Source organism: Chenopodium quinoa, unplaced genomic scaffold (assembly GCF_001683475.1).
Source record: "Chenopodium quinoa cultivar QQ74 unplaced genomic scaffold, ASM168347v1, whole genome shotgun sequence".
Classification (NCBI taxonomy): Eukaryota; Viridiplantae; Streptophyta; class Magnoliopsida; order Caryophyllales; family Amaranthaceae; genus Chenopodium; species Chenopodium quinoa.
The window spans coordinates 495527-636190 of record NW_018745003.1 but is presented as its reverse complement, the minus strand read 5'-3'; the positions used below and the strand labels follow the sequence as shown (position 1 = coordinate 636190).

At 35.5% G+C, this 140664-nt stretch overlaps 11 protein-coding genes, 2 long non-coding RNA genes and 1 pseudogene across 17 annotated transcripts in view; 8 read left to right on the top strand and 6 right to left on the bottom strand.

The window, feature by feature from the left end:
- The first annotated feature begins 6472 nt into the window (after positions 1-6472).
- Positions 6473-9038, top strand: LOC110707716 (SNW/SKI-interacting protein-like). 2 transcript variants are annotated; one of them, XM_021885755.1, is made up of 2 exons: positions 6473-6728; positions 7034-9038. In XM_021885755.1, the coding sequence occupies exon 2, from the start codon at positions 7034-7036 to the stop codon at positions 8819-8821; it is 1788 nt and encodes a 595-aa protein (XP_021741447.1). In that variant the 5' UTR covers positions 6473-6728; the 3' UTR covers positions 8822-9038. The 2 variants fall into 2 exon arrangements, with proteins under 2 accessions (XP_021741447.1, XP_021741446.1); XM_021885754.1 differs by having other exon boundaries at positions 6474-6728; positions 6963-9038.
- A 255-nt stretch (positions 9039-9293) lies between these two features.
- Positions 9294-11267, top strand: LOC110707717. Its single transcript, XR_002508585.1, has 3 exons — positions 9294-9536; positions 9751-9924; positions 10451-11267. It is a non-coding gene; the product is annotated as an uncharacterized LOC110707717 (long non-coding RNA).
- Positions 11268-15844: 4577 nt separating this feature from the next.
- LOC110707714 (protein phosphatase 1 regulatory subunit pprA-like) lies at positions 15845-21729 on the bottom strand. Its single transcript, XM_021885749.1, has 7 exons — positions 21635-21729; positions 20574-20962; positions 18850-19080; positions 18542-18688; positions 18291-18433; positions 18065-18179; positions 15845-16335 (listed from the first exon to the last, which is right to left on the bottom strand). Exons 2-7 carry the CDS (start codon positions 20892-20894, stop codon positions 16255-16257), a joined length of 1038 nt encoding a protein of 345 aa, XP_021741441.1. The 5' UTR covers positions 20895-20962; positions 21635-21729; the 3' UTR covers positions 15845-16254.
- Positions 21600-28931, bottom strand: LOC110707715 (ankyrin repeat domain-containing protein EMB506, chloroplastic-like). 3 transcript variants are annotated; one of them, XM_021885750.1, is made up of 10 exons: positions 28696-28931; positions 27955-28103; positions 26603-27048; positions 25010-25089; positions 24802-24900; positions 24626-24724; positions 24455-24553; positions 24272-24370; positions 22785-22947; positions 21600-22010 (listed from the first exon to the last, which is right to left on the bottom strand). In XM_021885750.1, exons 3-9 carry the CDS (start codon positions 26997-26999, stop codon positions 22843-22845), a joined length of 978 nt encoding a protein of 325 aa, XP_021741442.1. In that variant the 5' UTR covers positions 27000-27048; positions 27955-28103; positions 28696-28931; the 3' UTR covers positions 21600-22010; positions 22785-22842. The 3 variants fall into 3 exon arrangements, with proteins under 3 accessions (XP_021741442.1, XP_021741445.1, XP_021741444.1); XM_021885753.1 differs by lacking the exon at positions 27955-28103; XM_021885752.1 differs by lacking the exon at positions 28696-28931 and having other exon boundaries at positions 27955-28677.
- Positions 28932-29870: 939 nt separating this feature from the next.
- Positions 29871-33509, top strand: LOC110707710 (ephrin type-B receptor 3-like). The gene is made up of 7 exons (XM_021885747.1): positions 29871-31255; positions 31347-31475; positions 31601-31743; positions 32011-32221; positions 32343-32580; positions 32664-32814; positions 32907-33509. Exons 1-7 carry the CDS (start codon positions 30121-30123, stop codon positions 33216-33218), a joined length of 2319 nt encoding a protein of 772 aa, XP_021741439.1. The 5' UTR covers positions 29871-30120; the 3' UTR covers positions 33219-33509.
- Positions 32284-34915, bottom strand: LOC110707713. Its single transcript, XR_002508584.1, has 3 exons — positions 34546-34915; positions 33529-33699; positions 32284-32419 (listed from the first exon to the last, which is right to left on the bottom strand). It is a non-coding gene; the product is annotated as an uncharacterized LOC110707713 (long non-coding RNA).
- Positions 34916-35010: 95 nt separating this feature from the next.
- Positions 35011-37804, top strand: LOC110707711. The gene is made up of 2 exons (XM_021885748.1): positions 35011-37271; positions 37373-37804. Exons 1-2 carry the CDS (start codon positions 35751-35753, stop codon positions 37571-37573), a joined length of 1722 nt encoding a protein of 573 aa, XP_021741440.1. The 5' UTR covers positions 35011-35750; the 3' UTR covers positions 37574-37804.
- Positions 37805-56595: 18791 nt separating this feature from the next.
- Positions 56596-58105, top strand: LOC110707709 (eukaryotic translation initiation factor 4E-1-like). 2 transcript variants are annotated; one of them, XR_002508583.1, is made up of 3 exons: positions 56596-56957; positions 57083-57109; positions 57892-58105. XR_002508583.1 is itself a non-coding variant. In XM_021885746.1 (2 exons), exons 1-2 carry the CDS (start codon positions 56695-56697, stop codon positions 57899-57901), a joined length of 273 nt encoding a protein of 90 aa, XP_021741438.1. In that variant the 5' UTR covers positions 56602-56694; the 3' UTR covers positions 57902-58105. The 2 variants fall into 2 exon arrangements, 1 of the variants encoding a protein (XP_021741438.1); XM_021885746.1 differs by lacking the exon at positions 57083-57109 and having other exon boundaries at positions 56602-56957.
- A 1230-nt stretch (positions 58106-59335) lies between these two features.
- LOC110708104 lies at positions 59336-61771 on the bottom strand (annotated as a pseudogene).
- Positions 61772-68981: 7210 nt separating this feature from the next.
- Positions 68982-73205, top strand: LOC110707708 (senescence/dehydration-associated protein At4g35985, chloroplastic-like). Its single transcript, XM_021885745.1, has 5 exons — positions 68982-69693; positions 72007-72131; positions 72249-72415; positions 72614-72698; positions 72861-73205. The coding sequence occupies exons 1-5, from the start codon at positions 69130-69132 to the stop codon at positions 73021-73023; spliced, it is 1104 nt and encodes a 367-aa protein (XP_021741437.1). The 5' UTR covers positions 68982-69129; the 3' UTR covers positions 73024-73205.
- Positions 73206-81332: 8127 nt separating this feature from the next.
- LOC110707707 (uncharacterized protein C3F10.06c-like) lies at positions 81333-86846 on the top strand. The gene is made up of 6 exons (XM_021885744.1): positions 81333-81704; positions 82997-83821; positions 85030-85124; positions 85598-85706; positions 86325-86384; positions 86547-86846. The coding sequence occupies exons 1-6, from the start codon at positions 81407-81409 to the stop codon at positions 86705-86707; spliced, it is 1548 nt and encodes a 515-aa protein (XP_021741436.1). The 5' UTR covers positions 81333-81406; the 3' UTR covers positions 86708-86846.
- An 18532-nt stretch (positions 86847-105378) lies between these two features.
- On the top strand, positions 105379-114298 carry LOC110707705 (putative ABC transporter B family member 8). The gene is made up of 9 exons (XM_021885741.1): positions 105379-106110; positions 106342-106396; positions 106533-106711; positions 107537-107994; positions 109411-109951; positions 110170-110349; positions 110459-111760; positions 112529-112926; positions 113656-114298. The coding sequence occupies exons 1-9, from the start codon at positions 105865-105867 to the stop codon at positions 114011-114013; spliced, it is 3717 nt and encodes a 1238-aa protein (XP_021741433.1). The 5' UTR covers positions 105379-105864; the 3' UTR covers positions 114014-114298.
- Positions 114299-114362: 64 nt separating this feature from the next.
- On the bottom strand, positions 114363-118069 carry LOC110707706. The gene is made up of 4 exons (XM_021885742.1): positions 117009-118069; positions 115803-115930; positions 115554-115622; positions 114363-115281 (listed from the first exon to the last, which is right to left on the bottom strand). Exons 1-4 carry the CDS (start codon positions 117069-117071, stop codon positions 115203-115205), a joined length of 339 nt encoding a protein of 112 aa, XP_021741434.1. The 5' UTR covers positions 117072-118069; the 3' UTR covers positions 114363-115202.
- A 16695-nt stretch (positions 118070-134764) lies between these two features.
- The window catches only part of LOC110707704 (probable protein phosphatase 2C 6), a 6220-nt gene continuing 320 nt past the window's right edge, over positions 134765-140664 (bottom strand). The window contains exons 1-4 of the mRNA XM_021885740.1: positions 140427-140664; positions 137180-137467; positions 136649-136754; positions 134765-135647 (exon numbers count right to left, since the gene is read on the bottom strand). The exon at positions 140427-140664 is cut by the window's right edge and continues 320 nt beyond it. Of these exons, the coding sequence (XP_021741432.1) occupies positions 135331-135647; positions 136649-136754; positions 137180-137467; positions 140427-140664 (949 nt within the window). The 3' untranslated portion in view covers positions 134765-135330. The remainder of the gene's footprint in view (positions 135648-136648; positions 136755-137179; positions 137468-140426) is intronic.

Here is a 140664-nt window from a genome sequence, read left to right as displayed (position 1 = left end):
ATACAATATCATATGGCTTATATTTATATAATAGGGTACTTTTTGTAATTTTGTTTGTAAATAGATATCTATGTTATTATTGACTTGAAATTACTTATATTGAGCTTAAATTATTTTCACTGAACTTAAAGTATTTTTACCTGACTAAAATTATTTTTACAGATTAAAATTTATTTTTACTAATTCTCTATTAATTTTTTAAATAAATTAAATAACAATGCATTTTGTATACGGCTAGCCACACCATCTGGCCGGGCAAAGTAACCCCTATAAAACTGACCGAGTAACGACCCTTGTAATACTAACTGAGTAACCTCTAACACTGACTAAGTACCCCCTATCTATAACACTAATTAATTGAGTAACCACTATAACACTCACCAAGTAACCCCTATAGCACTCACGAAGTAACTTTTATAATAGTTGGTGACACGGATTGACCAGCTACATATAGTAGTTTGTGATTAAATATATTAAAATGGATCTTATTTTAAAGAAATTTTTAAAAGGAATTTGATGATGGAAATGGAATTAAGTTATAGGTTATTTATAAAAAGTTATGATTAATTTTGCATATATGAAATATTAGAATTCTATCGATAATAAAACTCTATAAAACAATTTTATCTTAAAAAATCTATCCATAAATCGCTTACTTAGCATCATACGTGTCGCAATAATACCAATTTATCATCTACGGGGCGCGACACTTGGCGAGAAACTGGAATGTCAAGTGTCGCTGTCTCATGGCTTGGCCGCGACACCGACTTTATATATTAGTGATATAATATGATATAATATTAGATTGTTTGTTTAAAGATTTGGAACGTATTTTTCTAGATTTTATTTTAGGTTAGTAGAAACTTTAGATTAGGCTAGTGAAGCTTGATTTAAGATAGGATAATTTTTTTAGTGAGTGAAATTAAGGGTGTGTTCTATTCACCTGATTTTCACTGATTTGAACTTATCTGAATTTACCTAAACTTATTAGACCTTATTAAAACTATTTAGTTGTAATTTGTACTTGGGTAATCCTTATCAAAACTTATTAAACCTGAACTGAACTTATCAGAACTTATTACACCTAAAATAAGTGAAAATAAGGTGAACAAAACAGACTCTAAATTAAACTAAGGCCCTGTTCAGTTCACCTTAAAAAAATAATATTCAGTAAAAGTAATTTCAGTTCATTAAATAAGTTCAATTCAGTAAAATTAATTTCATTTCAGTAAAAATCAGTAACTCTAAAGAAGAAATATAATAGAGGACCGGTAAAAATAATTTAAGTTCAGCAAAAGTAATTTCAGTTTAGTAAAAATAATTTAAGTTCAGCAAAAATAATTTAAGTTTAATAAAATTAATTTCAGTTTAGCAAAAATAAGGTGAAGTAAACCGGGCCTAAATTATCTTTGACAACCTTAAATCATGAGTTTAAGGTGAATGAAGCCCATCAAATCATGATTTGTACTGAGTATTTAAAAATATAGTTATGTGAAGTCTTATTAAATATGTTTCAATTTATACTTTCATGATATCAAGTATGTATAATATTTACACATCGATAATGAGAGATATGTGCCGGTAGAACTTAGTCGTACTTCAGAGGAGGATAATAGAGATGTAGCTATGCCTCGTTTTATCCCTCCGTAGGTGGTTTTTTATTTTTTGTTTGTTTGCTGTTTTAGTTTCTTGCTTTTCTATTTTCTCTTGGAACTTTGTATCCTCATTTGAATCAAAAAAATAAAATAAAATAATGAGAGATATGTGATAGAAAGTACACATTGACAAATATAAATTGAGAAGTGTTGCAACCTATAGAAACTAAAGAAATAAATTGATAATAATGATTTCAAGTCATCAAACTACTCAAAATTCTCTTTTTACTTTTGATCATGTTTAATGATCACTACATTCCTTTTTTGACGGAAAATAACGGTATCATTAATAATTGATAACTTGATTCGGTAGAAATAGAAATTCATGAAAATTACCAATCTCTCCTCTAATTATTAAAAAATAGATAAAAGCCTGTGTGATGCACGATTTTTCATACATATATCTCAAGAAAAGATATTTTAGTATATACTCTAAGGGTATTTTTTTTTTGTTTTTTTTTTATTTTTTTTACTAATTATTTGATTTATTTTACAATTAAATAATTTTAGACAAAAAAAAAAGAAATAATAATTTAATTAAAATGATATTGTCAATTACAAAAGTATAATTTTTTAATGTAATTTATATTGCGACTTAATTTACTGTTGTTTTGTATTTTATTCACTGTTGTTAGTTATATGACAATAATATGATATTTTTCAAAAAAAAATTGTAAATATGATATTTCATTGATACATATTAGGATAAAATCTTTAATGTGAAAAGATAATAATTTTTTATTTTTAAAATAATTTAAATCCTAAATCATTATTCGTTGCTATTTACACTTGAGAAATTAAACTCTCAAATCTATATATCATTTTGTATATTTCTTGTTATCTCTACCAAATTATCTGTCTTTTCAAATTTTTAGACATAATTTGTATAAAGGTAAAGTTTTTTATTGCGTTATAAGTTTTAAATTTTTTTTATGAAAAAAACATCTTATTAATCGGGTATTTAGATAAAACCATTAATTTCATAATATAATTTTTATTTTTTTTAATAATTTATATCCTAATATCCCATGGTTTTTTATACATAAAATCTCATAAAAATAATTTTTGTAATTAGATCATATTCATAATATTTTTGATTACTTTGCTATTGTTTGTTAAGGATATTTTTTATTAATTTTATGTAATTTATTCCCCTAATAAATATTTTGATAAGAACATTAAAAATAATATTTTGTAATATTTCGATGTAAAAAAATTTGTATTAAAATTTTTTTTTGATAGGATCACTAACTTTGTTCACACCCATATCTCTTCCATCTAATAAAAGTGGATAAATAGAACATGTTAGCAAAAATAAAATTTATATAAAATTAATCTTTTGTCTTATAAAATAAATTAAAATATTTACTAGAAAGTGAATAATTGTTGTGAAATTAATCTAAAAATTGTAATTATACAAAATTAAATTTATGCATTGGAATTTTTTCATCGTCCCCAATCGCCCAAACAATAGTATTTTGGAAAATTGAATCATTATTTTGTTGTCGCTGACAATGCATGCGATATTGCTTCTTATTTGTAACGACTGAAAAGTATGTAATGGAGTGAACTTTTCCTTCAATCAATTTTGAACAAAATTGTAGAACAAAGTTGACTTTAATTGAGCCATGAACGTAATCACCCTATAATTAAAAATAAAAAAATTAATTTAATTTTATGACTTAATTAAGCTACCTAAATCACAAAAAAAATTGTTTTAATCATAAAATTAATTGATAAAAAACTAAAAGGTTCATCAAAAGGTTTAATAAATGTAAACGATTTATAAAGATATAATACCTCCTCATCCAATAGGATCATTAGGCGAGAAACTCGTACTTTGATATTCCAAAGATTTTTGCTCGAATATAATTCTCTGATTAAATTAAATCTGCATGTAAAAACAAAATTCAGTAAACAAAACATAAACATATAATCATTAAGTATCCCAAATAAACACAATTTAAACAATAGTCACAAATATTCATTTAAACATGGATTTTAAAAATTAGGCTAAGAATTACCCAGCCATTGATGACCTAATAAAACTAACACAAAATTAATGACACAAAATTTGCTTGGTTTGGTTATGCATTGATACGAAATTTTGTTGGTGTCATATGATGCGTCAATTTATAATGGTAAAGATCACAAATTTTAATTTAATTTTAATTAAGGAATAATTTTTATTTCTTATCACAAACACTATCAAAATTTATCTTATAATAGTAGGTATATAAACCCTACATCTAAAGATGATTATTTTATAAGATAATTTTTAGTTTTTTAAATAAATTAAATCCTAATAAACTAATATTCGTTATTTTTACTTACGTGGCATAATTATTAAATCTTATTCGTCACTTTTGTTTAGGTGGCAAACGAATTTTTTAATTCCAAAATAAAATAGAAATCTAATTTTTAATTGGTCGAAAATATACCTTTGCTTATATGGCACGTCGAATGCTCTCCAAAAATGCCTACTTTATTTATATAGATTAGATTTGAGAATTTTAAGATAAGATCACACTTTATTTGTTGCAGAATTAACGCCCCTTGTCGAAGTCAATCCTGCTCCTCCCGGAACCACCATCGTAGCCTTCTCGTGTAGACCCAGCGCTTGATATCGCTCTGGTTTTTTATTTTTTAAAATCATATGCTATATATTATATAGTAAATTAAAAATTGGTCAAACTTATTAAAATCATGATAATTTTGAAAACCTGACAACAGAAAAGCGAAAACACCTTATATACTTGTTTCCTATTGTTGGTTTTTTGAAAAAAAGTAGAAAATTGAAAACAAAAAAAATATACCAAACAAGACCCAAACAAATTAAAACTTCCTATGAAAATTTCATAAAGGAGTTTAATTTCAATGCTAACCGAACAAGATCTTAAAATTAAGGGAAATTATACCATGTAACCTTTTGTGTTATGTGATTTTTTTATGTGACCCTAACTTTTGCACTACTTTATGAGGTAACCCTAAACTAGCAAAACACCATGGAATTTGATGAAAAAGCTAACACCCTTAATAGTTAAAACATATCCTACCTCCGTTTTTTTTATCTGCAACTTTGGAATATTTTATGTCTCACAAATATTCCTCAAAGTTGCAGATAAAAAAAACGGAGGTAGTACGTAGAATAAAATTATATATATAAAAAAAAAAATCAAATTTTTGTTAGAAAGAAAGGAAGGAAGAGTTAGGAAGATTACAAGGAGTTACTTATCTTCTTTATCTTTTCATTTGGACCATTTTATTTTTAAAATAATGAAATTTAAATCATTCAAAAACAAAATTATGAAATTAATTAATGGAGTTAGGTTTTACATCCAATTTGATGAGTTTTTACAAGTTTAAGGTTACCTCAGGCAGTAGTATAAAAGTCAGGATTATATAAGGAAAAACGCATTACACACAAGGGAGAGGTATTTAAAATCGATCAAAGGGAATTAAAAAGATATAAACTTCGAAAATTTTGCCAACAACTATCATTAAATAATCACATACTTTTGAGAACATTATCTTATACACAAAAACTTTTCTATCCATTTTTTTAAAAAAAATTACCACAAAAACTTTAATTTGAGTAACATTACCACATTTAATTTTTCGGCAAGAATCTTTGATTGAGATAGTCTATTTTATAAAATTTCAATCAATTGTAGTAGAGAAAACAAGGGAATTCGGTAGCCGGACAAAATTACATGTAAATTGTCCTTAATTTTGCGTTGTTGTTGATTTAATTTCTCAATTGAATCTTAAAATTAGGGTTTATGCTCAAAAAATTGAATTTAGGGTTTTACAAAATTGGGGGATTTGGGGCAATTGAAGTGTATTACCCAATTTAAGTTAATGTAGAGCAATGTTGTCATTTAATATGAGTTTTTTGGGAGGGAAATTTTACAAAAATTACCACACTTTTCTTTTTCATCCATTTCATAATAATTGTAACATTTCCTTATTTGGCCAGGATCCACAACTACTTTATTATTTCTCTCTCATACCTACCCCACTTATACCATTTTTTTTTTACTATTTCTCTCTCTTACTAACAATTAAATATATCCACACTAAGTATAATTTATATTTGTGTTAAAAAAAAAAATTATACTCTGTACTTTATATTAAAGAATTCTCCTCTAAGTTCTTACTTCCTACCCTATAATCTTCCTAAAACTTAGTGTCAATCCTACTATTAGAGCATTCCCAGCAGTGAGGGAAAATTAGAGCATTCCCAACAGTGAGGGAAAAACTCCTCACGAGGAGAAATAAGGGTTGAAAAAGAAAAGAAAAAAAATGCTTCACACTAGTGAGGAGTTTTAGTTCTCCTCATGAGTAGAACAAGAACTCCTCAAGTCTTTTGGAGTTCTGTAAATGAATAGTGCAGCAACGGGCCTCAATAAAAAATGCTAAAAGTAATTTTATAACGGCTATAAATCATATTTATTTATTTTTTTTTAAAAAAAGTTTACCCATGATCATAAAATTTTTTTCTCAATAAATAGACATCCATTTTCATATATTTTGACATATTTTCAAAAAAAAAAAAAAAATCCTATATTCATTAACCACTCAATTAAATTTAAATCGTAATTAACTAAGCTAAAAATAAAAACTGATGAATTTAATTAAATTTTAATTGTATTGAAAAGTTAAATATGTAGTATAAACATTATTAAAAAATAAAGAGAAAATAAAAAAGGTGATGTGTATTATGATGGAGTATAGTAAATAGTGGAGGATAAAGTGATGAGGAGTTTTTTTTTTTTTTTTGAGCATTGAATCCATTGATGTAGTAAAAAAAACCTCTCATAAGAGGAATTGGATGGGAAGAGTGGAAAAGTGGGTAGAGAGAGATTGAGAGATTTTTTTTCTCCTTACCATTATTACGAAATGGAGTGAGTAGTTGTTGGAAAAAAAAAAAAAAAAAAAAAAAACCTCTCCTACGTTTATTTTTTCACTTGTAAGCTGTCCGCTGCAATTTCTCCTCCCTCCTCTCTCTCTCCTCCATTGAAGCGCACTCTGAATTCTTCGTTTTTCTCCTCCATTGACGCAGCTTCTGAGGTAAGATTGTTTTGTTCAATCATTGAATATCAATTTCAATTTCTAGGGTTCAGTTCCGCTTTTTGGTTAATTTAATTGTCGGTATAGTCTTCTTAGGGTTCGGATTATTGAACTATTTTAGGTTATAATTACTCAAACAATTTTAACGAGCATACTTTGATAATTAAGTCATATTTTCCATTATAATTTGGTGTTTCATTAGATTGATTATCTTTCGTTTTTGTTGATTGGCAGTATATTTGTTCGTATCTAGAGATAAATTTGAGGTTTTCTGGAATTTGTTTGTTTGTTTGATTGATCGAAAGATGTCGCCGATGAAACTGCCACCGGCGAAGTCATCAACATCGACGCAATACGACCACACTAATGATCCGTGGTTCAAGAACCGATTTAGTGCTCAAGAGGATGAAAAGGCTTTGGCTGCTAAGGAATATCATGTACCTCCCTATTTAAAACGGGACGGGTATAAACCTCGAAAACCCGAAGATTTTGGTGATGGTGGGGCGTTCCCTGAGATTCATATTGCTCAGTATCCCTTGGGAATGGGCAGGGATAAGACACCAAGTTCAAAGATATTGCCTGTTACTGTAGATAGTAAAGGGAATGTGGCATTTGATAATATTGTGAAGCAAAATGAAAATGCGTCGAAGATTGTTTATTCGCAACATAGGGATCTTGTGCCGAAAATTTTGAGGGGGGAAGAGTCTGATTCCGAGGAAGAATCAGATGAGCTGCAAAAGGAGATTGAAGAGACTACTGAAGCTACTAAAGCTGCAATTGAGAAGATCGTTAATGTGAGGTTGAGTGCTGCTCAGCCTAAGAATGTGCCTAAGCATTCATCTGATTCGAAGTTTATTAAGTATAAGCCGTCGCAGCAAGCTCAGGCTTTTAATTCTGGTGCGAAAGAGAGAATCATTAGGATGGTAGAGATGCCAGTGGACCCTCTTGAACCTCCCAAGTTCAAGCACAAGAGGGTTCCCAGGGCCTCGGGGTCACCACCTGTGCCGGTGATGCATTCACCACCTCGTCCTGTGACTGTGAAAGATCAGCAGGATTGGAAGATTCCACCTTGCATTTCGAACTGGAAGAATCCTAAGGGTTACACTATTCCATTGGATAAGCGGCTTGCAGCCGATGGAAGGGGCCTTCAAGATGTTCAGATCAATGACAATTTTGCAAAGCTTTCTGAGTCCCTGTATGTTGCGGAGCAGAAGGCGAGAGAAGCAGTGGCAATGAGATCAAAGGTGCAAAAGGAGATGGCGATGAAGGAAAAGGAAAAGAAGGAGATGGAGCTGCGTGCTTTGGCTGCTAAAGCACGTTCTGAGAGGACTGGTATTGCAGCTCCTGTGGCTGCACCTGCTAGAAATATGGATATGGACGATGATGACATGAGATCTGATTATGTTGGCAGAGGAGAGAGAGAAGTTACAAGGGAGGCAAAAGAAGAGAGGGAAGAGAGGTTGGGGCGTGAGAAAATTCGTGAGGAGCGGCGACGAGAGAGGGAGAGGGAGAGAAGGTTGGAGGCCAAAGATGCTGCTACGGGAAAGAAGAGTAAGATTACAAGAGATAGGGATCGTGATATTAGTGAGAAGGTTGCTCTTGGTATGGCGTCCGTTGGGTCTGGAAGAGGTGAAGTCATGTATGATCAGCGATTGTTCAACCAAGAGAAGGGGATGGAATCTGGTTTTGCTGCTGATGACCAGTACAATGTATATGACAAGGGCTTATTCACCGCCCAAGCTACACTTTCCACTCTATACCAGCCGAAGAAAGATATGGATAATGAAATGTATGGCGGAGCTGATGAACAGCTTGAGAAGATTAGGAACACTGAGAGGTTCAAACCTGACAAGGGATTCACTGGAACTGCAGAGAAGAGTGGTAAGAGAGAGAGGCCTGTTGAGTTTGAGCAAGTTGCCGAGGAGGCTGATCCATTTGGTTTGGATCAGTTTTTGACTGAAGTGAAGAAGGGTAAGAAAGCCATGGACAAAATTGGTGGCGGAGGTACAATGAAAGCAAGCGCTGGGTCTACACGAGAAGGCTATGATGGTGGCTCGGGGAGGAGCAGGATTGACTTCGACAAGGGGCGTTAATTCTGCATTTATTTATTTTTATGTTTGCTGATCCTGTTTTTGCCCTATAGGTGATCTGCATTTTATTTGACTGTATAATACTTAGCCTTCTCGGAAAGGCCACTGTTTAGGGTCCTAAAAGGTTTTAATATGGATCTTTGTTATTGTATCTTTAATCACAGTAATCTACTTATCCAAAAGTTTAGGTGCTATACTTAATTGCAGAGAAAATTGATTTAAGATTCTTATCAGTGCCAGTTATTCTGGCTATGATATTCCTACACTACAAATGACTTTTTTTTGGGGTGTTGAATTAATGATGCATTCGAACATACAGTGGAGAATCACATACTATACACCCTTAAGGGCCTGGCCACGGAGCGTGGTGGTTCACAGTATTGTCATTATGGAAACTGCCTACCTTGTGGACTTCCCTGTGGCGAAGAGTATCCTTTTGGCCATGCCTGCACATTAAGGTAATTTTTTTGCCTTTTTTTTAAAGATTGGGTGAAGTGACAAGGTTTTCATTTTTTTCTTTTTGTATAATCTTTCCTTTCTTTTTTCTGGTTTTAGGTGTCATGGTCCTCGACAACCACCTAACCCAGAGTTCACACTGAAACCGAAGAAAAAGAAACACAATTTTCAGAGTGAACCAACTGCGGGAACTCCATGTCCACCATGTCCAGAACTTGTTTGGAGGTTCTGTCTTGGCCAACACTTTGCAGCAGAAAGAATGGTTGGTATTATATAGAAATCAAGTTTTCTGTTGGTTTTATTTTGATTTCGACTGTCTAGTTTGCCTTATTGGTATAAAAAGGTTGAATTGAGGCACGTACTAATAATCTGATGTAGTTTCCAGCTAGCAGAATTACTTTTGATTAGTATTATGCAATTGCAATATATATATATAAACTTGCCTGGTTATGCCTCATTTATTTGTTTTTCCACAGATGGTTCGTTCAAATAAAGCGCAATTTTCCTGTGACAACCTGTGTGGAAATCCTCTTGCTTGTGGCAATGATTATTGCACAAAGACTTGCCATGCCCTTCAGAACTTGTCATCCTCTTTAGATCGGTGTACAAGAGGAGTGCCCTGTGAAGATTGTACTCTCCCTTGCCAAAAGGTAGATTTTACCTTTTTTGTTTAGTTATTTGTTTGTCACTTCAACTTATTACAATCTACATTGTATAGATCCTGTAATCAGTAGGTTTGGGAAGGACTAGATGCATTAGTCTTGCCCCTAGCTAATCTTAATCAGTAGAGTAATTGCTTCGGAAGTTCCACTATAAATTTTTGTTATATTCTTTAGTTTAGTTTTTTTTTTTTTTTTGGAAACGGACTAACGAAGGAAAGATCTTATCAATAATATAAAAAAACGTAACGTGCAGTTTCCAATGGACTTCTTGCCCTTCTTTTTGTAATTTTTTTTATCTTCTTTTTATTTATTTTTTTATTTTTTTTATTTTTTTTTGGGAATATCTTTTCATTGGTGATCATAATGTGCTATGATTTTACATACTCTTTTGTCTTTGACTCATTGTCTGCTTAATCTTTCCCAGCAGCTGGAGTTAATCACTTAATTGAGTTTGTTGAGTATGTTTTTCTGCAGAGGAGAAACATCATATAAGTGCTATTTTTCTTAATTTCAGGACACCTGCATGTTCACACCCTGGCCCACAGCCATGCCATCCTGAAGAATGCCCCCCGTGCAAACTGCAAAGTGCTCTTAAAACGTGCATGTCATTGTGGTGCAATGGTCCATGATTTTTAGTGTATATACTATAACACCTCATCTGAAAATGAACAATTGAGTGCTCGTTCATGTGGTGGACCTTGCCACAGATGAACTTTTTTAAGAGTAGTGTATCCTTTAATTGGAAAATTTAAAAATAGAATCGCACTTCCAACAGGCGTCTGCACCTGTGCAAACATGATTTTATGTACTCTCTCCGATTTTTTTTAATTGCAACTTTCATGAGTATTGCGGTTTACGAGGCAAAAGTTAAAGGGTATGTGATAGTGGGGTTAATTAAAGGTGATTAAAGGTTTTGGAGAGAGAATGGTTGGCCAACCCCTTAGAAAAGTAGGGGAATTGGCAGAAATTTTTCCCTCTAAAGCGGTTTCCCCCCAAATTTTACCCAAAAATTTCATTTGGCTGAATTTTTGGGAATTTTTAATTCCCTCCAAAATTTAAAAAATAAACCACCAAATATTCAAAAAATGGAGCATTTAAATAGTCATAAGCCATTGCAATTCATATTTATGAGGCATCTTAAATACAACCTCCATCAAAATAGAGCATTCAATGTTGTTTCACATCAAAAACTTAAACATTCTTCCAATTGAAATTAGTGTACTTTAGTGATTAATTACAGACAGTTAAGCCCAATATATACCCAAAAAACTCCTTAATCTAAAATTAGTAGCCCAACTAAGACCCTAAACCCTTCAACGGCAGCTGTTTCTTCTTCGCCCTTCATCTTCTTCTCAAAAACAAAGCAGCCACCATTACTTCAAGCAGTTGAGGCTAAGCAAACAAAACACGTTAGTCAACCATGGCAGAAATTGGTGCTATGTACTTCAATGTCGATCAGATTCTCATAGAAGAAGAAGAGGCAAAATTGTACTTTGATTATGCAGAGGATATGCAAGATCAAGGTATGTATTACTACGACTCTGATGATGAAATTATGCAAGGCACAGAAGGAGAAGACCAAGGGCAGCACACCACAGAGGACACAGAAGATGGGGTTGGGGGCCGGGAAATGGAACAACCCATTCACCATGGGACTCAACACATTCAAAGAAAAAACCTAACAATGAAACAAAGAAGGGAAGTAGTGGACTCAATGTTGGTAAACATGCATCAAGGGAACTTACCAAGAGGTCACTTAAAGCACTTATCAGTGAATTTCAATGTGCATAAATCAGCCATCACAAGAATATTTGCAGTCGTAAAAAAACAGATGGCACAAGGCAATTTGATTGATGTCAGGACCAAAAAGTTGGGCAGAGTTGGCAGAAAGGCAAAGGAATATTCTGATGCATTCCTACAGTCAGTGCCTTTGCATTTAAGACAAACAAAAAGGAGTTACGCAACAGGCTTAAAAATCTCCTAGTCTACCCTCCACAATTTGAAGAAAAAGGGAAGGTTAAGAACACACACAAGTACCAGCATTGACCTCAGACCACAAGATTGCAAGGCTGAAATGGATTTTATCACACATAAATCCAGTGGCAAGTAATGAGGACCCAACATTTGTTGATATGAACCATGTCATACACATTGATGAAAAATGGTTCTATCTAAACCCAGACAAGAGGAGGTTTTATCTCCTACCTAGTGAGGAAGATCCTTATAGGCCTATACAGTCCAGAAGATTCAAGTCCAAAGCAATGTTTATGGGCTTAATTGGAAAGCCTTGGTATGACACACATGGGGGACTACTCCATGATGGGAAATATGGAATGTTCCCATTCACATTGAAACAACTAGCCAAGAAATCAAGTAAAAACAGAGAAGCAGAAACATGGGAAACAAAGGCAATACAGAATGTGAACAGAGAGGTTATCAGGGACATGTTGGTGACCAATTTTATTCCAGCAATTATTTCAAAGTGGCCTCACAATGACACAAAAAACATTGTAGTCCAATGGGACAATGCAAGGCCTCACAAGTTCCTAATGATGCAGAGTTTATGGGAGCAACTACAGCTCATGGATTTAACATTCATTTTGTTTTCCAACCAGCACAATCACCAGATTTGAATGTGCTTGACTTAGGGTTGTTTAGGTCAATTCAATCATTGCAATATCAATCTTTTCCTAACAACCTAGATGAGTTAGTTACAAAAAGTGCAAGAATCTTATGAGGCATTCAATCCACAAGTGAACAAGTATATTTGGCTAACTTTGCAAAAGTGCATGATTGAGATCCTCAAAGTCAAGGTGGAAACAAGTACAAACTCCCTCACATGAACAAGAAAAAACTGGAAAACCTTGGAGAGTTTCCAAATGAAGTAGAAGTGCAGAAGAAAATAGTGTTGGAGGCAGTGGAGTACCTAGACACTTTGTTTAGGCTAGTGATTGAGGAGACTGATCAAGGAACAGAAGACAATGAGGTAGATGCAGACTGAGGGACTCATCACATCAAAGTACAAACACATGGACTACCACACATAACCACTTACAATTGGTATGGTAATTTTTTGTTAACATGTTCTATTTTTTAGGTGGTTATGTGTATTTTGTTGAATTCAGTTATCAAACATGTAAGGCAGTCTAATGTTAAGTAATTTTGTAACCACATGTTCAATTGAATAGAAATGGTTCTTTGTCTGATTTTATGTGGGCATTCAATCCATCAGAAGTTTATTTTTTTCCCATATTTCAATAAAAAAAACAACCCACATGGCTACCTCAACAACAAAGGCATAAAGCACATAGTTGGAGCAAGACACATGTGGGTTGTGAAGGTCAACATAGTCCCTTCCTCATTTGGATTTGGGCAGAGTACACAGACAAGTAGGGGACTGAATACAAGTAATGCTACCACATAAGGGACTGTCATATGTTCCCTACTAAATTGATCATTGAGAACACTTGAAGGTATGACCAGGGGACTTTTAACATTTGTATTCACACATTAGCCTCATTATTCATCAATCAAACAGCCATATGCACCAAATGCCATATACCAACAACCAAACAATTCTTACAATATTCTCCAACACATGCATACATGTTACATAGTCCAAAACAGCAGACAAAGCAAACCAAGTCAGGAGCACCATACATGACAAAAGACCAGGATATCACAAGTAAGCAACCAAGCCAACATTAATCCACATCACCATCTACACCACAGGATACAATAACAAAGCAACCAAGCCAACATTAATCCACATCACCAACTACATCAGAGGATACAATAACAAAGCAGCCAAACCAACATTAATCCACAACGCCAACTACACCAGAGGATACAATAACAAAACAACCAAGCCAACATTAATCCACAACACCAACTACAACAGCCCAGGATATCACAAATAATCAACCAAGCATACAACAGAGCAAGAGTTGACAAATAACCAAGCAAGACAACATGCATCCAGATCTAGTAAAAAAAATCCAACAACACCAACCAAATACCATGGAAAATCAACAGGATATCGACAAAATTAAATAAAAGGGACTCTTTTTATTCAAAAAAATTTAAGATAGGTAGGGTTAGGAGTCGTTACGCAAGGGTCAGGTGGAGGGTTGAACCCTAGGATTCATCTGCCTCGCAGAGAGCTTCGTCACCCTCCTCACCCTCCTCCTGGTCAGGCAACCCCCGCCAACGCCTCCTAGCCACCAACGCCGCCTTCCTTTTTGTCCTTCTCTTCGTCGGCGGCCTATTAGGGTTAGATCTGGGCTTTGAGAACACAACACCACTTCCCTCGGCACTTTCGCATTCCAGATCTACACAAACAGGATTGAAATCAATCTTTTTTTTCCCACGGGACTCAGCAATTCCCTCACCCTCAGCCCCTTTTTTTTTCTCCTCGTCATCCATCCGTCGGAGAACTTCGCCCAACGCCCTGAACGTACTCGGAGAACAGCAGCTCCTCCCATCTTTATGAGTGTACAGTCGACGGGAAAATCATCTCCCCTTTGGATATCCAGAATAAGGGACTTGATGAAAGTTCCCTCGCTAGCTGTTGTCATCGGTTGCTATATAGGCGTCGATTAGTGGATCTACGTCAACCATTGTAGTGGGGGACTCAAGTGTTTAAAGTTTGGAGGAGTGAAGGTCAGAATGGAGGAGGTGAAATGGAGAAAGTCACAGACGCGAAGGAGCGAGGAAGAGGAAGACGAAGAACCAGATCTAGGGTTCTTCAGAGAACTCTAGAAGTAGAAATAAAAAAAAAAAAAAAATTCCACTTAAATGTGGGTAGTTGGGGATTTGGGAGAGTGTTGTTGGTTGGGGGAATAAATTGGAGGGAGTAATTAGATTAGTGTAATTGGGATGTTTTTTAGTGTAATGGGGGATTAGGGTTAATAAGGGGTAAAGTAAAAAAATTACAAATTTTAAGTAAGGGTAAAATAGTCATTTTGAAGGTTTTTGTTTACCCAAAATAGAAATAAAATAGAAAGTTGCATTTAATTTTGATCGGACTAAAATAGTAAAAGTTGCAATTAAAAAAAATCGGAAGGAGTATTTATTTAGGTTTAATTTGTAATTGGAACGAAGACGCTTTGTGTGCACTGAAACCTCTGGGTTTTGCTTCTTGGACGGAGGTAACTTGAACCTTGGAGAGGCAGTAATTTATTTTAGCATGATCCCCCCACCCCCCGCGGGTATGGATGGTTGGATAATGGATACTTGCTGCCAAGATTAAATGAAACTGTAAAAGAGAGATACAAGTAGATCACGGTAGTGTTTTCTCAGTTCATCTTGTTCCTTGGAAATTACAGAAGGATTACCAGAGAAGTAAAATAGTGGATCCTTAAAACAACGCTTCGTATTACACTCGTTGAAGGTGTGCATGATTACAAGTGCAATGCACTGTACATTCTGGTTCCAAGTCCATTCAAACTATCAATATGGTACATCGTACAATACTGTAAGATGCACCATCCCAGTCGTATTACCTTTTGCACTTGAATTATTCTTCATTCATGGACTAATATTGAAAATTGTCGAAAGTCACTTGGTTATCAGATATATTGTCTGAATGTGTGCTTAGTTAGCTGCTGGTTGATTGTTATTTGTTAGAATCTTCCCCTGAAAATAGTATTACCACTGCCCAACAGGTTACCATCTCAAGCTAATTTTATTCAGAACCAATATGAGGAAGATCACATCCCAACACCAAATTATTAAACTCAGGGTTTAGCGTTCAGAGCTTCAGACCCCCAACGCCATTGCATTAATATTCAATACATGAGCAACTAAGCCGATCACATTTAACACCAATCTAGACAAAATTATTGAGAATACAAATGGTACTATAACATGGAAAAGTGTGTTTAAGAGCCTAAGAGATCACAAGGCATACACATAAAAGACTTATTATTTAATTAGAAATAAGTAAATAATCATTACAACCCTCAAAAATTTTAATCTCGAGTCAGTACATCGTTAAAAAATTGAGTGTACATAATGTTATGATTCAAGTCAAATCCACACGTTTTTGTTCAAATACTGCTTTAATATGACACCTTTGAACAAGGGCTTGTAACCGAATTACCTTATCACAACTTCACAAGGAAAAGCCTCAAGGAAAAGGTCACCACAAAAAATAAAGCTACTAGATTGACATCGTCTTGGTGGTTTTAGTGAATATGCACTCGGGTCCTATGCTATTCTCGGTCATTTCATCTTCATGATTTGTCCCAGGATACCTAGACCTGTAATTTCTGAAACTTTCGCTAAATTATAAACTCTTAGGCGATCAAAACTGTCTTAAGCAAACATTTGAGAGTCAATCTGCTGGATATTTGAGAAGATCTGCCTCAAGGTGTCCGTGTAGTTGGGAGATTTCACCTGACAGGTAACGGAAAGAAGATTAGTTAGGCAATTACTGCAGCAAGATAATAACATTGAGGCAAACATAATAAAGCCACATAGAGCAGATTAAGAGCACAAATAACCTTGAGCTTATCGAGCTTATCACAAGTAGTTGTTACTTTTTGGTCAGGTTGTCCAATCAGAAACATTGTGCCAGGTAGCCGATAAATTTGTATCAAGATTCATATTCGTTTCATTTCAAACTGCAACATTTAATTTAAACGAGGGGCTCGCACATTTACTAGTCAATCATAGTGGATCACAACTACCCCCTGACAAATTTCTAGTGTCAAATCACACTTTTTTTTTTCTCAACTCTGAACCAATTATTTAAACTCTCATTTGCTCTAAAGGGCAATATGCCTCAATTAGATATCTTAGTAAGGGGCGCAGAGGTTGTAACAACGTACAAATCCACCAAAAGTGATAACTTAGCGAATTAAGTCAACCACCCCAGCAAGTAGGCTCAAATGTTATGCAACTTCCAGTACCATACTTGCCAACCACCTCTATTGTTTTGCTCATTCGGGTAGGCTGAGTGAAAGGATGGCTAAAGTAACTAAAACATATATCACCACCCCCCCACCCCCTCCCCTCCATTCTAAACTGATCTCCCTGCTAGTCTTCAGAACGGAGATTAATGAAAATAGTAGGGGCAGCCCTCAGGAATGTAGATGAGAATAAATAATTGTAAGGGGATAAAGAGGAAAAATTAGTAAGATAAAAGTGCTTGAATTATGAGTAAGTGATAGGAAGAAATTTTGGGACGGATTCCTTCTCAACCTATTCAAAATCAAATCCAAGAATAAACCACACTATTCCTGATGTATTTTTTCCTTTCCCCCATTCATGATCATGGGTTTAGGGGAGTAGCTTGGGGAGGCCATCCCCTATCTTTATACGAGAGAGAACAACGACAACAACAGATCAAAGATAAGTTTCATTTTTTTTTTTGGCAAAAGCTAACAAAACGAATGCAGTGGGGTCGCAGGACTAGAACTTGGGACCTTTAAATCCAATAAGTCAATCACTACCAGAAGGACCAGACCTCATTGGGTTTCTGAGTTTGGATGATAATAATAATAATTCAGATAAAGACATATCACAGAGATTATGCACCTCTCCAAAGGATGGCTAGCAGGATTTAGCTGCCTTGAAGTCCAACTTCTTTTAAGAATGATTTCCAAGTCACAATGTACAAAACGGAAAGAGAATTACATACATAACGTACAAGGGAGTTGAATTGAAAAGCAAAAAAATCATGCCAAAATTGCCAATAATAGATTATCCAAACTAATGAAAACATTTTAGTCTTATTGTAGTCTACTTTTTCCACCAGCCAGGGGTCAAATAAGCAACCAAGTCACAAAGATGAGCAGGCACACAGTCAGGAGTCTATAACAATATTCCGGCCATAGATGAATTGAATTGCAAGCTTAGTAGTTGTACTAAGTACTTATTAAAATAAGATTTTCTAAGACACATGAGAAAGAGAATTGACATCAGAGGGGCCAAGAAATAAAAGATTGAAAAGATTAAAAAGCCATTTTTGCTGCCTACTCTCTGGAGCTGAATTCTCCAGCCTCCTCATCTCCCTATCCCTCATTCAATGAAACCACATAACAGTACCTAATACGAGAACAATCTTTGTTGTTCATATTCTAGCACACAAAATAGGAGAGCAAGGTTAAGACATGGCACATACACACGGATTATGCTCAAGATAGATAGTGGTAATCGTCTCCCTTGAACCAGCAACCGCCTCAGCCATACCCTCCAGAGAGGCAATCTGGTTATCATTCAGCCACAGATCTTCCAACCTGAAAAACAATATATTTGGTAAAAAGGACATATTTATGTTGTGGACAGATGGCCAACCACCAGTTTTATGTATAGTGCTTGGTACTTAGTGCTTAAGATAATCGATGTACCTTGTCAACTTTTCAATATCCTCTATTGATGTTAACTTATTTGATGCAATATCCAAGACACGGAGGTTTGCCAAAGTTGATAGCCCTTCCATTTTTGAAATTCCATTATGGCTTAGATATAATTCTTCAAGGGCTACACATTCCTACAATTTTGTTGTTGCAACAGAAAAAACATAAAAAGCAAGAATCTCAAAAAGGGACAAAGTGCAATCTACTAATCTGACAACGATTAGGGGTAAAAAAAAGCATACCTCAAATCCTTTCATTGATGTCAAGCGGTTGCTCTGCAAACTAAGTTTTTTAATGCATTTTAATCCACATAAGTTGACAGTTTTAATCCGATTTCGACCGAGCCATAACTCTTGCAGGTTAATCAAAGTTTCTAGATTTTCCATCACCTGGGAAAGGAAGTTATAGTTACAGATATTGGGGGCACGTTACTAACTTTTAGAAAACCTCAACCCTCACTCCCTCACATTTATTATATGTCTGCAAGCAATCTAGAATTCTCTGCAGTAATTGCACAGCAATTAGCTGATAAAATGTATAGGACACATACCCGCAATCTATTGGAGCCAAGTTCGAGAATTTGCAGCTCATGAAAATGCTCAATTTCCTCTATCTTAGTGACTTCATTTTTGGACACATAAAGTTCTCTGAGAGTGTTGGAGACCTTTGACAACCCACTTGAAGAGGGTATCTCATTGAAAGATACATCAAACACCAGAAGATTCTTAAATATGCTGACATCAGGTATCTTTGTAAGTTTGTTGTCTCTAAGTACCAGCTCCTACATACATGAATAACAGAAAAGGCTGAATTGCAGTTGCAAATAGTGAAAATTCAGTGAGTGTTAACTTATCTTATATGTGAATTCAACCGTATCAATATGCTCAACAAAGTTAACAAAGAATCATAACAGCCATCAGCCGATGTGACACCAGCCAAAACCAGAAGTTGTGATATAATATAAAACAATCATGATGAAATGACAAGATAAAATTCCATTACAAAATAGCATTTATGTACTGAAACGACATCCTCACAATAGGAAAGAATACAAAAAATATCATTACCAAGAAAACCCTCCTTTAAATCACCCCCATCATAATTAATAGTCTACACTCTACACAAAGTTGCAAAGGGTCAACTGACAGTCATCAGCCACCTTACTATGACTCTATGAGGGGTCACATGGCCAAGCTTATCCACTGGTGTTGCTAAGAACTCATTGTCTCGAGGCCATATACTACTTTTCCACTGGTGTTGCTAAGAACTCATTGTCTCGAGGCCATATACTACTTTTCCACTGGTGTTGCTAAGAACTCATTGTCTCGAGGCCATATACTACTCGCCTCAATAAGGACAGGAAATCATACGATCATATTAAAATTAACTCTGGCTCCTATAGTCCTAAAACTCCTAATTGTAGAAGATGCTTATAGTCTTTTACTCCCACTTGATAGATACCCTCTATATTAAAAATTTATTAACTTTGGAGACATACCTAATAAAAATTGACAATGTACAGTTGTATACTAATCACCAAGTCAACATAACAATTATTATGACTTGATATAAATCCCGAAATTGAAATAAAGTAAAAACACACAACTAATAAATGGTTGCTACTTGCTATTATAATAGTAAAGAATGGGTAAAAAGGATGCCTTCCAAATAGAAAGAAGAGGCAATGCTTTAACAACAACAGTGATCGGTAAAGCATAAAGCTAAAGTCTTTATATATAGAAAGGGCAAGGTCTAACAGCTAACAACAGTTAAACGAAGCAAAAAGAGATTATGATTCTTCATAGAGGTAGTACACAGCATTGGTCAAAGATGGAGTGTAAACTAATTCTCTACACTGTGCCTCACTCCTTCAACAAAACTTAGACATAATCACATAAATATATCTCTCTTTTTCTCTCCAAATGCACCATCTCACATTGCGATAGACGAAGGTGAATTGGAATTTCTTCTAATTGTAATACCACTATTACATAGCATTAAACATTCCTAGCTATAACAATCCACTGACACCTGAACTTGAGGTTTTCCCAAATCATCCAAAATAAGCACAAATTAATGGAACTTAAAACCAAGGCGAGAATTTAAGAAATGCTACACAAATTATAATTGAAGCACCTGATCAACAAAATACCCAAAAAGGGGGGGAAATTCATAAATTCAAAAATTTACACAAACAAATTAAAAATCGATGAATTGATTATCAACAAAGAAAAACAGACTTTGACATAAAAATAGAGAAAATGCAAAATTTACCTCGAGCCCAGAAATGGCATGAGCATTAGAGAGAGGCTCAATGCCGGCATCATCAAAGAGATTCTGACGAAGAGAGAGCTTTTTGAGGTGAGAGAGAAGAGTAACTCGAGGATCCAATTGAGAGAGACGATTAGCAGTCAAGTCTAACTCGACAAGACTCGGAGGAAACTCGACTGAGTCGAGGTCATGGAGCTGGTAACTCGTTAGATCGAGTGAGGTGATCGTCTCCTCCTCTTCGTCGGCGGCGGATGCGGCGGCGGTTGTAGGGAGGTGATCGTCGGAAGATTCCGGTGGAGGAATTAGGGTTTGTTGATCTTCCATGGGAGAAAGCTTGGAGGAGAGAGAAAGATGGTGGGTTGTTTGTGTTGTTAGAAAGGCTAGTAGTAAACCTGGAAAAATGAAGAAATGTTGAGGAATTAGATTATTGTTGATTAACGAAGCATATGCTTATGCCTTATTCGATTTACTACGTATGTTCCGAAAGACGTATCTTATGACCTGTAACCTGTTAGTTTGTTCTCGATTTTCTAAGTAGTCATAGAAATGACCGCATTATTTTGGGATGAGGGAATATTTAATAGACATTATATGTCATATTTGTTGTTCTTTCTAAGTTGAATTACGGTTTCACATTATTCATTGGGTCGTTGCTTGTTGCATTCGAGATTTCGAGCTAACTGTTTTGCAAGGAATTTGGTTATATTTACTATTTAGGCTTCACTAAAAGCTAGAGCTTAATGAATGACTATATTGACAATGACAATAATTATAGCTCTAAGCCTAACACTAGATTGTCTAGCAACCCAATAACTAATTTTCACTCTCATAGTCATTATGGATCATAAAACATGTACTGTAGTCGGCTACTTAAATTAAATTAAACCAAAACTCTAAGATCATGCCTTAGAAAACAATTTCATATTAACGATTATTGAAACTTAGCTTATTTCTAAAATAAAAATAAAAATAAAAATTAAAAAAAAAAATAATCTCATCTGCCAAAAAAAAAAAAAAAAAAAAAAAAAAAAAAAAAAAAAAAATTCAAAATTGACAATACCCACAGTATCTGACTATCTGTATATCCTTGTAACAGTAGAGTAAAATCTTTGAATACACTGGCTGAGTTTCTGCATACAATGCAAAAGATCAATCTTGGGGAGCCTCAGTACTGTTCTTATTCAGCCTTTCTTTGCACGGGTGGCCATTGCTGCTGCAGGTTTTTGTACATACTTGAAAGAAGGTAGATGCTGTACACTAGGATGGTCTTGTCGCCTGCTTTAACAACTGGCTATTTGATGCAAAAGATTGACATTCTTAACGTACAAATTCAGTTTCCAGAAACATTTTGAACACATTTGACAGTTCTGAACCAAAAGCACAGCCTTATCAGCAGCAAGCCAGCAACATAGAGACATGTGAATCCTGTAGTTCAGCAATCTGGCAACCCAGTAAAATTAATTACTTTAAATCATCTGGATATGATGGAAGTTTCTGCAATTTGGCATGAAGGTCAAGTGTATAGAGGGGGAGAAAAAACTATTCTAGCAGGATTGTAGATGAGAATAAATATTTTAAGTCCTCAAATTCTGCGCCTAATCCAAGTACAGCACACTGCAAATTACTAACAACCTACAGTATATGGGGTAACGAACCTCCTCAATGTTCTACAGATTGGCTTTAGTGTCTATTAAATTAAATAAAAAGGTATTGAAGTTTTAATGGCACAAAAAGAAGCAGGGAAAAGATAACAGTCACTTGTAAAACAAATACAGAGTAAATCTTTGACAAAATCTTGGGGAAACAACACTCCTGATTTACATGCAAGCAATCATAGAGGATTGTGCAGGATAGTGGTCATCCTATATGCTCCAAATAAGGACATACATAGACTGAATGAATGAAGTAGCTAATTAACTCGACACAATCAGAGTGAACTTAGTGATATGCACAAGTGATGATTGCATATCAATGCTGACTGCATATGCATAAACAGATTAAAGGAAACTGTGATACATTCAAATTGGCCAAGATCAAAAGCAACCCCAGTGCCTAATAAATGGTCTAAAACTGCCCTTTGTCTCCCATCCACGTCCAACAACACCCCCGCCCACAAAAAAATCCTACAACTGCCCTTTGTCTTCCATTAGTTTTTGGAATTCTAATGTAGAGGATAAACAAATTAATCTTGATATCCATGAGAGAATCATATACCTTGAAGATCTGAAGGATGTTTGACATGTACTACACTTTATGGGATCATGTTCACCAGCTACAGATCTCTGTTAGCAGTTACCATTTTCAACAACTTAGCAAGATCATACGCCTTGAAATCTTTTCCATAAGCTATGCTCAGATCCAAAGGTGTCCTTCCATCCTAGAATACAAATGAGTACAAGCAGATCCATTAGTTTTAAAACTAGATCTAAATGCAAACGATACTGGCTTTAAATTTCAATAACACATACAACAACTATTTTAAAGAGTACATAAAAGGTTCAGGCATTTGAGGTATTTTATGTGGACAATAAACTCCCCATGAGTTAGCTTAGTATAGTAGAGAAGAGTAAATGAAGGTTAAGGTCATTTACGGTGGACACCAATCTCTTCAAAAGTTGGCTTATATAAAAATATTTGTCCACTTGGCACTTCTAAACAATTGATGCATATCATCATTTTGTAAAATGGACCATGGTTAAATTTGCTTTACATGTGTGTGTACATATGCACATGCATTCATTGATCAACAGACTGTTGGAATTAAACATATTGCAAGAACATATTCAATAATTGACAATACGTTTTGTATCTAGCTAAATATTGATCCTTGTTTACAATTCACAGATTTCACAATTTGTACAGCTAATTTCATTTTTCCTAAGGTGTATATTCCTCTAAAAATTTGATTTGTAATGAATTGTCTCCCATCTAAAAGATATTTGTAAATTTGTGTTAAAAATTAAGCACAATTTTGCACAGAAATAACACAATTTTTTCTAAAGAACAGAGGTAACATTTGTTTTCTTTTCTTCTTTTTTTTTAGGGGGTTGGGGTGGGAAGGGTAACACTAACAATCACCATTAGTAAGCAACACAGCAATCATTAAGAAAGAACCAACATGTCTGTAGAATGAAAATAATACCATCAAAATAGAAGATGGCAAGGACTTCCCTGACAGACTGAAGGAATAACATAATTCATATTGGCTTTGGGAAAAGTAAGCATCCTTTCTACAAGTTGGGAGCTAACACACAGAGTGCATATAAACAAATGTGTGAGACGTTCATCTGCAGACTCATAAAAGACATCACAATCTGCACTTAGGACACCTACTCAATTTCCAGAGAGCTATTAGGTAAAAGATCTCCTCAGGCTTAAGATAATTGGACTTCTATAAATTGTAAAAGCAAGCCATTTTAGTAAGGATTATTCTCATTGTCCTATCCCACAAGTCTAAATTTAATTGCATGATTTAAAAACCCCTCACTCAGTTGATGTAGCTTAAGTTGACATGTGTGACACGCCTACCCTTAATTTATAATCCATATCAAAAGAAAAAGTTGAGAGCATTCACATCTACATTGTACTTGATAAGTAATTTCACGTACAGACACATGGAAGTTCAATGTTTCCAAGAATGTGAGTCACGTCTTACATGTCAAGCTATTAGATATCAGATGATACATGGTCAATGGATTTACCGTATTTTTCCTCATTTTATCTGCACCATTTACTAACAAGATTTTTGCAATGTCTCTGTTTCTACTTTGCATGGCAACATGTAAGGGGGTCCACCCTTCCTGTTAATGGGAATTGAAAACAAAGTTAATGAGCTCAGTTAAGATGCAAAAAAGTTGCAGGACGAGAAACAAATGCATACTTACATTGTCAGAGGCATTCACATCTACATTGTACTTGATAAGTAATTTCACAGTCTGTATGGCACCAACTTGAACTGCATAGTGAAGTGTGGTGACACCATTCTATAGCAAATAGCATATAGTTATTTCATGCAAGTTAAAGAGTCTACGGCAGACATTCAAAGGCAGATTTACCTTATCCTTAATATGAGGATTGGCACCTTTTCTTATGAGATGACTAATAACAGCTTCCTTCTTACCAATGATGCTGACATGTAGAGCAGTCAGACCATCCTGCTCATAAAATCTTTGATGTTAATGCATGAAAGATCTCTAGCCAGAGATAATGTTACATATTAAATTAAGCTGACCTTGTCTGGAAGATCAATGTTGACACCATTTTCAAGTAACTGGTCAAGAAAATGAATTTGCCCTGACAATGCTAGGCAGTGAAGAGGACTCCATTTTGCCTACACAGTATTTAAAAATTCAGAAAATCTTGAACTAATCTATAATCTAGGAAGCATAAAGATTCAAAGTAAAGCACAGGGATAGCTTTGGATACTTCCAAATACTTACAGTTGATATTTTCTCAAGATTTGGATCTGCATTTTGTTGCAAAATTAGCCACTCCTCTGGTTCCAAGAAATGCTCAATCTCTGAAGACCAGTCATTGTCAATGTTTAAAACACAAGAAGAATTCTGGGTGATGTTTAAACATGAAAAATACTCAAATAAGTCAAGCATATAAAGCTGCTTCAAATTCTCAAACAATGATTAACATTGCAAAGATGGGTTCATATATACCTAAACCTATTTCCTTAAGCATACCATCTAGAAAGATAAATGGGACTTGTTTATCTTAATTGTTTTGAATACAAGAACACGCACACACAAGATGTTTGACATCATGTAACATTATTGAATTAGCCACATAGACATTTTTTACTAGGTTTCAAAACATATACTTCGTATACATAATAATATAATACTTTGTATGCTACAAGACACTTTCAGGAATGTGCAAGGTCAGTTATTACAATGAAATCTGGATTCAATGCAATTGAGATTTTTTATGTTTTATTGATCTACCACACATTATAAAAAGCATACTTGCTTCTCTTAAATGAGCAGGAATCCTACAAACTCAAATAGAAAGAGTTGAGTCCTTGCAATAATTATTGCACTCATTTAACAACAGCGAAAAGTTGAAATCCACGACAACTTGGTGCATGAGACCAACAATAATGCAGTATGGATACCTCCAATGGTTGGGAAGATCCAAACAGATTTTAGGCTAACCTGGTGTAGAGCAGGGATTAGAGAAATTAAAGTATCACTATAGCTAGATTAATAACAACCAAAGTTATTAAATCGATTGTTAAGTTCTATTGCCTCATAATCCAAGCATACGATGGTTTGTAAATCCACTTTAATTTCAATATAATTTGTCTCATATGAGTTACTAACTGATTGTAATTCTGGCAGCAAAGCTCAATTGTAATGAGCTCATTATAATTCAATATGTGCCATAAATTAATCATATGTTCTGGTTAATTGCATATACATAGATCATATCCTTTGTGACCCACATACATTTTTTTTTTTTATTTACTCTGTAACATGCAATAACATCAGTAATGAAAAATGCACAAATCATGATACGGTCTATTTCAATGTTTGAGTGAACTCATTCACCAGTCCTGATGATGGAGTGTGACAGAGGCTTATCACTTACGTAGTTCCCTTAAGACATTTTCTAATCAACATTTTCAGGAGGAACTAGAACCAGGATGATGAGGAAAACAATTTCTTACAACTTGTTTAAATTGTGAAATGTTTACTGGATGAATGCTGCAAAACTTTTAAGTTTTTCCAACTTACTGTAAAATCCTTTCTTCTATCTCTCCTTATTACATCCTGTATTACACAGAATCTCAGTGGGGGTACTAGAATTGACTTAAAACATATACATTCATTACTCCCTATGTCCTTAAGAGTATGCACCGTATTCTTCTTTAGAATGTGCCCTAAAAGAATGCTTCATTTTCTTTATAGTCATCATGTAGTCCCATTGCTTTACTCTTCCATCAACATGTGGTCCTACTGCTTTGCTTTAGGGAAAGGGCTAGTTACAGAAAAACAAAAACAAAAGGAGCACAGATTTAAAACCTTTTGCGAGTTCATCCTCATACTTCATTTCTGCATGTTTTCCAGTAATTGTCGCAACTGAAGAGTCTTTATCTTCTTCCCAGTCACTCTCAAAATCCAAATCATTTTCCTCCGCTTCCTGCTCTTCATCATCATAGTCACTCCCACTTCCATCCTCAGGATCTTCCCATACCCCAACTTTTGAATTGCCAGGACTCTGCCTCGAGCCAACCAAACTGGCTCTTCCTTTTATGTACTTCAGAGTCACATAAGGACGGACAATTCCTTTTCTTCTAAGATTTAAAGGTTTAAGGTAGCCTGTCATGCACCATGAAGTACCTCCTGTTGTTCTAGAAGAAACGACAGGCAACAAAGAAAGCTCTTTAAGAGGCAAGGTTGCTGTAGCCCAAGATGCCATACACTCAGCTTCAACTTGTTCTCGACTTTCGATTATTTGATGCAATCCGCTACAAAATATACACATAGAGACTTCACTAAAAAAACTCAACCCAAGGGGTGAAAGATTACATGTTTATGCATATCCTCAACTACAAGGTAATTCATGGTTAATTGGTTATGCAACCCACTCCATAATTTATGAATTAGGCTTCGATATTTTTATTGTTGTTGTTGTTGTTGTTGTTGTACAAAGCAGGCTTGTCCCTGAGCAAGGGAAGGAGGGGCAACCGCCCTGGCCGGGGAGAAAGGCCCATTTCCGCAGTTTTTCCATTTTTAACATGAAAGGGCTATAAACAAAAGCCTACGAAATTAGGCTAAATGGTTGAAGTGGATCAATGGTAGTGACTCTAGTGAAGCCTTGTTAATCATCAAACCTCTTAAGAGGGGAGATAAACCTTCAAGCCAAGTCCGAGTAGGAGTAGGCTCGGCTCGAGCTCAAGGATTAAAGTAGGCTCGGCTCGAGTTCAATATGATTAAGGCTGGCTCGGCAGCACTTAAAGCTTGACGGGCCTAATAACCCGTGCTTGGCTCAAGTTCCAACATCAAAAAAAGCCTGCGGAATCGATTAGGCTAGAAAAATGCAACACATTAGCAACCAATTTGGACTCAATTATCAAATTATGCTCGAAAAATGCCACACATTAGCAACCAAATTGGACTCACTTATCAAATCAGGCTTGAAAAAATCACATAAAAATCTTCTCGGCTTCTCGCTTAAGCATACCAACGTAAATTGCACATAGCAAAATTACAATCTTTCAACATTTGAGTAAATATAACCAATAGTTCAACAGTGTACCTTATAAGAACCCTAAATTGACTATAATGACTATTAAATCAACGGTAGTGTGAAGCTAAATTCGTTGATTGAAAAAAAAAAAAAAAAAAAAAAAAAAAAAAAAAAAAAAACTTACCTCAGGAACTGCTTCAATGGAGGAAAGAAAGCTCAGAAGCAGCTTCAATAAAGAACTCAGGGTACGCTTAAATGGAGGAGAGAAAGCTCAAGAGTACGTTACAGTGGAGGCAGTGGCGTCACCAGGATTTTCGAAGTGTGGGTTCGAAACTTGGAAAATTTGAAATCGTAATTAACAAAAGGAAAAAAATATAATAATTAAATATTCAGTACATAAATGTCCTTAGCCGAGCTCCTGCCCTCCCCCACCTGGCTTATTCTTTAAGCCACCCCTAGGAAAGGCTAAAGAAAGACCGCATGCCAAGCACATTTCACATAGATAGAGAGAACTCAGAGAAGAAGACTCATCCAACATACCATAGCTACTTAAACTATCTAAAGCCACATAAGGAGAAAAGAGGATTCATCCAACATTCCAACATACCACGATAGTGCAATAAATGTACAAACAGCATATGAAATCAGAAATCCACTTATCCAGAAGGCAGAATACGAAATAGCATATGAAATTCAACAATGTAACATAAAAAATCCCCAAATTGAGAACTTGAGAAGTAAATTAGCAAATTATAACCAATCTTCAACAATTTACAAAAAATCCTTAATTCGTAATGAATATTAGCATAATAGCATATGAATTTCAAGTATTCAACGATTAAGCAAAAAAAATCCCCAAATTGAGAAGTAAATTACTTATTTACATTAGCCAAATTAAAAAAAAAAAACCCCCAATTTCACTTACGTAGACGATGCGAGGATGTGAAGCTCCGGTTGCGGCTGACGTTGGGGGCTCTGCCAAGGAGGAAGAAGTTAGGGTTTTCAGGTTTTGCAATTTGGGGGAATGAGGAAGAGGAATTCAGGGAAGCTGGGTAATTGGGTAAACCGTAACTTTTGAGGAAACAACAAGTCAGTAAACAAAATTAAAAAAAAAAATAAGTCTGAGTGATGGGAGGTAAAAATAACCACTGGGCTACAGCTTTACTCTTTGCCATATATTACACAAATATTCTATTTAAACCTATTTCTATTTTTTTACTTTTTTTTAAAAAAAAAAAGTTTTTAATTTTTTTCAAAAAATCAGCCGCCAGAATCGATGTGCTGGGGTCGTGATTTATTGCGATGTTAGTGGTGTACTGGTGTTGAGGATGGTATTTGTTTGTTGGTGGGGGACTTGGGGATGAATCCACGTTATTGATGAGAAAGGAAGATGGAAGGATGAAGATGACGGAGATAACGAAAGAAAAACTTTTGTCATCTCATCACATGTTATATTCTCAAACAATCAGCAAAGGGGCCCGCTACAATGTCTAAATAATTGCAAAAATGTCATTTGAGAAACACAACCAGTATCTCAATTGAGAAATCGGGGTTTGCTCTGATTTTATGCTGTTGAATTAAGTTTGTTAAAATATCGTCTAAGACTGTAAGTGGGGTTTGTTGAAAATAAAAAATGAGAGTGAATGAATAATATATTTCCTTTTATTTTTATTTGACACATTTTAACTTTTGCATAATTCAAGAACTATACGTTGACTAACTTAATTTGGTGCTGAGGAACTTAATTGGGTTCATATGATGGACTAGACTTTGCGTGAACTTTGTATCTATTCGTAATGTATAAACTACTTCGTATAGATTTAGGGCTTGTTTGACATTGTTTTTGTTTTCAGTTGTTAAATTTTTTCTAAAATAAAAAACCAAAAACAGGAAACAAGGAAAAAATGTTTTCACTCTTCGGTTGTCAGTTTTCATAATTATCATGATACTTATAAGTTTTAACAATTTTTAATTCATCATATGACATAAATCAAATGATTTTTGAAAAAAAAAAAAAAAACAACAACGATACCAAAAAAACCCTAATGTTTTTTTTTTTTTTTAATTTTTTTTTATGCTAATTATATGTGAAAAGGCATAGAAGAAAGAAGAATTTGAGTTAAATGAAAATTAGAAGTCAAATCTGTCAAAAAAAAAAAAAAAAGAAAAAAAAAAAGAAAAACAGAAGTCAAGATTAACGGCAATTATTAACTTCCTCGAATTGCAAGTTGAAAATATACACATGTACCAAGTTCAAAGACTTGAATTTTAAACCTCTCTTCAAAGTTAAGAGGGATAGGAAGATAACACACGCCACTAACTTCATGCATTAAGCTAGTGTAAAGCTCCAATGGAATATACAGTTAACTATCTCATGAAATTCTTGCTATTTCTAGTACAACTGATTTATACTATGGTCTACTATGTCGAGGCAGCTGATGGAATTAAAACATCATGGATTAGGTCAGGTTACTGGTTAACAGTGAGTGCGAATCCGGCTCCTGACATTGATTCTTCTCTCTTCACCCACCTCTATTGTGGTTTCGCCGGCTTAAACTCCACCACTTACCACCTCTCCATCCCTCCATCCGACCTCCAATACTTCGCTTCATTCACCTCCACTGTCAAACGAAACAACCCTTCAATCCAAACACTTCTTTCCATAGGAGATCAAAGTATCACACCCACTTTCTTATCTATGATCTCCAATTCTTCATCTAGGAAGTCTTTTATCAACTCCTCCATTCAAACAGCCTTAAGTTATGGTTTCAATGGTTTAGACATCTGTTGTTTTCTGCCCAACACCACCTCTGACTCCATAAACATGGCAAAACTCTTCAACGAGTGGCGGTCTGCTGTAGATAGTTCTCCTCATGAAAAAAGATTAATCTTAAGCATGGGCATCCATTACTTGCCTACAACTTCTACTTTTGATCATGATAAAAAAAATGGCACCGTCACCATTGATTTCCCTGTGGAAGCAATCCAGAGGACCTTTGATTGGGTTCATATGATGTCATTTGATTATTTTGTACCCCAAAAGGACAAATTTGTCCACCCTCATGCTGCATTGTATGACCCTTATAATCCCCATGCTAATACTGAGTATGGGCTTAACCAATGGATCAGCAAAGGTCTACCAGCAAACAAGATTTTGATAGGGATGCCGTACCATGGCTGGGTATGGACCCTTCTAAATCCGAAGGATAACCAGATTGGAGCTCCGGCTTCAGGTCCGGGTATCACTTCAGATGGGTCACTGGGCTACCGATGGATCAAGAGCTTTATGAAGAGTTATGCAGCTAAGAGCTTGTACAACTCTACTTATGTCGAGAATACTTGCTCATTTGGGTCTTTCTGGGTGGGATTCGACGATGTGGAGGCAATCAAAACCAAGGTTTTGTATGCTAAGAAAAAAGGCCTTCGTGGGTACAATGTCTTTCAAGTTGCTAATGATGATAACTGGGTTCTCTCTCAGGCTGCAGGTAATTCAAATTGTATGGTACAACATTCTGAATGATTTATTTCCCATGTTAAACTGTAGTAACACAAAATAAAAAGGAATATGTTTATCAGCTGATATAGCAGGTGGGAATCAGCTCAGTAAAAGGCAGGTTTTAGTTAAGGTGTTGATACCTGCGGCATGTATCTGCTGTTTCAGCTTAATCTTCTATTTTCTCAGAGCAAGACTGCTTAATTACGCCAGTAAGTACAGTTAAAGCATGACAGGCTTGGCAGCATGAATTTTGGAAATCAGTTGATTTTATTATGAGATAACAAAACAATCATATTTATATTTTTAATTTCTGTTTGGGGTGCTGTGTTCATAGGATCTGTAAGGACAGACACTCAAAACTTCAGTTACGATTCACCAGACGTGAAAGCATTCAGTTTCAAGGATATAAATACTGCCACAGATAAATTTTCATTTCACAGGAAGCTTGGAGAGGGTGGGTATGGACCAGTTTACAAGGTATGCAGACATGCAATGCTTCAGTATCTGAGTCTTGGATTATAGGAGTATGTTTTTAAGTCTTTGTCTGAGAGAATACAGGGAGAGGAAATACCTACAAAAACATAGAAGTTACTGAAACCAATAATGTAGGTCAGGTCAGTTTGATTCTCATAAGCGAATAAGGCTGAGTTTGGTTGAACGGAAAATTCTTTAGAGAAAAAGTAATTTCCCTCCTCATCCCTTCATATAAATACAGCCTAAGTAACATCTTATCCTCTGTTACAGGGCAAATTAAAGACAGGACAGGAAATTGCAGTAAAGAGACTTTCAAAAGCATCAAGCCAAGGATTTGAGCAGTTCAAGAATGAAGTTATGCTCACTGCAAGACTTCAGCATGTAAACTTAGTTAAGGTGATGGGATTTTGCGTGGAAAGAGAAGAAAAGATGCTTATCTACGAATACCTTCCAAATAGCAGCTTCGACTTTTACCTCTTCGGTATAGCTTTTGTTGGACTAAGTTCAACAATGACAGCAAATCTAGTTAATGAACTGCTGTAAACATAGACATAATGTTCTGACAGCTTATAGATTCCTCTGTGTCTTTTAAATCATTACAGATCCTGTGAAAAGTTTGCAGCTTGACTGGGGAAAGCGTGCTCACATCATTGAAGGAATTATTCAAGGCCTTCTGTACCTGCAAGAATACTCAAGGCTAACGATCATACATCGAGATCTAAAAGCTAGTAACATTTTACTTGACAAGGATTTAAATCCTAAAATTTCAGACTTTGGCATGGCAAGAATATTCCAAACAGATGAATATGAAGCAAATACAAGCAAGATTGTAGGAACATAGTGAGTATATGGTTATGCTTGTATTCTTGTTATTCACCAATTATTTAGGTTATACTCGGAAAAAATTAATCATATTTTGGCAGTGGATATGTCCCTCCGGAGTACGTGAAACAAGGAGTATACTCCAGAAAACATGATGTTTATAGCTTTGGAGTGCTGCTGCTGCAAATCATCAGTGGTAAGAGAAATAACCAATTCTATGGTGCTAATGAAGAATACAACCTCTTGGAATATGTAAGTAAAGCAGCCAGCTAAGTTATATAGTGAAATTTAAGTCCTGTATATGGAATATCTAATTTTGAAAAATATATATGGTTGTTGAAAAGGCATATGAATTGTGGAAAGAAGATGAAGGCAAGGAGTTTGTGGATCCATCATTAGACGATTCAAATTCAAAATATAAGCTGATGAGATGTATGCAAGTTGCTCTACTATGCGTTCAAGAGAAGCAGGAGGATAGACCATCCATGTTGGAAATTTCAGCCATTCTCAATAACAAAATTGAACACATTATGAACCCAAAAAGACCGGCGTTTTCCACCAAACCAGATGCAGAGCCAAGTCAGCAACTTCCATGCTCACAACATTTAAATTATTCTAATACTGATTCAGTATTATCTGAGCTTGAACCTCGATAATGTTCCATTGCCTCTCCCCCCCACCCCCTACCCCCACCAAAATTATACTCATTTTTGTTTGTTTTTAGATTTAAATTTAAAAGTTTTTCTGAGTTAATATATTATTAATCCCTCCAGCATGCAAGAAATCCTAAAGATATTGCTGATCCAACTCACGCAGAGGGAAATTCTTTACTTCAAAGGTTTAAAAAACAGAATTCTTATATTCATTTATGCGTGTAGAGGCAAATAAGAGCATACATGAGTTAGCCTTACAATTATTATACTAATCAGCCAAGCAATGCAATGTGCTATAAGCAAAACCACTTACCAGATATTTTCAACATTTAGTCCACATATGTCAACATAAACATTTGTCACTTCAAATCTATAAACATAAGCTCATTTATTTGGTTGATGCCAATATCTGAGATAGGTTCAATAGGCTGATCATCTTCAACAGTTGATGTCTTGAAAATTTGTGGCTCTCTGCTGTGCTCATCTGTCAAGCAAAACAGCACCAAAAGTCATGTCTGATCTCAAGTTCTCAACAATGCAAGTGTAAGGAAAACATTCAGGAAAATTAACGTTCTGTTGCAACTTTACAGCCATCTGAAGTTCTGAATTTCCATAAAAAAGTACTCCAACCATATCTTTTTAGTCTTTACACATTGACCATTTTTCTCACACAAAAAGATTCCAAATGTAAAGATTTAAAAAGAGACACAGGGACTAAAGAATACAGAGCATTACAGAACATAAGCTATCAATGCAGCTGTGGTCACAATTTACATAATTAATCAACTTGTTTTTATAGTAAAGAATACTACTTTCATAAACATTTCTTTAACATTTTAATGGGAAGGAAAAGAAGGATCAAACATCAATTACTATAATCTCTTTCAATTTTTTCTTTCATTTGTAGACCGTCATCGTTTACATGTTCTTTCATAAAAAAAACATCACAGAAGCAAATCCAAAAAAGATAGATAGATAGGTAGGTAGGTAGGTAGGTAGGTAGGTAGGTAGGTAGATAGATAGATAGATAGATAGATCAAAGTCTACAGTTTTTGACAGTGGAACAAGATTTTTTTTTATTTTTTTTTTTCCTAAAACACCTACATAATTTTCTAGAACTACCAAGATAATCTCATAATCACGATTATTAGACAAATTTTTATGTTCCCAAAACAACAATCACAAGAACAATCAAAAAAAAAATCCAAGAAAATAAAGATTCAACAAACACTTGATTAAATTTCAGATAGACAAATTAGAATTCAGATTTACAAACCCTAAATACAACATAATCTTCCCAAAATTTGAAAATTTAGAAAAAACAAATTACCTCCTCCAAATTTGGACGGTAGCTTTAAGGCGTAACTGAAGAAGCAGCACAGTGTTGTTCATAGCTAAAATTGTACTATTGCCGGGTGCAATGTAGCCGGTGAAAAATGCGGGCAACTGGAGGTTGCCGGTTATCACAGCGGCGCAGGAGAAGATGGTGACCGGCGACTGGTTAAGGTTGTTTTTCGGTGAAAACAGAGAGGAGAGAAAGAAACAAAATGGAAATTTTGCAGATATCGGAATTCCAGGCCCGTTCATTTCACCGTTTTAATTTCGAGGAACTAAAATTATTTTTGTTGAATTTAAATTACAGTATATTTTTACTTAACTGAAAATAATTTTAGGAAAATTTGTAAATTACAGCCATTTAAAGTTAGTATTTTGTAAATTGCAGCCATTTAAAAAAAAGGAAATTTTGAATTTTAGTACCTCAAAGTTGGGGTAATTGAATTTTAGTACCCATCTATTTTTTTTTTTAAATTAGTACCTCCAAAATGACAAAAGTATAGGTTTCAGTACATCCGTTACTATTCTGTCTGATTTGCCGTTTGTGGGCCCCAGCTACCAAACTTCCCTCCCTTTGTTCTTTCTCTCTCTTCGATTCTCATTCAATTCCCTCCATTTTACTCTCTTTGTCTCTCTTTGCCCTGTTCCTCCATAATCAAATGCTCAACCACATGCAATAACTCCATTGCCCAAATTCAACCACGTTTTCTTTCTCTCTCCACTGTCAATTGCTAGGTTGTAATTTTTTTTTTTTTTTTTGTTTTCATTGTACCTCTGCAATTGACTCAAAGGTGTCTTCTTTTGACTCAAAGCACACATCAGCAAGCTTCTGGGAAAGGTCAATCTTGGAGTCGTCATCTCCATTGAAAGAAGTGGGAGATTCTTCTGACAACGAACATGTATGATTTCCCCAACTTTTTGTACTGTCCATTAATGGTTTGTTGCGCAATTTTGATGAAATTTGTGGGTATTTTTGGAAAAAATTAATTAAACCCTAGATTACTGTGTTTGGATTAAAGTATCAATTTAATTGAAATTGATTTATAATTGAATGTTACAAATGCATGTGTTAGGGTATTTGTGTTGTTGCTTTATGGTAATTAGTGTAGGGTAATGCATGTTACAGTTGTTGTTATTGTTGTTTGTGATATAGAAAATTGGTTAATTAGATTGTTTATTCCTTAATTTGTAGAATCTCAAATGGATGAGCTTGATAACACTGTTGAGGAGGAGCAACACACTCTCAAAAAAGCTTGTACTTCATTAGTTTTGAGGAGGAGCCCTAGGTGGCAACAGTCCAACCTATTAACAGAAACTTGTAGTGCAGTTAGTGAGCCATTAGTGAGGAGGAGTCCTAGGTTTTCCTCAGGAAGTGAATTGAGGGTGGGAAATGATAAAGGGAAAGGGAAGCTGAGTGAAGTTGCTGGGTTGGGAAAGAGGATAGCCAAATCAGAGGGGAAAGGGAAGGGTAAGGCACAAAGGAAGCTGTTCATTGATGATGAGGAGAGTGATTCAGGTTCTTCTAGTGAGGACTTAAGTGACATAGACATAGATTGGAATCCAGGTGAGGAGGAAGAGGGTTATTCTGAAGATGAGGGATTGGGTGAGAGCACTGCTAACATCCTAGGTGAGGTGGAAAAGAGTTTGGCATTGGTTCATCCTGGGTGTTCAGGGCAGGGGAGTAAGCAGAAGTTGGATCAACTGGTGAAAGATCTAGGGCAGGGTGAAGTACAGCTTCATGAAGAAGAAACTGATGATGATGAGCTGAGAAGTGAGCATGGTTCTGATGAGGACATAGATGACAGTCCTTGGTTTAGGGAGGATACAGATTTCAAGAAACCTGTTGTGTTGGTGAAAAATCAGAAGTTCACTAACATTTTGGTGCTTAGGAATGCACTAAGAACTCATGCAATTGAAAATAGATATGAGTTCTATTTTCTACACAACAACAAAGAGAAGTTAACCACTTTCTGCAGGAAGAGATGTGGTTGTGAATGGGATTCAAAGAGGAGTAAGCTTCCTATTTGTAAGTGCAGTGAGGAAGTGAGGAGGTGCAAGTATAAGGTCATTGCAAGGCCTTTGTTCAAGAGTAGTGCTTGGCAAATCCAAGAACTGAAGTTGGAACACAATTGTATGAGGAGCAACATGAATGCCAATGTTACAGCAGAGTACTTGGCTGAGAGATATGTGGAAGAGTGGAGAAACAACCCTAGTTGGAAGATAAACAACTTTAGGGATAGGGTTTTGAGTGACTTGGGCATTAAGATTGGGTACTACAAGGCATGGTTAGCCAGGGGTAGGGCTAAATTCATGATATATGGCTCTGCTTCTGAACAGTATGCCAGAGTTTGGGATTATGGGAAGGCAGTGCAGAAATATAGCCCAGGGACTGTGGTGAATGTGGTGGTTGATGGATTGGATAGGCCAGAGCCACCACTATTCTTGAGGATGTATGTGTGCCTTTCCCCACTGGTAAGGGGTTTCTTAAAAGGCTGTAGGCCTTTAATAGGGGTGGATGGATGCCATTTGAAGGGCTCCTACCCTGGTCAGATTCTGGTGGCAGTGGGAAAGGATGGGAACAACAGCATCTACCCCTTTGCATGGGCTACTGTAGAGGTGGAGAACAAAGAAACTTGGTGCTGGTTCTTGGAGTGTTTGAAGCAAAGTTTGGATGACTTGGCAATGGGAGGTGGCTTCACTTACATGTCAGATAGGCAGAAGGTTAGTGAACTATCAATTTAGTGACTTTTTGTGGCATTTATTTTGAATTGACTGTGTTTTATTTGTTTACTCACATATAATTGTCATTTTTGTGTTTTTAGGGCCTTCTTGAGGCATTTGAGGAGGTGGTGCCCTTTGCTGAGAAGAGGTTTTGTGTGAGACACATATGGGCAAACTTCAAATTACAGTTCACAGGGTCCACATTCAAAGAGTTGTTTTGGAGTGCTGCTAGAGCTACAATATGGGTATGCTCTGTTCTTTGTTTGTTTATTAGTATGGCATTAGCTCATTTTTTGTCGTAAATCCAGATTTGTCTGTTATGTTCTTGCAGTATGTTAGCTAATATATGCCCTGTTCTATTTGTATGCTCAGTTTATGTGTTATTTGTTTGCTCAGTTTGTGAGGTCATTATGAATGCTCATTTTGTCATTAAAGTATGACTGGGCACTGTGTTTGCTCAGTTTGAATGCTGAATTTGTCATTTTTTGTGGAAAATCCAGATGTGATTAGTTTATAAGCATACTTATATGTAATTGCTTTGCACTTATTGTAGGCTGATTTTGAAATTGCAATGGAATCCATAAGGTTCCTTAGTGAGGATGCCTATGAATATCTTGACAACATCCCTGCCCAACATTGGTCTAGGCATGCCTTTTCAACTAATTGCAAATCTAATATGCTATTGAATAATATGTGTGAAACCTTCAATGCTTGCATTAGAGAAGCTAGGGACAAACCTATCCTAACCCAAATGGAATGGTTAAGGAGGTATGCAATGAAAAGACACAATGACAAGTGGGAGGGTGTGAAAAAAATTCAAGGAAAAGTCATGCCTTATGTGACTAAACTGTATGAGAGAATGGAGAGGGTGGCTAGGCACTGCATAGTGCAGGTCTCTAGGGATGACACTTATGAGGTCAACCTCAATTCAGACCAAGTAACTGTTGACCTTCAAAATAGGACATGCACATGCTACCACTGGCAATTAACTGGCCTCCCTTGTGTGCATGGATTTTCTTGTATATTAGACAAGAGAAGTGATCCAGAAGAGTATGTGGACCACTATTATACAAGGGAGAGATATTTAGAGGCATATGACTTGCCAGTACAGCCTATGCCAGGTCCCAAACACTGGGAAAAGATTCAACTAAGGGAGCCACTGCCACCACCTGTGAGAGTCATGCCTGGCAGACCTAAATCCAAAAAGAGAAAGAAGGAAAAGGGAGAGGGTGTAGCAGATGCAGCTGAGGGTACTTCACAAAAAAGGCAGAAGAGATGCCAAAAATTTGCTCAATTTGGACACTATGCAAAAACTTGCTCCAATATGCCTGCAGAAGTGAAAGAGCCTTCTTCCAAGCCTAACTCTATGGGAAAACCTGCTGTAAACACACCATGGGTGGTAGAACAGAGGAGAATCAAAGCTGCAAGAGCTTTAAACAAGGTTATTTCTGAAATTTTTCTCATTTATGTGTCATTTAGTTTGTTTTTCTTTGTCTTAATTTAGTATACATCCCCTAATTTTTGCAGACTACTCCTGGAGCATCAGCAGGACCTAACAGCATTGCCAATAAGAAGTTCCCACAAGAAGAGGCTAAGAAGAAGGCTGCTACTGCTGCAGCAAAAGCTTCCTCAACAGCTGCTGCAGCAGCATCATCTCAAGGAGCAGGAGCTGCTGCATCTCAAGGACCAAAGGCATCCTCAAAAACTGCTGCAGCAAAAGCATCTCAAGGAGCATCAGCACCCTCACAAGCAGCACCTTCTCAAAGGCCTAATACAAGGTCAAGGCAGAGTGCAGGAGCTGAGCCATACCTCTGCAGCCAAGCATCAACCACAACAACAGCAAAAAATACTACAGCAACAAGGCCAAGCAAGAAAAAAAATGAAGTGCAATTTCTGAAAATTGTTGAACCTATTTCTCTGACAGTATCCATTATGTATTCACTTTGATGAACTTATATATTTAGTAGTCACTTTTTGGACTTAGTCCCTTGTAAGTAGACATATTTATGTATATATGATATGACTCTATTTTATTAGATAAATGAAGCACATATATTTGAAGGCCAATATTTTTTGAAATTCATACATACATAAAGTGCAATATATAACTTAAGTTCAATACAAACCACAAATACAACTACAATTAAGAACCATACATAATTAGTAGGAAAATTAGTATCACTATACTTAGACATAATACCCTGGAATTCATCACCCTCCCCTAAACAAGTTTTATGACTACACAAACTCCTAAAACCATAACAAGTACACAAAATACAACAACTACAGTCAACTGAAGCCTGTCACCACTACCATTGTTGCCTGTCATCTTCTTCCTATCACCAGACAAGGCCTTGCATTTAGTCTTCAATGTGTCAACTTCATTTAGCAAACACCTCCTTTGCCCAACAAGATCATCAACCTCCCTTTGCAAAGAATTCATCTCAGACTTCATTAACTTCTTGTCAAGAGTGAGGTTGTTGATTACCTCCCTTTGCCACTCAGTTTACTCTAAGTCAACCCATTCAAAACATTTGCAACCCCTTGTCTCAGTGTTTGGATCCCAAAATTTACAAGCCTTGAACTTGCGCCCTGGATTCTCCCTCGTCCAAGATGTCAGCCTTGCTAGTGGCAACCCACAGTTACACTTCTTCAGTTTAGAGGGAGATTCAGTATTGCAGGACATTATGACTCCTGCAAACATCAAACAAAATAAAAATAGGGGCATTAGACAAAACACACTACAACAACAACAACACCACTTAGACACACCATGCATCACACAAACCTTGTTAAACTGGTGGCTGAGCACCATTATAGGGATAGCCAGGGGGTGGCCAATTCCCATTCTGTTTCTGCCTAAACTCCCACATACAATCTGCCAAGAACCCAGGATCATCAGTGGTGCCCACATGAATGGTGTAGATGTCCTTATTACCAAGCCTCCTAATCATTTTGAACACATCCCCATCATCCTCTAAATCCCTATATTTCCCTTTATAAATGTACTGGAATCTGGGAAACAAAATATCTATAGATCCTTCTACTGGATCGTCCATTTCACGCAAACGGTCTTCCCACTCTAAGCATTTATCCATCAAGTTGTCTTTACCTATTTCTACTTCAATGTCAATCACTACACTCAAGAACTTATATCTGAAAACTGATTAGGGGATTTCGCTCCCACCAATCGGAATGCGCCACGTGGGCCAATCAGGTCCTGCCAAGTGTCCCCCAGTTGGATCTGTCAGGGCTTGCCACGTGGCACGCGCTTATTCGTCCACCTTGGACCTATTATGTCATGACACGTGGCATACTCCATGCCTAATGGAGAAACCGGCCACCCAGGCCCAACTTCCGAGGGAAGCCCAATCAGCCCTAGGTTAACCTAAACCTAGGATTGGCACGTTTCCCAAGGTTATAAATACCTTCCTTAATCCTCATTAAGGGGGGAGGACAGGAATTACATGCTGATTACGCTAAAAACTCACATTAAACACTCTCACCTAGAGAGACCCAATCACTTTAATTTCCGCATTAATTACTCCTTAATCAAGTACTAACTTGACCGTTGGAGGCGGAGCTCCCACCACCAGGAGTCTCCGTTGTTTTGCAGGTACAGGCGTCCGGTCCCAGTCTCGGAATTGTAACTCTCCCGCAGGACATCAGAAAACCCCGAAACATTTGGCGCCGTCTGTGGGGAGAGTACTTCTGAGATGGCATCCAAGTCTGTACCGACTCCTGAAGAGAGGCGTCCCCTAGACGACCCTCAAGTTCAGTCGGACCACGATACTGAGAGTGAATTTGAAGTTGAAGCTCACACAGCTTCAGACGGGACCCTAAGGGCCCGACGTACCCGTCATACCGAAAGGAGGGAACGGGAACATCTTCAAACTGGAAGTGAGCCAGCAGGCGCACCGCCTGTTCGGCAGCAGCCGACTGATGGGTCTGCTCCCATCACAAGGAACGAACTCATGACCTTCATGAGGGACTTCAAGGGAGAAATTCAAGAGTTGATCAACAAGAATCCGCCTGCTCTGGACAAGGAGCAGTCGGCTAAGAAACCTTCCACTTCACTGAAGAGGAAGCCAGTTCAAGGGCGAGAGGCGACTCCTCATCCTAAATCTAGGAAGCAGGAGCCGACTGCCCTTGATTTCACAAAATACCGTTTTCCTACTCCAGGAAATAGGAAACCTGTTCGTCATATTCAGGCGGACGGGTCGAGGAAATCATACACAGACGCTCGGCTACTGCTAGAGCAGAAGAAGAGTGACCGATTGTCAGAGTCGGCCTCTACTTCAAACTTCCAAGACAGTCTGCGAAATACCTCAATGAGGCATACTCAGTCGTATCATGAGAGTCAGTCAGGCGGCACCTCCCGTCAGTCCGGCTTTCATAGCGACCAGGCGGTACCAAACTTACCGTTTGTACCGCAACAACAGTATTTTTTACAGCCACCTCCGTTTGGTGGACAAGCAGCAAAAAATGTCCAACCTATGGACTGGCAGCTACGGTTGCTTAGACTTGGTGAACAGCCGTCGGCCTTCTCCAAGGAAATTACTGAAGCTGCTCAGCCGGCCAAAGTGAAAAATGTATTAGTAGGCGCCTATGACGGCACTACTAACCCAGAAGACCATCTGATGGCATTCACCAACCTGATGTACCTTCAAGGGTTGGATGATCCCACCTGGTGCAAGTGTTTCCCAGCGACTCTCAAAGGAATTGCATAACAATGGTTCGGCAACCTGCCGACTGGTTGTGTAAATAGCTTCAGGACGCTTGCTTACTTATTCACCTCCAACTTCGCCATGAACATCCCTGCGAAGAAGACGACCCTTGATTTAGGAACAATTCAGCAGGGCGAGAAGGAGGGGCTTCGTTCTTACATCAGGCGGTTTAACCTGATGAGAATACAGATTCAAGGGTTACCAGATGAAGTAGCCTATACTGACTTTTTCAGAGGTCTCAAAGACGGGTCGACCTTCAAATTTGATTTGGTCCGAAAGAGGGTGGTGACTCTTCAAGAGGCCTTGATTGAAGCGGAAGCCTATATACAGGCGACTGATCTTTGTACGGTAAAACAGTCGGACGGGAAAAAGTTCGACAAAAGAGAAGGACAGAAACAGTCGTCAAACAAAGACGAGAAAAGAAAAGAGGTCTGGGCGGCTGATTCCTCTAAACAGCCGGCCCAGAAAAAGAAAAAAGAATTCAAACCATACTCCCCAAAGTATGCGTTTAACAAGGATAGCCAGTTTATCCTAAAGGAAATCAAGGGACGGATCTCAATTGAGAAGCCGGTCCCCATGAAGGGTTCTGCAAACAACCGGAACCAAGATAAATTCTGTGCTTATCATGAAGATGTTGGTCATCACACCAATGAATGCATCAGTCTCATGCGGTATCTGGACCGCCTGGCTGAACAAGGTGATCTTGACACTTATGTCAAGAAATCTACGGGGAACACTTCCTCGAAAAAGCAGTCGGCCAAAAAGAATCAACAGGCCGACAGCTCCGATACAGATGATGCAGTCGTCTACACCATTGCCGGCGGCTTCTCAGGAGGCGGCCCCACTATTAAGGGCAACAAAGACAATATCAGACGGTTAGATGTAAATTCCGTTCACCAAGAACGGCCCTCCAAATATTCATTTCCTGCGATTGTCATCACTGAAGAAGATCTAGGAGGGGTAAGAGGGCCGCATGACGACCCTATCGTTATTGAATGTAAAGTGGCCAACCAGAGAGTTGGCCGAATCCTCATAGATACCGGAAGCTCCTCAGATCTCATCAGTCGCAAATGTCTGTCGAAACTAAAATATCAGACTGATTGCATACATCCGGCATCCCACCCTTTAGTAGGGTTTGGAGGAGGAGTCGTCCACCCAGTGGGACGAGTGGATTTACCCATTCGCCTGGGTGAGAAAGGGGAAGGACGACACATGGTAGTCCGGTTCCTGGTAGTAGAAGAACTCTCGGCCTACAACATGATTCTGGGACGACCAACCCTGAATAATTCCAAGGCTGTTATAATCCCATCTCTTATGTTGCTCAAGTTTGAGAGGGATAATGGAACAGTCAGGTCCCTAAGGGGAGATCAGAGGATGGCCCGAGAGTGCTATCTCTCGGATGTCAAGCCTACTGTTATGGCCACTATGTCGAGCGGTGGAAAAATAGACCTTGACAATGTCAAGGAGAGTGCACCTGTTCAAGAGGCAGGCGGCAAGAAGAGAAAGGCATCCCAGACAGGGGCCGCAAGAAAAGACAGAAAATAGCAATCATTGGCAGAGGAGCGGTCGGATGAATTCCGCCCTCAGCCGGCTGGTGAGCATACGGACCTAATCTTAGATGACTCGCGTCCTGACAGAACAGTTAAAGTTGGGACGACTGCTCTAAAGGTCCTGGGTGACGATTTTCACAAACTATTGAAAGAATACAAGGACATCTTTGCCTTCGAAGTCCATGAAATGCCAGGAATTAGTCCTGATCTGGCGGTACATAAACTGGCTGTGGATCCGAAAAAGAAGCCGGTTCGGCAGAAGAAACGGAACCATGGCGAAGAAAGAAGTCAGGCGGCAGCCGCCGAAGTTAAAAAATTACTTGATGCAGGGTTCATTCGGCAATGTTACTTCCCGGACTGGGTTGCAAATGTGGTGCTTGTTAAAAAGCCGAATGGCACCTGGCGAATGTGTGTAGACTACACAGACTTAAACAAGGCGTGTCCTAAAGACAGTTACCCTCTGCCTAAAATTGATAACCTAGTCGACTCAACAGCCGGCCATGCTTTGATGATCTTTATGGACGCCTACTCTGGTTTCCATCAAATTCCTTTATGGAAGAAAGATCAGGAGAAGACGGCCTTCGTCACTGATCAAGGATTATACTGTTACACGGTCATGCCGTTTGGTCTTAAGAATGCCCCGGCCACTTTCCAGAGAATGATAAACAGTGTGTTCTTTGATCAGATTGGGAGAAATGTCGAGGCATATATTGATGATATGATTGTCAAGTCTAAACTTCAGCAAGATCATCTGTCGGACCTCCGAGAAACTTTCGCCACACTCAGGCGGCACCATGTCATGCTCAATCCCAAGAAATGTGTCTTTGGAGTTGAGTCTGGGAAATTTCTCGGATTCCTTATCAATCAGAGAGGAATAGAGGCGAACCCTGAGAAGGTACAGGCGGTCATCGACATGCAGTCGCTTCGTACCATCCGAGAGGTTCAGAAGTTAACAGGTTGTCTGGCGGCCTTGGGAAGATTTCTAAGCTGATCAGGCGACAAATGCCTATACTTTTTTCAAGAAATTAAGAAAAAGGCAAGGTTTGAATGGGGGCCGGATGCTGAGGCGGCCTTCCAGAAATTGAAAGTTCACTTGCATTCCTTGCCGAGGCTGGTCAGCCCTTTGCCCAAAGAAGTACTCTACATGTACCTGGCCGTCTCTGATCATGCGTTAAGCGCTGTTCTCCTTGCTGAAAGAGACGGCTGTCAGCTCCCGGTCTACTTTGTCAGTCACGTACTGAAAAATGCCGAGTTGAGGTATCCCTTAGTGGAGAAATTTGGTCTTGCACTCTTCATGGCTGTTAAAAAATTGAAGCCCTACTTTTTGGCACATGCAGTCGTCGTGTATACAGATCAACCTATCAAGCGGCCACTGACTATCATGGAGTTGTCAGGCCGAATGATCAAATGGGCCATAGAAATTCAGAGTCTCGAAGTTACTTTCGAGCCTAGAAAAGCAGTGAAGGGGCAAGCCTTTGCTGACTTTATTGTTGAGATGACTCGTCCCCCTGACTCTCAAGTTCCAGACCAAGTCTGGAAGGTATATGTGGACGGAAGCTCTACTTCAAATGGCTGTGGAGCAGGCGTCATATGTCAGTCGCCGGAGGGCGACAGGTACGAGTATCCAATCAGGGCATATCTGGCAAATGGTACCCTGCCGGATGATCATCAACAGGCGGCAACACTGAAAAAACGAGCAACCAGTTTTGAAATAATAAAGGGAGAACTTCACAAAAGGGGGTACCTTCAACCCTTCTTAAAGTGTGTTACTCCAGAAAAGGGACAAGAGATACTAGACGATCTTCACTCTGGTTACTGTGCTTCCCATATAGGCGGTAGGACGCTTGCTCAACGGGCAAGGCGGCAGGGCTACTTTTGGTCTACCTTAGAAGCAGATGCGATGGTGATGGTGAAAAAGTGTGACAAGTGCCAAAGGTTTGGCAAACTAATTCACCGTCCGGCTACTGACCTCACTACCATTCATAGCCCACTACCGTTTGCTAAGTGGGGCATGGACATTCTGGGTCCATATACGCCTGCTACAGGCGGAAGGAGGTACATACTTGTTGCCGTCGACTACTTCACTAAATGGGTAGAGGCGGAGGCTGTAAAGGGAATCAAGACGAAGGATGTAATTTCATTCATTTGGAAAAATGTCATCACTCGGTTCGGGGTTCCCATGTCTATGGTTTTTGATAATGGTCCCCAATTTGAGACACCTGTTCTCAAAAGCTGGTTGGGTGACCAAGGAATTGCACACTACTTTGCATCTGTCGGCCGTCCACAAGCAAACGGTCAGGTAGAAGCCTTTAATAAAATCATCTCAGACGGTCTCAAGAAAAAGATTGAACGAGCAGGCGGCCTATGGGCGGATGAATTACCACATGTTCTCTGGGCCATTAGGACGACTGAAAAAGGGGCGACTGGAGAAACTCCATTCCTCCTAACTTATGGTGCGGAAGCTGTTCTTCCAATAGAACACTACGAGCCGACTCTTCGAGTAATGCTATATGACGAAGAGGCAAACTGGGAAGCCATGCGCCTGGCATTAGACTCACTTCCTGAAAGGAGGGGCAATGCTGTCTTGCGCCATGAAATTTACCGCCTGAGAATGACTAGATCATACAACAAAAAAGTACACAGGCGTCCACTCAAAGCGGGGGACTTTGTACTTAGAAAAATGGAAGCAGTTGGTAGGGCTAATGAGTCTGGCAAACTAACTCCCAACTGGGAAGGACCCTACCGAATCTGTGAAGAGGTCAGGGACGGTACCTACCGGCTGGAAACACCAGACGGACAACCGTTGCCTCGAACTTGGAATGTAGATAATCTTAAGAAATATTTCTTTTGAATGATGTAAATAATCAAGGGCTACTTAATAAAAGTCTGCACTTAATATTCAATTTTGTACTAAGAGGGGCACGCCTACTAACAAATAGTCGGCTACTCTCCATGTTTAATTTTTATTCTTACTTGAGAGGGGCATGCCGTCTGTACAATTACAGTCGGCTACTCTCCATTGAGAATTTTACTCTCTTCAGAGGGGCATGCCGCCTGTACCTTTACAGTCGGCTACACTCCATTGAATATTTTACTCTTTCAGAGGGGCATGCCGCCTGTACCTTTACAGTCGGCCACTCTCCATAGAAGAGGGCCGACTGGTTCCAAACACACAACCACCCCCCTTATACTTAGCTAAAAAAGATTAGGGCCTGGCCGACCCTGTGCCTAACAGGCGGCTACCCTCCTTTTACTTAGCACATACGTTCACCAAGAACTAACCAAGGCCACAGGCCGAATGATCAGACCAGGCGCCAAGCCAACTGATCAAATCTTCAAAACTAATACGACCTGTCCCAACATCATAGCAGGCGTCCGGCGGCATCCCTCCGGATGAAATTCGTCGCAGAGAGCAGCTCCCTTTTGGGTGGAACATTGCTCTATAAACTAATTACACGACACCTATACGACTGCCCCCAAGGGCAACCACGTAGCCGTTTTTGAGACAAGGATAACTGTATCACTAACCAAACCAGTGGTAGCAGTTGACATCTGAGTCAGATGACCGCCTGTATTACTTGGGATAAATGCAGGGGGTACCTCTTGAGTTAATAGCCAACTAACATTGGCGAATCAAGGGGTCTAGCCGGCCTCCGCCGCCTGGTACCTCTACTTCTCAAGCAAGAGTGACGGCGACTGAGTAACACCAACGTTAACTCAGTCACTCCCTCAAACTTAGTATGGAACCTAAAAGGTTTGAGTAGACCGCCTGTTTTTTGGCAAATAGGGGCACTCAAACCCCTATTCCTACTAGGTAACCACTCGGGTTAATAGCCAACGAACATTGGCGAATCAAAAGGTTCAGCCGGCCTCCGCCGCCTGGTGCCTTTACTACTCAAGCTACAGTGTGACGGAGACTAAGTAACTCCTATATTGACTTTAGTCACTCCCTCAAACTTAGTATGGAGCCTAAAAGGTATGCGTCGTCCGCCTGTTTTTAGCAAACAGGGGCTCTCAACCACTACTCCTGCTAGGTTAACAACCTGAGTTAAAAGCCAACAAACATTGGCGAATAAAGGGGAACAACCGGTACCAACCGCTTGATACCTCTACTACTCAGTTACTTGGCAACTAGGTAACAATCATGTTTACTTGGTCAAACCACTTTCCTACTTGGTAAATTTTACAAATGACAGGACCGCCTGCCTAAAGGGGATCCAGTCTTTAAAATGGTTCGAATACCGATTGGATAAATGGCCGACTGATCGTCTATCCTGGAAACAGACAACCAGTCGTCCAGGGGCATAGGCGGCGTGACTAACTATTCGTACCTGTCTGCAACTATCGGCCATGTAAAACAGTCGGTATAATGTACAATTGGATATCAGAATATTCAATACTTAAACAAATTTGAAGCAAAACAAAAAATTCATTAAAAAGAAGCCGGTCATCAAAGACCGGCAAAATATTCAGAGCCCCGGCCCCCTGGCCGGGTAAATACAAAACAAACGGCACGCAGGCCGTGGAAAGAAGACATAAAGCTTAAGAAGGGGGCAGATCTTCAATATTAGTAGCTGTCGCCTGGTCAGCACTCTTCTTGCTGGACTCGGCTTCAGCTGCATCCTTCTTTGATGCATTACCCCCAAGCGGCACAAGCGCCACTACCGGCTCCTCCTCCTCCAACGCTTCCTCCAACGCCTCTTCCTCAGCAGCCGCCAGGATCTCTTGATTATATGTGTTAGAACACTGGCGGTACGTTTTTCAGTATTCAGACCGGCAAAATATTCAGAGCCCCGGCCCCCTGGCCGGGTAAATACAAAACAAACGGCACGCAGGCCGTGGAAAGAAGACATAAAGCTTAAGAAGGGGGCAGATCTTCAATATTAGTAGCTGTCGCCTGGTCAGCACTCTTCTTGCTGGACTCGGCTTCAGCTGCATCCTTCTTTGATGCATTACCCCCAAGCGGCACAAGCGCCACTACCGGCTCCTCCTCCTCCAACGCTTCCTCCAACGCCTCTTCCTCAGCAGCCGCCAGGATCTCTTGATTATATGTGTTAGAACACTGGCGGTACGTTTTTTCCCATGAGGCAAAGTCGGCATTGGGGAAGAGGCGGCCCCAAGTCATGCGCTGGATTTGAGCAGAGTCTTCCATCATCTCCCGGACCAGCTCTTTCTTTTCTTGCTCGGCCTTTTCCGAGAGCTCCTGAGTAAGACTCTTCTCCTGGGTCACCAGGCGTTCCTTTACGTTGGCCAAGGATTTCTCCAAGGCTTCGTATGAAGACATCTTGTGGCGAAGAGGTCTCGGCTCGGCCTTGAGGTTGTTGATGGTCGCCTCCAGCTCGCCATTCCTCTTCTGGGCCGCCTCTAACTGAGCCCGAAAAGCGGCGGTAGCCTGCGCCCGATAATAAAGAATATCAATGGTCAGAACTTCATTTTGGGCAATTTGAAACATTTATCACAGTCAGAGGCGGCCATAGCTTTTGCAGCCTTTACCTCTTTTTTCTTCCGGTCAAGCGGCTTGCGAAGGCCGTTCACTCGGAGCAGGGCCTAAGTAAAAAGGGGAACAGGCGTCAGTTTCCAAACAAAAAAGAAAACAGGCGTCCTGGAATTAAAATACTCAAAAATATGCTAAGTATACCTCAGCAAGGACCCCTGCAATCCCGTCTAGGTCAAGGGTGCCGACACCCCTGACCGCCTCCCTTTCAGTTGGAGGGACGGCCTTGATCATAGACTTGGCCACCTCTACCAAGTCAGGCTCCTGAGGGCCGGCTGCATCAAGCATAAACAAACGGATTAGACCTAGTAAAAAAGGGAGCAAGTCTAAAATTTACTAGGACAACTTCATACTTCTAGGCGGCCCAGCTGGAGTTTTAGAAGAAGTGGCCGGCTGTTTCTCAGCCGCCGCATGTTTCCTGGCAGAACCAGGAGAGCTCGCAACAGTCGTCCTCCGGGCCTTGGGGTCCGGCTGTTGGGAAGAAGAAGCTCTTGGAGCGCCCGTCTAAAAAAGAAGAAAAAAGTCAGTATATGCATAAACACAACTCCAAAAAGAGGGTGAAAGGTTCGAAGCCCACCAAGGGTGCCCCCTTGTTGGGGGAGTCGGTTGAAGCTTGTTGCATGATGGAGGCCCGCAACATGGCCGCCGCAGTCTTGGAGGCGGTAATTTTGCTCATAGCGTCCGCTGCAAAAACAAACGGCAAAGTTAATAAGTTATAACAAAAATGCACGGAACAGCAGAGTATTCGACAGGCCGACTACCTCTTGAGCACCGACTGCTGAGGCCACAGGCGGCCAAAAAGTACTCGTCGTAGAGCCATTTGAAGCTCGGGACGCAGTGCAAGGGTACTTGCTCTCGTACCCCTGAAGTAGAGTCGACCCTCGACTCTACTTTAAAGAGTCCTTTATCCAGGATCTCTTTCTTAGCTTTGGGGGGAACAGGCGGCATGCTGCGGCCGCCTGCAAGAAGGGGCGGATTCCTGTTCCACCTGTTGAGGCGCTTGTTCAGCTCTGTGTCTGAACTCTCAATGATGAAGAAGGTGCACCGCCAGTCCTTCCATTTGTTTGCTTTACCTCTCGTCATGAGGTAGCCCCTGTGGCTCGTCAATTAATACCAGCCAGTACCGCCTGCCTTAGGGGTCCGGCTGAGGTAGTTCATGTGGGCGAAAGCCTCGAAGCTCGGCTCCACCCCGTGCAGTTCGCACCCGGCCACATAGCCGAGTACGTTGACCCAGGAGTTCGGGGCTAACTGCCATAACCCCAACTCATACCCATCCAAGATCCGCTGAACAGCCGGATGTAATGGGAAGCGCAGCCCAGCCTTGATGGCCGCCTCGTAGCAGCCAAAGCAGGCGCTATCATAACTGGTACCAGCCGGCCAGACGACTGTGTCTTCTGGATCCGGCACGAACACTAAAAAGCCGGGGCCCATTGTGTGGTTTGCGATAAAGCTCTCCACTTTCTCTTGCATGGCTGTGATCCGGCCCCGAGGTACCGTGCAGTAGTAGGGGGTATTTTGCTCTCGGTAAGAGGCGGATGGCTCCGCCCAATTGTCCCCCTTCTCAACTGCGTGAGAAAGCCTCGCCTCTTGCAGGCGACTGTTTTTCTCTTCTGTGTCCAGAGAAGCATGGCCAGAAGAGTTAGATTCGGAATCGTCCTCTGACGAGTCCGAAGAGGACGACTCCTCCCCTCTCCCGGAGGGGCCCGCCTCCTCTCCTTTAAAAGGAGCAGGAGAGAATGAAGAATTGTCAACTGAGAAATGGGAAGGGGTCACTTTGATTCCTCCCTCAGAACAGCCGGCTTTCAAGCCGCTTTGTTTCACTTCCACATCTGGCGCCTGGTCAGATGTTTCACTAATCGGCACCCTGCGGGAGGAGCCGTCTGAATTTGAGATCCTGGCAGTCTTTTTTGTTCTGGCCATCATGCTCTGCATAGACACAGATACAGTCGGACTTTGTATAAAGGGCAAAGATGGGTCCGGAAAAGGGCAGGCGGCACTCCTAGTCCTAGATTCAGCCGTCCCCGGTGACCGACTGATCACTAACCTAGGTCGTGTCGTGTGCTTCCGTGGTGCCATTTCAAAAAAGAATAAAATAAAGACAATTAAGAGTAAGAGAACCGACGGTTACCTGAACGAGTGACGTTGATGGAGTTCTGAAAATCTTGTGCAGTCGGCTTGTCAGAGCAGGCGGTAGGCAGAAAGGGTCCAAAATGTCAGAGCAAGTTCAGGGGTCCGAATGTTCTCTCACAAAGTTCTCAAGTGTGAAAATGACTGAAGTCAACACTCCCTTATATATAGGCGAAGTGAGAAGGCGAAGGGTCACTTCCAGAATTCAAAATTTGGGTGGGAGAATCTCTCGGCCTTTCGCCGAGTGACACCTGTAGCAGACCGTCGCCTGTTACAGTGCGGCACCTGTCACAGGTAACACGTGACCAGTCACGTGCCACCTGTGAGGGGCAAATGATTAGGGGATTTCGCTCCCACCAATCGGAATGCGCCACGTGGGCCAATCAGGTCCTGCCAAGTGTCCCCCAGTTGGATCTGTCAGGGCTTGCCACGTGGCACGCGCTTATTCGTCCACCTTGGACCTATTATGTCATGACACGTGGCATACTCCATGCCTAATGGAGAAACCGACCACCCAGGCCCAACTTCCGAGGGAAGCCCAATCAGCCCTAGGTTAACCTAAACCTAGGATTGGCACGTTTCCCAAGGTTATAAATACCTTCCTTAATCCTCATTAAGGGGGGAGGACAGGAATTACATGCTGATTACGCTAAAAACTCACATTAAACACTCTCACCTAGAGAGACCCAATCACTTTAATTTCCGCATTAATTACTCCTTAATCAAGTACTAACTTGACCGTTGGAGGCGGAGCTCCCACCACCAGGAGTCTCCGTTGTTTTGCAGGTACAGGCGTCCGGTCCCAGTCTCGGAATTGTAACTCTCCCGCAGGACATCAGAAAACCCCGAAACAAAAACCACTCTATCCTCAGCCATTCTGCAAATAAAAATACACATATGCAACAAAAAAACCCCAATTTTAGAAATATGACACACATGCAACATTAATTTCAATAACACCAAAAATCCCCAATTTAACCAAATTAAAGAACCCTAACTTTTCTACAGCATCAAAATACAAATTACATCAACATTATTCAAATAAACACACAATTGGCAGTACAAACTACAATGTCAATATCATATGAACCACAAATACAACACAATTCTACTCAAATCAACTTCAAATATAACAATTCGTATACAAAATTATGAACAAACTGACCTTTTTTTTTCAGCCAACCAAATCTTCAGCAAATGCGTGAACAATCCTCCCAACAGCTTCGCAATTAAGCAATTAACAAGAACCCTAAGTCTAATTGAATTTCTATCCCACAAATTTTGATTCTTCACTATAAACAGCAGCAAAAATGGGCAAAAAACGAAGAAAATCGTGGTTTAAAAAAAGGGAAGTAACAAACTAGCCGTTGACATGGGGCCCACAAACGGCAAATCAGACGGAATAGTAACGGAGGTACTGAAACCTATACTTTTGTCAGTTTGGAGGTACTAATTTTAAAAAAAAAAATTAGATGGGTACTAAAATTCAATTACCCCCAATTTTGAGGTACTAAAATTCAAATTACCCTAAAAAAAATTGCAAATTACAGCCCAAAATTTGTTATAAATTGTAAATTGCAACCTAATTCAATTTTTTCATCGGTTTGCATGTCGAAAAATGTTCGGTTATGGTTACAGCAAAACATAGTTGCCCACAAATCGATACATTTTTGTTACGTAAAACGAGACACTTACGTTATTCTTTTGCTAATATCGAGCTCAATTCGGACCTTAAGAACTAAAATGGCTCTTAAAACGTTAAACGATTATTTTTAACACGCAAACCGATAAAAAAGTTGAATTGGGTTGCAATTTACAATTTATAAGAACTTTTTGGCTGCAATTTGCAATTTTTTTTAAATGGCTGCAATTTACAAAATACAAACTTTAAATGGTTGCAATTGGCAAATTTTCCTTAATTTTACTTGAACTATTTTTACTGATTCTATAATATTTCTTCTTTAAAATTATTGATTCTTAATGAATTGAAATTGTTTAACTGAACTTATATTATTTTTACTGAACTGAAATTATTTTTGCTAAATATTTTTTTTTTTAAGATAAAGTGAACAGGGCTAAGTAATTAAATAGGATGTCATTTGACTTATAATATTGATCAAGTATGTGGTATGTCCAATGCAATGGTGTGGCTTAATTCAACACTAGTCAAAAAGAAAACATGCATACTAATCATTTTCGGAATGGAATTGAAGATGAAAATCGCTAATAAACCACACTTCTCACTACACGATCAACTTATAAGTATCTACTAACTAAACATCGATGTACCAATTCAATAAAAAAAAAAAAAAAAAAAAAAAAAAAAAAAAAAAAAAAAAAACATCGATGTACCAATTCAAGAGACGAGTAATGACATATTAATCAACAAAACGATGTGAGAGATCAGATCCGATGACTTCGTTGGCGCAACAATTTGTGTCTTATGGCCTGGGAATGCGAAAATTCTACCGTAAATGACACGTATTGTTATGTACCACTAAAGTAACTTAGCGCAATGTACCACTATTAAAGTTAATTAAGTATATTATTTAATTTTTGCATTTCTATAATTAGTGGTTTAAGGATCAGATCTTTGTGTTCACTATATAGTTTTTTTTCCCTTCTCATATTTTTATACTAAACTAAATGTAAGCCTGTGCGATGCACGGTTCTTATAACATATTGATCTTTACCATTATTTTTCGCTATTTTTTGGATAAAATTATTAGAATAGAAAAAAAAAGGACACAATTGGTATGTTAAAATTAATAAAATCATACATAACAATATAATAAAACTCGGTAATTTTATTTTCAAGATTTTATACTCTGTATAAGAATCTTAATCATCATAATTAAAAGAAGATATAATCATGAAATAAAATTAATATTATACACACATTCGAAATTAAAAAATGTACTCCATATATACATATAAGAACGATGCGGGTCATACTTCTAATTATCTTTCAAGAAATATAAAGGCTATCTAAATGGACAATCAATATAAATTAAAGATCAAATTAAATCATGATAATAACAAGGAAGATGGAGTGTGTAGAATATTCTTTATATATATATATATATATATATATATATATATATATATATATATATATATATATATATATATTTATTTCATTTTGATTTTTATGTCTCCTATTTTAGAAAAATGAAAAGATAAGGAGTTTTTTTTTATTATTTTTTTTTTTGGGAAGGGGGGGGGGGGGGGCGGGGAATAAGGAGGTTTTAGTATAGATGTATTCGTTTATTTTGCTTATGTGACAAATGAATTTTTTTATTATAAAAGAAATTGCAAATCTCTTTTTATTATGATAAAATATCTAATAAAAAAGATAATATTTTTTTAAAAATTTATTTAAACTATCAATTTTTGGAACTCCAAGATTACAAAAGGGTTAGAACGACATGAATAAATTATTTTGAATAATTTGTCCGTTTTTAAACATATAATTAGCATAAAATAGTAAAAAAAAAAAAAAAAAAAAACTTCCTCCGTTTTTAAGTGTTACAATGGTTGACATAACAATGACAAATGCTTAGGGTTTTTTTCTATCAGTAACAATATTCCAAAGATTTAGTTAAGCTCATTGTCCACTAAATAGAATAAAAACATTACAAAAATACACATAAAAATAGGAATAAAATTGATAAATAATAAATCTAAACACGTTTATGTAAAATAAATTTATATTTTTATATTAAAAAGTAAAAGGCAAATATACCAGAAGTGAAAACAATATTACGGAATTAATCTAAAAATTGTAACAGTACATATAAATCCTAATATTATTATGAAACCCGGCCCATGGGATGCACGTTATTTTAATTAAATGTATCTAATTGAACAGAGTTTTCCCTCTATGTTAAGAGCATTTCAGGGTATAGGTCTAACCACCTCAATTATTTCTTCGACATGCTATAGTTAGAAAAGTCTCTCGGCGATGGGAGTGGGAGATTTCCAATAATAAGCCATATGCTTTGCGAACTATATTCCACTTTAATGCATTTTTCTCTTAAAACACCTTCGTGAAGAGGCGCACTCCAATACCATTGATGTCCAATAGGTTTGATAGTAATGTCTGGATCTGTTTTAATTGTGCATGATTGCATGAATGTAATCACCCTATAATTAAAAAAAAATTAAAAAAAATAATAACAATATAAGCTAAATTAAGAAAATCGAATCCAAACCTTATAAATTATATTGTAAATGAACTTACAAAAATACCTTCTCTAATTAATCTGATCTGTTAAAAAAAGTATAATAATTAGAAAATCAATTGCAAGCATAAACTTAAATATGTATTAAAAATTAAACTAACAATACCCAACCATTGATGACCTAAAACTGATGCGAAATTTTTTGATGTGATTTTGTATGATATGTCAACTGCAAGTACAATGATTCTATGATAAACGTACGAGGTTTTTTTGTTTTTCTCTTATCATAGAAAAGCTATCTATATTTATCATTTATATAAATATTATGAGTTGGAGTAGTATATTATATCTTTTCAAAAATCTTATCATACAAAAGTTATTAACTATTTTTATTATATTTTTTCTAACCAACTTTTATTTTTTATTTATTTTTTGTAAATCATGCCAACATATCAAATAAAAGACATAAGGCATACATAAGTTATACTATTGTAGGATTTATAACATATTGTACTGTAGTTCCATATTAAGTTGTATAGTATATAACATATTGTAGCTTCCATATAAAATATTTTGTTTAAGTTGTGTTATTTTTATATTATAAAATAAATTAGATATATGATCTATGAATGAAATAATTATATAACTATAGCAATAAAAAAATTTCTTTTATACGAAACCATGATAAATAGGTAATGTAAAAAACTTAAAAGAGAAAACAAATATATTATATAGAATTTATATCTAATATAATTATGAGATTAATGAATTTAAACTCTCAAATTTCATTCGTTAATTTTGCTTAGGTGGCAAATGATTTATTTAATTCTAAAATAAAATAGAAATCTAATTTTTAATTGGTCGAAATAATATCCTTACTTATGTGGTGCTCCAAATGCTATTCAAAAATGTCTACTTTATATATATGTGTGTGTGTGTGTATGTGTATATATATATATATATATATATATATATATATATATATATATATATATATATATATATATATACATATACATATATATATATGTATATGTATATATATATATATGTATATGTATATATATATATGTATATGTATATATATATATATATTTATATATATATATATATGTATATATATATGTATATATATATATACAGAAATGGGATCATATGAGACCACATCCCTTATAACCCTTTTATATGTGAGGACTCATTATAACCGTTGGATCAATTACATCCAACGATCATAATTAATCCCGGTCAAATGCGTTTTTCCTCTCTCCTCCTTCTCTTTCACGCACAATTTTCTCTCTCCTCGTTCAAGTTCATCCAACGATTAGAGAGAGAAGCAAAACTATGGCAGTACAAGAGCTTGAGAAATCAATGGCGGCAACTGAGATTGAAGACCAGAGAAAAGACGATGATGATTTGGAGGAAGGCGAGATTATCAACGACAACTCAAACGCCGAAAAACCCAGCAAATCAATCGCAACAACTCATCCTCTTGAGAATGCTTGGACTTTTTTGTTGGATAATCTTACTGCTAAATCGAAACAAGCTACTTGGGGTAGATCTATTCGACCCATTTATACTTTCTCTACTGTTGAAGAATTATGGAGGTTTCTCTTTTTATCTTTGTTTTTCAATTTTATTAATTTGATTGTGAATTTATTGAATTTGGTTGTTTGAATCTTTTTGTGATATGGGTGATTGATTGATTATGTTCTTGATGTTGTACGCAAAGAAGCTGAGAATTGTGACTGCTGACAAGGTATTCGACGAAATGCCTCACTGAATTATTTTTTTCAGATTTCTTTCATTTTTGTTTTTGTGTTTTTGTTTTCTGGTGTTGGATCTGAATGTGAATATTTCAGAGCTCTAAATCTAAGTATTATTGCAAGAAATTTATTGAGGCTATAATTTTGTTGCTTAAGTTTGTTGTGTAGATGATCTGAACTTTTGAAGTGTGTATATAGTTCAAATTGGGGGTTGTTGAGAGTAGTTGTATTCTTTTGTGATTTGAAAACAATTAAGATCTGGGATTTTGTTTAAATTGGGGGGGGGGGGACTTTTATGTTAACTATTACTTTTAGGAGGCACAACAGAAGTTAGAGGGAATTCGAAGAAGTAATTTTCTTCTTACTCTTGGACTTAAATTTTTGCTCTTATGCTGCACATTCCTTTGGGGATTTTTTCAATTTCTTTTTCTCAATTCTCCTCCCTCCCTCTCTCTTCCTATTTTTGCACGTCTAAGCATAAGTTTCAGAAGATGGTATGTAATGAATTTTGCATGTTTGTTAATGCTTTTGGCCCTTGTGTTATAATTTTTGCTGTGATCTTAGATTTCTTCATGAGCACAATAATGGAGTACTAGTCTGAACTTGAGTTTTCGTGTTCACGTCCATGTTCACCATAGCTTGATGTAGTAGTTATAAACATTGTTTCAAATTTTGATATACAAGCATTATTTGACTTAACTTGTTTTGGGACTGCTCATTGCTCTTATTTATGTAATGTTGGCACTTCTTACTTTCTGCTCTTTTTGATTTTCAGGTCATACTAAATGATCCGTGGCCTGGAAAACGAGTTGAAGAAGGCAATTATACTAATATTCCACTAAGGGATGAGTTTCTTGAAAATGCCCGTGTTTTTATTTGTGAAACCTATTATTAGCACATTGACATGGGGTATGTTTATGTTATATGACTTTGTGTACTTTGTTTCGGTGAATAAAGATAATCTTATGGCAATAACTATTTGATTTGGACCCTGTAGTCTATTTTAGTTAACCAACTATGATGTCTCTCACTTGCTTGTCTCCCCTGTAAATCTTCCTTTGCAACTGGTGTAGATTTTGGTATTCTTGGTGAACTTGTAGTCATATATTGCTGTAATACATGGTGAGCTAGTGTGATTTAGATGTGTTGTGCAATTATCAAGTAATAATTTGAAGTTCTTGCTGAAGACTTTTGTTCGGTTATTCCTTTTTGCTTGTGTGTGATCTGAAGTATATGGACTACAATAGATCTTGTAAAATTAGTCGGTCAACAACTTGAGCGAGGTTAGGCACAACCAGATAGGTAGTTTCAACAGGGGAGCTGTTGTGGGTGTTTGTACTTTTACCTTTCTGTTGTGATCCTTGATTTTTTCAGGTCAAAAGTTCATTTAGATCTCATAAAGTTTGTTGCATTCATTCTCTGTATTAGCAACACTTGCTTAAACTAGGAGAATCCAAAATTTTGGCAGGAAAGGTGGGGCTGATTTTGTTAATCTTGATTCTCATGGTCAATGTAAAATGTTTACTGCAGTTTATGTAAGCTATCCTATTTCGTGTCAGGTGGGCTTCTACGGTCTACTTATATATTTTTCTAAGTCTATGGGTTCATATGTAGTTGCTGCTCATCAGGTGGGCTTCTAACTATTTGCTTATTTCCCAAATGATCAAAGAAATATTTGCTCATTTTCCATATAACTAATTATTTGCTCATTTGACAAATGAGAAAATTAATGTTTTCTCATTTAATAAATGATTAAAGAAATGTTTGCTCATTTGACAAATGAGCAACAAATTATTTGCTCATTTTACAAATGAGCAAAAATGTGCAAATAATTGTTTGCTCATTTATCAAATGAGCAAATACTTTTTTGCTCATTTATCAAATGAGCAAAAATGAGCAAACAATTATTTGCTTATTTGTGAGTGTGTTTGAATGTTTTAAATACATTAGCCTACTAGCTCAAGGGTAGAGCATTGTGCAAATGCACAAAAGATGTGGGTTCAAATCCCACGTATGTTCATTTATATAATGTGGAGACACAAGTTTGTATGAGAGTTTAATTGTAACAAAGTGTTTATAGTTATAAATCATTTCAAACCATTTTTTTGCTCATATAATTTAGTACGAATTTGATTTTTGATTTTTTTTAATTAATTTTTCTTATAAAGATAACCTATGTAGGAATTGAACCTACATCCCCTATGCATTTGCATAGTGCTCTACCAATTGAGCTAATAGGTTTTATCATATGTTTTAAATCATTTTCTATGTTCTAAATTTTATTCTTATACTGTGAGCTTTCTTTATGTTATAAATTTTATTCTTATACTTTGAGCTTTCCTAAAGTTAGGAGAGGAGGCAAGGCAATAAGCCTGAAATTCAAACCAAAGTCGACACCCCAACACCTCATGGCACCACAAGCTCTCCCAAGATCTTGGACGAAACACTTAACCCAATGTTCTAATTTTTTATTCTCATGTTCTAAACTTTCTTCAATTCCTATGTTCTAATCTTTAGCTCATTCACTTTTACTTTTTACTTGTTCTTTTCTTTTTGGTTATTATAAATTACTAAATCATATCTTATTGTTATGTCAATTGTTTTATGTATGCAACACACAACTTTACAAACTAGGCAACTCATCAAACAGGCGCAACAACCAACCACCTATTTGCACTTAACACACTCATTTAACACTCTACAGTCCTCCTATAGCATTTGCACTCGCTGCCCAAAGTGCAGCCACATTAGAGCAAACTTCTTGCAGCCTCACACGCATACCAAAATAGCCCAATAGCCGCAACATCTACACGATACACACACAGCACATGAACACACTTGACCCTTACTGACCTAAACTCAGACTCTCTTGCAAGCCCCTACATATACACATGTAACACAACACATTTTTTATGAGCAAATTTTTGATCATTTGTCAAATGAGCATTTATCAAATGAGCAAAAATGTGCAAATAATTTTTTTTTTTTTTTTAATGTAGCTCCAAAACCAAGTGAAAAGAAGTTCTTTGGATCAGCTTTCAAGTAAGAAATAATTAATCAAAATGCCAAAGATAGCACAGGAAATGCAAGCAGAAAATTTGGCAGCTGCTTATATTGGAAATACTGCAAAAGGCCAACACCCCTGAAACAAGGAACGATTCAAGACAATTAAGGTGGGAAAGATAAACTACATGCCTATGACCTTATTAAACTTCTACCATGTAATGACTATAACTGTCAAAGGCAGTCAATCCATGAATTAGTCCCATACTTCCAGTCCTCTCGGATCACATTTTTATAAATATGAGCACTTTTCGGAAATTTTGAAGCTTGAGGTGAATCCTTAGGCAAAACATAACATGGGTAACTCGCCAAAGAAAGTCTGTAATATAGCTCCATATGTCATGGCATCATTATAGTTGTTCAGTGGATCACACATACATACTGATGATGACCCCATAATAATAAACAATGTGGAATACAATTAAAAAATCATCCAAGATCCAACATAATGGAACAACAAAGCATAGGTTGACTGCACTATCAGTGAAAATTGTTGGCAAAGAGAGATTGCATACCAATAATGACTCTGGATAAAACCATATAACAAAGGAATCTTTGCTTTGCACCAAGGCCTCATTTCATCTGGATTGCGTCCATGACAGACATTATAATAGCCATAAGCTTGAAATGCAAGGAAGGGAATGAAGATGCATATACACCGCAATGCTCCTGCTAAAAGAACTTGTAGACCCAACTGAATTCCATGAAAATAAAAGGTTATTAGGGCATAACATCTTAAACTCTCGAATCCTGCAACAATGAGACATTAGACATGATGCAAATTAACAGTACTTACATTAGCACGCTTCTTCACATACATGGCATAATAAGACTGGTGTAGGGCCTTAAAACCATTATATCCACCATTAAGCACTCCGTTCGACCTTGCACAGCCAGAGAGAGCAAACAATAGAACGGGAACATTACAAAAAATAAAGATACATACCGCCAATTGATAGTAGAGCATACAAGCTTTCTGAATAGCTACATATCAAGAAATAAAGTCATACTCAAAACTCACAAAATATGTAAAATTGTTCAATAAATTACAAAATTAAGCAAAGGAAAAAAGTTGTACATCGATGAGTAAAATATCGAAGCTGGATTGAAGCTAAACAAGATAGATGCACGCAGAGATGCATTTTGTGTCAATGAAGAGTTACAAGTCAATCAAGGTGTACAAAGACAAATAACACTTATAATTAAGTGTCTTACAAACGCGAACCTTGAAAATGACCAGATGATATTATACCATTATATTGTATTGGAGTGTACTCATAAGCCAAAATGCCCTTGAAGAAGATGAATTCAAACTACGATTTACGCCATACTTTGCATCATTATAGTAATAGTAAGCTAATAATGCCATCATTTATCTATGTTTAGCTAATAAAGATGAATTAATCAAGGAAGAGATACCTGCATAAAGATAGTGCAGCAAAGACAAAGGCAACATTGTTGATCACATAATCAGACAATCCCAGTACAGCTCTATACCCAATTATCGAAATCAACGGCCGGAAAACTATCTTGAAATCCCAAACTGAATACGATAATACCACAACAACACAACTTTGGAATTTGATAATAAATCAAAAGTAAATTCAAGACTAAACATGAACATGGAACACAACTTATTTTGCTGATTTGCTCATTTTTATTTTTGCTTTGTTTTTTTTTTTTTTTTGTATTTTCTCATTTTAATTATGTTTGCTCATTATATTTTTTCTATATTATTACACATATTTAGGTTTGCTCATTTTCAATTTATTTGCTCATTTTAAATTTGATTGCAAATAAGAACATAATAACATAGGAGCATAATAACATCATTTGGAAATAAGAACATAATAAGAACATTGTAAGAGTATTAAATTGGAAATTTCAAGACATGAATATGAAAATCTTAACAAAAATTCAAAAATAACATGCAATTCAATGCAATAGAATCGAAAATTATCTGAACAATAAAAAATTCTCAATTACTAAAATCGAATATTATTTCTTAATTTTTGATGATAAGTTTAATCTGAGATCATTAGAATCACTATCAAGTTTTTTGTTGTATTCATGAAATTCAAAAAATTTCAATAATTGATGAAACCTTAATAATTGATGCAATTCAAAATTTTCAGAGCAGTAAAATCAAAATTAAAAAGTTGAACAAACCTTGATAATTATCGAGCCTTCAAATTCTTTAATCGAAGTTATTCGTACTTGTAAAGAAGAAGATGAAGTCAAAATTGTCAAGCCTTCAAATTGATTAATCAGTCGCCACTGATAATTACGGAGCTTCGTTGTGCAGAGAGAATAATTGAGAAAGTTGAAGCAGTTAAGTGTGCAGTGGTTTTATTATTCAGCTTTGTATTTTAATCTCGGCCGTTGAATTTTATATAATCTAATGGCTGGTATTGGTTCTCATATAGATGAAGGTTCTCACATAAAGGTGGTTCTCACATGGATCCCGACCCTATATATATAAATATAAATAAAGTACGGATGCACGACTTTGGTAATTTATTTATTTATTTTTATTATTAAATAAGAACAGATAAAGTCATTAATACGAAGACATTAATTATTACTGTAATGGATAAGCTATTGCAATTGTTTTCAAAGAAAGAAAAAATTGTTACAATTAATTAAAATATGCTTTTTATTAATAATATAATTAAAAAGTAATTTGCTAGGTTCAAACAGATTCTCTCTTTCACCTCTATTTAGAGTATATTTTTTGTCTATAGTTGTGGTACATGTATCTTGGGCCTCCCGTAAATGATGTTGATAAAATTATTCTATTCCCCTTTTCAGCCCCGTGGTACATGTATCTTGGGCCTCCCGTGAATGATGCTTACAGAATTATTCTATTCCCCTTTTCAGCCCCAATTATGTAGTATGTAGTGTCTATTCTTTTTCTGTAGTTGTGGTACATGTATCTTGGGTCTCCGATGAATGTTGGTGGCAAGATTATTCTTTTCCCGTCTTCAGCCCTGGTAGTATCTTCGTTTACCATTGCATCTCTCATCATGATGGTATTGTAAATTTCACCTGTAGGTTGGATTTTCAACTATGAAAAGAAAACAATTATTATTATTTCTACGTATTGTGTGGTTAATTGGTGGTGCATGTATTATGAATTAAATTAATGTCTATTTATAAGGAAATACAATAAATCATATCTTCTTTACACATCTTTATGATATACATTGGATATATATTTATTTTTTTTTGCACATCTTTTTTTATTATTTTATTTTCTTAATTTTATGTTAAAAAAATTAAAGATCATGTACTTTAATAGTATGTGTTTTTTTAAATAAAATTAAAAATTTGGGTTTAAAAATAAATACTCCTTTCTTTTAAGGAATAAATAAATAAATACTCCACCTACCCTTTTTCGTCTTATCTGCTCTGTTCAACTGTTTCATTTTTCACTATAATAAACCTTAACCAAATCAAAAATAAAATTGATATAAAAAAATCTATACATTTAGATAAGATAAACCAATGTATTTACCAGGAAGTGAATAACTGTTGTGAAATTGATCTAAAGAATGTAATTGTATAAAATCAAATCTATGCATTGGAATTTTTTCATCATCCCTAATCTCTCGGACAACAGTATTTTGAAAAAAATTGAATCATTATTTTGTTGTCACTGACAACGCGATATTAATTCTTATTTGGAACGATTGAAAAGTATCTAATGGTGTAAACTTTTCCTTCAATCAATTTCGGACGAAAGGGTTGAACAAAGTTGGATTTAATTAAGGCATGAATGTAATCACCCTGTAATTAAAAATAAGAAATTAAGTTAACTAATTACAATAAAAACTAAAGAGGTTTCAAAAAAAAAAATTAATAGAGGTAAATATTTTATAAGAAATACCTCCTCGTCCAATAGGACCATATCCAAACTTATTAAGCTATCTTGTTTGCGAAAGTTTAGTACGTCAAACAGGCGAGAAACTCGTACTTTGATTTTCCAATCGTTTTTGCTCGAATTTAATTCTCTGATTAAATTAGATCTGCATGTAAAAACAAGACATAAACATAAAATTTTTTAAGTATCCCAAAATAAACACAATGTAAGTAATAATTACAAATATAAATTTAAAAAATAAGCTAACAATTACCCAGCCATTGATGATCTAAAACTGACACAAAATTACTAACACAAAATTTATTTGATTTGGTTTTGTATTGATACGAAATTTTGTTGGTGTCGTATGATGCGTCAATTTATAATGGTAGGTATCACAAATAATTTAATTATAATCAATGAATTTTTTTTATTTCTTATCGTAAACACCATCAAAATTTGTCTTATAATGGTAGGTATGTTTTGTGATATGATTATAAGTATTTTTAATTTATCTTATTGGGTTATTATTAATATAAATTAAAAATAATTATCAATAAAAAAAATCATAGTTGCGATTATCAAATCCTAATAATGAATATTATTTCAATATACAACCATCAAATACCAACATTCATACACATAATAAAATGCTAATGGGTAAAAAGTATAGTTACGAATAGCGAGTAAGATATTATTTGTGTTTTGCGTCATATAATATTTATATGTAATGGGTGTTTATTATCATATAATATTTCAACCAAAGATATTTCAATACTATGCTAGTAACCTCGTGAAGATAGTTTTTAGATAATATAGTGGTTTAATTAATAATATCTTTTTGGAGAACTTGTAGTTTATTTATATCATTAGATTTTTACTTTATTTATTTTCCATGAAAATAATGTAATTCGTGGCCAGTAACTACAATAGTTTTTAGATAGTATAGTGGTTTAATTAATAATATCTTTTTAGAGAACCTATAGTTTATATAGTGGTTTAATTAATAATATCTTTTTGGAGAACAGGTAGTTTATCTATATCTATCATTGGATTTTTACTTTTTTTTTTCCCATGAAAATAATTTAATTCGTGGATTTTAATCTTTGTGGCATTAAAATTGGAGATATATCAAATCTAATTTGTCACTTTTATCTAGGTGGCGAGTGAATTTTTTAATTCTAAAATAAAATAGAAATCTAATTTTTTATTGGTTAAAATAATACCTTTGCTTACATGGCGCTTCAAATGCTTTCCAAAAATGGCTACCTTATATATATATATATATATATATATATATATATATATATATATTAGATTTTTTTATTTATTTCACATCATACACCCTATTTAGATTTTTCGTAGGACAACTTTATATATAAAAATACTTATCAATTTTGAATCCTTCGCAATTTATTATATCCATTATTATCCCTCTAGACTACCTTGAAAAAGAAATATCAATTACTTGTTTGATTTATTTTACATCATACAACCTATTTAGATTACTCGTAGAACTACTTTATATATAAAAACTAGCTTAAGGCCCGTGCCATGCATGGTAAGTCTAATTTTTTTAAGAAAATTAATTATATCCAACAAATAAAATTTGATTAAACATACACATCAAATATATAGAAATTATAATGTCATAATTTATATTAATAGGCAAAGTAAAAAAATTAAACAAAAATGGATTTTTTGCGCTGCCCAAACCCGAGAATTTTGTTAGGCGGGGTTTGGTTTGATCAAGTCTAGTGGCCATATTAGTAAATACTTATTTAAAAATGTCTTTTTAATAAACATAAAAAATTAATCAAATAACAGACTAAAATCTCCACTAAAACTATTAGCAAAAGTGCACAACACACACACACACATCACCTTTTATATATCACCTTTTATATCTAAATAATCATTTCAATGGAAATAAATAGTATTTTGATCGTTAAAGGCAAGAACAATCAATAATTGGGCAACACTAATCTATGTTATTACAATTTCTGTTTATGGATTGATGCTCTACATATACGATATCATTATTCTTTGTTGTTATAAAAAATGTGTTTGAAGCTATCCAATAATTGTAGTTTAATTATTTTTCTTTATTGTCTTAAAAGTTAATTGTAGATTATATATATATACACACACACACACACACACACACAAATGGAGATGTCAATTGTCACTACGTCTGGCGTGTCTTTGCAGATTATTTATGAATGTTGAATGTAATAAATTTATCATCTCAATCAAGTGTCTCGACAAAAGATAATATTTTTTTTTGGGTTTTACTAAGATATTGATTTTTTTGATTACGTAATTTACAAAAAAATTGATTGATATTTTACCTTTTCCTAGACTTAGGCATATGATTTAATTGTCAAACACAACATTTATTTTATAGTTATACTATACTCTATAAATCCTTAATTTGTGATAATATATACGTAGTAGTAAAATTTCAAAAACAAAATTGCAATTAATTTGAATATATAGTTATATTGAAATTGAAATAAAATATTAGCTAGAGGTATTTGAAAAAAAAATATTAAGTGATGTTTTAAAGTAATTTCCTTAACATTTATAATATGAATCAATGTATTATTACTTTTTTGGCAAAATTTAATAATACTTCCTTTAAAAGATAATTAAAAAATAGTTGGAATAATTATTTAGGTAAATGTGTATAGAAAAAATTATGAACACCAAGTAAAAAGAATATATATTTGTCATAAAAACAATATAAAAGATATGGAAAGATATTATTATAGAATCAGATATTAACAAAAAAAAAAGGTTAAAAAGGGAAGAGGAGTTTTGGAGGGAAAAAACAGCACCAGAATGTGACACGTGTCTTTAGTATTAAGTTATTGATGATACTTATTTATTTTGAATCCTTCTCAATTTACTAGAGCCACCAAAGTTATAATTACTCTTTCTTGATTGTAAACTCAATTTTATTAATTCTATGTCATGTAACTTACAAAATAAGAATAAAAAGGAAAAGGTAAATGATTTAATTGAGCATTTCCTCAATTGTGTAAATACTTTTCTATTTACGTTTAGCATGATTTCCAATGCATAATGTTGACAATTAAAATTACTAAAATAATAAAAAGTTGATGAAAATTATCACTTTCGTCATAGACTGACTTGTTGAACTTTTTTTCACTCCTTATGCATGTAACTGTAACTTTTTTTTTCACTTTTTTATTAATGTAATTAAGACATATTATTTAATATTAACACTCTCATTTATTTTTTGATGCCCACATTATATTGATTTTTTCCTTCTCAATTTTCTTTAATTTTTTATTTTTTTTCCCTTTAGATTATCTAGAATGGAGAAAAATCAAATAACATATGTTTGATTTATTTTACATCGGTTAAGTTCCGCTAAAGTCATTTATTTATTAACACTCTTGACACAATTTAGTATTTTTACAAATGGCCTTTTACTTTAGAGGCAACTATGTTAAATAAGATATAATTCAAATAAGTCACATCATAATTAGAAGGAATGCGTAATACTCGTATATCCTAAATTTATTGGCGCATCCAATAAACACACAATGTTATAATTCTAGCCTATGTAGGGATTGAACTTACATCTATGTGCAAGGCACATTGCTCTCCATTTGAGCTAATAGGCTCTTACAGTCAAATAAATCATTCATAATAAAAACAAATCATTCAACTTTTACATGAACAGTTCAATATATACACATCGATCTACACTGAATCTCCTCACATGTACTCAGACAGACCCTTACGCTTACTAAGGTACAAACCATATTGGGGATACTTTGTCAAGAATGATGTAGAAATAAGATAATGTAGTTCAGGCAAGGTACAATTAGATTCCAAATTAAAGCTTTTGATACGGAGTATGAATTTTACCTTTGATAATCATATACTTGTATAATTATTTTCCTAAAAAAGGAGATGTCAAATCACCCCAATAGTATTACGAAACTATTCAGGCCAAGAAATTAAAAAAAAAAAAAATGTTTATGATTTGTAAGTCGCAATAATTAGAATCTATAAGATTAATTGATGACAACTTCTCACAATGATAACAGAATACAATTTCAATTATCTAAGTCTCTTAACATCAATGTCTATATTGTTTGGATCAACAACTTTAATTGTTTAATCTCAAATTTTCATTAATTCAAAAATAACTTAATGAACCTTTTTTTTTTTTTTTTTTTTTTTGGTGAAGCTTTGTTTCTATTATAATGCATTAAGAACAAATAATATCAAAGCAGGTAATTGATTGATTCATAATTGGAAACAAAAATTAGAGTTTTTGTCTTTCTGATCAACGATGGGAGATATAAATACCGAGGAAAACATATAAATTACCTAAATTGAACCTTCAAGCTAAGGTTGTCGAAGGATTGTTCCTTCAAATTACAATTTGCTTCAAGCGTCAAACTTGATAAAAAAAATTTATGGAGAAAAAAAGAATGAGAGACAGAGAGAGAAAGAGATGGGGAGGAGAGCGGAGAATTAGGGTGAAAAAAATCATTTTATTTTTATTTATTTATTTATAAATTTTTTACACATATATATGCTTACAATACATAGCAATACATGACTTTTACATTACATATCAATACACGTCATGTACTGTAGACCATCCCCTGGGAATGAATCAATTCCCCATCACAAAAGTATGAAACAAAAATATGAGTGATAAGTAGGTTTCATGTAGCCTAGACATGAAAGCCAAACTATTCCAAACTAGCAATTAAGTATCACAAAATAAAGGTGTTCCTAGGCTCCTAGCAAAATATATTCCTTATTATAGCTAGCTTTTGAAAATTAAAGTACTTACCACTATTTGTAATCAAATTCCCTTATCCTCTCTTTTAGTAAAGCTATGCTCTACTTGATCTAACAGAATATATACTTATGATCTTCTAATCTTATTCACACACATTTTTCTTTCATACCCTATATTTCTCCCTTAATTAATTTGGCCTTTACTACATATACATATTACATATATGCATGTACCTTAGCTAGTACTCCTACCTTAGTTCTTCCTACATATCAAAAACCCTAACAAAACTAGCTATGAAGTCTTTTAGTCCTTTTTCATCAGAATCGCGCTCATCTAACCAAATAAAAGTCGAAACCAACACAATCAAGCACGAGCTTTTGCTCCGTATTCCAGGATGTGTAGTCAACTTGATGGAAGAAGGACAAACCATAGAGCTAGGACGAGGAGATTTCTCTATATACGTCCTTTCTGACCAAAATATACCCCTAGCAACCATCATCAAGGTCGCGGATAACCTACAATGGCCACTCACGAAAGATGAACCCGTGGTTAAGCTTGATGCTTTTCACTATCTTTTTACGTTGCCCATGAAAGGGGGTGATCCTTTGAATTATGGGGTGAGTTTCTCGGACCGATGTGACAAAAAATTGTTAGGGTCCTTGGATACTTTCCTTAGAGAACATTCTTGTTTTTCTTGCTCATCTACGGCGAAAGGGAGAAATAATAATGATCTTGATTGGAAGGAGTTTGCTCCTAAGGTTGAAGCTTATAATGGAGTCTTGGCTAGGGCAATTGCTGGAGGAACTGGCCAAATTGTTAAGGGCATTTTTATGTGTAGCAATGCTTACACCAACCAGGTATGATAGTATATGGTTTAAATATTTCTTTAGTTCAGATCATAGTGTTTAGGTCACGTCTAGATTATACTAATTCAATTATATTGTGTTTGATCTAAACCATTTTAAATGAAGATTTGAGTTTCATTTGGGTTATGTATGGTAACTAGGGAAGCAATTAAAAATGTTGGTGTACTAGCCTATTAAAATATACGTAATACTCCGTACTTTATCACCAATTTCATTTATGGGGAGAAAAATATTAAACCTAAGCTCCTTTAGGAATTTTATAAGGTAATAAGTAAAACAAGTTCATATTTATTGAATAGTTCATGGAAATAATTTTTTTTTTTTTTAAAAATAGAGAGTTGTTGTACACCCTTCTTCGACATAATTAAATTGCCCCCTTGTTAATTTTTTTTTTTTAATCATGGATATAATGCCGATAAAAATGTTACATTGATTTCGTGGGACTTTAGGCCCAAATAGGAAACTCGAATTGTATTAAGTCCTCATTTAAGAAAAGAAAAGAAAAAAAATAAAAATAAAAAATAAAGAATAATTGTAAATTAAAAAGAGGGGGAGGAAGCAAGGGGGACAATGGTAGGAGTTGTATATATGATAGTACATAATGCCCGTGCGATGCACAGTTTGTTTATATATTTTTAAATAAAATATTTTACTAAATATATATTTATCTAATAAACTTTGTGATATTCACTTGCTTATTACTTGAATTTTTTATTATAAAATGAATTATTAACTTTGTTTCTCATAGTGTATTTTTTGTAGTTCTGTTTGTAAATAGATATCTATGTTATTATTGATTTGAAGTTATTGTTATTAAACTTAAATTACTTTTACTGAACTGAAAGTATTTTTACCAAACCAATTTTTTTTACTAATTAAAACTTATTTTTTTTACTAATTTTTTTTTTTTTTTTTTTTTTTTTGTAAATAAATTAAATATACTATAAATGGATCTTATTTTAAAGAAATTTTGAAACAAATTTTATGATGAAAATAAAACCGAGTTATACGATTTTTATTAAAAATCGTGATTAATTTTGTATATATGACATATTATAAGTATGGTGATAATAAAATTCTATACAATATTTTTAATTTTATCTTAAAAAATCTATCCAAGAATCGCTTACTTAACATTATATGTGTCACAATAATACCTATTTATCGCCTACGTGGCGCGACACTTGGCGAAAAACTGAAATGCCAAGTGTCGCTATCTCGTGCCTTGGCTACGAGACCGGCTTTATTTATTAGTGACTAGTTTTGTGCCCGAGCGATGCCCAGATGGTTGATAAAATTTTAAGATAACATTTTTACTTAAATGTTAAATACGGTCAAAGATAACATTTTTACTTAAATGTTAAATACGGTCAAATAATTCGTTCTGATAATGTAGGATAATTAGACATACGATATCATATGGAGTGTACTTTGTATAGTTTTGTTTGTAAATAGATATCTATGTTATTATTGACTTGAAATTATCTGTATTGAACTTTAATTATTTTCACTGAACTGAAAGTATTTTTACCAAACTAAAATTATAGTTATTAATACTTATTTTACTTATTCTCTAATATTTTTTAAAATAAATTAAATAACAATGCATTTTGTATGCGGCTAACTACACCATCTGGCCGAACAAAGTAACCCTTATAAAACTGATCGAGTAACCCCTGTAATACTAACTGAGTAACCTCTAACACTGACTAAGTAACCCACTATCTATAACACTGATTGAGTAACCACTATAACACTGACCAAGTAACCCTTATAGCACTAACGAAGTAACTCTGATCTTGTAATAGTTGGTAAAACGGTTTGGCCAGCAACGTATAAAAGTTTGCGATTAAATATATTATAAATGGATCTTATTTTAAAGAATTTTTTAAAACGAATTTGATATTTATTAAAAGTTATGATTAATTTTGTATATATGAAATATTAGAATTCTATCGATAATAAAACTCTATACAACAATTTTATCTTAAAAAATCTATCTAAAAATCGCCTTACTTAGCATCATATGTGTCACAATAATACCTATTTATCTCTTACATGGCTCGACACCTGGCGAAAAACTGGAATGCTAAGTGTCGTTGTCTCGTGGTCTGGCTGCGAGACCGGCTTTATATATTAGTGATATGATATGATATGGTATGATATTAGATTGGGCAGATCGACTTTAAAAAAGTAGTGGACAACGCAAAATGTTATCATAACAATAACTTTTTATTTTTAAATTTAAATTACGGAATTATCAAGCATGTATGGTACGTGAAAAGCTCGATGCGATGTTACTAGGTGCAAAGTGAAGGGAATATGATTCTTAGCCAAGAGAACAACAATGGGAGAACCACACTTGCAAAGACTAAAAGCAACAACAATATTGCTGCAAAAAACAATGCCATGAATCAAAGCATAAAGCGGTAAATCCTGTCCTATAATAGTTAGATTTTATTTTCTAGTGACTAATTAAAAAGAAGTAGCATCAATACTATGTTTATCCTTAACTTTGTACCGTGTTTGGATGGTTGCAAAATAAGTGCAAGAAATTTGTCATATGCAACACAACAAATGAGCAAAACTATGTTAAATGGAGTTGGGATAGCCACTGGATCAGTGATGGGGCCCTTGGTTAATTCCAAACAAGGCAGAGCATTTTTCTCTATGATGCCTGGAGAAGTTCTCCTAGCTTCTCTTGATGCTGTTGGTATGTTATTTTAATATCACAATTTCATGTATGTGTTATTTAGTTTCCAATTATATACCTAGTAGTTATTATATTAGGTGTTAGTTGGTGTGTTGATTGTTTGGTATTGAGTAAAACTTTGATAGGGTAGTATAGAGTAAGTTGTAGATTAATGTAAAAATGTAAATATTTAATGTAATTGTCAAATTGATTGCACAGATAAGATAATGTGTGCCGCGGAAGCTGTTGAGCAGCAAGCTCTCCAAGCCACCTCCGGGGCTGCGGTTAGGATGGTTTCCAACAGGTTTTTAATGATCACTTTATCACCTTATTATTAATGCTATTGTGATGTAAATTACTTATCTTTAGAAAATAATTAAAAGACACGTTTAAATCGAGAAAATCTTACTTTGATTGTTGTTGTGTTTAACTAAATTCACGAAATGCTATTGTTTTATCATCTTAGGTATGGAGAAAATGCAGGGCAAGCCACAGATGATGCCCTTGCAACCGCTGGACATTGCGCTGGGACGGCTTGGAACATACTCAAGATTAGGAGAGCTATAAATCCAGCTTCTGTGGCCAAATCCGGGGCTGTTCGGAGTACTGGAAAGGCTATCATAAATTGAAGAAAAATGATGTATGAAATAAGTTCAAGGGACAATATACTTTGTAATCCTAATGCTAGTGTGAATTGTATAATTTTTCAGATTGCTGTAGTTTTTAAGAATTGTTTGGTTGAGTGTTGTGGATCTAAATACTATACATCATTGTGACTATACATGTTTCTAAAATCTCCTTAAATTGGTGACATGGAGAATAGATTGAGAATTTAATTTATGAAATAGTATGTAGTTGTATTTATGGAATTGCAAATATTCCTAATTATTAAGAGAAAGTGTTCCAAGTAAATACATAGTAAAATGCTAAAACCTACTAAAACATTTAGTTTCAAAATATGCTTTTATAACAACTTAACAAAGTATGTGAGTAGGATTAGATCAACACCACCTTAACCAAATGATCCTAATCTCTTTGGGCACCAAATGATTTTTAGGCTAGGCCCAAAGGCATTATAGAGCTTTTTTAGGCCATTAGTCTTACATGCATCCTTATGCACCTAGAATGGCTGCAACACCAGCGCAAATTCTTAGCTACACAAGGGTGTAGCTAAACTAGCTGCACCAGCCTCATATATATAAACATATAGTACTTTAAAAATGAACATATGTTTTTTTTTCATCATATCTTAACTCTCTCTCTCTCTCTCTCTTTTCTACTTATTTTGAAACTTTCGCTCTCCTTTATTATCTCTATAAAAATGAGCATGTAAATACCTCACTTTTCTACAATCATTATTCTTCTTTGTCCTTCTACTTCGAGCATTCTCCAATTCGTCACCATTGTAGCATCCTCCATCGTCATCATATTCGTTGCGATCATGAGGTAATTTTGATTTTTTTTTTTAATTTTAATTAAAAAAACAGAGGATAGAGAAAATGAAGAACAAAGGAGAAGAAAATTACGATAAAATTTTGATCGGAACTATGATGAAAATTTGGATCAAAATTATTTTAGGAAAGAAAAGTGGAGAAAGAATATTTGAAAAAAGAAAACAAAAAATTTTAAAAAGGAAAGCAGAAACGCGGAAAGAACGTTATAGGTGAGTTTAATGGGTTGCATTTGGACTGCATTTTATGCAGTAGAAGTTGATTTTCATGTTGTTGCATCTAAAATAGCTGCACAAGGATGCATGTAAGAATATGCGCTTTTATGCTGGGAACATGGAGTACAAGGTTGTGGATTTGTGGGCTGAATCTAATTATGGTGGTACTTTGTTCAGTAATTATACTACGTATTTGTTTGTCCGCTTTAATTCAATCCTACATGTACGGACTAATACACTTCTCCCATTCTGATTTTTGTTGTTGACACACTTTTATCAATTTTTCCAACACACAAGTTCAGTAATAAATACTTCCTCCATTTTATAAGTTGATACTATTTGACTTTTATATTATTCACAAACTATATATACTTTGACTAGCTTTTGTAATTTATAGCTAAAAATCTAAGATATGACATAGTTAAGTGGAAACTTGTTTGGGTCATCTCAATGTATATTTTATTAATATCCACTTTTACAATTTTACGATGTTGAGAATTAGAAATATTAATTGTTTAAATAGTAAATTGACAAGCGTGATAAAAGAAAAACGTCAACTAAAAAAAACGGAAATAGTATATGTAAAATTAATAAGTATGGATAAAAATTATTTAAATTATTAAAAATTAATATATATATATATATATATATATATTTTTTGACAAGTATTAAAAATTAATATATAAAAATGTACATTGAAAGCATTATTTCATATGGCTATGCTTTATTATTACTATAAAGTAGCACTGTCAAAACGGTTTGACAGTTCGGTTTTGGTTCGGTTTGAAATCGGTTCGGTTTGAAATCGGGTCGGTTTGAAATCGGTTCAAATGTCTTACGGGTCGGTTTCGGTTCGGTTTAAATAATTATCGGTTCGGTTCGGTTTCGGTTTATTCTTGAACGGTTTAAATTCGGTTCGGGTTCTAAACGGTTCGGTTAGTAAACGGTTCGGTGCAAACGGGTTGCGGTTTGTTAACGGTTCGGTGTAAACGGTTTTTAACCCGGTTTAAATTCGGTTCGGGTTGTAAACGGTCCGGGTTGTAAACGGTCCGGGTAGTAAACGGTTCGGTGCAGACGGGTTGCGGTTTGATAACGGTTCGGTGTAAACGGTTTTTATCCCGGTTTAAATTCGGTTCGGGTTGTAAACGGTCCGGGTTGTAAACAGTCCGGGTAGTAAACGGTTCGGGTTGTAAACAGTCCGGGTAGTAAACGGTTCGGTGCAGACAGGTTGCGGTTTGTTAACGGTTCGGTGTAAACGGTTTTTATCCCGGTTCAAACAGTTTCGGTTTAGAAACGATTCGGTTCTTTTTTGGTTCAGTTTCATTTTAGTTCGGTTTATAACTGGTTCGGTTCGTTAACGGGTTCGGTTCTTCTACGATTTAACATTACTTGGATAGGTTTTATTTCAGCTTTACTAAATTACAGTTCGAGTCTGGTTTTGATTCAAAAAACCGGTTTTTTATCGAGTCGTTTGGATTTGGGCAATCAAACAGTTTTGGTTTGAAATTTTATACTACTTTCTAACTTTTTGCTAGTTAACAAGTTTTATATCAAGTCGAGACTTCATCACTTCATATTGAGGCATCATATTATATGCAAATTCTCATTAATTTTATAAATACATATCATGTTATGTATTTAGTTTAGCCATACTGATCTTACTAGTTTATTAGGAAGTAGATTATAAAAGTTTAGTGCATTAATGTATTATTGTTTTACTATCAGATTATTATCTGCTTCTTATTTGATCATTTAGTTAATTAATAATGTCATAATCATGATTTGATGAGTAATTGTGACATCGAAATTTTCAATTTGGTATTCGATACTTAATTAGTCAACAAGACTGATAATTAAGACTTGTTTATCATTATATATTTGCATAAAGTTATATATTACAAAGTAGTTTGATTTGTATAATCAAATAACACATTAATGAAGAAGAAGGTAATATTGACTCTTTCAACCGATTATACATATTAACATATAAATAACATATAACCATCTCATATTCTCATAGTTAAATATTATTAGTATAAAGGGATGAGAATCATAAGATTATTATATTTTTCTATATCCTTTATTGGTTTACCCCTAAGGCTTATGTCACTAATTACTAATTAGTAATTAGTAATTACTTAATTAGACTAACAAGTTAATAAGAAAGAGTAGCGTTTAACTTGAGTCTAATAGATCAAATACTGAAATGGTATTAGTATATTACCTAGTAGGATAGTCTAGTACACTGCTAATCTGTTATGCAACTATGCTAAATTGACAATTGCTGATATAGTCATATTAGTCAATCACTCATGTAGTCATAACTCATATCTAAATAAGTAATTTGTATTTATGTACTAATCTACTAGTCAATTATACAATTTATAAGTTTACACGATTACAAGTGTATTTGCTTATAGGTACAACTAAACTGATATAAAATAACCATATAACTAATCCGTAGTACTTCTTACTCTCTAAGATATATGACGTCATTATATTATTAAACAGTGTTCGATTTTTTATTAATCGCAACGCTAGACATTTACACGCTAACCGATTCACATTTTATAATTTAAAGAACTTAATATTTTAATGTGTGTGTTAAAAAAAATTATAAAAGCTGATATTATGAAGGCATATTTCGTTTTATCGGGATTCGAGAAATGTAATTAGTTTTTTTTTGAAGCCATGTAATTAATTAATTGTATAAAATTTCGTTTAATGTTATTAAAATAAAATTAAAAATTTTGATTTTTACAAAGTGGAAAATTGATTTCATTTTTTTGGTTGACAATTTCATCAAAATATGAAAGGTGGGAAATTTCCCTCCAAAACTAAAAGGAAAAACAAATTTTAAATTTAGAATTTAGATATTTTGGTTGTTAAATAATTAAATAATATATTGCAAAAGAGGAAAAAAAAAAAAAAAAAAAAAACAGTGGTGAAACGTGAATTGAATTAGCCTGGTTAGGTCATCTCCTCTTCATTCATCATCTTCAATTCGCCGTTTTGCTCCACATCAAACACTGATTCTTCGGTTCTTCTTCTTCATCCTCAAGCGCTGAATCCTTACTCACTCTGAAGTTCTCCAGTTCTCCATCTTCAATTCTTCCTCTCCTTCAAGCCGTCACAGCTCAAGGTAATTTTCAGTTAATTTTTTTTTTTATTTCGGTTTTTTTTTCGATCTCGAGTTCTCCATTGTCGTTTTTTTTGTTCGATCTCCAGTTCTCCATCTTCAATTCTTCTTCTCCTTCAAGCCGTCACAGCTCCAGGTAATTTTCACTTAATTTTTTTTTGTTTTTATTTCGGTTTTTTGTTCGATCTCAATTTCTCCAAATGTAATTAGTTTTTTTTCGATTTCCAGTTCTCCATCTTCAATTCTTCTTCTCCTTCAAGCCGTCACAGCTCAAGGTAATTTTTCAGTTAATTTTTTTTTTTTATTTCGGTTTATTTTCGATCTCGAGTTCTCTATTGTCGTTTTTTTTGTTCGATCTCCAGTTCTCCATCTTCAATTCTTCTTCTCCTTCAAGCCGTCACAGCTCCAGGTAATTTTCACTTAATTGTTTTGTTTTTGTTTTTTGTTGTTCATATAATTCCTGAACTATAGACCAGGATGGCATATACTAATCACCCTCTATTATGAATATCTAAGGGACAGTGGGAGACAAATCTTGTGGTTATAAAAGCATTAGAATTTTTGTATGGTAGGGAACCCAATAAATCATTACACTATTTCAGTTTAAAATATCATTCTAATGTTATGATCAGGTATAAACACTAAAGAATTTTTGTGTGCTAATTATAGTTTAATGCAAGTTGGTTTGTTTCCAATAGAAAGAGAATCTTGTCATTTTAATCCATTGTTTTGACTTATTGAAGTAAATTAGATAAAGCAACTACTACTAATTTTAGTAATTTATAAATCTGGTAGTGTATCACTACTAAATAGTATGATTGGTTGGAAATTTTAGTGTGAAATAGTCAACACTAATTTGGTTCAGATTAGCTGGTTTAGTTTTGGGTGCATGGTATTAAATATTAATGGTTAATTAATAGAGTTATTTTAAGTTACAGTATATGTGAAAGTAATTTGCTTGCCAATTGATTTTAGTAATAGTGCCTTATTGGCTAACTTAACAGTTGTACTTTGTCTTCTTGGGGCATATTTGGATTTAGGCTGTTGTGTTTCTGTTTTTTTCAGCAATGGAGCAAGAGTTTATCGGTTTTGATGAGGATTCTACTATTCAGAATCAAGATTCTACTCAACATACCACTAGTGGTAGTAAGCGTGGACGAACATCAGATGTTTGGAGGTATTACACCTTTTTTGATAAGATGGTTGGTCTTGCGCCGATAAAATATGCTCGATGCAATGTTTGCGGTAATGAATATAAAACACCAGGTAAGGCTGGTACTTCAACTTGTAAAGCTCATACTAAGACATGCATGGGTAAAAATCCACACCATCCAGGAAATCATGAAATTGGTGTTGAGCTCCCGTTTAATCAAACTCGTCATTTACAATTGCTTGCTAGAGCTATAATTTTGCATTCTTATCCTTTAAGTATTGTGGAGCATCATGGCCTTAGGGAAGTTTTTACGAATCTGAATCCCAACGTGAACCATGTGTGTAGAAACACTATTTTGAAATATTGTATTGCTGAGCATGATAAGTTTAAGTCTTTGTTGTTGCAATCTTTATCTGGAATTGAAGGTAGAGTTAGCTTCACTTGTGACTTGTGGACAGCATGCACTAATCGAGGTTATCTCACTTTAACGGCACATTATGTTGATAAAGATTGGTGTCTTAGGTCTAAAATTCTGAATTTTCGTTATTGTGGTCCTCCTCATACTGGTGTTGAGGTAGAAAAATTTGTGTTAAAACTTATTGGGGAGTGGAACCTTCAGGGTAAAGCTTTTGCAATGACTGTTGATAATGCTCGATCCATGGATGTTATGGTTAACCTTTTGAAGAAAGATTTAATGTTGACTTCTCCTCTTCCTTGTAATGGTAAATTTTTTCATATTCGATGTTCAGCTCATGTCTTGAACATTATTGTTCAAAGAGGTTTAAAAGAAGTTGATAGTAGTGTTCAAAAATTGCGTGAGGTTTGTAAATATATTGATTCTTCAGACTCTAGACTCACTCAATTTGAGCATGCTCTTCATGAGGTTAACTGTGTGTTTAATGGAAAGTTACGTCTTGATGTTGTGACTCGTTGGAATGCCACCTATACGATGCTCCGAAAAGCTTTAGAAGCAAAGGAAGCCTTGAAATTGGTTATCGATAGGTTTATGGGTTATGAATTCAAACTTTCGGATGATGAATGGGATACCCTTACTAAAATATGTAATTTCTTAAAGCCATTTTATGAAATCACTGTGTTATTTTCTGGTTCAGAATATCCTACTGCAAATTTGTATTTCGCTAGTGTTTTAAAAATTGAGCACACAATAAGTAAAGCGCATATAGACCCTAAACTTGCACCCATGGCAAAAGTTATGCTTGAAAAGTTTGAGGGCTATTGGGATGAATATAGTTTGATCCTTTCAATTGCTATTGTTCTTGATCCACGCTATAAGCTTGTTCGAGTGACGAAGATGTTAAAAGTGCTTTATGTTGATGAGGCATGTGTTGAAAAGGCGAAGGTAATTAAAGATGCTCTTTTGGAGTTGTACAACTTTTATTATTCTATGTCTTTCGGTGTTACATCAAGTACAATTGTTCCACCCTCCATCCCAGCTGTTATCGATAAATCAAATAGTCACTTGGATGATGACATATTCAAGGTAATCAATTTCTGTTTATTGTGGTTTACAAAATTAATAATTGTATGTTTTAATTTTTATTATTTAATAAAGCATTTTGTTTGAACTTTTCTAGTATGTTGATGATGATGATGATGAGGATGGCCCATCAAATCGGCCATCGATGGAGATTGATTCTTATTTGTGTACTCCTCGGCAACCAATTTATGAAGGGCAGAAATATGATGTTCTCAAGTATTGGGAATCTCAAATTAGTGTGTACCCCATATTAGCTGTTATGGCTAGGGATGTTTTGGCCATTCCTATTACATCGGTAGCCTCTGAGTCTTCTTTTAGCATGGGTGGTCGTATTTTAAACAAGTATAGGAGTGCGCTTTTGCCTAAGAATGTTGAGGCGTTGGTTACAACACAAAATTGGTTACGTGGTTATGATTGTGATATTGAAGAAGACGTCCTTGACATTGGTAAAGAAGTGATAGATGAAAGTTTTGCATCTAGTTAAGATATGGAATTGTGGTTCAGGCTTTTGCTAAAATGTTTTAATCTCATAGAACAAATATTAATAGTTTTAATCACATTACATTATTGATATTTTGTTCCTTATTTGTCTTGAATTATTGGTTATTATTTTTGTTGTAGTTATATAATTCTACTGTAATGAGAGTCATCAAACTAAAAAAAAGTAGTAACGATTTGCTTGACAAATATTAAGAGCATTCTCACTGGCAACACAGGAACTGATAAAAGAAAGTAGAAGTTAATAGCCCGTTTCACTTTTATCTTGACCCTGACTTGACCTTTACCCGCAACGTACTCGCCCCGCTAATGACCCGCATTGACCCGCCCAATAACCACTCCTAGTAGTAAGTGGTTTGTAAATGGTTTGATTTATAAGCGATTCGGTTCATAAACATTTTGGTTTATAAGCGGTTCGGTTTATAAACGGTTCGGTTAATAATCAGTTCGGTTTATAAACGGTTCGGTTTATAAACAGTTCGGTTTATAATCAGTTCGGTTTATAAACGGTTCGGTTTATAAACGGTTCGGTTTATAACGGTTTTTATGGCAGTTCAAACGGTTTCGGGTTAGAAACGGTTCGGTTCATTTTCGGTTCGGTTTCCTTTCAGTTCGGTTTAGATTTTGGTTCGGTTCTTAAACGGTTTAACGTTACTCGAATCGGTTCGGTTTCGGGTTCACTAAAATGCGGTTCGGGTCGGTTTTCGGTTTAAAAAAAGCGGTTTCTAAACGGTTCGGTTCTCATTCGGATCGGTTTGAATCGGTTCGGTTTCCCCGGTTCGGTTCGGTTTTTGACAGTACTACTATAAAGTATAAAGTACATACTACGTATATCAATTCAAATATCTGACCAATAATATTTTTAATATTAACAATAAGTATTAATCTAATTATTGACACGATTAAGTTTTTAAGACCAAATTTTACCCCGTATTACTTACCCTGTATTACCAGTAAAAAAAAACGGAGAGAGTATATCAAAAACCTGAATGAGGACCCATATATCTTCCCAAGTTCCCAACAGTAAAACTAGAAGAAGAAAGTACATATTGTTATGAATGGAAATAGAAGAAGAGGAAAAGTTGAGACGGAGCATATACAAAGCATCAAGAAGCATAAAAAAGAGGGACAATACTTTGTATAATGCCTTACTCTCAATCTACCATGACTCCATTTTTGTCGGAGAGATTTCTCAACTGTGGCCTCATCTTCCTCTTGTTGCTAACCTTCGTTGCGGTCTATGGTATTCGCCTCGATTCGATGGCGGCACTTGTTACTTCAAATCCACTGATGGTCACTCCAATAATTGCTCTTTCAACACTTCCCGCCTCAATCTCCACCTTGCCCTCCTCGCCGGTATTTATCTAATTTTTGTACTCCGAAAGGAGTTTCAATGTTAATTAGTCATCGATTATTTAATTTTTTATATTGTAAATGTTATGTTCAATTGTTATACTTGTATCTGTTACACTGCTTTAAAAGATTTTATCAATTGTTTGATTAATTGAAATATGCTCATTCGTATGCTGATGGGGTAGGTTCTAGATTACGCCATTTTTCTTGAATCAGTTGAACTAATTATGGCTTTAGAACTCTAAAGATCATTATTTGGAGCCTGTTAATCTGACTTTTAATCCTTTAAACATTTAGTTTAGAATTATGAATGGATGGAAAAATGTAGAATTATAGACAAGCTCTGATGGAGATTACTAACTTAACCACAATTCTGGTTGAAAAATGGATTCAATGATTCATTTAGCAGTTTGGTTAAATTGCAGTGTGTTTTGTTGCGGAACTAGTTGCAGTAATATAGGGCTGCTTGAATATCGATTTTGATTGGAACAAAAGGTTTAAGGTGCTATGGAATATGGAGTTTTCGGTTCTTTAATAAAAGATATTATCAAGTCTGACTTTTGTGTTTTTACGGACTAGTCTAGCTGACGTTATTGTAGTGGTAATTGGATTCTTGGATGTCTAATACCAATGGATTTGGATGGAACTTGGAAGAGAATTTCTTCTTTTGCAATAATATGTTGTTAGTACTACTTTATGAAATATGTACATACTTAATACTACCTCGAATCACCCATTTCTGCTTCTATGTGGCATAAAGATCAAAATGTTGAGAACTTAAGATTGAATGGAAATTAATAAAGCGGATATTAAGATTATAATTGAGTGTAAAAAAAGGATGTGATTGGAGAAAGAAAGTGATTAAACAGGCCAAGGAAATGTGAAGTTTTTGTGGGATGCATCAAAAAGGAAAGTGGAAAGTTAAATGCTGGGAATAGGAGTAACCAGTAGAATAATAAGGGGGTATATGGGATTTGAAGACCTTTACTTCTCGAGCCTTGCTGTTATGATACCCTAACACATTTGTCGATGCTTTATAGAAGACTTAATGGAGGTGAGTAGGTGACTAAAAGTCCAAAAGATCCTAAGCTTTATAGAAGACTTAATGGAGGTGAGTAGGTGACTAAAAGTCCGAAAGATCCTACTAGTTTACTTGAGAGCATGAGATGTAATTTTGTTGGTCCAATTGTGTTCATGCTGTGTGGGTGTGTTTTTTTTTTTTTTTCTTTTTCCCAGCTTTAATTCATTTGAGAAAATGAATTATTTGTTGATGTTTTTTTAATATCATTGTGTAGGGAACAAAGGTGGGTGTATAATTGTTGATTCAACTCGAAAAGGGAAGCGATTTCCTGATAGCATGTCAAAGACTATACCTGTTTGGTCATGTGTATTAAATCGTGCTATTCAACGCTACAGAAACATGATACATGAAAATTTCCCTGATGCAAATAAGGAAAAGGATAAAGAAACTTCAACTGATTGGGATTGCAACCTACATCTACCTCTATGGGTTCCTAAGACAGAGAAGGCTTCTATTGAAAATCGCCTTGATGACTTTACTGCACTGTTGGAAGAGAGTGGTGCTGATATTGCTTCACTTGCAGCATCCTTAAGAAAACCTCTACGCCCCTTATGGATCTCCCAAAAATCTGTTATATGGTTAAATGAGGTCCCTGATCATGATTCTTGGGATTTCACACCTCTAATACTTGTTTCTGGATCCTCCTCGATTGGTTTTCTTCCACAAAGGACAAGCTCTGAGTTTAGTTGGAACTATATTCCTGGGGCAGGAGATGATGAAGAAAGTTGGGCTAGGGGTTTAACTCCCGACCTTTTTTGGAATCATGTGTATGACCTCATAAACTGCGGGCCTGATTTGTGTAACAAGAAAGTTTCCGAAATAGTCGAAAAGGATAGAGTATATCGGGCACAGCGAGGAGAAGACGCTCCTCAGATTTTGGTGAAGTCTCAAAAGTCTTTAGAGACCAATGGACATCACGAGTTTCCATTGCACTCAGAGTTTAAGAATATAAAAGTTGGCCTAAGTCCTTCCACTAAAAGGGATTCTTCATTATGTTGGTTGGGATTGACAAATATCGTTGTGAGCACAACTCAACTTGGTAACTAGTTTTTTTTTTTTTTTTTTTTTTTTTTTTTTTTTTTTTTTGTTTAACTTCAAGTCTAACTGTCTTACATTACCTAGAATGCAAGATAACTGAACCCCTCTATAGTCTTAGGCCTTCCATGACCTGATTTTGTTGTCTGCTACTTCTCCATGTCAATTTTAAGATATCCTTGTTCATTTCGCTATATACCTATAATTGTCTCGGCTATGCTCATTCTGAGCAGTTTGCTGTCCTTGATATTCTCTGCTTTTATTTGCTATCCATTATCCAGTAACATTCAGAAGACCAAGCTGCAGGCATTCTATTGAGTTCTTGCCAAAGCTATACTTTTCTCTAAACTTTAGTACTAAACTGTTTGAGAAATAGAGAAAAATGGATTCTCACGAGTATCATCAGAACATTGACACAACACACAAACTGGATTCATCTGCACTAATTTTCACTTTTCTTTCATTTGTAGCTGATGTGTAGCACATCACCAAACATCATTTCTCCTTTCTTTCATTTGTTACTGATGTGCTGCACATCACCAACCACAATGTAAACACAGTTCTGAATGTTTGTAGTATAATCACTGTCTTGTTTTTATGAATTGTGTTATCTTTGGCCAACTTCTTAAGGGTAATATCTCCATAACGACACTTATATTAAAACTTGAAATGGATAGAGTAGTAAAAAGTATTATGTCTTTATTTGTGCCGAGTTTCCCTGTTTCTGTGACATGGAGTCAATTTTTTCATAGTTTCTGTAATAGACTGATTCTCTGGCTTTGTATATTAGAATTAACAAGGCTAGTAAACAAAGATGAAAGCTTGATGTTTGATTGATAATGGCAAAAGAGGTTATCTCTCTTAGTAACTTGAGGTTACCATTCTCTCACATTCCGCAATACAAATCTCATGCCTCTCTCATTCCCCTACATTCCTTTATATATACAAGTAAGGACTGTAAAAAGGTCTAGCTAGTTTAATTAATCTTGTCTTTTTCTACCAAGAACCACTCTTCATGTCTCTCAATTACTTGCTGCTGCCTCCTTTATTCTCAGTCATTAATTGTATTGTCTTCTTGCGCCAGCTTGGCTTACCTGTCCCCCCTTCCCCTTCGTTGGTAGTAGAAGTGGATGGTTAGCTTGGCTAGGCCGAATATGAGGCCATTACACAGTTTCTCACGTGCTGCTTTATATTGTGTATCTATGTGGGCAGCTGCGACTAAACCAGATGTTGACAGTATACTGAATTGTGGCAAGGAGCTTCTCAATGTTGACCATTCATATGTTTATTTGCATCTGCCTATAGTGGTATGTATTGATCAATGACTTACAGATGTACTGCAGACTCCGTTTCATCTTAGATATATGTATGTGATAAGTGTATGAATTTGGAGTGCCAAATTTCTCCGTAGTAATCAATTAAAAGACTCTAAATGGCTAACATGTTTGCCATCTAGCAACTTTTGAATTGACAGTATAACCTTGTGTAATGCATAGGTTGAAGTGTGATCTTGGAAGGAAAAATAATTGACTTATTAATGTTTTTGTCTAGTGTTAGGCAGCTTACATTAGCCATTTAACCTCATTATTTACGTTATGATTTGAATTATGTAAAAAAAATATCCACGTTATTTTCACTTGGTCGTGTGTAGGACAAGAGTTAAAGGAAAATCTATCGAACTGAGTGACAATGCTAACAGCCTGTTTTTATTTTGGATTTTAGATTGATATCTAATAATTTTTCTTTTTGTTCTTTTTCCTCATTTTTCCTCTTTAATCAGAGCTCAAAGTTGGACCGATTTTCGCTGTTAAATAATCTTCCTTCAGCAATGAAGTTTGCTAGGTCAACTTTACTCCAAGCAAAATCTCTTTTAGTGTGTTGCCCTGATGGTAAGTGAGAATTTGCTTCAGTTTTGAAATTTATTTCAGCATAACAGAACATGGACACCATATTTAATGTTTTGCTTTTTGCCTTTGAAAATGCTCACTTAGGAACTTTTGTGGCATCAAATCAATCTTACTTGCACTGTTGCACAAGTTTTTGGGTTACTCAGCCTGTTGAGTCATATTGGATTTGGCAAAAAAAAAACAATGTATTGTTCAACAATGCATAGTTGTTCATTGCTTGTATTTCTTATGCCGCTCTTTAAGTCATCTTTATTTCAACTCAAACGTGTCTCTTCATGTCTAACCTTTTGATATGAAGTGAGTTGCGACACATAGGCACATCAACCTACTCAGATGATGCATAGCCCCGTGAAAAAAACTTGTTTCAAACTTTAAAATTGACACCTATTCCATATCCTCATATAACTTGAGGTTTCCATCAGATATATCACGCACTGAAGTGTCTATCTCTATCTTTGATTTAGTATACCATTGGATTCATATCATATTAGAGAGTTTCGATCAGTATTCTTCCGGCTTAAACAATTTTGCTCTATCAAAATTGTTCTATTTAGTTGATATTTGTGAAAGCACACCAACTATTGTGTGTAAATTTTTCAGGAGAAGACATCAGTGTATGTGTTTGCCTAGCAATCTTAATCTCCTTGTTTACTGAAGACGGTACATTCTTCTCTTCTTTCTCTATGACGTACATCAGTTGTCATATACAATATAAAAAACTCATGTCAAATATTGTATGTACTACTAGTCTTTGAATTCAGTAGTAGTGAATTATTAGTGTTTACAGTCAAAAAGCTTATTGCTTGGCACTTTGATGCACAGGATCTTTTGACAATGGGAAGTCTTTTAAAGAGACAGAGATTTCTAAATGGGAAATGAGGCGACGACTTGTATTTATGTGTAAGTTTTCTACAAATGCAAGGCCATCCAGAGGGAATTTAAGACAGGTCTTTTGTTTTCTTAAAAGTGGAACAACCTCTTAGAGCAAATTTTTGTAATGAACAATCTTCATAAATTTTAATATGTATTTGTTGTATCAAGACATCAATCTTTTTATCGCGATAATTATACAAGATAAAAAGAGAGACACAAAAGACATCGTGAGATACCATTGACGACTAATCTTTCTAATTATGCCATTCACTTGCTTATTTATTTTGATTGCAGCATTCTTTATGTACCACCTTGATCAATCTTATTCATCACTATAGCTCATTCATCTTTTGTAGCCAGAATTACTCTAATCACTATAGCTCATTCATCATTCACCTTGAGACTTGAGTACTATATATGCTGATGGCCTTTGAATGTTGCTATAAAGTTGGGTTTTCTACTACCCTTCTATATTATTGTCTCTTCACTATGTTTCATGGATTTTTGTCTCCTTGAGTTCGGTTTTCAAAGCTCAGCCTAGTTTTGCAGCCAACATCAATGTTAGGGTTTACTGGTTTAGTTCTTTCTCTTCCGTACAAGTAGTCACGTACCATACGAGAACTCAAAAAGTATGCAACGAGTAGTTGAGTAGTAGTGCGAGTAACAAAAAGTTGCTCATGAAAATGCTGTTATTTTTCCCCCTTTATCACCCATGTTGGGCCTTCAACAAGAATCATATGAATTCACAACACTGCCCCAACTAAAATCTAGGCAAAGATAGCTTATAAACAACAATTCTTGAAAGGAAAATTCGTGAGAAATGTTCTTTTAAGTAGATTTTTTTGTTATAAAGGTCCTTTTTAAAAAAAAGTGACACAAAAGGTCATTTTATCGCACTTAGGTTGCGACGAGAGTCTTTTGACCGGATTCCGACAATTGACTTTTTTTTTTTCGACCAAAAAAAGTCGAAAATCTATTTCTATCCCTTCCCCCCCTTTTCCCTTTATTAAGCCCTAACTAATATTTACCCCGTGTAATGCACGGATTAAACTTTTTGATGAGATGTTTTTTAGTGAAGGGTTGATTAAAGAATTATTGTATAAAAGTTAATTTTCGTATGAATTTTGAAAGAACAAACTAATTGTTTGGGAAGAAATTTAAGAGGAATGAAGTGTCATTTATTCATTTGGGAATAAAAACATTAATATGAAAGGCATATATTAAAAAAAAATTAAAAAGGTTGAAAAACAAAAATGACACGTGGCACTCTAAATTTCTTTTAAGTTTTCTAGTTATTGAGTATGGATTTCTTCATCATCAACCTCAAGAAATTGTATCTTCTCTTGCCCCCTCTATAAATACAAGTATTACCTTCGTTTATTTGTGAAATATAAAATATTCCAAAGTTACAACTAATATGAAACAGAGGTAGTAATAATAAATAAGAAGTCGCTACAAGCTACCAATTTCCTAAAAAAAAAAAAAAAAAACCTACCAAATTGTTTTTTTTAACTAGTTCAACGACAAATTTTGACCAATTTGGGATGTTTGGTACATGGGAATTGAGGGTGGGAATAGGAATTTTAATCACAATTCAGAAAAAATTTCTTGTTTGTTAGATGGGATTGGAATAAAACTGGGAATGGAATTGGGAATAAATGGGGTGAATTCCCACCATTTTATTACCTAGGGAGGGTTAGGTAATAAAATGGTGGGAATGGAAATAATTGGAAAATGACATTTCTGTCATCAATGAAAAGAAGGGAGGAGAAAGATTAGTAAGGGTAATTTTGTATTTTTGTTATTTATTCCCTACCTATTCCCATTCACCACCCAAACAAAGTATTGCCATATTTTTATATATTCCCAACCATCTATTCCTAATGCAGTAATACCATTCCCGCGTTTTAATCCCCATAATCCATTCCCAAATTACAAACGCCCTGTTTGGGTATGATACGGCAGTTGAATGATTCTGACGACGCTGGTGATGATGATGACTGCCTTTCGGAACAGATCGTATCGAGTATGAATCGGGTACAATTGCATGACGAAGACGGGAATTCTGATAACGAGGAGTCCGAAAGTGAGAAAGAGGAAACGGAAACGAAGAGCAAGACAGCCGCTTATGAACCTCTGTTAGTTTCCTCTCTATTTTTTTATTTATTTTACTTAGGGTTCATTGTTTATTATTTGCTACGAGTATTTCAATTTCGATTCTGGTTCGTGGCTTACGAGTATAATTCAGATGATGATTGTTGATTTGATTTTTTGTTTCTTCAATTTTTATTAATTATTCATTCTTTTTCACAATTGATTGACGATTCTGTTTGAATGATGTTATGTTATCTACCCTGTATCTTATTTTTTCTGATTTCTTTCGAATGTTGTATCAATTTTGTTTAATTTTTTTTTTTAATTCTAATATGGATTTATTATGGTGGTTAATTTTTTTTTGAAAAGCTAAACGTCGCCTTCGAATATCTAATTAATCCCCGCAAAATAAATAAATTTTACAAGTTTACTCTTATATTTAAAAAAATTTACCCCCTCAAACATAATTTACCCACCCTCACTCCCTCTTCTCTCTCTAAACCACCACCACCACCTCCTTTTACCACCCACTACTACCACCACCATCACCTCCTCTTTTAACCACCAACCACCACCTCCTCTTTTAACCACCAACCACCACCTTTTTTAACCTCTGATTTCTCGATCTACACAGCCGCGGATATGACAAGGGGAAGACGGTCGTCGGAGACAAGGTTTGTTTTTGTTTTTTTTTTTATATTTTTTGAAATCGAGTTCAAACGCCCTGTTTTTTCGAACAATCTAGGCTCAAACGCCTAGTTCGTTCGAACAACCGTATGGTTGTACGAAAGATCTGGGCGGTTGAGATGAAACGCTTAGAAAATACGAACAACCACAACAATAAAACAAAAAAAATTCGAAACCCAGGCATACGCCTAGGATTTTCGAAAACCCTAGGGTGAAATGCCTAGTTTTTTCGAAACTTCCTAGGATGTTAGAAAAAACTAGGCGTTTCACCCTAGGGTTTTCGAAAATCCTAGGCGTTTGCCTGGGTTTCGAATTTTAAAAATATTTTATCAGAACACATCGAGTTCATACGGTCCGACGAGCTTTCGGCGAGTTGTGTTTCCGGTATGTAGTCGTCGTCCATAAGATCCAATAAATTTGATGTTGCAAAATTTAAAAATTTTGTTTGATTTTGAAAATCAAAGTGGTTGGTCCGATGATCGTTGGTGGCCGTTGACCACTGGAGAGAAAGGTTAAAAAAAATTTGTACGGTAAAAGTGTGAAATTAAGGTAAAATTAATTATTTTAATAATCGTTATTATAAAGATAAGTACGTAATTTTATGTTAATTTGCGGGCGTTAGTTATATATTCGAGGGCGATATTTAACAACCCTTTTTTTTTAAGTTCAATCTGTTAATTTGACCAAAATTTTTAGTTCTCCTTGGTTTCTTTTTCTCTGATTTTATACAAATTTAATTTTTTCTAAAATTCTAATATGGATTTATTCATTTTGCAGTTGGTCAGCTGACGGTGATAGCAGTGACATCAGTGATGACGAAGAATTATATGAGTAAACCCCCAATCACACTCTAATTTTTGTGGCATTTTTTATGCATAGATAGATTTTTTAACAACTATTAATTGTTTAGAAACCCCTAGAATCAATCTCTTACTCCTAAAAGTCACACTAGAATGAGAGGAGGAGAGAAAATGTGACATCAAACATACCCTTTATCCGGCCATAAACGTATTTTTGATGTGATTAAATGACAAACTTTCTTGAGATTAAGATTAAGTTCTAAGTTTACTTTTTGCTTAGCAATTTGTTATTTTTTTTTCCTTAACAAAATTAATATTCAATTTTGAACTATATCAAATTTAAAAGAAAATCCATTTTTAAAGTGAATCAAACAGTACGTAAGGAGAAATAAAATTCGTTTTATGAATGAACCAAAAATGTTGATGTTAATATGGAGTTATGATCTTATGAATCCATGTCTTCGTTAGGACTTTAGTGAACTAAACAAATTCTTATTGTTTTTTGTATGTAGTAAGGTCGTAAGGGTGCGTTCTATTCACCTGATTTTACTTATCTAATCTTATATGCCCTTTTTAGAACTTACTAGATGGAAGCCCGTGCGATGTACGATTTTTTATACATAAATCTCATGAAAAAGATTTTTTTCTTAATTAACCCTATTATTTTTTTTATTATTTTGCTTGTTAGAAAACGGATAATTTGTTTTATTTTTATGCAACTTATAATGCGACCTTAATTTACTAATATTAGTTGTATGAAAATTATAAGTATGATAGATATTAGAATAAAATCATAATCCTGTTCGTAATTTTTTAACCTATGATTCGTTTGTATAACGAAAACACGTTGTTCCACTATACATATATAGTTATAGAATTACTATTTTTCTTTCACAAACAATAACTTAGACCACCATTATTCTTTTACTCCGTATCAACTTTATACAATGAAAAATTAATAAAGTAAACCCAAAACTATAGAGTTAAAATAAAGACGGTGGGAGTAATAGTAAAATATATGACTTTATAAATTTTTAAATAGTTAAATGAAATATATATATATACTACCAAGAGTGTTGCATTACTAAAATTAATCTAATTGAATAAAATTAAATCTTTATAATGAAATTTCATTATCATATGTCTTAATAATAGAGTTATATGTATACACTACTACAATGATTTTTACAATAATAATATAGATATTCTACGAGAAACTATAATACACAAAAAATAAAAATTATCAGAGACATCTCTTACAATCTTTAATTTTTTTCCCTACTATTGTAACATTATAGTTGACTTAGGGTCTGCTCTGATTTACTGAACTGAGTTGAGGTGAACTGAACTGATTGAAGCTGAACTGAACTGAACTGAATATTTTATGAGAGAAGGAAATTAGGAACTGAACAGAACTGAACTGAGAATAAGCTGAAGAGAACAGACCCTTACTTTTCCAATAATTTCTTTCAATTGGCGCATGGACATAATCCCTTCAAATACAAAATAATTAATATTAAGTTACAATTAAGTTGTTTAACAAAATTTAATACGATAAGTGACATTATTAGATTAGGTAAAATAAAACAAAACATACATCTTATAAAATAATGAATAACAATCAATTTATTTTGTTTACCATCAAAAAGCCTTGATATACTTACATTATTTCCAATATTTTTTGTTAATCAATGAATTAGACCTGAAAAAAATTCACACCATGAAAAAGTGTAGATAAATAATATTCACATGTTTGTGTTTTTTGTATAGTATATATATATTGTCTATTTACAATTGAAAAAAAAAATCAAAATTATATTTTTGAGAGGATGTATACAAATCTTTAATATCATCGTATCTTATATATTTGTGAAGTAGCAAATAAATCTCTTATAAAAATTTTATCTAATCATGAAATGGGTTGCTAGATAAGATAAAAATTGAACATTATTGTTTTTTTTAAGAATATTGATAAAGACCGAACATTATTGTTATTTTTTTTTTTTGAAGAATATTGATTTTTTTGAAAAAAATTTGAAGAATACTAGTTAATTATTAATAATTTATATTTCTTTAAAAAAAAAATTTTAAAAAAATTGATTGAACGTTTTCTTAAAAACAAAATGAACATATATTTTCCTTTTTCAAATATTTAATTTTAAAGTGTTTGTATATAATAATTGTATAATTTATAGTTTTTTTTTAATTTAAATCCTAATATCAAAAGATCATCTTTTAAAAAAGATAATTTTTAGTTTTAGAATAATTAAAATAATAAATCATTATTCGTCGTTTTTACCTACGTGGTAAAATTTTTAAATTTCATTCGTCACTTTTGCTTATGTGGCGAGTGAATTTTTTATTTCTAAAATAAAATACAAATCTAACTTTTAATTGGTTAAAATAATACCGTGCGATGCACGAATTGTCATACATATATCTCAAGAAAAGATTGTTTCCTATATACTCTAAGTTTTTGTTTTTTTTTTATAATTATTTGATTTATTTACAATTTAATAATTTCAGACAAAAAAAAACAAAAAATAATTTAATTAAAATGATATTGCCAATTACAAAAGTATATTTTTTTTAATGTAATTTATAATGCCACTTAATTTATTGTTGTTTTGTATTTTATTCGTTGTTGTTGGTTATATGACAATAATATGATATCTTTAAAAAAAAAATGTAAATATGATATTTCATTGATTACATATTAGCATAAAATCTTTAATGTGAAAAGATAATAATTTTTTATTTTTAAAATAATTTAAATCCTAAATCATTATTCGTAGAACAAAATCAAAAATAAAAATAAAATTATAATAATCAATTTTGAAAAAAATTGTAGAACAAAGTTGACTTTAATTGAGGGAACGTAATCACCCTGTAATTAAAAATAAAAAATTAAGTTAATTTTATGACTTAATTAAGCTACCTAAATCACAAAAAATTTGTTTTAATCATAAAATTAATTGATAAAAACTAAAAGGTTCATTAAAAGATTTAATAAATGTAAATGATTTATAAAGATATAATACCTTCTCATCTAATAAGATTATCAAGCGAGAAACTCGTACTTTGATATTCCAAAGATTTTTGCTCGAATTTAATTCTCTGATTAAATTAGATATGCATGTAAAAACAAAATTCAGTAAACAAAACATAAACATATAATCATTAAGTATCCCAAATAAACACAATTTAATCAATAATCACAAATATACATTTAAACATGGGTTTTAAAAATTAGGCTAAAAATTACCCAGCCATTGATGACCTAATAAAACTGACACAAAATTTGCTTGGTTTGGTTATGTATTGATACGAAATTTTGTTGGTGTCATAAGATGCGTCAATTTATAATGGTAAATGTCACAAATTTTAATTTAATTATAATTAAGGAATAATTTTTATTTCTTATCATAAACACTATCAAAATTTATCTTATAATAGTAGGTATATAAATCCTATATATAAAGATGATTATTTTAAAAGATAATTTTTAGTTTTTTAAATAAATTAAATCCTAATAAATTAATATTCGTTGTTTTTACATACGTGGCAAAATTTTTAAATCTCATTCGTCACTTTTGTTTAGGTGGCAAACGAATTTTTTAATTCCAAAATAAAATAGAAACCTAATTTTTAATTGGTCGAAAACATACCCTTGCTTATGTGGCGCGGCAAATGCTCTTGAAAAATGCCTACTTTATTTATATATATATTAGATTAGATTTTAGTTATGAATTGAATTTGGGTAACCCTGATTAACTTTTATCACAACTTATCTGAATTTATTTGAAATTATTTTTAAACTTATCTTATATGAACTTATTAATCCTTATTTGAACTTTTTTTTCCACAGAATAGGGCCTAAGTTTGACATCCCTCTAAATGATGTGCAGAGTGTACAACCACCACCTCTATTGGATGTTTCTCACTATAATAATTTAATTTTTTTATTTGTAATTATTTTATTATTTGTTGATTGACCTGTTTTTTTTTTTTTTGGGGGATTTTTTATTTTCCCATTGTAGTGGAGGCTTCATGTTAGTACCTGTGAAAGCCGACGAGGAGGAGTTATTTAAAGGCCATTCGCGCATGAAAGCTATTCGTGCTTTGGGAGTCTACAATAGTGAAAAGGTAGTTTTTCTTGTCTTACTCCGTATTTTAATTTTATTTTGTTTAATGTTGTATCTTTATTTCCTAATTATTTATTTGATAAAAATGACAGGGATCTGATTAGGAGTATGTTAGTTCTTAATTGTGGATTGACACCAACCCGATCCCCAGACGACTCTGGTGGTTTTGGCCATCACATGAACTTTTGGGCCAAAACCAAAGGCACTGATGATACAGAGCTATTTTTCTCATCTGCTTCATACGATGATACAGATGATATTCATTGTTGCAAGCTCGATTCTTTTGGTACGGTTAACAAATTTATTTTATGTTTTGGGCATTTATCGTTAATTTCCATGTATAACCACTATAACATATATTTTCACTCTTTAAAACTTATTTTAAAAAGTTAAAATGTTTCTTTTTATCTTTTTGCAGATGATGAAGGCTCTGGAATTAAACATTGTGAACATATAAATTGCTCGGAATGCGCTCTATGGAAGACATCTTGAATGTTCAAGCAAATGAGAAGGATCAAAGAACTGCAAATGTTTATGTTTTAGAAGTAGTTTTAGAGTTAACATTTAGGCCTTTTATCATTTGGATACTCGCTTTTCTTTCATTAAAGCCTCTTTTTAGATGTATTATCACTTAAAAATTTATGAACGTAGCTGGTTAGATTGATCATAACTAGGGTTAGGGGCTGTGATACGGGACTGTGTTGGTGATGTAGTAGCTTCAACTTGCCTTCCGTTGCAGGGTGATTATGATGTTCATACTCTAAGGCTATTGCAATGCAACATGCTCTGAGTATCTCTCTCTCAGCTCTGCCTCGAAACTGATTGTCTTAAGCTTTTATAAACTTTTTATGAATGTTGAGCCTATGTTGTCAGCCCTACAACTTATGGTTTGATTGTTAATGATAGCTTGATGCCATCAAACTCGTGTATTTCTTGCACTTTTTCTTTTGTAAAGAGGGAGGGAACCGGGTAGCTCATAGTTTTGTTTTTTTGACAAAAGAGCTAGAAAATAAAGCTAGTACTGAAAATACAACAGTTACCGATGACGAACACAACCAGCCAACCAGTGAGCTGGCGAAACCCAAACTCGAGAAACTTTATGAATCTGACACACCAACAGGAACGGACTCTCGCAATTCCTGAATGAACCACCAAACCGAAATATCTATAGAGCCTGCTGAAGAAAGAAAAGAAAGGATAGCAGCACAATCCGTATGAAACCAGATCTTCAAGGGTTGCTCATAGGTTAGTGTCCTTAAGTAGTAGCTTTGATGACTTATTAAGAGGCCAGATGAATCATTTGATTTTGCCTCTATTTAAAACTTGCTTGATTACCATAAAAGCATGCTTATCATCTTTAATTGCAAGCATATGAGTAGAGCTGTCAAAAGCTGACCCGACCCGAACCCGATTATTAACCGACCCGTCTAAACCCGGAAAAATGATGACCCGAACCCGATATGACCCGACCTGAAACCAACCCTAGACCCGAGTTAACCCGAGTATTTGAGACCCGAACCCGAACATGAATCGACCTGGAGATGACCCGACCCGAATATAACTCGTAAAATATTGACTTGAACCGAACCCAACCTGAACCGAAATTGACCCAAACCCGTTTTAACCCGTCAAAACCCGAATTTAACCCGACCAAAATTCGACCCGACCTATTCCTATCCCGACTCGAATTTAACCTGACCTATTACTAACCCGACCTATTACTAACCCGACCCGAAATTCAACCTGATCTGTCACTAATCCAACCCGAAATCAATCCGACTTGTTATTGACCCGAAATTAACTACCAATCTAGGATTACGTCATATCTTTTTTTTTTCCCCTAATTCTATGAGTTATTTTCCTATTTAAGCTTATTCAAATATTTTCAATAAAATTTTCTATTATCAAATGTATTATAATTTATATGTCTCAAAAAAACCTATAAAAATTTATGAATACCATTACTTTTTGGATGCATGTGCATTCTTTATTTAAATTTAGTAATTACGATTTACGAATACTACTACTTTTTAGGTGCAAGTTCATTCTATATTTCATTTAAGCAATTATGGTTTACGAATACTACTACTTTGTAGGTGCATGTACATTAATGTAGTCAATTACGGTTTACAAATATTATTTGACCTTAGGCTTGTTTGTTTTATATATATATATATATATATATATATATATATATATATATATATATATATATATATATATATATATATATATATATAAGTTAAAAAAAAAAATTCGGATAATGATTGAATTGAACGTGATAATGATTGAATGCGAGCATGAGTATATGACAATGACCCGATGATAATCTGACCCAAATAATTTACCTGTACCCGATCATGACTTGATTTGTCTAGACTCGAGAAAGTGGTGACCCGAACTAGATCGAGTTGTTAAAAGGCTTTTATTGGTCTTTTATTTTTCTAATATTATCATTCGTTTACCTATTTAATCTTATTTAAATGTTTTGAATAATGCCATTTAAATGTTTAGAAAAAAATGTCATTAAAAAAAAACGTGAACTCGGATATGAACTTATAAAAAATAAACAAGTTTATATAATTTCAAATAAAATAAGTTTAGAAAAAAAAATATTGTTTTTTAACTTATTTAAATTAAACCTATTTTATCCGAATTTATATGAACTTATTGTATTTTATCTAAACATGTCATCTCGAATATGAACTTATCTGTTATCCCTGAAATGAGTGGAATCAATGTGAATAGATTAGAATAGAGTTTGAACTTATCTTCTAAAAATCTAAACTAAACCTATCTTATTGGAATTAATATGAAGTTATTATGTAGATTTTATCTAAACTTATTAGAACTTATTTCCTCGAATTTAAACTTATCTGAAATTATTTATCTTACAATAATAAATGAAGTAATTGATAATGGTTAAACGTGAATGTCATTACATGAACTGTTAACAAACCGACCCAAAAAATTTGCCCAAACCTGATATGACCTGAAATCAACCCGATATCCAGATTAACCCAATATTTGAGACCCGAACCCGAACATGACCTGACTTGGAAATGATCCGACCTAATTATAACCTGCAATTTTTTGACTTGAACCAAATCCGAGTTGAACCCGAACATGACCCGACTTGTAAATGACCCGACTTGGAAATGACCCGACCTGATTATAACCCGCAAATTATTATTGACTTAAACCGAACCCGACTTAAACCCGAGAATGATCCGACCTGATTATAACCCGCAAATTATTGACTTGAACCGAACCCGACTCGAACCCGAGATTGACCCTAACCCATTTTAACCCGTGAAAACCGAATTAAACCCGACCTATTATTCACCCGACCCGAATGTAACCCGACCTGTTATTAACCCGACCTAAACCCGACCCAAACCCGATAAGATGTATGATCCGACGTTACCCGACTCAAGCATGACCCAACCCGAACCCGACCCGTATAGGTTACGACATTAACCCGAAATGACCCGACCCGAATTGACCCGACCCACACTTACCCAACCCAAACCCGACTTGTTTACCCGAATTGACAGCTCTACATATGAGTACTATGTATAATATTTTGCTAATGCATTCTAAATTTGAAATTAGTGCATTTTTCTGCAATATTAAAGTGTAAGATACCTTATTCGGATCTTGAATTGCGGTTTAATCCATTTGATTCTAAAATCTGCAACATAACTATTGTCAAGGTATTTAAATATGTACCAATCAAAAAGCTGAACGGTTAAATTGTTATTGGGACTTGAGAGTGAAGATCACTGTAATATTGATTATCAATATTTTGTATTATCTTGGAAATATCTGTCAGCCAAAAATACCTCTTCAATTTCTTTTTGACATTGTAGTACATATAGAACTAAAAAACAAATTTAAGGATGAGAAGGAATCCTCACCATTCATATTTTATCCAATGGCTACGATTGAAATCCAACACGACAATCAAATGTGCATATTTCTTAAACTAAATATGCATATTTTTATTATTCAATGTGCATAAAATTATTGTTGGCTGGCCTGAATGTTTTTTTGGTGTTTGTTGTTTTTCCTTTAAAGTGTAGTCGTCATGTTGAAACCGGTGCAAGACGACGAGAGCTGAGGGAGTCAATGGGTGTTTGCTTGCGCGCAAAAGCAACTCGTGCTTTGGAGGTTTACAATAGACTAGAGGTAGTTTTTCTTGTCTCATTTCTATTTTATTTCTTATTTCCTCTTTTATATGTTGTTTCTTCATTTCCTAATTACTTATTTGATACTCCGTAAAAATGATAGGGGTCTAATTATGAGTATGTGAAAATTCGTGGACATTCACCATTGCGGTGTTGGTTATCATATGAACTTTTGGGCCTTGACTAAAGACACTGATGATGACCCAGAGCTCTTTTTCTTATATGCTTCATACAATGATATGTATGATATTCATTGTTGTAAGATCGATTCTCATGGTATGATTAACCGCTTTATCCATGACATATATTTAACATTTTTAAGCATATTTTAAAGAGTTAATTTTGTTTTATTTGCAGAGGCTGAAACTCCTGGAATTAGACATTGTGAGTATGTCAATTTCTCGCAGTGCGCTTTATGGGTAAAATCTTAAATGTTCAAGCAAATGAAGAACAAGGAACTACAAATGTTTATGTTTTAGAAGTAATCTTAGAGTCAAGCTAACATTTAAGCCTTATGTTTGTGAGATTTTCCATCGTTTGGGTACTTACCTTTTATTTCCATCGTTTGGGTACTAAAGCTTCTTTTTAGATGTTTTTATCACTTAAAAATGTATGAACATGGCTGGTATAACTAACTAATTGAAATTCTATAAGATAGTTTCTCTGACTAACTGTTTAAGTAAAGCACTTTTGCTTAATAACAGCTAAAAGTGTAAGATGCATTATACTCCGTATTTGATCTTGAATTGCGGTCTAATCCGACCAATTACACTATGTTTGGATAACACTAATGAAGGGAAAGGGAGGGGAGGGAAAAAGAGGGAGGGGAAAGGGAGGTGAGGGGAGGGGGGAGGTGACCTTCTATTTTCCCTTCAAATCTCTTCAACAATGGAAGGATTTGGTTTATTATAAGGGGAAGGAAAATGGATCCTTTCAATTTCCTTCCCTTCTCTCCTTACATTAAGTATCCAAACAAAGGATGATGCATCCTTTCTTTTCTTTTCTCCTCCTTTTCCTCCATTTCTCTCTATCTAAACATAGTGTTAGTCTTAATTCTGCAACGTAACTATTGTCAGCTAGGGTATATAACTGTATGTATAGTTTATATATACCATATCCTAACAATAGATAGAACAGGAAGGTGATACACATAGATTCAGCATTCATTAAAACACGAGCAGGAGTTAAAGGGTGTTGAAATTTTAGTAAAGCTCTCCATTATAGAAGAAAGAGATGGAAATTCAGCGCTCAAATGCTTTGGTGCCGAAAATTCGTTAAAATTCTCACCTTCCTAATTCGGTTTGTTAAGTTTTTGAGCAACCATTAATGGCTATTGAAGTTGACGATATTCCCCATAAGCCATTAGAATAGGAGCCAAGAATCAGCATCTTCTTGTAATACGTAATAAACTATAGTTAGTGGGGGTACGTATATTTAGTTGATAGTAGAAGATGAATAATACAGAGTACTTACTTTGTATAATTGTGGAAAGTGAGGGGTACATCAATTATACCTATTTTATCAATTAGGAAAATTTGCCAATAGACATTTTGTGAGGGTCCTTGTGTAAAATAATGGAAAATTAAGACCTTAAATTAGCCCGACATTTGCAAATAAACTACAACCTTCTCAAAAGTTAATCAAAAAAATCAATATTTATTGAAATTTACATTATAGTTGAATCGAATGTGATGAATACATTAATATATAACGCTAGAATCTAGATACTACCTTTTCTTTTGTGATTTATATTTAAGAAAACATATAGTCATATTACTTATATAAGATCTTACTAAATTAATATAATACCTATTATCAACTGTTTGTAATATTAAATTTATTTAAATATTAATAATTGAATTTTTACATTGTCAAACATGATATAATAACGCGTCAATTAAAAAAAAAACGGATGAAATATACACTTGATTTAGAGAGACAAAAGTATAGGATCAAAACTTTGAAAGTGACTAATATCATTATTTTGTTATTTTAACTAATATTGGAATCATATTGTAGCTAAACTCGGTATCGTGGGATTTGAAAGTTGAGAATTGAGAACTTTCAAGTCTTTGAAGATGTTGAGTTATGACGCATTTCTCCACTTATCAAACATTGAGTAGGTTCTAATTTATCATATTACATAAACATATTTCATAAAAGCAATAACATCACTTCATCATGTCTGGCCCCGTTTAATGTTCGTTTTGACTATAATGAATCATGGATGTTACATAAATTAGTTAATTTCTTCCCTTTACGTATGCATGGCTTTATTAGATATTCTTTCTATATGGATGGTTTTGAATGTATATCGGGTGTCATTAAGACGTAAATATTATTATTAATTTCGTAAATGGGTGATGATTACATAATTTGAAGTGACTAAACTTATTGTAATAGTGTATGGGCAGAGTTATATCTTATACTAAAAACGCGCATTGTTTTGTAAAATAAAATATATTTTAAGGAAATAGTTTTATAAATGTTTGTTAAAGTGTGACTCGAAATCTAAGTAGGGCTGACTTTGAATACATATATCTCTCAAACTATAAGTTATTTTGAGGTGATTCAAATTGTAGGTGATAGCTTGTTTCAAGAGCTTTCCAACGATAGGTCATATGCCCAATTCCAATAAGAAACGAGAAAGTTATGGTCGTTTTACGAATACCTGACGAAGCTGGAAATTTGCAACGGGGTTGCAAGCTATAGCTCTATGCGAGTGAGCTATAGCTCGGCCCTATGAAGACTTGCGGCAGGCTTGAGCTAGCTTTCGAGCTATAACTCGGTAGTTCGGTTCTTCTAGGATAATTTATGGGATATTTCCTAATATTATATCTTTTCTATGACGGCTATTTGAGTATACTTGGGGAACAATAATTTAGGGTTTTTATTAGGGTTTCCTTGTGTTATAAAAGGACCCTTTAGTTGATATATTAGATCATACATTTTGAGCCATTAGATTTAGGACTCCTTGTATTATTCTCTCAGCTCGTTCTTTCTCCATTATAGTGAAGAAACTCTTGAATCCCTCACCCGTGGATGTAGGTCTAATTTGACCGAACCACGTAAATCCTTATGTTCTTTGTTTATCTTCTTTATTAGTTTTCTCGTTCTTATTTTCATTGACTTGTTCCGCATTAATCAAACACAACTACACCCTTATTTCCTAACAATGTTGCTTTTATTAGTATGCAAAGGTATCTATCACCAAATACACTTTAAATTTGCGTGTGATGGCTTGAATTTATTTTAATGATGCTTTATTCCATTATGTTTGATGGCTTGGATTTTTAAATGATACTTAATTCCATTATGTTTGTTCTATTCTTGTGGTATACCTACCTTAGCTTTTATCCTTCTTTTAATACATCTTTATTTCCCATACCAAAATGTGTTAATTAAGCTTGCCTCACTGACTACCATTTTAGAGCCATAATATTCTTTTCCTATTAGGGAAAAAAAAAATCTAATTGCTTTAAGCGAATGGTGCATGATCATTGTACCTTTTACCATAATATGTCCAAGGAAAAGAATAAGAAATTGGATTTGGAAAAAAGAGCATTTCATCATGACCTTAAAAAATTATATATGTAAACTTCACTGAATTTTTATATACAAGAAAGGTTATTTGAGGTTGTGAATTGATCAATAACATAGAGAGAAGTACCAAAGCGATATATTTTACTCTATACTTGTTCATTGAATTTATAGATGCGATACTCAAACATAGAGCCAAATTTCATGTACATCGTTAGGAAAAAAAAAATCAAGCTTATATGGAGCATATAGTCATATAGATATTGATGGACTAAATCATTTAATTTTGCATCATATATAGTAGAAAAGAAAATTTAATAAAATTTCATACACATTGTTGTTTAGTCTCTTTTTACCTTCACCGTACCATATATATATATATATATATATATATATATATATATATATATATATATATATATATATATATATATATATATATATATATATATATATATAAGAATTAACTAACATCATGAATTTTTTCTTTTCTTTCTTTGAATAAGGTAGGGTTTGGACTTGAGAAAATATATAATATATATTCTTTGTACAATTTTTTTTATGTGAATGTGACGTAACATTGTCTTTTAGGAGGTATTTTATGATATGTGACATCATCACTTTGATCAACATGTATGGTATTAATATAATGTATGAAGTATTCATTTATTAATTTACAAATTCATATCCCGGTTGTATCCTTAAAAAAAGTTGTGCTTACTTTTTTTTCCCCTCGTAAACGGCTTTTTACGTACCAACAACAGTTAGTGGCAAGCAAACAAACCAATGGAACATAGTTTAAGAAATATTAAGCATATATATAATTGAAAAATCTAATTAGCACATGAGCCTAATGATGTAAAATTAATTTTAAAATTCCGTATCACAAGGTAGTTAGAGTGTATACAGTATACTATATAGACTAAGAAATTATTAAGTTAATTGTAGCCATGTAGGTTAAAATCACATTAAAATTAACATAGTCTTATAATCATCTATTTAACTTTGCCCGAGAACTATATATGACAGAATATATGCTTCCTAGAATATCAACATATCGGTCATATCTCACTGTAAAACTTAATTAGGCACTTAACCATAATGAATAACTAATTTTTTTTTTAAAAAATGAATAAACTTACTTAGCACATGGCTAATGTGGTCGGCGGAGTAACTAGAGCGGGTACTATAAGAAAAGTTCAACTTCACAAGGAGGCAATACAATTTGCTATCAAAGTGTACCTATAGATAGAGTGAGCAATAACTCAAGTGGTTAGAGCTTTTCTCTCGGTTTCAGAGATCTTTTTGGGATCGATTCTCACCCCGTCCTTGTGGCTCTCTAAACAACAAAAAAAAGTGTACCTACATAAACATGTTAGAGTATTAAGACGCGACATTGGAGTAATATAATAAAATTAAATAAGATATCATGAATTCATGGTAATTACTAATTAGCCTTTAATATATATATTATTAATGTGATGGCCCTTATTCCTTAATGATGCTTATTTCACTTTTATGCCACTAAATATGCTTTTACTACCACATTGGACCTTAAATTATGTCAATAATCATTGTACTCGCGCAAACAGTTTTGACTTTAGACTACTACTCGTACTATACTCTCCGTTTTATATACTTCGTATTCAATTGTCCTTTTTCAATACACCTTCTGTCACTAAAGAATCGATCCATCTACTTTTCTTGGTTTTCAAAATACAATTAACACCTTTAATATTTTAAAAATATGTATATATTAAAATAAATCTAACAAGATTTTACATAATTATACTATTTCTTATATATCAATGAAAAATACCGATCAAAGATTCTAAAGATACGTGGAGAACCAACACGAGAAATTGTATTTATTTTTTTAAAAAATGGTCTTCTCTAATGATCTTCTCTTGTCATTTTGCATGAAGGTGTCATTAGGTTGATTAGTATTATGCGGAGTAAGTCATGATAAAAGTAATACAGTTCAATTTCTAGCTAAAGCAAGATCAATAATCAGATTTATCATAATCATGATCAACATGAATTTTATATATATTTGTTTAGAAGATACCCCAACTTTAATTTTATGCAAATTAAAGTGGAATAGGACATGCATGAAGATTTCGATCTTGTTGGATAATAGTATAGTAATAGTGAGTATATTCAAATGACTTTTATTGGAGGCTTACAAATGACTTATAATGTCATTGTTTTGCCAGTAAATGTGGATAAAATGACAAAAAAATTAGGTACAAATACAATGACAATTTAATTATTAGTAGTGTTTTTGAAAGTTACAAATAAATTAATGTTTTAAATTGATGAACCAAGTAGTATTATTTGATGCTTTTTTTAACATAAGGAAAACTTTTATGATGAAATAATTAATGATTTATTTTTGTTATTCACACTTGAACTTGGTAGTAATCCAAATGGTATGATGGTGTGAAAAAAGGTTTTTGTTTTTTTATGAGCTCTAATTGGTTGGATTGTCAAGTTTGATATACGTATATGAATAACTAATTATTGAATTAAGCTGATGAACAAATCAAGGTCTATGTTAGGTACAAGTGCGACTATGTGAATAAATTTTTTTGGTTAAGTGTCATATGTTGAAACTTGAAAGATAATGTTAGAAAACTTATAATTTATAATCCGAGTGAGTTACTCTTCAGAAATTTAATATTTGAATAATTGGTCTCTTGTGGAATTGTAGGGCTACTTGAAATCTTGAATTCATAATTGATGGTTTAGCATTTTAGCTGTTAGCACAAATAAATTAAAGAGCATCAGCTTCCATGAGAAGCAGTGGTAGAAAGCTAGATTAATTAACGAAAATAATATTAGTGAATATAGTAATTCTTTTGATGATTAACTAGGATCCAATGAAGATTAGATTAATTGATTATTAATTGATTAGTGATAACCATATTATGAAGTTTGCATGGCATGCCAAATTGCCAAGCTAAGGGATGCGGGTTTAAAATATAATAATACTATTATTAACTAATTATTAAATACGGAGTATATATTAATTAATTAATTATTAAAAGTTAAAGTAAGGCAATAAACGACATGTGATCAAAGTAATGTCATTATACATCTCCCTAATTAAAGCCTCTAAAACATTAAACTAATAGAAAGAGGAACATAACCACCCACAAATGGACATTTTTTAAAAAGAGGCAGCATCACCTTTTTGGGCAAACATGCTTAAATTTTTTCTGTACTTATTTAGTTATTTTTGCCCTTGTTGCAGGGGTGATAAAGTATAAAAAAATTTATTATTTTTTAAGTATCCATAAATTTTATTTTATTGCATCTAAAATAGACTCGTCAATTACAATCCGTCTAAAAAAGATAAAATCCTTATAAATGCAACTTTTTTAGCATGTACCGAACCTAATTACCCAACCTAACCGACCCAATTGACAGGTCTACTTCCCAAAACAATCAACCATATAGCCACAAAGCTTAGAGTCATGATTGACATACTTGTCATTGGAAGCCCCACATAATGCTTAATGCTTGAGTATATAGTTTTGATACAGGTTGTTTTCCTAGAAAGCCCACCTATATATAAGTTGTATATAGTTCCCTTCTTTTTAGCAAATTCATAGCTTATCTAGCTACCCACTCCCCCTTCTCTTTTAATTTTCTCCTTTTTAAGGGGTAATAGCTAACATTGTAGTTGCACTTGCAAATTTGTATTTTGATGAACTAAGATAGCTAGTAGCTAGCTAGCAAACCTTGTACAACAACTCCCAAAAAAAAAAAAATTTGTACAATACATTGATTGTTCTAAAGAATATACATGGAAGAAGATAAAGAAGGAAATCATCGGATGAAGGAAAGAAAATCGAATGGAACAATAATAATATTTCGGTATGCAGATTGGATCGATTATCTCCTAATGATATCGGGTGCCATTGGAGCTATAGGTGATGGAATGTCTACAAATTGCCTCTTAGTGTTTGCTAGCAGGCTTATGAATAGTCTTGGCTTTGGCCAAAACCAAGAGAATAATAATGCAAAGACCTTCATGTCCGATGTTGAAAAGGTACGGTTAGTAGTAATATTATACTTAATTACATATAATATAATATGCTTCATATGTACATATATATATAACTAACATATAGTAAAAAAATATGCATATGGAGGATCTCTAGAATAATTCCAATGGTAAAGATCTTGATCAATTAAATTAAACATGTAATTTATTTATGATAATATATAGTTTAACTTATTTGTTACACTGCATACTAATATTGTTTTTTTGTTATACCAGTGCAGCTTATACTTTGTTTACTTGGGACTAGCAGTCTTTGTATTAGCTTTCATGGGTAAGTAACAAAATTTAACTATTAATTTAAGTACACAATAAACCCTAGCAAATTCATTGAATAAACATATATTGTATATACCTAGCTAGATTTTGTTATGATCTAATTAGTTCATCATGAAAAATGACTCTTGTAGAGGGTTTTTGTTGGAGCAAAACGAGCGAGCGACAAGTGTTGAGGATTCGATACAAGTATCTGGAAGCTGTGCTAAGGCAAGAGGTCGGCTTCTTTGATTCACAAGAAGCTACTACATCTGAGGTTGTGAATAGTATATCCAAAGATACTTCACTCATTCAAGAGGTTTTGAGTGAGAAGGTATGTTTGACATATATCATGGTTATTCTTTTTTTTTTTTTAAAAAGTGTTTTTAAAGTTATCCTTATGTAAACCTTTTTTCTTAATTTTGTCAAACATAGATCACTTTGTCTAATAAGCTTGGATTCTTGGCATAATCACATGGCTGAACAAATGACACTTTATATTGAAACAAAACATGGGAATTTTTTTAAGAAATGGTTTAGTTGAGGCCAATAATTATTGGCCCGGAGTTTAATTACCCCATGTCTGACATAAGTACTTGAGGTGATGTAACACAGAGCGTATTTGTTCTGGACAAATTGTTTTCATTGCTACATTTTGGATTAATACTTTTCTGTTTTTAGATGCTCTCCTTTTCCTTAGTGCTTTGGAGCTGTGCACAATTTCTTTTTCCCTTCCATTATTTTTTTCTTTTTTTTTTCCTTCAAAATGTGTCCATTGCTACATTTGCTAGTGTGTTTCTTTTTTTATTATTATTATTATTATTATTATTATTATTATTATTTTATTATTATAATTAATTTTTTTTGGCTATGGTTCAATCAATTCATAAGTAACCTTTCGTATAAATAGTAATTATTGGACTTAAGTAGATTTGGATCTTTACACCTTTAATTCACAATTTCATAACAAGATCTTTTTGATGGAGCTTATTAATAATAAATTAATAAAAAATCTTACTATGTATGAAGTATATATGTACCAGGAAAGAAAAATATAAAAAATATAGCCCTCAATTTCATTTTAGCTTTAGTTAGATGGAGAATTTGAGCTTGTTGTTTGCTATAAAATTTAACATTTGGTGCTTTTTGAGGGTTTCAGGTGCCAATATTCTTGATGCACTCATCATCATTCTTATCAGGAATTGCATTCTCTGCTTACTTCTCCTGGAGGCTAGCAATAGTAGCCTTTCCAACAGTCATACTCTTACTAATTCCAGGAGTAATCTACGGGAAATACCTTCTAATTTTATCGAAAAAGTCGTATCAAGAATACAGCAAAGCCAACAGCATCATAGGAGAGGCCTTAAGCTCTATCAAAACCGTGTATTCTTTCACTGCTGAGAAGACTATTCTAGAGAAATATGGTCTCATCTTGGACCGAACAATGAAGCTAGGGATTAAGCAAGGGGTCGCGAAAGGGTTGGCTGTTGGAAGCACAGGGCTTGCTTTTGCGATATGGGCATTTATTGCTTGGTATGGAAGTCGATTGGTTATGTACCATGGAGAAACTGGTGGTCGAGTTTATGCTGCTGGTGTTACTTTTATCATGGGAGGAGTGTAAGTATATATTGTTCTTAGTTTAGTACATTATACTTTCCTTGTTTTTTTCTATACTGTTTTTAGTATGCTAATTTAGTTTATGTGTAGTTTATTCATGCATATATATATGTGCATGCTAACTAGTTAATGTAGCAAATGATTTGTGATTAACAAACAATTTATTTATGATTGGCAGTCTTTTGCTTCTTGTTAACCATTAACCTATTTTTGGAAAACTATTGATGAAATTTATATGGTATGGTAATGCTATACTATGATGCATAAGGGTATTGAGCATAATTAAAATTTAACGACACAAATTAAGATGTGATATTGATACAATGCATATATCTAATTAGACAATAAACTCGAAAAGTGTATTCAAAGATAAATAAAGACTTCATAAAATAAGTACCAATATATTTATGAATGCATCTTCTAAATCATGCATCATAGAAAATTGAGTGTCACATGAAAGACGAAGATAGTATCAAATATAACGTTCTTGCAGAATATTCTTGTTGTCTATTAATATTAAGTGTTGTTCTCTGATCTTGATGTGAATCATGTTACATTGATGCCTAATAATGCGTTGGATCTATTGTTGCTTCGATACTTCTTGCTTGATTACATAAAGGTTGTCATTTTTTATCATCTTAATTATTCCTATAAACAAATACTTGATTTAATTTATACTCAATTACTCGTAATGTTTTACTTTTCTATTTATATATCTTCCTTCTAGAATTAATTAATAGTCATTGATAGATTATAAAACATATTCTTGGGCCTCAATCATCAGATTAAGTTTTTGGTTGATGAGTTGGTCCTTTAACATGGTATCAAGAGTTAGCATGATACAAAGATCACGGGTTTGAATCTCATCCATCGGGCTCTTGTGTGAGGGGTTGTGATAGAGTATATATAAAACATATCCCTGGACTTCAACCATGAACTTAAACTTTTGGTTGAATTGGTCCTTTAACGGTCATATATATTAGCATGTTCAAAATAAAAAAAATTAAAAAAAAAAAAAAAAAACTCTTACATATCTAATTTATGTAGTACTGATTTATTGTTAATCCGATTATTTTAATTTGATAACTTAAAATGAGAGACAAGGAGATGATATGTATATATGAACCATATATAATATGAAGGTTTGGTAAAATCATGTACTATTTAACTCTTACTTGTGTAATAATGTTTGACATTATAAGACAACTAATTTTAATTTAGACAAATTATGGGAGCATTTACCTTGAATATGTAATTAATAATCTTTAATTTTTCGCTGTTTAGTATTTAGCATATACCTTAAGAACATAATAATCTATAAATCAATACTTAATTTTGTTTTTGTTGTTGCAAATGCTTGAACATTAAACTAATTTGTTACTTGAATTTTATATGCATAAATGCTAATTGATGCAGAGCACTTGGAAGTGCACTACCAGAAATGAAACACTTCACAGAAGCCTCAGTAGCAGCATCAAGAATATTCGAGAGGATAGACCGGTCTCCATTAATCGATGGTGAGGCTAAGCAAGGCCTAATTCTAGACAAAATTCAAGGGGAGGTACAATTTGAACGCGTTAACTTCACCTACCCTTCTCGCCCTGACACCATCATCCTAAAAGATTTTGACCTCAAAGTCGAAGCAGGGAAGACTGTTGCCCTTGTTGGAGCAAGTGGGAGTGGGAAATCCACTGCTGTTGCGCTACTTCAGAGATTCTATGATGCCAATGAGGGGGTTGTAAGGATTGATGGCATTGATATACGAAGGTTGAAATTGAAATGGATTAGGAGTCAAATGGGACTTGTTAGCCAAGATCATGCTTTGTTTGGTACGTCGATTAAGGACAATATCATGTTTGGTAAGCTTGATGCTACTATGGATGAAGTTATTAGTGCTGCTCAGGCTGCAAATGCGCACAACTTCATTAGACAACTTCCCGAAGGCTATGAAACTAAGGTACATATATATGTTAACGAATGTAATTTATTAATTTTCTTACGTGTACCATATTAATGTTGTGGTATAACATTTTAGTAAGTACGCCTTTTCTTATCTTTTAAAATGTTTGAGACGGCCCTGGTCCTTTAGACCTCATTATATTATTTATTTATTTTTGTTTTTGTTAATGTTATACTCTTGCTTTTTGTTGTATTAATCATGTATCACAATTATAGATTGGTGAAAGAGGAGCACTTATATCCGGAGGTCAAAAGCAAAGAATCGCGATTGCTAGGGCAATTATAAAGAACCCTGTGATTCTTCTCTTGGATGAAGCAACAAGTGCACTAGATTCAGAATCTGAAACTCTAGTTCAAAGCGCCCTCGATCAAGCTTCTCTTGGAAGAACTACTCTGGTACAAAAACTTCATCACTACTTACATAAATACAATAAGCTAGTTTTAAGGATATAGAAGAGTATTATCTAATAAAAATACGTGTTGATTAATTTAATATGATGAGCAGGTAGTTGCACACAAGCTCACCACAGTGAAAAATGCAGATATGATAGCAGTAATCAACAACGGCGAAATCATGGAAACAGGATCACACAAAGACCTTATTAACAAAACTGATGGCCATTATGCAAAGCTAGCAAAAATGCAGAAACAGTTAAGTTGCAATGACATAGACCAAAGTTATGAACCTAGTGCTACTTCTTCTGTTCCTAGGAGTGCAGGAAGGTTGAGCACTGCGCGATCAAGTCCTGCTGTTTTCACTACACCATTACCTGATTTTGAAGACCAAGACTCATCAACAAAATCCCATCTTTCACCATCTTTTACGCGACTTTTTTCCTTGAACTTGCCTGAGTGGAAACAAGGACTAGTTGGAAGTCTCTCTGCAATCGCGTTTGGAGCAGTGCAGCCTACCTATGCCTTAACAATAGGATCAATGATCTCTGCCTTTTTTGTGTCAAATCATGAGGAAATGAAGTCTCGAATCAGAAACTATGTCTTTATTTTCTCACTTCTTTCAATTTTTTCCATCACATTCAACCTTGCTCAACACTCGAGTTTTGCATACATGGGTGAGCGCCTTACCAAGAGAATCCGCCTTAAAATGCTTGAAAAAATTTTGAGTTTCGAGCCTGCTTGGTTCGATGATGAGGAGAACTCGAGTGGAGCACTATGTTCAAGGCTAAGCAATGAGGCTACAATGGTGAAATCCTTAGTAGCTGATAGAGTTTCCCTCTTAGTTCAGACCATTTCGGCTGTAACAATTGCCATGGTAATGGGACTAGTCACAGCATGGAAGCTCGCGCTTGTAATGATCGCAGTTCAACCCATCACCATCCTTTGCTTCTATACAAGAAAAGTTTTACTCTCTAGCATAACAAACAACTTTGTAAAGGCACAAAATCAAAGCACACAAATCGCAGTTGAGGCAGTTTATAACCACAGGATAGTGACTTCTTATGGGTGCGTAGGAAAAGTTCTTGAGTTATTCGATGAGGCACAAAATGAGCCTAGGCGGCAGGGGAGAAGGAAGTCATGGTTAGCCGGGGCCGGTATGGGCTCGGCTCAAGGACTAACATTTATGTGTTGGGCATTGGATTTTTGGTATGGTGGAAAATTGGTTGAAAAGAAAGAGATTTCTGCAGGAGATGTTTTTAAGACTTTCTTTGTGTTAGTGAGTACTGGTAAGGTTATTGCTGAAGCTGGGAGTATGACTTCTGATCTTGCTAAGGGTTCTGCTGCTGTTACTTCCGTTTTTCGAATTCTTGATCGAAATTCCCAGATTTTGGAGTCATCATCAATCTCTCAGGTTAGCAACTGCAATTCTGTTTCTTGTGTAACATCTTTTTTTTTAGCAAATACTACGTAATTAATCAGTTCAGAATGAATATCAGTACATATAAATAGTCGTATAATTGGATGTTTGAGAAAAAAAAATTATCTTTTTATAACAGTAAATTTGTACCGTGACGTTTGTCAAGAGGAATAGGGATAATGAGGATGAGAGGATAGGATAAGGATAGAAAATTAGTAGGTGGGATCAATAAAGATAGTGAATTAATAGGTGGGATAAGGATAAAAATGATATTATCCCTTAATTGTTTTAAAAAAAAAAAAAAAAAATTGCAATAAGTAGTCCCATAAAAAAAATTGCAATAAGTAGTAAAATAAGGGTAAAATTGTCTTTTACTTATTAATTTTTATCCTTAATTCTTATACATACTTCCTCTGTTATATTATAAGTAAAGGATAAGCTCCTATTTTATCCCTATTCCTTTTATATAGGATAACATTTGGAAAATGTATTCTCTCAAACAAATTAAACAAGGGAGAATGAGAGATGTGGGATTTTAAATCTCTATCCCATCAATAATCCCCACAAATAAACAAGCTGAATATATAATTTCAATACTACACAGCTCTTGTAAAGGTTATCTTTGTATATCACGTCATACGTTCATTAGAGATTATATTGGGAAAATGTGTAAACTAATCAGTATTTTTGATTCAATGTATATATGTTCGATCTGTGTAAACTGCATTTAACCAATTTAAAATGTTGTTGTGTAATTTACAGGCAACAAAACTAGAAAAGATCATAGGAAGAATAGAGCTACGGAAGGTGGACTTTGCATACCCAACACGATCCGAGAGCGCGATCCTTCGACAATTCAGCCTAGAAGTGAAGGCGGGAACAAGTGTAGGGCTTGTGGGAAAGAGTGGGTGTGGGAAGTCAACAGTGATAGCCTTAATACAAAGATTTTATGATGTTGATAGAGGAGCAATAAAGGTAGATGGGGTGGATATAAGAGAGTTTGATGTGGTGTGGTATCGAAAACATATGGCCCTTGTTAGCCAAGAACCTATAATTTATTCCGGATCCATTAGGGATAATATTGTTCTTGGTAAGGTTGATGCCACTGAGAATGAAGTTGTTGAAGCCTCTAAAGCTGCTAATGCTCATGAGTTTATTTGGTAAGTAAATTATGTACTTAATTTTATTTTAGTTTTTAGTCTTTTTTATTTTTTTAAATTTCCTTCAATTATTTTTTAAAAAGGGGGTGGGGAAGAGTGGTGTTGGTGGTATTAGTGTCGATTGTGAAACAAATAACCATTTAGTGTCATATTTAACGTGCGTAAACTGGTATTAATTAATACTCGGACTACTAATCCAACCTAATCAAAATCGATCTGGATAACTCATATATGACTTAGACTACTAATTCAATCCAATCCAGTCCAATCCAACTCCTTAGTGTGAGCATAATCATCATTTATCATTTTTTATTTATTTCCTACATAGTCCTTTCTTGATTTATTTTATTTTAATTATGAACCTTAACCAAACCAAAATCATAATGGTTAACTCATATTTATATATGACTCAGACTATGCTGATCCAACCCAATTCTCTAATAAAGATTAGTATGAACACAATCATCATTTATCATTTATGTTTTTATCTATTGGTTTCTTCGGATAGCTCATACTAAAAAATGACTCACACTATTGATCCAACCCCAACTCCCAAACAAAAATTAGTGTGAAAACAATCACCATTTATCAAATCATGTTTTAATTTGCCTTTGATTTCTTTCCTTTCATATGGATTTCTTGATCCATTCCTATTATCCTTGATTGATTTCCTATTAATCTTGATTTAGCTAAACGATAAAACGGACTAATTCATTGATTTGCACACAGCTCCTTAAAAGAAGGATACCAAACCGAATGTGGAGAGAGAGGGGTACAACTATCAGGAGGTCAAAAGCAAAGAATTACTATAGCAAGAGCAATACTCCGAAACCCAATTATTTTGTTACTTGATGAAGCTACTAGTGCTTTGGACATGCAATCTGAGAGGTTAGTCCAAGAAGCCTTGGACCGATTCATGATAGGCCGAACCACCCTCGTGGTTGCTCACCGGCTTAACACTATTAAAAACCTTGACTCCATCACCTTCATCGAGGATGGAAAGGTGGTGGAGCGTGGGACTTACACCCAACTCAAGCACAAGCGTGGAGCTTTCTTCAACCTTGCTAGTCTTCAAAGCCTGAATTAAGGTATGAAAACTAATTGGATTAGGGTAGTATTATGTATTATTTTCACCAAATGAATCATGTTTTATAGTATAAATTTGTATTACTATAATTCTCGATGTATTCTTGAGTTTTGATGGGTCTAAAACTATTAGAAAAACATGTAACACCACAATAGATGTGTTAGGTTTGGTTTTATGCTGACTTAAAACTTAGAAGAGGCCTTCTACTAATTATCATCTTGAAGTCTTTTTCTTGTATACATTTTTTGTAACTAATTAATTGAAACGCATAAGGTACAATCCTTATCGAGGCGCACCCCAATTAATCTCTTTTATAACAAAACGTTTGAGAATATCAAGCTTTTGACGTACATTCATCATCTATTGATTTTTATGAATCATAATATCGATTAAACTATTTTAAAATATATATTTTATAAGAAAATTCTATAAGAGAGAGAGACGATTTACATTGGTTGTAATTCAATGTGTATTTGATACTTGATTAACAATTAGGAGATACACTTATATTTTCCTCAAATTACCCTTAATATTGCATGCAAGAAAAAATTGTATCAAAATGCAATTAAAAACTATTAAAAAAAAAAAAAAACAATATATATTAAGGTATTGCATGTTATTCAATATTAAGAAACATAAATTAAATCTAATTTCATAATAGGATTTCATAATTACTAAGTTCATAAAGTTAAAACCATTCAACATCCCCACAGAAAACAACGAAATTAAATTTATAGATCGCATAGTTCTTAAGTTAATTAAAAACAAAAAAAAAACATCATTCAAATGCAAATATTCTTTCATTACTAAAACTTCTCTAGTTAAGATGCTTCTCATATATGCAAGCCTCAATCACATATATCATCATTGCTGTCAATGCTTTCAACCTCTGCATGATTGTTTGATGCCTCATCTGAAGTACATTCTCTCAGCAAACGTAATATCTAAACACACATAAAGATAAGTTGATAAATGCATAGTCAGTCAACAATAATACAAATAAGTTAAAATTTTGTGAGGGATGTTGAAAATAACCTCAACATAAGGTTCGATTTGCATCTTTAGAGCCTCATGCCCCTCCTTAATTCTAAAAAATGCAGCATATAACCTAATAAATAAAATGTATGGCAAAGAATTATAATCTTCTTCTTTGTTTTGATAAATTTAAAAGTAAGATTAAATTAGACGACTATAACCTGTCATATCTTTTTGCCCTGAAAATGTTGAACATTTCTTCAATGATCGCATTAAACTTTGCCATTCCCATACTGCATATAAGAAAGTAATTTGTCTTATAATGATTACAAACAATAGAAGCATAATTTTCTTAAGTCTCTAAATAATATATTACACTTGGATAAGCTTCATTATTTATAATAAGTGTGGCTCTACATGATTTAGAAAATGACTAATTACTTTGTGAATTTGTAACATTAAATCATAATGGGACCAAATATTTAGGACATGGGGTAAAATAAAAGTTAAAGGCAACAATAAGAATGCATAAGTTTGTAAATATAATTAATAAGTTGTCACTTACGTAGCACTGCCTCCTTTCAGTTTTAGAATCAAACGTTCCACATTTACAAGATCTATGGGTTTGGAGTTTCTGTAAAAAAAAAAAAATATTAATAATTTTACATTAAAATTTGATAAATATACCCATTAAAAATGCAGCAACCAATACATATGAAGGGATGGAGTATATGAAATAATATGAGTAGGTAATGTTTGCAAATTTAAAAAAAGACAAGAAAGCATAAATAAATAAGAAAAGGTTTATAATTACAAGAGTTGTTCCAAATCATTCATGTAGGCTGCTGATGAAGGAAAGTATGCAGTAATGATATTCTCGACAAAATTAGGCTGAGTATCTTCTAGGGACTCCACTTGTAAAAAGAACTCATCCACAATCCCCTGTATGTTAGAACTGGATATTTAATATCTTATAGTAAAGCACATAGACTTGTATTAAATTTAAGCGAGTCTAATTTTGTTTATAAAGCCATAAATTAAAATTCATTATAATACCATTATTTCAAATTCAATTTTCATTAAATGATTTATTAGATCATGAATAAGTTGAAAAATAAAAAACGGTATTGTTAGCTAACTAATAATAGGGAAAAATGAAAAGACCCTTAAGAAAGGCTTAACCTCGATTAAATAAATTACATTGTCACAACATATTTAAATTTATATTATTATAATATATAATTATAGAAAACATATTTGATGCTCTCTCTTCCTCTTTCTCATCTTTTCCTTTTCCTTTCGATCCCCTTCCTTCTAGACATGTTATTTCCGGTCTTTTGTTCTTTATCTCCCAATTTCACTTCACTATTTTTTTATCAAACTTTAAACTCATCATATACTCGTGTGTCGAAATTTTCATCTTTCATCTATCCTTAACAATTAAAAAAATAAAAAATAAAAAAATATAAAATTAAGAAAATAATTTATCCCACAAGCAAAAAACTAGTTTATCCTTTTTATTTCTTTTTTCTTTTTTTGACAACAGCGTAGTTTATCATTAAGAGATTAATTAATTACTTAAAGTTCTTTGGTTGAGGACCTACGACACTCATTTCAATGGTCTTTAAGGTTTTTCAATTGTATTATCTATATATACATCTATTCAAAAAAAAAAATAATCTATATATACATACACCCATTGTTGCAAGTTCTACTGTAATTATTAATTCTTTTTTTTTCGCAAATGTAATGAATTAGTGTCTTTAATATTATTTTTAATTAAGTGAATTATGTATGTATAGGTATTATTTATCACAAATAAACTAAGCAACTTGTTGAAATTTTAATTATAGGCCATCTAGTCCATGCATGTAGAAGTAAATTTTTATCAATAGCCACTGTCAATTCTTGATCTTGAGGAGCCACTTAATTTTGTTATGCAAGTGCACAAACAAAATCACACAACAATTCATAATATAGAAATTTAAAAATCAAATGAACAAAAAGTTAAGAACTGAACCTCGCCAATCAAGAATTGTCTCTTCTCCACTAGTTGTTGGCGCAATTGATCCTTATTATTCATCTTGATTTCAATCAATCTCACAATTAAGGCAGCAAAATGATCAGAGAGAAAATTAGTGAGCTTGGAATGAAAAAGAGCACGCACATTTGAGGGGTTATATATAGTTGTATCAAGATATTAGAGTTGTGAATATGTACAAAACTCATTATTATGGTGGATCGGTTCAGATTCTGTCTGTCAAACCATTTTAATAAATGTTTTCATTTCAGTTTCTGTACATTATATTAATTGAATATCTTATGTGATTGATATCAATTAATTAGAATCATTAAAGCAAAATCCAAACTTCCAACTGATTTATCACCACAAAACTCATGTTTTCATGTTGCCACTCTCACTAAGTAAACACTCCAATTATTATCGGTTAATAAATTAGTCATAGAATAACATGTAATTCAGATCTTTCTAGAAAGAAATATATGACGCAAAAAACAATAACGAACTTTGATATTTGATTTATATCAATGGATTAAAACATTAGAGGGGTAGTAATGCTTATAAAATTGGATCAAATGGCATTCAAGAATATATGCATGAGACACACATTTTGGCTTGGAAAATGTCATTGATCAAAGACATGATTTAGATCAAATGGCATAACCATTATTTAATTGCGGTCTGGCAAGTGATTCTAATAGTCATTTTGAAAACAAATATATTCACCTTAATTAGTGCATACAATACATATTTCACTTTTGTGAACACTAATGCCCCTTCATATAAATTGATTAGAAGCAATAAATGTACATCAAAAGTTTTAATCAAATCTCAAAATCAATTTTCATGTATCGAATTGAATGGAATACCTTAATAATTCATATGTACTTGTAATTAGGGGTGTGAAACTATCCAGAATTAAGGATCGGACTTGGTTATTCCGGTATGGTCCGGTCTTTACTAAACCTTGATTCCAGGTTTTTGATCCAGTTCGGTCTAATCTAAACCTGGAATTTTCAAGTTAATCAGGACCAGTAACCCGGATTTTTAAGAAAAATACAATAGAAAACTTTTAAATTTGTGTTGGAAATTTGCAATAATAAAAGTGATAAATCTATTTTATATATATATTTATTCCCCGTCCCAATGGTCATAATTGTGTTTACTTGAGCTCTACGGAGCTACTTTTATTACTAATATGCGTTTTCTAGTGTTTTTGTAGAGTTGGTATTATTTTATAGGAAATTGCGGATTTGGAGTATTCTCCCAGATTTATTAGAGCCACTACGAGCATTGGAGACGAGACGCATTTTTATGATCATATTCCGGAGCCCAGGATCGTATATGAGAAATCAATCCGGTGATTAAGGGCTCGATGAAGTGAATAGGAGTTTGGGCAAATTGGACTCATGAAGAAGATTAGTTTTGGGCCAAGAAGTGTGAAGCCCAATTGAAAAGAAGAAGAAAAGGGCTGCCAAAGCATCCGCCTGACCGGGCAAAGGCTCGCCCGGAGGCGCGCCCGATCGGGCGCGAGCAAGCATTAATGAAGAAAAAGGCGCGCCCGACCGGGCACGTGTTTTATTTAGGATTTTTATTTTCGTTCCTCTTTTTCTTTATTTAGGATTTTTATTTTCGTTCCTCTTTTTCTTTATTTAGGATTATAGTTTAGTTTAAATACGCTTTGGTTAAGCAAGTTTAAGGGTGTCTTTGACACGGACGACTTTTCTTTACCTTCTTCTCTCTCTCTCTCTTACTTTCTCTCTACTATTATTCTCTCTACACTCCTTGATTTATGCAATTCATTATTTCCTTCAATTTTGGTAACAATTTCTTCCCTCTTTACTTTCAGTAGTTTAATTGCTTTGATTTAATCACGTCTTGTTTAATTATTATGTTTAGCTTAGTTTTATTTATGAGTGAGTAGACTTATTTCTAGGGTTGTGGGGATCCATGAATAATACGAAGGGGTAATTTTTTATTATTTATTATTGATGATTGGTTAATTTCCTATTGATTGATTTAATGCTATGAAATTAGATTAGGCCTGGTTTAATTGTATGAGTCATGCAATATTGATTCGAGATTCGACAGATGAGAAATTATGTTTAGGCTTAGTTTCAATAGGCATGTTAATCTATTAATGGTTAGGTCGAGATTCGAGAGATGAGATTTAATATCAGTAGATTAATTATGTGATTATAATACGTAGCGACAACCCTTTATAATCTGGTTAATTTATGCATTGATAATAGATCCTATGTTTTACCCTGGAGTATTATTTATTGGTGAACCTATACCCTAGATCTTTTTAATATTGATTGTTCCACTATTTCATTTGCTTAGTTCGTTATTAGTTTGATTCCCTCAAACGCAAATTTGGTTACTTAATAATTTAGATTATAATTGTTGATTAGGAATAGAAGAACACTGTTTCCCTGTGGATTCGACCCTACTTCCCTATCTACTTTAGTTAGAGGACTTAGGAACTATTTTTTATTAGGTGATACGACTTGAGCCTGTCAAAAAGTTACGGAGTAAATTTTTAGGGAAGTCAAATCTTTACAATAGTGCAGCCTTTTACTGGTTCTTAAGGTTTAGAAAACTCCAATCCCATTTCTCTTTTCCTTTGCTCCTGTTGTTTCGGGGTTTTTTGGAATCCCTCGGGATACAGATCTTGAATATAGTCGGATGGTCTTGGACACCGACAAGACAACGAATATTCCATTTGACGAAATATTCGCCTTCGACGATCAAGTTAGTGACCCGAAAACGAAGTAATTTAGAGAGAGAAAGTAAAGAGAATTTGGAGCAATTTAATACTCTTGAATGATATATCTTAATCCACCCCTCCCATCATAAATGATTGGGGTATTTATATAGGTGGGAATGTGTTCTACTTTAGGGTTAGTACCCTAAGAAGGTGGGCTCTGATTGGCGGCGCAATCATGTGCTCTTAGGGTTGTCACGTGTATTGGGCCATTTTAGAGCCTTTCTCGGGAATTGGGCCTCCTAATGTAAGGAGGCCTTACTCTCATTCAGGTGCTCTTAGGGTTTCCACGTGTCATCTTCCTATAGGGACACGTATCGCCCTTTTATTGGGTCGTGTGTCACTATGGGATTGGACCACGTGTTGGGGTATTTTTTACCCTAAACATTTGCCCCTCATAAGGGGTGCCTCGTACCATACAAGATGCCTCCTCTGATTATCACTCGTCCGGATGCGTTCGAGTACTAAGCTATCTGAGCAACTTGGTTGGAAGTGGCGGACTAGTACGTCCGCCCAGTTTTTTGGAAAGATCCTTTGGGCAATCTGCCTGGAGTCGTCCGCCCGATTTCATCTTTAAACCTTGGTCTTAAAATTAGGGGGACGAAGGGTGCCGCCTGCAATCAGGTGGGATACTTGGTCTCTAGGTTTTTCGGGCTGTCGGTTCAAATTTGCTGACCTGGCCATTAAATTTAACGTGTCGTTTGGGTGACTATACATCTTCCCGTTTATATAGACGAAACGGTTTTGAATAACCGTTTGAGCTACTAGGTTAAGTTTTTTCAAAAAGAGTCGTTTGAGCTTCTGGGCGGGAAAAGTGTTTTTTACCCTTTTGCCCCCATAAACTTGCCTGTAAATAGGACTTAACTTTGTTACTTTGGAACTTTGCGATTTTAAACAGTAATTAGAGCTTTTAGAGAGAGAAAGTGATTTTCTTCCCCAATCTTCGAGAGCTCCGCCGTGGTCTTGAGTTTCCCGTTCGAGTTTTTGAGTTCTCCGGTCAACCTTTAAGATCTTCAAAAACTTTCAAGGTTTTCTACTCGTACAAAGGTAACCGCCTGCTTTTCTTTACTTCTTTTTTTTCATACTTGTTTTATTTTTAAACACAAACTAGCACAATACTCGGCTTCGTCCGTTTCTCCTCTTGAGGTCGGCCGTTCACCTGGGACTGAGGAGTCTAGAGTAGACGGAGACGATTCCTCCTCTCTTTGGAAAGGGTCCATTTCTAGCGCGTACCAACTCACCCCCACCTACTCTTCTTTGTCCCTGCAGTCGAACATGGCACGTACAAGACAAATGTACGACAAAGATGCCCGAAGTAATCAGGATGGCAACATGGTGGATCCCCTAGTCCCATATAATCCAAGTAATACGGACGGGGAGGACACGAACACCACTGATAGTGGTAGTGCATGCTCCGCAGTAGAAGTGACCGCCTCCTTTTCTGATAGACAAAATCAGCGAGGCACTTCTTCTTCTTCTTCTAGGGAGGCGTCCGGGAAAAATCTGGTACAACGCCTCTTCCAATATACCAGCTCAGTCTTGATGCCATCCGAGTTGCTATCTTCTGAAAGGCATCCATCAGGAAATCGGACAGACGCTAGGTCCGACCGTGTGGAGTCGTCTGACCAAAATCCCCAACAACCCTCAATCCAAACTACCAGGTCGGCCAGGCCTAGAACTGGCATTCACATTGCTGAGCCGATCGACATGCCCTCTCACAGCGCTCCTCCTTCTAGAAATCACGAGGAAGCTGGAGGAAAACAAGATAAGGGCAAGAAACCCTTGGTGCCTGAAGGCACCATTGTCACTGAAGGCGGCCAGGGCTCCAAGGGCGGGAGCTCGCTCGAAGCTGCTGAATTGGACACAGTGTTGTCCTCTGAATTTGGATCGGCTTGGGTCCCTGCACCCCAAGCCGCCGAGGGAGAAGCGGAGAACCCAGATGCCGAGCAGGCAGCCGAGGAGGCCAACGCCGATAATTTTAAGGATCTGTACTCCTGTACAGTCGGCAATGTTGCCTTGGTTTTTCTGCATCTGAACTTTGAGAAGTTCAAAGAGTCCCTCCATCTGGGAAAAGACTACAAAACCGTGGCGCCAACTCGCTCTTACTTAGTGGCCGCCTGGGAGAGCAAGAGGCAGTGGAAGAAATGTTTTAGTGTCTACCGCGCCGCCTTGGAAGTGGGCCTTCGCTTCCCCTTACATTCATTCGTCTAGGCTTTGTTGGACGAATACAACATTGCTATCTTCCAGCTGGTGTTGAACAGCTGGGTAAATATTTTCGACTATCTGGTGACGTGCCTTCAGCAAGGCTTAAATCCGAACGTTCCAGTTATTTATGAAATGCATTCTGTGGTCCTCTTGGATTCTGGGACGGACGGCTAGTTTATCTTGAGCACCCAGAAAGAGTATCTGGTGTCTGGTGGTTTTGAACAGGTCGTCCAAGTAGCGAGACTAGAAGCACCGATTCTACTACATCGAGACCAAGGACGAAGAATTTAATTCGCGGATGAATTGATTCAATGCCAATCCAATTCAACTCAAACGCGGGCAACACAGACCCTCAAAGCCACCTGTCCATCTTGACAACAGCTTTCAACTGGATTATTTCAAAGTCAAGAAGGTAGTTAGGGATGGAAAGACGGTGACCGTGCCATCCAATTGGATCCCCCTGGCGGACTGGCTTAGGAACCCTGTATATGTTGGCCTGCGGCCTATACCGAAACTACCCTCAAGGTAGAACCTTGTGACTTGACCATTCGAATGCTCTTTGCATCTTGAAAATTTTCTAACACTTTCTTCATTTTTCTTCTTTTCAAACGTAGCTCTCGGAATGCTGGATCCCAAACAGAAAGGAGAGACCGACATGTCCGAGCTGAGCTTGATGCGGTACAAACTCCGCCAACAACTGCACGAACAGGCCAAGGAGGTACTGATAGTTTCTTTCTTTCTCTTTTTTTTTATGTGTTGAGCTGGTATGTTGGGAAGGGTATCCTTTGCAGATTTGCTCGGAAATCATCTTTTAACTTCGTTTGCCGAGCTGGTAGGTTGGGAAGGAGCTCCTTCTCAATTTTACTCGAACATTTGTTTCATTCATCATTTTTTTTTACTTTGTTTTGTTCCTTTCAGGCAGCCACTCCTACTCCCCGGACAAAGAGGAAGCACTCGACCTCTGCTTCTAAGGACGACCAGTCGTCCAAAGCTAAGAAGACAACATCCACAAAGACTAAGTCTTCCTCCAGCGCGGCCAAGATCACGCCGCAGGCTGCTCCAAAGCAGTCTAAAGGATGAGTCTGTGGAGCCGCAAACTGAGGCGGTCCACGATGAGTCCGTCTATGTGGGTGAAGAGGGTAAGTCGTCCCCGGCTAAAATGACCGGAAACTCGGCCTCGACTTCGCATGTCGAGGTGATTGATAAATCAGAGTGGCAGAAGGATGCCTCTCAGTCGGCCGAAGAACAACTTGGCCGAACTCAGGAGGAAGGGGATCAATCATTGCCCCCTCACACCTCTCCATTTCACATTCCATCTCCTCCATCTTTCTCGGACGGTATGTTAAACATTCGTACGCTTCTTACTTGTGTTTTCATGAACTTGTTTGGTCAATCTAACATCCTTTCTTACTTGGTGCAGACATTGCCGAGGAGATGCATATGAGACTGCCCGGCCAGTCTCTCACAGGCGTTGACCGGAAGGCTATCTGGGAGGCCATGCAACGAGTCGTCCCTAAAGAGCGGCGAGACAAGTTCTGCGGCATTGATGAGGGCTTCCTCGGCCCCATGATAAATTGCAGCGCCGAGGTAATGTCTTTTATCAGCACTCAGCTTATTTTTATGCTCCAACACTTAGTTTATTTTCATATTTTGCTCTTCCTAACTTGTATCCGTCCGAATGAAGATCTTCCTCAGGCCCAGTTCCTTCTTGGACTAGAAGGCCAAAGAAAACAAGAAGATCAAGGCGGTCTGGGCCACCATAAAACGAATAACTGATGAAAACACCGGCACAATTGCTATGCAAGAGATTCAGCACAAGGCCAACATCAGTGCACTCTCAGAAAAGTCTGCTCGGCAGGCCGAAAACATCATCAAGATTGGCGATGCTCTCAAGTGGGAGCAGCTAGCTCAAGAGGCGCTGCAGCTGGAAAGGGATGAGGCGGTCGCGAACGCCGCTCAGTGGAAGGAGGGCTTTGATGCCTCCTAAAAACTGAGGAACGAGTTGTCCTCCTCTCAAGAAGCTCTCCAGACGGCCTTAGACGAATTAGACTCCCTCAGGCTTAAGGTTGAGCGCTTGAACATGTCCATTGCGGACTTGTTTGAGCAACTGAAGACTCCTCAGCCGATTGATCCTAAAGAGGACATCCGCATTGAGCATAAGGCCGAGGAAAAGTTGAAGAGTTGCTTCTATGAGGACTTCTCCATGATGGTTGACGAAGGCGAGACGGCCTATTATCAAGAGCGCTTCACTCGCCGTCTCGAGCACGTCTGCCTCAAGGAAGAGGCTAAAGCTATCGGCAAGCCTCCTCCCGAGTTTGTTGAGACTTCCTATGACCCCGAGGTCGAGGAAGATGATAAAGGAGAAGAGCAGAAGCCGGCCAAGGAGGAGGAGGAGCCTGCTAAAACTGATGAAGAGCCGGTTAAGGCCAATGCTAATGGAGCGCCAGCCGAGTGAGGATCTCGCGTCCCCCTATTGCAGTTTTCAAGCTTTCCGTACTTAAATTTTTTATTTCTTTGCTTTGAACAATTTCAACTTTTACCACCTGTTTTGAGCAGTCTTGTAATATACTCTCTTTTTTATTTTGTCGTCTGTTTTGAACGGCTTTAATTTATGAAGTTTTCTTCTTTCATCCATACTTAGCATTTTTTAGCAACTTTTCATGCCTTTATTTGCTTTTGCGTACGAATGACTTTTGCTGGGGCTATGCCCTTTTATTCGGCATTTGCCTAATCCATATTTAAAGAGGTTTGATTAACTTAGTGGATTTTATACCTCAAAGGGTATGACGTCTAGTAAGTTAATCAAATCATAATAATGATTGCCCTTGGACTAGGAGAATCCCGAATGAATTTTAGTTATACGGCCATTTAATTGGCTTGTGTCAAGTCGTCCTTTGATACTACCTCTCGGACGCACTCGTGAAATTTCAAGTATTATCTCAACCTGATTATTTCTAAGTGTTTGTAGGGCTTGGGAGCCTAGGTATGCCCTTGCCCTTCGGGTAAAAATACCTTAGGCAATTTTTTGGAATACCTTATGTTTCATCCATTTGACCTGTCACGTGGCCAAATGGAGCTAATAGCGTTTTGACCATTATGGCCGAGTTGTTTTGCTTGGGAATGCCCTTTCTAGGTATTTTACCCAGTCGCCTAAAAATGCCCCTCTGAGGTCCGAGGTGTTATGTTGCAAGCAACCTCGTTTTTGTTTTTAGGAGGCATTTCTGCATATCATAATATAAATGGAAAAAATTTGATAACAATGTTTGACTTTTTCATTAATATTGTCAAAATTACATTGTTTTTGGTCGTACGGCTTTAATTACATTGCTCGGTAGTTCAGACCTAGTTGTATATACAACTTTTTGGCTAAGTACAAAAACTTTATACATAATATTTTTTAAGATTTTCCGTAATCCACATTCGGGGAATAGAACGGCCATCTAAGGCTTCAAGACGGTAGGTACCATCTCGCACTTCTTCCTTAATTCGGTAGGGCCTTCCCAGTTTGGGGTTAGCTTTCCATCCTCTTTCGCTCGGCCTACCGCTTCCATTTTTCTCAACACCAAGTCTCCAATCTTAAGCGGTCGCTTTGACACTTTGCGATTATATGCCCCCGTCATCCTTAGACGATGGATTTCATGTCTAAGCGCTGCATTGCCCCTAGCTTCCGGAAGGAAGTCTAGAGCGGTCTTCATGGCCTCCTAATTGGCCGATTCATCATATAGCATCACTCGTAAAGTGGGTTCATACATTTCAATTGGGAGCACGGGCTTAGCACCATAGACAAGAAAAAAATGGGGTCTCCCCTGTTGAACTCTTTGTTGTCGTTCGAATGGACCATAACACATTGACCAACTCATTAGCCCATAGGCCACCTTCTTTCTTAAGCTTCCGCTTGATGCCATTGGAGGTCAATTTGTTGTATGCTTTAACTTAGCCATTGGCCTTTGGGCGTCCGACCGAAGCAAAGCAATGTGTTATGCCCTGGTCACTCAGCCAAACCCTAAGTTGGTCGGTCTTGAATTGAGGTCCATTATCAAACACCATTGATTGCGGCACACCAAAGCGTGTGATTATGTTCTTCCAAATGAAGGCAGATACATATCTCCATTTAATTCCTCAGAAGGCCTCGGCTTCTACCCACTTCGTGAAGTAGTGAAGTTCTACTAACACGTACCGCCTCTACCCGGATGCAGGAGTACACGACCCCAAGATGTCCATGCCCCATTTTTGAAAAGGAAGTGGACTACTTATGGCCGACAAGCTGTTTGTCGGGCGGTGAATAAGGGTTGAAAATCTCTGGCATTTGTCACATTTTTCACCATTCTCATGGCGTCTGAATTCATGCTCGGCCAGTAGTACCCCAGGTGGGTAACTTTCTCAACTAAGGCCCGTCCGTCTATGTGTGATCCGCAATGCCCCTGGTGGAGATCGTCCAGCACCTCATACCCCCTCTCGGGCATAACACAATTTAAGTAGGGCTTTACAAATGATCTTTTGAACAAGTCCTCTCCCTTCATCTCAAGTCATGCCGCCTTTTTCTTCATCAGCAAACTCTCCTTTGGGTCGTCCAGAAGAACTCCATCTTTAAGATAAGAGATTATTCCGTCCATTCATGTGGCGCTTCTAACAATGATTTGCACAGGCTCGGCATCGATACTCCTCTTTTCCTTGGCTTCCCAGAACACAAATCTCGGAGTATCACATGATGCCGAGGAGGCTAGCTTGGATAGGTCATCCGCTTGATGATTCTTAGACCGAGGGACTTGTTGCAGCGTGAAATGTTCTAGGCTTTCAACCTCATCTTTCATCATTTGTAAATATTTCATCATTGTCGGCTCCCTAATCTCGTAGTCTTCATTCACTTGGTTGACTATCAACTGAGAGTCCGAACAGGCATCATTCTTTGTTTCCCCGGCTACCTTACACATTCTAAGCCCGGCCAGAAGGGCTTCATACTCGGCCTCGTTGTTAGAAGCTTGAAACTGAAATCTCAAAGAATATTCAAACTTATCTCCTTCGGAAGATAGATATACGATACCAACGTCACACCCGGTCGTTGTTGCACTTCCATCCACAAAAACCTTCCAAATCTGATCCCCTGCCGGCTGTAAATCCGGCCGTGTCATTTCAGCCAAGAAATCTACAAAGTCTTGGCCCTTGATTGCATTTCTGAGTTCGAATGTGATATCAAATCCTCTCAATTCTAAAGCCAATTTGAGTATTCGGCCGCTGGCCTCCAATGTCGTGAACGGCTTCTTCAATTGTTGGTCCGTGTAGACCATAATTGAATGAGCAAGAAAGTATGGCCTTAGCTTTTTTTATACCATGAACAAAGCTAAATCGAACTTTTCAATTGGTGGATACCTAAGCTCGGCATTATGCAGAACGTGGCTAATGAAATACACCGGGATCTGATGGTCGTCCCTTTCAGCAAGCAGGACGACGCTTAAGTAATGATCTGAAATAGCCAAATACATGTATAACTTCTCATCTTTGAGGGGACTGACGGGCCCAGGAAGGGTACGCAAATGATTCTTCAACTGTACGAAGGCTTCCTCGGCCTCCTCTGTTCACTCGAACATTGCTTTTTTCTTGATAGTCTGGAAAAAATAGCGGCACTTATCCCCTGATCTTGACAGAAATCGTCCGCGTGCAGATAAGCAGTCGGTCAATCTTTGAACTTCTTTTATGGTTTTAGGCGATTTCATGTTTAAGATCGCTTGGATCTTTTAAGGGTTGGCCTCAATGTCGCACTGATCAATTAAAAGTCCGAGAAATTTGTCGAACTCAACACTAAAGACACACTTCTTTGGATTTAACATCATCTTATGCCACCTGAGTTCGGTAAACATTTCTCGGAGTTCACTCAGATGGCCAGCCGACCTCTTTGATTTAACAATCATATCATCAATATAAGCCTCCATGTTCAAGCCAATTTGATCTCTGAAGACCGTATTCACAAGTCTCTGAAAGGTGGCAGGGCATTCTTCAGGCCAAACGGCATGCCTTTGTAGCAGTATAGCCCCTGCTCGGTCACAAATGTTTCTTTTTCTTGGTCTTCTTCCCACAAAGGGATTTGATGGAATCCGGAGTATGCATCCACAAAGCTCATCAGGGCATGCCCGACCATTGAATCAACCAAGCGGTCAATTTTAGTCAAGGGAAAACTATCCTTAGGGCATGCCTTGTTGAGGTCAGTGTAATCCACCATATCCTCCAAGTTCCATTCGGCTTTTTGACAAGAACTACGTTGGCTACCCAGTCAGGATAGTAACATTGTCGAATGAAACCGGCGTCTAGCAGCTTCTTTACTTCAGTTGCGGCCACCTGATTCCTTTCTTCACCATGATTCCTTTTTTTCTAACGAACAGGTTTCACAGCAGGATTCACAGCCAGCTTATGAACTGCTAAGTCTGGGCTGATACCAGGCATCTCATAAACTTCAAACGCAAACACATCTCTGAACTCTCATAGCAGTTTCACCAAGTCGTCTCCAAGAAAGCCCATGGCCATAGTGCCCACGTTGACAGTTCAATCAGGTGGTCTGGGTCAAGCACTATGTCCGTATGTTTGTCGGCCGGCCGTGGCCTCAACTCTTCTAGCCAACGACGGTCATTAGCTGCTATGCTTGCTCTTTCTTAATCGACTTGCGCTTTTTGCCGACCTGGTATGGTTGGAGTGATCCTTCTTCAAAATTTTGCTCGGACGCTTTTCCCTGTCCGTGCGCTGTTGGTTTTACAACCAGCTGATTACACTTTTTGGCCATGTTTTAATTTCCTTGAATGGAACCTATCTTCCCATCCGACCACTCAAAGTTCATCAGCATCAAATGAGGGACTATTATTGTCTTAGCTGATGTCAAAGTTGGGCGGCTGATGATAACATTGTAGCCGGTGAGCTCCTTAACAACTAGGAAGCGGACGACCATATCCCTTCCTTCTCTCTTCTGCCCAAATCAAACGGACAAGTCTATGCGTCCAACTAGGTGGATAATGCTCCCACCGAACCCAACCAACGAGTAGGAGATGTCCTTTAGGGCATCCTCTAGAAACTTCAGATTATTCAAGCAAGCTAAACTGATTATGTCGGACGAGCTGCCTGTGTCTATTATCACTCGTCCAACCTTCAAATTGGCGACTTTCAAGATTAACACCATGGGGTCATTATGGGGGGCTTTGATTTTTCCTCAGTCATCCTCATAGACTGTCACCTCTAGAAAGGGCTCGGCGTTGAACCCTTCGATGTGCATGACATTCCCCATGTTCCAATCATCTTGCTTGATTCCCTTCATGGTTGGACCGCCTGCAGCAAATCCGTCTGATATGACGGCCACAAACCCTGAGTCTGTGCTATTTCCATCGTCATCTTTTTTTTTTCTTTCTTATTCTCGGACTTGCTGTATGTCTGAGAGTAGGTGAACTTTGACTTCAGAACATATGAGTTGAGCATGCCCTTCTCGGCCAGCTTATCCAGCAACCTCTTCAAATTGTTGCAATCGTTCGTGTCATGCCCCACATTTTTGTGGTACTGATAGTACTTGTTCTTAATTCTGTACTGGGTCGGCCCTCTCAAAGGATGGGGCTTCTCAAACTCGAACTTATCTTTGATTTTCATCAAAATTGAGTAACATTCTTTGTTGTACTCGTACTGCGGCTCATACATCTAAGCTTTCTTTGACTTTGTCTGTTGGCAGTCAGCCACCCAAATCTCTTTTCTTTTGTTGTTTCCTTCCTTCTTTTTGCAGGTCGAGTCTTGCTGAGAAGATTGTTTCTTCTCGACACCCTTGGTTGGATCTTCTGTTTTTGTAAGAGAACAAAAATCAGCTGCCTCAATATATGATTCGGCCTCCCGCAGAACACCTGCGTATGTTTGAATCTTTTTCCTGATCAGATCAAATTGTAAACCATTTTGCCTTAATCCTCGGATAAACTCAGAGTAGGCCATTTCATCCGGCAGATTCTGAATTTTTTCCTTCTCCGATCCATATTCAACCTCTTACATACGAACGCAGCCCCTCTTTCTTCCCTTGGACGATGGTTGCCAAGTTAAGACTAGTCTTACAGGATGGTATATTGTAGAACAATAAGCTAAGAGTTGTGAAGTAGTTGATGCATCCGGCCGACAGACTATTAAACCAGTCTTGAGCCACACCCTTAAGGTTGGCCGGGAAGCATTTGCACTAGGTGGCATCATCCACACTTTGCATGTACATTAAATTTTTGTACGAGGAGATGTGTTCTTCTGGGTTGCCCGTACCGTCATAAGCACGTACAAGTACACTCTTCACTTTAGCTGGATGAGGAAAGTTGAGAATTTCTTGAGAAAACGGAGGGGGCTTGTCACCAAGGTTCAACAAGCGCATTTGCCAATCAATAGGCTGAGGTTGTGCGACCGATCCGCTCAGGTACCCGTCCTGGTTATACGGCGGGCCATATTGCCCATACTACCCATATGTTGAAGTTATAGGCAGCAATACTGCACCATAATCATGGGGCATCTGAAACTTAAGTGGTTGTGTTAAAGGAACTGGAGTTGAAGTACGATGAGCTTGACTCCTGCTGGTCCTGGCCGAGCTAGTATGCTTGGAGAGTGTGTGGTTGGAGAATTCATCCGGCATGGTAGGAGTGGAGGCAGTATCCAAGTAGTGTGTGTGCTCCTGCAGCTTGTGTCGGAGATTGTCTCTAGCATCTTTCCAGCGCTGGGACGACTCGTTTGGCTGCCTCTGAGGCTGCTTGGTCTGCCCCTCAGCCGACTGTGTTTTCTCAAGGAGCCTGGACCAGTTCATCCGGGGCACCCTTGGTGACCTTGCATGTCTCCTGAATGGAGTATTCTCGGCGTCCTCAGTATTAGTCGTCTTGCCCTGGGGTTTCTTTCGGACACCCTCTCCCTCTCTTTTGGACAGCTTTCTAGAAGAAGAGGGGATCTTACCCTCAAGCTCCTTTTGGAGCTTTTCCAATGCGGTCTTTAAGGAAGCAGCCTTGACAAGTGAATTCTCTACCTAATGAAATGAAACGGTCAAAGGATCGCTAGTGTTGATTGTTGCAATAAGATTCTCTACATGGTCGTCTTGACCAGGACCAGGTGTCTGACCATCTTTAGCCATTTTAGACGTGTATCCCCAATGGTGGCGCCAAATGTTTCGGGGTTTTTCGGAATCCCTCGAGATACAGGTCTTGAATATAGTCGGATGGTCTTGGACACCTGGAAAACAAGGAATAATCCGTTTGACGGAATATTCGCCTCCGACGATCAAGTTAGTGACCAGAAAACAAAGTAATTTAGAGAGAGAAAGTAGAGAGAAGTTGGGGCAATTTAATACTCTTGAATGATATGTTTTAATCCACCCCTCCCATCATAAATGATTGGGGTATTTATAGGGGTAGGAATGTGTGCCAGTTTAGGGTTAGTACCCTAAAAAGGTGGGCTCTGATTGGCGGCGCAATCAGGAGAGGACAAGTGTCCTTCTGGGGGCGTCGTTTAAGCGCCTTTCTCGGGAATTGGGCCTCCTGATGCAAGGAGGCATTTCTCTCATTTATTTGTTCTTAGGGTTGCCACGTGTCATTTTCCTATAGGGACATGTGTCGCCCTTTTATTAGGTCACGTGTCACTATGGGATTGGATCACGTGCTGGGGTATTTTTTACCCTAAACACCTGTTATACCATTCCCAAACCCTATCACGAGATTCTCTTGTTGCCACCTTTTTTGTTGTTCTTATGCTCTACTTGTAGCGATATTAGGTTTGTGCTAGGATCTTCTTGTTCAATTCAATTTTTAAAAAAATGATCACGAGTTGATATTTTTTTAGATAGCTTTGTCAAAAATCTCAAGATTTGAGATTCGAGTCCAATTTGGCAAGTAAAATTACGATTACATTGGAAAAACATTGGGCCCTCATTCCTGTGAGAACATCGGCTTAAACTCTTCTCACATACAAGTTCAGCGGTCCAAAACATCTCCTTGTTCCTTATTAATTCACCAACAACCCCTTTGTTTTCTCCTGTGCTTTCTCACTTACTTTTTTTACAGATGACCCTTTATTTTTTTCAAAACAATTGATCAGAGTTTCCAGGTGATTACGAATATTCTGGAAAGATTCTACATTATGTTAGGTTAATAGTTAAATCTTGAAAAATCGCATTTAAAGGTCAATCCTAATACGCCTATTTCGGAACAACAAAGTTTTAAAAAACCTCTTGGGAATAGGTTAGGTTGACCCATTTGGGACACATTTAGGGATACCTATTGATATGGTCAGGCAAAAGGCCAAGACTTTTCAATTTATAGTGGATAAACATTGGGAAAAGGATTTCGACCTGGAATATAGTTTTTGTCACTACTACAAAAGCTTATATTGATCTGTGTTAATGGCGATCACTTCACATGTTACGTAGTGCTTTGAGAAGCCTACTTCAATTGCGAATAAGGTGGATTCTTTATTATCTAGATTTTTCTAGGCTATCAAGGAGCATAAGGGTATACATTAGGTTGATAAAGACATCATGAATCTCCCGAAAGGATTAGGGGGTTTGGGAATTCATAGCTTGATTTCTTTCAGTAAGCTTTATTAATGAAATAGGTTTAGAGGATTAGTCACAATCCACAACTTCTGCTTTCAAAGGTGTGTGTGACTAAACTTAAGTCTCTTATTCATGGAAGAATTCCTGTGTCGCTCAAGAACAAAGGTTACTCTTTTGGAATGCAGGATCTAGCACTGGCTGGATATACGCTTGTCAAGGGGTGTGGTTGGAAGGTGTGAAATGGAAAGCCCATCGTAGCAGGCAAGGATAGATGGATGGCGGCTAAGGTGTCAGAATGCGAATTTCGCGTGATGATGGTTCAAGCTAAGAATTGGAGGATCAAAGAATTTTTTGGAGCCATTGTGCGGTGGCTAGAATCAAGCCAAACTTCGCGACTGTATTGAAGTTAGTGATGTCTCTATTATTGGGAGATGAGCTTGGAGATACCAGATCATAATACGGAGGACTATCTGTACTGGGCATATCATAAGCCGGGTTGTTTTACGGTCAAGACGGGGAATGCTTTTTTCAAACAAATTAATCTAGATATGTCTGCTATAGGTCCATTGACATTGATAAAGTCTTATGGTCTTGGAACATTCTCCCGAAGTGGAAATTATTATAGGGTGGAAGGAATACAGTACCTTATTAGGTTATGTAAGTCTGCTAAGGATGCATAGAGGGGTGTGGCATTTACAAATCCGCTCAGAAGTTAATGTAGACCAGTCTTGTCTAGACTGGATTCTGTACTTGTGGACACCTACATTCGGCCTTCTGTCCCAAAAGGAAGTGCAATGATGATACAAAAATTCGTTCTTCAAGTTAGATCAAAGTTGAAGTGTTGAGGGATATCGAATGTCATATAAAGTAAGTTTTGAGACTTCAATCCGCTTATTAATTAGGCTTAAAGTACACTCGCACATAATTAATTTTGATTAATAACAGACCTAAACACGTCAAATCCAGTGCTTAGGTCTAATGGACCTTACAAACCGAGCCAAGAAATTAACCAAACATCATAAAATTTGTGCAAGGTCTATATAGGTGGATAGCACTTTCAAAGAGCTTTCCAACTATATTATAAGCCCTATTCTAACTTATAACGAAATGGATATGATCAAAAAACTAAACTGGGCCCAAAACTGACACCCTTTAATAAATCGTTCGTATCTTAAAATCCACAAAAGCTTTTGAACTAACTTCGATTGATTTGGAAAGTAGACTCCAAAGCTTCCAACCCTATCTTATTTGCCTCATTCCGAATTCTGAATCAAAAGTTATGTAAGTTTTACTAACACCGCATTTTTTAACAAGGCAAGTCGGGCACGCATGATTGTTGAGCGAGACTCCTAGCTAGAGTTACACACAACACCTGAGCACAACTTTCTTTGTTACGCGCGCCTCGTGACGTGACGTCACTTAAACCCTAACCCTAGAGTCCTACACCTATATATACATAGGGGTCACGATTAGACCTCAATACACTAAAAAAAACTTAGAAAATTGACTGCGAAGTTCTTAAACCTTAATCTCATATATCCTCATATTATTCTCATACTACTCTCATATTACTTTCTCATATTTCCCAAACACATTCAACCCTAATTAATTTATTCGAAGTTTTTAGAGGTTAAGGTGAAAGAGGAAGTCCATAAACACGCAAGACGGAGGTTTAGTTAAAAGGAGAATGATTAGTTTCCTAAGCACTTAGTTAAATCACTTTCCTAACTTCTCTACACCCCTTTTTAACAAAATTCCTAACTTCGCTACACCCCTTTTTAACAAAAATTCCCCCTCTACAGAAAGAAAAAGAAAAAAAAATTAGAGGTCCAAAAGGGGACATAATACATACATTAATTGAGAACAGGAAACCAGCCAATCTCACTAAAAAAAAGAAAAAAAAAAGTTATGAAAAAAAAAAGTTATGGTGTTAGAAAAGAGATTTATACCTCCAACATTGTTTAGTAGCACATACTCCATACTCCCTCCGTCCCATAATACTTGACACAGTTATCATTTTCGTTGGTCCAAAAATACTTGACACGTTACTAAATATGGAATGAGACCACTAAAAAAAAATATTTTCCTATACTCTCTTTAGGATCACAAACCCTAAAACCCAATTAAATCCTATATTTTCTCTCTCCTCACTATCCCCACCTCCCCACTTTTTGTTTTTTTACAATATAAAAATACAAGAGAATCCTTTATATAATAAACAAATATTTTAAATGAACTAATTTGTAATTTTCTTAAATTACGTGTCCACTCCAACGTCGCAAGTATTATAGAACGGAGGGAGTAGCATCATAGCATTACATGTCATTCACTACATTAGTAGTACATAACTAATTATACATGACCTTAACCATAAAAATTTCGCAAATGAATACACTGAAGGGTGGCATTCAAGTCCGGTTAGGTTATTGAGCATGAACAACGATTGCCTGCAGCTGATATTTACATAATCAGAGCTTGAAGCCGCGGCAACATCTTGATGTCTTCAGCCTTTCATTGAAACCAGAAAAAAATGATAGCATCATTGCAGAACATCAATAGTTTGTTTAAATTTTCCTATTTCATATTTTTGTCATTTCCACTTTCGGAAAGTTTGGATCAAACCAACTAAAATAGAGGGTTGATCCAATAATTTGCAGTAATACAATTTTGAAAGTCAGGAGCGCTTTCTCACCAGCAGTGTCAGCTTTGTACAGTAGAAAATAATAGCTGATGATGGCTACCTAAGAATATCTAGAAAGCTTCGTTGGAGCTTTATATTTTCTCAACAGGCCTCAAAGAAATGAAGAAAATCAATATTCAATACCCTGCTATATTTGTTGCTTTGCTTGATTTCTTATCCTCGATTTCAGATCAACGACTATGATTGAGATGTTATCAGAACTGTTTCTCCCAATAGCAAGCTGCCTGAGATTATCAGCAACCACTTGTGCAGGACAAACATCACTGGATACTGTGGACCTTCGCATTCTCCTAAGGAGGCGGCGGGCAACCTCCCCTACCTCATCATTTGACATGACATCCCAAAGCCCATCACTTGCCAATATCAAACACTCGTCTTCATCACTTCTCGTCATGAAAGTGATCTCGGGCACTGGAATTATGTAAGGGCTCATATACCTATCACCTGAAACAGAAGTAATGCAACACATTAAAATCCAAATGCAAAGCCAAGTAGCTAATATATAAGTTAAATGCAATTTACGGTTCAAAATCTAAGTATTAAGTGAACAAGAGCTCGTATTTGAGACCAGGTTTCTTAGATATCTTTGAAGAAAAGAACAATGAACAAGAAATGAGTTGAATTACAAGCAGCCTATGTACAAATAGTACGGAGTACATACACATCGTCATACTTGAAGCTCTACGATGGCTAACTACTTTTATGTCCACCTGACAACCAATTTGGTATAAAGGTTTATATATTAAGAAATACTTGGTTTGACATGATAATTGTTGTGTCCTGTTACTTTGTCAGAACTCCAGAGTAACAAACAGGTAGCTGTACAAGTTCAAATCCCATCTCCGATCCACAACTAAAGCACCCTCAGAAAAGTAGTTAAAGACTTAAATTTATCAAGGGACTCCGGCAAGCAAAGAAGTGAGCCTGTAGTCAAAGAAATAAACTAAGGGGGCAACTGCTTTGAAAAGCCTAGTCCTTTGCTTAGCAATTATTGATTCATAAGCAGGGTAGGGCCAAATCCACTTACTAAGGCTTCATTGAGCTAAGTTCCATCCCTACTCCTTTTCATTCATTTTTCCAAGTAGGGAAATTCTTATTCGCAATGATGTATTGCATTGCCTTATGATAATGCATTTCCTTAATACAAGAGCCATAGGGACTTGTTGAAGTTCCACAAGAAGTTACGAGAATGCATGTCAGGGCCAAAATATACCAAGCTTGGTCCTTCACAAGAAATAAGGACCGCTCTCTATCAACAAACACAGAATTGAGATCAACAAAGATTTTCTGGTATTGCAGACAGCAATAGATGACAGGTGCAGCCTTTATTTTATTTTCCAATTTTTACTTTTTTTTACTCCAAGTTCTGCAGTGACTGGCAAGAAATATGTACAGTTAAACGGGTCATGTGAAGGAAAATCGTAAGAGTTAGTGAAGAAAGGGACCTATAGCTCGAGACATAGCAAGGACTCCAAGCACCCTAGCACCATGCCAGTTTATGACTCTCCCACCCTCTCCTTCAATTCTCGATAATTCATCAGCTCTATCTGGCTGTAAAACACACAGATACGTTTTAGTGACAATCATAGGAAATTGCGAAATTGGACAGCTAATTAAATAGTTATTATACAGGTACTACCAGTCACCAAGAGCAGGCAATGATGAGCATGCAATTTTTAGCACTACAAGATTTTTCAAGACATGCATGCATTGTGAACATGGGGACAGGTTTACAAGAGCACTCACCTAAAATGTGGAATGCCTATCAAAAACAGCTGACTTTTCTCTAGCAGACGAAATTAACAAATGGCAATTCATGTAGCGAAGTCTGCACCCACAAATGCAACTAACTGTAGGAATAGACAACATCTTGCTGTGCAATGCTAATCCTGTGGTGCTATTAGCACCCTAAACAAAGAAATTATTTGCATATATCAGACACATAAGAGAGATTAGGCGTCAACAACTTGTCTCACCTTGTGATCAACAGTCAAAGGAATGGTCTGTGTCCTTCTACAAAGAACAGCCCTTGAATCCCCACAATTGGACAAAATGATCTGACAACCAGAAACAACTGCTACAACAGCCGTGGATCCAACCATCTCTGAGGCTTTAGCTTCTGAGACAACCTTGTCATCGGCTCTCCGGAAGCCACTGGAAAATACTTGTTTCCACTTCTTCTGCCACTCAAATCCATCAACTCCTTCCCCATTCAACTCCTCTGCTATAACCTCATGCATCTGCTCGGCACAGAAGTCAGCAACCTGCCAACAAAGGGAGGAAGGATATTCACATCAACATATGGAAACACACTTATGTATATTGATTCTGCCATAGGAGGGGTGGAAGAGAGAGAGAGAGGGTGGGGGAGGGGGGGGGGATGCAATGTGGATATCTGCAGAGTATATGTGACCTGTGTAGCCTAAACTTCACACACTGGGTCTCAAGTATGAACATGATTGACAAACTTACGTGCACTCATTATAGTAGCTATCAAACATTCACTTTGCCATTGTTTCATCAGATTAATTAAAATAATCCAGTATTTGCCATGTTATACCCAAGTGTATATCTTACAAGATGATGCCACTCAAACCAAGTGCTGAACTCAGGATCAAAAACTAAAAGGGAATAGCACGAGCCACACTTCTAATTGAACCAAAAAATTTGGAAAAAAAAAACCGAATGCTCTAGATGAACTAACAATATTTATTTATTAACATATTACTCCCTCTATAATTTTACTACTTTACCTGCTTAAAATGTCAGGGACTTATTGTCAAAATTTGAAAATTTTACCCTGTTTGGTGATATAGATGTATAAAAAAAATGTAGTCAAGTGGAATCTTGTGAAATTTGTTATAATATTTATTTTTAGAATATCAACTTTAAGTCAGATCTAATATGTAATCAAATATATATATCCAACTATACAAAACCGTGAATTACAGATTTTAGCTGTGAATAAAGATATTGTTCTGAATGTATTCTACCAAAGACTTCTAGTTTTACAAAGTATAAGCACATATGGAATACTCTAGAATTTCCTTCTTCACACTTCCAACAAAATTGTAAAGATATGTAGACTTCCGATTATATATATAGTATATACCTTTGCTGCTTAATGGTTAATAAAATGGAAATATTAAATTTCATAGGAACCTTCCTAATATATTAGCTGGAACATCGTGTTGGGTTGGTCAAAGCCATCATAAACATGTAGCAGTTGGAAGCTAAAAAGCAATCAAGGTGGCTCTCTTAATGGAGAGATTTAGATCCATCCACATCCAGAAAAAGATTATCTATGTTATTGTATTCTAATGAACTTTCATTGACCTCCTTATTGCCTGCCACGTATGAGTCTAAATGTCTAATTAGCTTAAACAATACCAAATTTCTGGTCATGTACTTTTAGCATTTGTTTAATCTTAAGCTAATCAACAGAAGCGGAAAGAGATCAGCTCAGTCAACTTTTAAGGAATAAGAAAAGATCTAAACATAGTATACACATAATTAGTAAGTCTAGATTTGTCTTTTACTATATCCTCGCTGGTTCCTGATATTTTACCATTGAAAACGCTAGCTTACCATAAATCTTTATTTTTTAAAGATGACTTGCCTATTTTATAACTGGTATTTAAACTTTCAGGTCTACCACGAATGAGCACGCGAACAACCCAAGAAACTACCAAATAATGAAGCTTTTAAGTTTTAAGCATGAAACCAAAGTACACACCTTTCAAACAAGAAAAGAAAAAAAAAATATGCACCAGGAAAGGGGAACAAAATGTCAAAATTAACCTGCTCCAACTGATGTACAGCTAAAACAAGATCCAGGTTACCACAAGGTTGAAAACTATAGAGGTTCTGAAAACAAGATATTACGGAGTAATATATAGTAATAAGATACTTAAAGGAGGAAAAGGGAAGAAAAGGCAAGTCCAAAGAACCAATAGCCATCGTCTTAGGACTGGAACAATAACACGTGGCTGCTGCGGGATAAAGGTGCCGTCAGTTCTATTTAATTTGACCTAAAGAAAGCTCAACACTTGCATATTCCTTGTCATCGTGTTCATAGACCAATAACAGGATGCAAAAAAATCTATATTCCAATAGTTTACCAGCTACTATATTTAAGACCACAAAACAGCAATTTCAAATCCTCTCTGATTATTCAGGTAAAGAATCTTTTACGGTACACACCAATCCCAACATAAATTGGTTCAAGCTAATAATTACAAAGTACATATATATTTAACAGTATCAATCAAGGATTCAAGGATCAACCAAGATTGTTCTTTCTTCCATCCAAAGAAGTCATTTTTTGGCAGATTTCCGCAATTGATTAGACCAAATACTCAGCAGCTGTCATCTACTTCATCACTGCAACATAGTATACCCGCAATTCCATTTCTACCTAAGGTTAAGCCATTAAGGCCATTTAAATCCTATTCCCATAATGCGCAAGGGAATAAGCATCATGATTGGTACCCCTTATAGTAAATAACAAAGTTAACCACATGAATCAATTAAGTTTAATTTCAACTTAGTGTCATTACCAGGTTCCATATGTGGGTATTGGATGCAGTTCCTAGATTTTCAAAAAAAAAAAAAAAAAAAAAAAATCAATCATTGCACCAACTTGACACTCACAAAAATTTCTCCTTCCTGTTTAAAAAGATTTAAACTAACTAATTTCTTCACGTATTTCTCTATTCATACACCAAAATTGATAATCATGTTTCATAGAACACCCACACCTTATTCTTTATTTACCTTTCTTTGGGTTTAGAACGGCTACAAAGAGCGAAGACGAGATTCAATCCCTCAAAAACATTACTAACTACACACCCTGATGGCCTGATCTATACTAGAAGGCTCAAATTCCAACTAAATCATCGGACATTTGCAATGAGAAACAAAAGTCTGACTATAAATATTCCAGAATTTCACATCAAACCCCAAAATTCACACAAAAATAACATATTAACGTGTGCATCATAATTTCATACTTCGTATCATAGATGAAAAATCTATTACTACGATTATATATTACCACTTACCAAACAAGCTGTTAATAACAATAATTCGACATCCAACACGTCAAAATTCATGATATTATAAAACTCCGTTTCTATAATTACAAAAAAAAAAAAAAAAAAAAAAAAAAAAAAAAAAAAAAGAGTGATAATAATTGGAAAGAGGAAAAGGAAGGAAGAATACCTCGGGACCACCATGACCATCAAAAACACCGAAGAAATGAAGAGGAGAGAGTTCAAGGGAGGTTCTAGAAGCAGGAGCAGTACAACCACCCACGTGAGAGCACGTGCTGGAGACAAACCCAGGGACCACCGCAACAGCATCCTCCATTTCAGCTCTCCGACCAATTACACAGGTATATCCCCAGGTTACCCTGTCATGTCTCCCAACACACTTCTCTCTCGCCGGAGATTCGCCGGAT

Coding starts and splice junctions, on each gene's coding strand:
- LOC110707716 (XM_021885755.1), top strand. CDS start 7,034: ATGTCGCCGATGAAACTGCCACCGGCGAAGTCATCAACATCGACGCAA.
- LOC110707714 (XM_021885749.1), bottom strand. CDS start 20,894: ATGGAAGATCAACAAACCCTAATTCCTCCACCGGAATCTTCCGACGAT. Junction 19,081..20,573: donor ATGCCATTTCTGGGCTCGAG/GTAAATTTTGCA, acceptor TCATGTATGTAG/GAGCTGGTACTTAGAGACAA. Junction 16,336..18,064: donor ATCTTGAGCATAATCCGTGT/GTATGTGCCATG, acceptor GTTACCTGTCAG/GTGAAATCTCCCAACTACAC.
- LOC110707715 (XM_021885750.1), bottom strand. CDS start 26,999: ATGGCATCTTGGGCTACAGCAACCTTGCCTCTTAAAGAGCTTTCTTTG. Junction 24,725..24,801: donor ACATTGATCTTCCAGACAAG/GTCAGCTTAATT, acceptor TTTTATGAGCAG/GATGGTCTGACTGCTCTACA. Junction 22,948..24,271: donor ATAAAATGAGGAAAAATACG/GTAAATCCATTG, acceptor TTTGTATTCTAG/GATGGAAGGACACCTTTGGA.
- LOC110707710 (XM_021885747.1), top strand. CDS start 30,121: ATGGAATATACAGTTAACTATCTCATGAAATTCTTGCTATTTCTAGTA. Junction 31,744..32,010: donor GGTATGGACCAGTTTACAAG/GTATGCAGACAT, acceptor CCTCTGTTACAG/GGCAAATTAAAGACAGGACA. Junction 32,222..32,342: donor CTTCGACTTTTACCTCTTCG/GTATAGCTTTTG, acceptor AAATCATTACAG/ATCCTGTGAAAAGTTTGCAG.
- LOC110707711 (XM_021885748.1), top strand. CDS start 35,751: ATGGATGAGCTTGATAACACTGTTGAGGAGGAGCAACACACTCTCAAA. Junction 37,272..37,372: donor ACATGTCAGATAGGCAGAAG/GTTAGTGAACTA, acceptor TTGTGTTTTTAG/GGCCTTCTTGAGGCATTTGA.
- LOC110707709 (XM_021885746.1), top strand. CDS start 56,695: ATGGCAGTACAAGAGCTTGAGAAATCAATGGCGGCAACTGAGATTGAA.
- LOC110707708 (XM_021885745.1), top strand. CDS start 69,130: ATGAAGTCTTTTAGTCCTTTTTCATCAGAATCGCGCTCATCTAACCAA. Junction 69,694..72,006: donor GCAATGCTTACACCAACCAG/GTATGATAGTAT, acceptor CGATGTTACTAG/GTGCAAAGTGAAGGGAATAT. Junction 72,699..72,860: donor GTTAGGATGGTTTCCAACAG/GTTTTTAATGAT, acceptor TTATCATCTTAG/GTATGGAGAAAATGCAGGGC.
- LOC110707707 (XM_021885744.1), top strand. CDS start 81,407: ATGGAAATAGAAGAAGAGGAAAAGTTGAGACGGAGCATATACAAAGCA. Junction 83,822..85,029: donor TGTGAGCACAACTCAACTTG/GTAACTAGTTTT, acceptor CTATGTGGGCAG/CTGCGACTAAACCAGATGTT. Junction 86,385..86,546: donor CTCCTTGTTTACTGAAGACG/GTACATTCTTCT, acceptor TTTGATGCACAG/GATCTTTTGACAATGGGAAG.
- LOC110707705 (XM_021885741.1), top strand. CDS start 105,865: ATGGAAGAAGATAAAGAAGGAAATCATCGGATGAAGGAAAGAAAATCG. Junction 106,111..106,341: donor TCATGTCCGATGTTGAAAAG/GTACGGTTAGTA, acceptor TTGTTATACCAG/TGCAGCTTATACTTTGTTTA. Junction 107,995..109,410: donor ACTTTTATCATGGGAGGAGT/GTAAGTATATAT, acceptor TAATTGATGCAG/AGCACTTGGAAGTGCACTAC.
- LOC110707706 (XM_021885742.1), bottom strand. CDS start 117,071: ATGAATAATAAGGATCAATTGCGCCAACAACTAGTGGAGAAGAGACAA. Junction 115,931..117,008: donor GACAATTCTTGATTGGCGAG/GTTCAGTTCTTA, acceptor TCTAACATACAG/GGGATTGTGGATGAGTTCTT. Junction 115,623..115,802: donor AATGATTTGGAACAACTCTT/GTAATTATAAAC, acceptor TTTTTTTTACAG/AAACTCCAAACCCATAGATC.